Here is a 132,413-nt window from a genome sequence, read left to right as displayed (position 1 = left end):
TAAAGAAGTCTAATTCTAATTTCTCTCACATAATAAGAGATACCGGAAGAAACCAGCAGCTAGAATTTGTGGTTTTGAGGTAATGGACATTTCATTCTCCATTTAAATGTACAATATGAGAATTTGATAAATATAGTAAAAATAGATTCCTAAACTTACTTGAATCACGGTGCCCTAGAGTATCAGCAATTTTTTCACAGCACCCCTAGACCAAGGGTTTCTTATTGAGAAATTCATAAAAAAATATTACATTCAGTAAATTGTGTAAATTGTGGTTACCTGTCATCCTTATGTTCAGTTATATAGTGACAGCCACCAGCACAGGTTTTGCCTATCACATGGACTATAAATAATTAGATTTGGCCCTGGACCACTAAACCGTGGCTCCCCCAGTTTGGAAACCACTACTGTAAAAAACAACGCAGAGTGTGGTGTTAGAAATGCAACTCTATTTTTTTAATGAACTTTTTAGACAATACATAAGTGCTTATTGTAATATACTACTGCTGTGTGCACAGGGGTAGACTGGCCAGCTGGCATTTTTGGCAAACGCCAGATGGGTTGATGGGCCAGTCCCAATACCTGAATGCCTGACAGAGCAACTCCGCTGGCAAGCTGAGATAGGGGTGAGCCGCAAGCCCATGATCCCTTGACTTACGGCACGCCCCTGTGACACATGGCCATGCCCCTTAATACATCTGTGCGTGCATGGTCCCTGGGAATTTTTGTGGTAAAAATTACTGTGGCCTTTGCTGTAATTTTTTGTAGACCAGCCTGTACGCCATAAAAAAAAAATATTTAAATATTGGGTAACAGTGATAATGTTTATTGCTGTCCCAAAGAAAAAATATTTTTATATTTAAAAATACTGCAAATGGCTGATTTGTGCATTTTTTTTTTTTTTTATTTAATTTAATTAAATTAATTTAATTTTTGTTCATTTACAAACCAATAAAATGAAGAAAAAAATATATATTTTTTTTCTTTTTTGGAGGTTAATTAAAAAAAAAATTTTAAAACTTTTTCGTTTAAATAAATAGTGTAATTAAATTTAGGGTGCATAAATAAAGGAAAAGGTTGTAATGATGAACTAATTAGCCTTTGGGGGAGTGTTCACGGGGATCTGAAGCAAGTTGACATTTTTATTGTAAAACAAGAATTTTCGCTGACTTTGCACCTGCGCTAGGGCTGCAAAAAATAAGCCTTTCTGCAACTGATTTTTTCCCTGATTAGAAAAGACCTCGCGGCTGCAGGAAAAACCCTACACCACTGGGTTTTTCAAAATTGCTTGCAATTGAATATTGCCCTTAGTGTTCATATTTTCTTCTTTTGAGACCTAGAAATGCAAAAGCAGCTGTACATGAGTGAGAATAGCCCATCATGTTGTTATTGGAAGTGCTTCGCAACCTATAGGCTGGCATACAACTAAGGCAGTGGCATCGCTATGGGGGTGCGGGCCGCACCGGGTGTCACCACAATACCGGCTCCTCCTCAGTGACAGGAGCCAGGTGCTGCAGTGTGGCATGTTCCTGCAGCATTTGGCTCCTGTCACAGAGGAGAAGCCAACAGTGCAGGCACTAGCCTCTGGGGGGAGCCCAGCATCACCGCCCGAGGGTATTCCCCACGAGGCCATACTCCCTTTAATAGGCAACGCCCCTTTTCGGGTGCACGTGGCTCCGCCACACGATGGGGTTATGGAGTGCGCACGGGGTGTCACCAGACCCGGTGATGCCTCTGAACTGGGGTTCCTAGAATCTGTTTCTGGGGTCCCATTAATATTAGATTTTCAATAAATTGTATTTTTAGCAAGTCACCTGCACACTAACAATTGATGTCCCTGTTAAAAAAAAATAAATAAATAAATAATTGAGCGTAACTACATAAGTCTGGTATATGCATTGCAGTACAAACATTTAAATGGCAAATCGTGCTTTTGAATGACTTCTGCTCTTTATACACCCATTTAAATTAACTACAATGGGTCCACCACATACACCATGAGAGATAAGAGGAGATTGGCTACATATGCTAGGCCTGCCCTGATCTAGGCCTGCCCTATGTATCACGGGGATGTAGTCTTTGTTCTGTTTACAAATAACCAGCTGAATTGGGGCACTGGATAACTCTGATGGAGGGGGACTTTTGCGCCGCCCCTGGGCACATGCCTAGTGGTAAATACGGCACTGAGTATAACAAGGCTAAATACAGCCACATGCGGGCAGAACCAATACATATACAGTGCCTTGCAAAGTATTCACCCCCTTTGCATTTTTAATATTTTGTTGCCTCGCAACCTGGAATTAAAATGGATTGTTTGAAGGTGTGCATCATTTCATTCACAGAACATGCCTACAACTGTGAAGTTGTGGGGGGTTTTTATACTGTGAATCAAACAACATTTAGGACAACATAACAGAAAACTTCAGCGTGCACAACTATTCACCCCCTTAAAGTCAGTACTTTGTCGAGCCACCTTTTGCGGCAATTACAGCTGCAGTCACTATGAGCTTGCCACATCTTGTCCCTGGGATTTTTGCACATTCCTCAAGGCAAAACTGCTCCAGCTCCTTCATGTTGGATGGTTTCCGCTTGTGAACAGCAATCTTCAAGTCTGACCACAGATTCACAATTGGATTGAGATCTGGGCTTTGACTTGGCCATTCCAACACATTTAAATGTTTCCCTTTAAACCACTAGAGTGTTGCTTTAGCAGTATGCTTCGGGTCATTGTCCTGCTGTAAAGTGAACCTCTGTCCCCTTTACAAATCACAGGCAGACTGAAACAGGTTTTGCTCAAGAATATCTCTGTATTTAGCACCATCCATCTTTCCCTCGACTCCAATCAGTTTCCCAGTCCCTGCTGCTGAAAAACATCCCCACAGCATGATGCTGCCATTACCATGTTTCACTGTGGGGTTGTTGTTTTGGGGTGATGGGATGTGTTTGGTTTGCGCCAGACATAGCGTTATCCTTGGTGGCCGAAAAAGTTAAATTTTAGTCTCATCTGACCAGAGCACCTTCCTCCATACATTTGGGGAGTCGCCCACATGCCTTTTGGCAAACTCAAATTGTGTCTTCTTATTTTTATCACTAAGTAATGGCTTTTTTTCTGGCCACTCTTCCATAAAGCCCAGCTCTATGGAGTGTACGGCTTATTGTGGTCACATGCACAGACACAACAGTCTCTGCTGTGGAACTCTGTAGCTCCTTCAGGGTAACCTTTTGGTTTCTGTGCTGCCTCTCTGATTAATGCCCTCCTTGCCCGGTCTGTGAGTTTTGGTGGGCAGCCCTCTCTTGGCAGGTTTGTTGTGGTATCATGTTCTTTCTATTTGATGATGATGGATTTGATGGTGCTCCGGGGGATCATCAAAGATTTGGATATTTTTTTATAACCAAACCCAGAATTGTACTTCTCAACAACTTTGTCCCTGACTTGTTTGGAGAGCTCCTTGGTCTTCATGGTGTGATGCCTCTTGCTTAGTGGTGTTGCAGCCTCTGGGGCCTTTCAGAGGTGTGTTTATACTGACAGATCATGTGACACTTAGATGTCACACAGGTGGACTTCATTTCACTAATTATGTGACTTCTGAAGGTAATTGGTTGCACCAGAACTTTTGAGGGCTTCATAGCAAAGGGGGTGATTACATATGCACATGCCATTTTTCAGAATTTAATTTATAAAGATTCTTTTTTAGATATATTTTTCTAATTTCACTTCACCAAATTAGATTATTTTGTACAGATCCATCAAATAAAATTCAGATTAAAAAAATAAATAAATTACAGGTTGTAATGTAACAAAAAAGGTAAAAAGCCAAGGGGGGTGAATACTTTTGCAAGGCACTGTATATGTATATATAAAATAAAAATAACGGGTGCACTCACTAGTCTTCATAGAAAAATAGGCTTGGGAACTGTGGGTGGATTTATAGAAAAACAATTATATATCTTTTATATATACATATACTTCCAAAGAGGTCCACACTCACGTTTTAATGGTCCAGTTTGCTGGGGTAGCTACCCATATAGGACAGTCAAATAGGGTCCTTACAAAGATAAAATCTAAATAACAGGGGTGCACTCACCAGTCTTCATAGAAACATAATTATTTATTCCATACAAAAGTGCAATTTACAGCAGCATCGACGTTTCGTTCCTATGCCTGGACCTTTGTCAAGTAGCTTGATGTGCCCCATTCCACCTTTCAGCCTCAAGGGGAGATGTGACTGAACTGCGTATGACTGCATCACCTGTACTTGTGTACGCCCAGTTACTATTTATCATGTTTCTTGTACATTCTATAAAATGTTAGCGAGAAGCTGATTGGTTGCTATAGGCAACTTCGCCTGTCCCCTTTAGAGGGTTTGGTACATCTCCCCCAGAGTCACCACTGATGTGCTCATGAGTAAATGCCTGTGAGTGTGTCTATTATGTATGTACCATATTTGAAGGAGTTGGGTATGATATCCCGATATATTCCCCACCCACCCCCAACGCGGCTAACAGCTAAGGGCGCCCTGCTTACCTTTGATCGGGCTGCCGTCTGTCGGGATTCCAGCGTCGGTGTGTAGGCTGGCTGCAGGATTAAGCTGTCTGTTTAGTCCCGGCCGTCAGTATTTTGACTACATCCAATTTGGTCATTGTACCTGGATTGTTGCATATCGTATTGGTTATAATACTGTGATGATGGTATATCCAGAAAGTTAATTGGTGATTATACCTTTATTTTCATTTTTGGTATTACCTTGAAATATTTCACTAGCTTTCTTGTATGTGAAATTATTCTTTTCAACCCTTTGTTTTTTGCTTTTGTGTTCTTTGTAATGTTCCGCGTCTGATGTGTGAACTCTGGCGGCTATTAACTGTTTTAATGCATATTGAAATAAAGGCTATATTTTAATTTCATATATATCTGTATTTGAGTGCTCCCAAAAAGGAGAGTTCTGATTTTTTTCTCCAAAACATATTATATATATGTTTTGGAGAAAACATATTATATATATGTTTTGGTCTCAGGGGAGCATCTCCATGTATGTTATTCACTATAACCTGATCAAGGTCTAATTCAGAATACTGTGGATTGATATACATAGTGTTTTACATCATTTATACAATTTCTATGATCCTGTACTCAAATGATGTCCCCCAATTTTCCCTTCCCTGGTTTTAACATCCCATTTGAAGGTGTCAGTGCTGGAAGTATTTGATAATGTTAATTAGATACGTTGTTACCGGTTTACTAACTGAATTTGCAAATAATCTAACACTGTTGCTGGGCAATTCTGATGTGTTTTTAATCTCTCTCTTTCTAATAACAAGTTATCACTTATTTTTAAACATTGATTGTAATTGTTACTTTTGTAGAGTTTTATGCTGGCCATACACGGTAAGATTTTCTGTCCAACCATCCAACTAGTTGGTTGGTTGGAATGAAAATCTGGTAAGGTATGAAAGCAAATGACAATCAGCAATTTGCTCCCAAACGCAGGAAAATGGACAAAAGCTGTTGTTTGAACAAATTGTTTAGAACAAACATTTAACAAACTTGTCTGAACGACCAGTTTAATCTATTTTATGACATTTAGGAGCAAATAGCTGATCATCATTTACTCCCATACGTTACCAGATTTTCAAACCAACCAACTAGTTGGATAGTTGGACAGAAAATCTTACCGTGTATGGCCTACAGAGTGTTCACAACTGACTGTTATATAGCCAAATGTTTCTTATACACAGTGATGTCAGTGGGCAGGTCTTAGCGATAAAAAAATCCTTTCATGGTAATCCCACCAATAATAAAAGGTAGTTCGATCTCTCCAGCTCCAGTGCATCATGTTCAGGGCTGTTAAAGCCACTCCCCCTGAACGTCTCATTTTTATCAATGAGGAAATCGTGGAGGGAGGGGCTTTGACAACCCGAGCAAGGCGCATTTGAGGCAGTAGACTATTTCCTGCTCAGACTGGTTAATGCACTTAGCATCCACAAAGCCCAGTACATTTTAGTATTTTACTCTGTCACCTTTTACCACCTAATGCTACATTTTTGTATTGGGTGGATTTAGTCCTTGGCAACAGAAATGTATTTTACAAAAAAAAAATTTCTAAAAGCAAAATGACTAAAAATATTTAATGTTTTAGATAAAGTTTTAAGCGCTTCCGGGGGATTGTAAACGTTTTTCTGTGCAATAAATGTTTTTAGAATGTGTTTGAAAGTTTAATCTTTACCAATTTGGTACATGTGTTGGAGATGACCCAAGTTAACTCAAAGAGAAATACTGCAACAACAGTTTTACTATAAAGCCATAGAGGAATCTATGCAGCAAAGTGCATTCCCTCTGCTGTGTGGAGCTGGTCAGCATAGACCCACCCATTTGTACACCATTAAAATCAAAACACAATAGCTTGTAGTCTGTTCTTGAGGACGTTCAGGATTTTGGTGGTCATCAAGTGAATTGGGAGAACACTGAAAAACCTAGACAAGTATGAGTACAAGGAGTTTCCTGACAAAATAAGAACTTTGAGTAGCAGGTTTCAGATAGATTGGTTAAAGTTTCAAAAATGGAGAGCCCCAAAGCATCAACAATACATTTCTGGAGAAGTTCAAGATGATTTTACATTGATAAGAATCCTGGAGATGTCAGATGACCAATGGAACAATCTGACCTCATGTCAAAATGTCGATTTCCCGTATTTGATGCAAATTATATTTCTGCATTAATAATAAAAACCACAGGGTATAGGAGGAATATTAAAAATAATCCAAGACAAATCTGACTGATAAAAGATGTTTAACCTTTATTACCGACATAATTCCATTACTACCTGGTCGAGTTATTAAAGATTTTAAGCACAATATGTATAATCGAGAGTTGAACGTAAGTCGGTTTTGCTGGTGTATTCTTGCGTGTTTTGCCCTGAGCATTGTCTGGAGCAGAGGGTATGGCAAGCATGGGGCGATGTAGAGTTGTAGTAACACTGGGCGGCTGAGGGGGCATAACTGAGTGGTAATGGGGCATTTGTGCATATGTAGATTTCAGAGAGGGTGTGCCAATGGAATTTTAGGCTATGCAGGGTTTTCATACGCCTAATAATAATTGTTTTCAGACAAATATTTTGCACCAGTGATGATAACAGCTATGAACCCAAGAGTATGGATAGGGGCGGTCTATCCATGAGATGCATACAACACTGCATATGGGCGAATATACACATTTCTTTTCTGTGCGAGCAATTCCAGCCGACTTGTGTCCAACGCTGGCAATGTGCTTGAAGCATCGTAGGACTACTGCATAAAACATTGCTTAGTGCTTAATAAAAAAAAATAAAAAACTCTCCCATAACAGTGTTTCTGCCAAATGCATGGGCACTGGTGGTGTTTTATGTATGATTTCTCCTTATAGTGTAGAAGAAACATCGGTTATAGGCCCGAGGACTGCCACAGCCTCGATCTCCACTCTTCCTCCCTTAAACAAAAAATTAAACAAATGAATGTTTATATGAGCAACTAAAGTTGTTTCCAGTATTAAAAGTAATACTGGCCTATTTATTTAAGTGAATTCCTGTATATAACCTCCCACAGACAGATACATAAAATCCCATATGCAGATATATAATATCACATACACAGAAGGGGTTAGCAGTGACACTTGTGGAGGAACTTACATGAAACTGGTGGATGCATCATTAAAAGACACAGACAGATTAGCTGGTGCCCTGTTTACCTGCCCAAACTGACTCAGAGATTTGGGCAGATATGGTTTTAGCTTAATCTTCCAGAATAGCAGAGCACAGGAGGGGTAAGCGGTGGATGAGGTTCCCCTTAATAATTCTCAAAAGTACTCATCATGTTGGGGGCATGCTCTACATTCCATGTAGGCACTTATTCCCCCCATGTCTCTCTCCCCAGAGACCAGCCCACTGCCGCATACCACCCTGCTGTTCATTATTGGCACGCTACCCTTGGAAGCTAGATTAAGAGGGAGAGAGCGCAGGGGACACTTGCCCCAGGCCTCCCCATCCCAGGGTATTCCACCAGGAGCGTGCAACAGGTACTCTGGGCGAGATGCAGAATAAAGTGTGCGGCAGGTACTTGGGCAGTATGCAGAAAAAAGCGTGCGGCAGGTACTTGGGCAGTATGCAGAATAAATCGTGCGGCAGGTACTTGGGCAGTATGCAGAATAAAGCGTGTGGCAGGTACTTGGGCAGTATGCAGAATAAAGCGTACGGCAGGTACTTTGGGTAAGATGCAGAATAAAGCGTGCGGCAGGTACTTGGGCAGTATGCAGAATAAATCGTGCGGCAGGTACTTGGGCAGTATGCAGAATAAAGCATGCGGCAGGTACTTGGGCAGTATGCAGAATAAAGCGTGCGGCAGGTACTTTGGGTGAGATGCAGAATAAAGCGCGCGGCAGGTACTTTAGGTGAGATGCAGAATAAAGCGTGCGGCAGGTACTTTGGGTGAGATGCAGAATAAAGCATGCGGCAGGTACTTGGGCAGTATGCAGAATAAAGCGTGTGGCAGGTATTTAGGCAGTATGCAGAATAAAGCGTGTGGCAGGTATTTGGGCAGTATGCAGAATAAAGCGTGTGGCAGGTACTTGGGCAGTATGCAGAATAAAGCGTGCGGCAGGTACTTGGGCAGTATGCAGAATAAAGCGTGCGGCAGGTGCTTGGGCAGTATGCAGAATAAATCGTGCGGCAGGTACGTGGGCAGTATGCAGAATAAAGCGTGCGGCAGGTACTTGGCAAGTATGCAGAATAAAGCGTGCGGCAGGTACTTGGGCAGTATGCAGAATAAATCGTACGGCAGGTACTTTGGGTGAGATGCAGAATAAAACATACGGCAGGTACGTGGGCAGTATGCAGAATAAAGCGTGCGGCAGGTACTTGGGCAGTATGCAGAATAAAGCATGCGGCAGGTACTTGGGCAGTATGCAGAATAAATCGTGCGGCAGGTACTTGGGCAGTATGCAGAATAAAGCGTACGGCAGGTACTTTGGGTGAGATGCAGAATAAAGCGTGCGGCAGGTACTTTGGGTGAGATGCAGAATAAAGCGTGCGGAAGGTACTTGGGCAGTATGCAGAATAAATCGTGCGGCAGGTACTTGGATAGTATGCAGAATAAAGCGTGCGGAAGGTACTTGGACAGTGCAGAATAAAGCATGCGGCAGGTAGTTTGGGTGAGATGCAGAATAAATCGTGCGGCAGGTACTTGGGCAGTATGCAGAATAAAGCGTGCGGCAGGTACTTGGGCAGTATGCAGAATAAAGCATGCGGAAGGTACTTGGACAGTGCAGAATAAAGCGTGCGGCAGGTAGTTTGGATGAGATGCAGAATAAATCATGCGGCAGGTACTTGGGCAGTATGCAGAATAAAGTGTGCAGCAGGTACTTTGGGTGAGATGCAGAATAAAGCGTGCGGCAGGTACTTTGGGTGAGATGCAGAATAAATCGTGCGGCAGGTACTTGGGCAGTATGCAGAATAAAGCGTACGGCAGGTACTTTGGGTGAAATGCAGAATAAAGCATGTGGCAGGTATTTTGGGTGAGATGCGGAATAAAGCGTGCGGCAGGTACTTTGGGTGAGATGCAGAATAAAGCGTGCGGCAGGTACTTTGGGTGAGATGCAGAATAAATCGTGCGGCAGGTACTTGGGCAGTATGCAGAATAAAGCGTACGGCAGGTACTTTGGGTGAAATGCAGAATAAAGCATGTGGCAGGTATTTTGGGTGAGATGCGGAATAAAGCGTGCGGCAGGTACTTTGGGTGAGATGCAGAATAAAGCGTGCGGCAGGTACTTTGGGTGAGATGCAGAATAAAGCGTGCAGCAGGTACTTGGGAAGTTTGCAGAATAGAGCGTGTGGCAGGTACTTTGGGGAAAGGAGTAGAATGAATATATATATATATATATATATGTATATATACACACATACACACTAGCTTTGCCCAGGTTAAATCTTTACGCTATTAAATTTTACTATTATGTGGTGTCGTCCAAATTCATCCAGTGGAAGGCCCAGGCTTCCTGGGTCAAAGTTCCGCATGAGGTCTGACCGGGAACCCAACCACTCCATTAGGCATCCCAAACGAATTGCCACCCCTCTGTGAAGTTTTCATCCAAATTCATCCAGTGCAAGGCCCAGAACAGGCTCCCCAGGTCAAAGTTCTGCCCAGTGTCCGGGAGTCAAAGTTCTGCCCAGCGTACACCAACGGGAGGTTCGACTGGGACCTCAACCCCCTAGTATAACTTCTGGGACCCAATGTTACCACTCTGAAGTTTTAGTCCAAATACATCCAGGGGAATGCTCAGAACAGGCTCCCCAGGTCAAAGTTCTGCCCAGCGTACACCAACGGGAGGTCCAACTAGAACCCTAACCCACCTAAAACCTGGCCAGGATCCACTCGCGCTGGTTTCATACCAATCGGTGCAGGGGTGTCCGAATGCATAACCGGACAGACAAATAAACAGACCAATGAATTTTATATTTAAGATTTGTTTATATGTAACCCCCCTTCTATCACTAAAGGGTAACTGGGTTACTAACTCCTATATAGTCTACTGTACCCACCCTTACCCTCTCTCTAAGTGGTGTACCTTTTCCCTATCAGTGCCTCCACCCAAGCTGTATTAACTGGTATTCTGTTCACCGGGCTCGCTTGGGTAAGCCAAGTGCCTAGTACTATACCCTCTATTTCCTATCGTGTAGGATACTGTGTATTGCATACTGTTACCAATATAAAATTGTTATAATAACAAACCATCTGTGTTTATGGATTTCGATGACCACAGATTACCCTCATCGCTCCTCTAGGTAAGTAAGACAATAGTAGATATATCTCAACACCTTTTCTCTTTATAGATATAGGTAAATACTGTACATATTAATAACAATACATTACTACTATGTCACAATCTGTTACATTTATAAGAACATACTACTCCATAACTGAACAATATATATTATATAGATAAACAAATTCCCTTTAATATTGTTGAGAATTTTCACAAATTAGTATTGTAGGTAGCATCTCTTTCTAAGAACAATGAAGCCAAATCCTTTCCTAGAAGTATCCCTTTGGAGAAGCATATTGTAGTGAGGTCCTTAATGATGTCCAGCTGCACTTTAGTGTTCCTGACGACAAATAATTGATATATTTTATCAGTTATGCTGCTGGCTGAAAGATAGATGTGTTTCCTCCATAGGTAGTTTCCAAAAGCTACATATTCATATACTGAAATTGCTGAACATGAGAGTCCAAACTTATCCGGCTCTTAGTTTTGGCTGCAGATGACTGTGCTCCCGTTCCCATCTGTGACAGCTGACCTGTCCCTAGCACAGTGCTTATTTCATTAAAGATACAATCAGCTCATACTGTAGATCCTGTAGTGGTAAGTCAGAGATGCAAGCCTTGGACTTATAAAACTGTATATAATTATTCTATGAGCTTCCCAAATCCTATCACTGCTTGTTTGCTGTAGTTCAGTTATACACTGTTAAATATTCAAGTCTCTCCTTATCCCAGCTTATACTCCCCCAAGGTCTCATTGTCCCTATGCCGCTGGGGATGCGGTGGATATATATATGCCGCTGGGGATGCGGTGGATATATATATGCCACTGGGGATGCGGTGGATATATATATGAATGTAACTGACACCCCTGCACAGGCTTCCAATCCCAACCCTCCACAATATTCTCAAGTCTCCTGATGCTCTGTGAGACTTTGTATGGGATGCAATGTACTGCGGTTACTCACTACTACTGGTGGGCACTACTGCCACTACCAGTCATCCACCTGTCACTATTGGAGCTTTTCACTGATTTCCCTAACGAAGGGGAAATCCCACCTCCACTGACAGCATCCAGATCTGCCTCTCATACCACAGGATGGCTCCCGGCAACCTGGCTCTGGTTGGCAGCTGACCTCTTGATGCAGCCGCTGCTGCTCCACATCCACGCCTGCAGACATGCCCCTCTTCGGGACCACAGCCTCTCAATAGCGGGTGTGTGCCTTAACTCCACCCCACTCACAGCCTCCACCAGTTGCCACCAGTCCCTCTGCGCTGCTCCGCCACCGGGACCTCTGCCTCCTGTCAGCGGTGGGCTTGCACCGCACTACTGACAGCCAATGCTGCTGCCTCCTTCCTGGCTCCACCCCCCTGTGCCCAGCAGCCCACATGGCCATGCTGCCTGGGTCACAGGGAGGTGGGCACACAAGTAGGGTAATGTCAGACTCCTGTCAGCTGCTGCTGATAGCCCTAATCTCTTTATCAAAACCGGACCCTTTTTCCCTGACAGAAACCAAATCACTCCCACCTATATCACTCCGCTCCCTTCTTCTCCAGTGCATGTGCATCCCATACACTGTGCACATCCTCACCACAGGGAAAAAAAGTACCACATAAATTTATATGTAAATACATTAAATATATATATATACATATCATGAACTACAATACTCCATTATAAATACATGACACACATACATTTTACCTCAAGAACTGTGACTGCAGTACATATATATTTAACTCATATATGTACTTATTAATATAGTATGTTATTTAACCCTTAACCAGGGTTACGTATATATATATATATACATACCTCCCAACAGTCCCGTTTTTTTGGGACTGTCCCGCTGTCCCGCCCGCGGGCCGCAGTGTCCCCCGGTGGGGGGGAAGTTGGGGAGAGCACACCCACTGCTCTGCCTAGCAGAGCAGCGGGTGTGCAGAAGGTGAACAGATGCCATGCGCATCGCACGGCATCTGTTCACTAGCGTAGGGAGAGCCTGGGGGGCTGCCCAGCATCTCGGAGAGTGCTGGGCACGCCCCCTATAGTGACAAAAACGGGGGGAAGCCGCGAGGCTCCGCCCCGGTTTCATTTGGCTCCGCCCCCTTTCAGGAGGCCCCGCCCCTTTTCCCTGTCCCTCCTTCCCATCTCCAAAAGTTGGGAGGTATGTATGTATGTATGTATGTATGTATATATATATATATATATATATATATATATTAGTAACGGCGGCAATCCACAATACAGGCAGGCAATACTCGCCTGGGTGCCCTCCAATGGTTATGAAACCAAGCATATACAAAAAAAAACAGCGGCACTCACAGGACTTGAAATAAATGAGACTCACGACTCCAAAGGATCTGCGTTCAACGTTTCAGTCGGCGTGACTTTTATCAAGAACAACAGTGAAATGATACACAACATACCTAAATACCCAGTGACATCCTATAATGTCCACGCTTGACCGCCCGGCCGTCCACCGAGTGAGTGACGTCACAAGGGCAGGACCGGCGCATCCGTGATGACGCGGCTTCTGAGAGCTGCAGGTGCTGCATGTTGGTTCCCAAGGCAAGTAGAAACCACGTGCTATGACGCGGCTAATACGAGCATCAGGTGCCACTGTGGATTACCTTGGCAACCCGGCTCTGTATGAACTCTGCGTAGGGCAAAACAAACCAGCAATCTGAGTGACGCATGCTCAGTAGAGCTCAATGGTGAACATAACATGATGTATGAATACATGTAAAATGGACACATAGTCAAGTTGGTATGAATACAACATAAGTAAATACATGAAATACACAGATGTACGGGCAATGGAATAAATATACTAGCAAGACAAAATGAAAACAATGAGTGGACAGACCTGAAAGGTGAGTGAACAAAACGCTGCTATGCAACAGGTGGTGCATATATAGATTAAAATAAAAATAGAAACCAAAAAATGTGAAACATGCTGTAGACAGGCTATGATGGAAACAAAGCAGATGGAATGCAAGTAGCTAAATAAATATAGCACGTCCATAGCCAAATGGATGGTGAGTGGTACTATGGGGACAGCACTGTCAGCCCTGCATGTGTAGACTGACATACTGATATCATGACAAAAGTCAGTAGTAAGTACAAGCATCTATAAATACTGGAAACAACAAAAAGGAAATGATACTCAGAATCATTGTAAAGCAGCCCAGGTGTACCAATTAAGCGGCCAGGGTTGGACTGGCCCACCGGGGTACAGGGGAAATCCCCAGTGGGCCCCACTGCCTGAGGGCCCACCCCCCTACTCTAGGTGTCAAATTCCAGACCTCAAATCATACATTGTTACTCAATGATATGGTCAGTTACCTGGTAGAGTATTACCACTATAGAAACTACAACCATATTTGCCTATTGGTTAGCCAAGCAGCTCTGGTGGCTGGCCATACCCTCTCTGGGGTCTGGCCACACTCCTTAACCATGGGCCCCTACCACAGCATTCCCCCTGGGGGGCTCTTTATGCCCCAGTCCTACACTGTAAGCGACTGTGAAGCACTAACATGGAAAGGACTAAATATAAGAATATATATATAAGGCATCCAGAAAATAGATGGGCAATGGACAAACACAGGGGAAATGGGAATGGGAAAGTGAATGTATTGACTCAAAGTGTAACCATGGATGATGCCATCTTACAGCACCAGGTATTCCGAGGAGGTGTCCCATCCAAGTACTAGCCTGGCTTACACTGCTTAGCTTCAAAGATCGGACGGTATAAGGCGTGTCCAGTGTATAGTGGCTGTAATCCAGGCATGTATAATCCAGAATATAGGTACGGCCCCTAGGCCTGATTGAGACAAAAAACATCCACAGGGAATGGGAAAGAAGGAATGGAATGACAAGGGAATAATCAGGGAACGATGTCAAGAAGAAAAAAACTAAAGCAATGGCACAATAACAGGCATGAGGTGAAAGTATCAAATTGAACCATGGGGGGTAATTCATACCCAGTAAGTGGTAATAGAGCAATATTGCTCCAGCCAGAAATAAATCGCACCTTAGTAAGAGCATGAGAAAGATAATTGTTCATTGAGTCTGAATGGGGAAACAGTGTTCATTTTATGAATCCAAAATGTCTCAAGTTGGAGAAGTCTTTTCTCTCTATCACTGCCTCTCTTGTTTGGAGGGATGTGATCAATTACTTTATATACCAAGGTGGATAAAGAGTGTCATAGGTTGTTAAAATGGCGTGCCACAGGTTGGTCTACATCTTTTCCTTCCAATGCTTGTCTTATTGCTGTTCGGTGTTGGGCCATACGAATACGGGCCGTGCAGGTGGTTTTTCCTATGTAGACCAGTCCAAAGGGGCAGCGAATCATGTAGATAATGTACTTGGAGGTGCAAGACAGAACATGTTTGATGGGTATGCGTTTTCCGGAATGTGGATGTACAACATCAGGACCTGTTTCTAAATAACCTCAGGTGGTACAACCTGTACAACGATAGCATCCCGTTTTTTTGGTTAGGAAGTGATCAGTGTTTAAAGGCCCACTACTGACATCATTGTATACTAGCCAGTCCTTTAGATTTCTTCCATGTTTGTAGCCAAGCATGATCTTTGAGTTGATTAAGGGTTTGATGGTGTTGTCTGTATTGACAATAGGCCATAAATGTTTGGAGGTGGTATTGATGAATTTACTGGCCACATTGTGTTGATTCACAAATAACATGGTGTTGGTGTTCTTAGGTACGGAGTCGGTTGGCCTGATGGCCAGTTTGTTAGAAGATAGTGCTCTGTGGGCCTGATTCAGAGCTGAACGCTCTGACCAGAGCGCTCGCTCTGAATCAGGGCCCTCCTACCTGCAAATGGAGCGGCCTCATGGCCGCTCGCATAGCTGTGGGTTACCACCCACAGCTTATGTGAGCGTCCATGATGATGGTCGCGATGGTCAAAGACCATCGCGACCATCGGGCTTGCAACGAGAGCCTGCGGTAGGGTCTCGCTTCCGCAAGCCCAGGAGTGATTTTGGCTCTATCAGAGCCAAAATCACTCCCACTGACATCATTACTGATGTCAGTGGGGCCGGACTCAGACGGTAGACGTTCCCATGGGAGCGCCTCCGTCTGGCAGCCACGCCCCTGGCACGCCCACCAAAGGGGACGTGCTGTCACTCACCATCGACAGCACGCCCCCTTTGGTGCGAGACCCCGAGCGACGTATTACTCGTCGCTCGCCGGTTCTCGCGCATTTAAAGTAAGGAGACATCACTCCAGGTCTTGATTAATCAAGTCATGGAGTAGTGTCTCCTTACTTTACTATTTATTGGTGTGAAGTCCTGTGAGTGCTGCCCGCTTTACCTCTCTACATATCCGGACATAGCTGTGGTCTATGGCCAGGAGGGGCTCTCTCTAATTTTATATATATATATATATGATTTCCTTTTTTGCGATTTGTGGCATTTTCAAATACCCAAGCCGTCCGGTCCAAGCTTCAGGTAAAAGGGTTTTATTATCAGATAGCTCAAATTAATTTTTTTGGGAGACTTTGGGCCATATTCAATTAGCCGCTGGAGATCACCTGCAACTAATGGGGGGGATTCCTTGTGCGGGAGTCCACGAGACCCTGCGCGAGAGTCCCCGCAGTTGGACTTTACCACGCGTATAAACGGCCTAATCGGCCTCGTGTGCGAAGGAAAAATACACTGATTACACAGTTATCGCGGAATCAGTGTGTTACGCGCACGAGTCCTGATTTTACGACGCGGGTAAAAAAGCTATTAAATTGAATAGCTAATCCCCATGTTGCGTGTCTTTGGGCCAGCAATTAGTCACGGGTGAACTCCCGCGGCTAATTGAATATGGCCCTTTAAGGTTGTTTATAACTTTTGTGGAGGGACTAATTAATGATGAGGGGATGATGATATATGGCTGTCACTGGGATGGTCTCTGTATTATATGATTTTGCTAGAATTCTCTTTGTATTGTATGGCAGTTATTGGGAATGTTATCTGGGTTGTATGGCATCCATGGAGATGTTCTCTGTATTGTATGGTGGCTACTGGGATGCACTCTGTATAACCCCCTCCCACCCATCTTAACTACTCCAGGTCCCACAAAGTCTTAATCTATCTCTACTACACATGGCGGCTCAACCACTGAAGCTAGAGTCAGGTGTGCAGTCATTGTCCCAGACTTATTACTAGGCCCTGCTGGCTCTCCCTCTGACCACTGTGACTTGTACACAGTTTGCTAAATATTGTGACCATATTCAGACCTGCATGCAACTTAGAACTAGGCCCATTGTGTGCTATCACAAGGTCAGGCTCTTGCACATAAAATATATACACATTTGTTACATTAATACACCCAAGTTGGCCGACTGGTCCACAGTATTGTAGAACCAAGATTATCAATAAGTGTACAAGTATTGGAATAGTTAAATTGCCAATGTATACTGCCACTGTAAATATATTCTAGATGATAATTCCATTAGTGGGCAAGTTCTCTTTGCAGAGCCGAAACTATGGGTGTGCGAGTGATGCTGCCGCTGAGGGCTCTGTGGGTGGCACCATTGCTGCCCCACAGCCCTTGCTACTGACTAGCAGGGTGGCTGGAATGGCACCCTGCAGCCAGTATTTCTGTGGCAGTGACACCTAGAGCATCAATTGAACGCTCTGGGCATGCACCCTACCGTCTGTACAGCCGATCCAGGCAGTGTGGTACTTCTGGCGGCCCCACCCCCTCTGCGAAAGGGCGTTTTAAGAGAGGCCTCCTCTCTCTAGCAGTGCCGCGGCGGCCGGCGGGTGAAGTAGATTCTGGCTTAGTGTCAGAATCTACTGCACATGCGTGGGTCTCCAGGAAAATGGCACCCGCGCTGTGTTCCCGGGGACACCAGTAGTGCGCATGCGCGAGACACCGTGAAATGGGCCGCCGCCATTTTCCCAGTGATTTTTGCAATGGACAGGTAAGTATTAAGACTAAATGGGTGCAGGGTGTGCAGTGTGGGCCCCTCTGGACCCAGGGGCCCATGTGCTCCGCACACCCTGCACCCATTATAGATACGCCCTTGCCTCTGCGCGATGTTGTCACATCATGCACTTAGGGGGCGGGGTCTGCACAGGGTGCTCCGGAACCTTGTAACAGCACTGCCTCTTTGCACTGGAGTATACTATTCCATACAGGAACTATTAAGGTTAAATGTATAATAAGTGCAAATAATTCTGTACTTACTTTTGGCAGAGCAACAACCTGGTAAGCGGCCCTTGCCGGGACATTATTCTGAAAATCTGAGAGACAGACAAAATTGTGTTTAAAGCAAAAAGACAACAATATCAAAATAACCACAATTAAATAATGATTGCTCACACGTGTGCGTGCGTGCATGTGCGTTCCCAAATAATATTTTTTTTAGCTTTTGGTGTTGAGTGTAGTTGTCCACCAACCACATTTGGTTCTTGGAAAACATCACTTTAAACTCTAACCCCCTGTGGTACCACACCTTTCATTACATTTATTTCAACTTTAAAAATTGAGGTTTATGCCTAAATAAATCAAGGGATTTGAAATGACTCTTACAGTGTGCCTGCCACTGCTGCCAGGAAGTTTTGATGAAAAACTAACAAACAATACAGCGTGATAAAAAAAAAAAGTATAATTGTAATATATAGCCAGTAAAAAAAAAAATCTCATTATTTAAAAAAAACAAAAACAACAACAAAAAAAACAACTCAGTGTGTTGCTCTCTGGGTCATAACTGCATTAAACATTATTTAAAATAGCTTTTTGTAGGGGGCAAATGTTCCTGTGGCAGTAATTTTCTGTGATTATACACAGCCAATGTACTGAGTAGGGATGGCCATTGACCAAACATGGATGGTTAACCACCAGTGGCTGATGGTTTCGCCATCGAAGGCAGAGATCCAAAGGTTCACATCCGATGTTTCATACCATCGATATCAACCACCAAAAGTACCATCAATGGCGACCATCGAGAGTTAACCTACCGATGGCCATCCCTAGTACTGACAGCAGGCAGCTTGATGATGTCATAGGATGCTTACCAGGGAGTATACTGTGCATGCTCCTGTCAGTACTTGGGCTGTTCACACTGTCATTAACCACTTAACTGACAAAGCCAACTGTGCTTCAGCTGACAAGGTGCGACTGCACCCACTGTGTTTTTAAATAGGAAATCCGTTCTACAGATGTGCAGGACAGATCTCCTCTGACTCCTTGAACACTCCTGCGGACCCGGCGATTTAGTCAGTTAAGTGGTTAATACTATACAGAAGATTACAAACTTCACATACAAATACAGACGATCCTATACAGCTGTAACATACAGTAAATCTAAACAACTGTTTTGTTACATACTGCCTACTGAAATATCTGTTTAATGAACAGTTGTGTGAAGGTTACCAGTATGCTTTAATGTCCAGCTATTGTTAATTTTTCCATCTGTTAAACATTGTGCCAAGCTTTCAGTAACAGACCATTTATAGAGATGTATAGATTTAGGTACTGAAGATTCTAATATGAATATGTACAATAAAAATTATTATTTAAGGTAGAGAGTAAAGAGGGGTATTTGCATGGGGTGGTGGGGGGACCGGGACAGAGCAGCAGAGAGGGGGCGGAGGATCAGACTTTACTAGTGATAATAATGTAATATGAAAGCTTGTGTTACTTTTTGTTTTAAGTCAGGGGTGGGGAACCTTTTTTCTGCCGAGGGCCATTTTTATATATATAACATTATTTGCGGGCCCGATGCAGGCCACGCCCCCTCCGTGTGATGTTGCACAGGGAAGGGCCACAATCGCCAGTGATTACAGCAATGCCTGGAGCATCCTGAGGATGCCCCGGGGAGTTGTAAGGGCAGAGGTGTGACCATCTGAAGCATCCTAAAGACTCTCCAGGCGGCACTGCTGCATAGATTCTGGCTGCAGGGTGCTGTTATAGGCACCCTGATAGCCAGATGAGGCTAGCAGAGAAAAGCTCAGAGGGCCAGACCAAATGATTCCGGGGGCCTTATACGGCCCCCGGGCCTGAGGTTCCCCATCTCTGTTTTAAGCTTTAACTCTCTGAACCGAAGTTACCTTTTAGCACAAACAGTATAGATGCAGATAACGTGTGTGCCTTATTTTTTGATTAATGCCCAGTCGCCAGTGAAGCTATTTACAGAGGCAAAAATTAACACAGATCTTTACCATATGGGTAAAGAGGAATTTGGTTATATCTTCATTTATTTGCTGTTTTCTTACAAATACTTACACTGCTTGTAAACTTCATTAACGTCATCAAAATCCTTGATATCAGCCAATAATACGGTTGCTTTCACTACTGAAAAAGACACAGAACATATATATTCTTATAATGGTATACTTCAATTATTAACGGATAACAGAGGACAATAGTGTTCAGATAGGTAGCATAGCTTTTCCACAGGTAACCCAATGGTTAGGTGCACACATCTGTACCACAGATATCCTATGCTGCCAAAATGGTAATGCCGATATATTTGTTATGAGTAAAGCTAGCCACCCACTCTGTTCCATGTTGTAGATCCGGGCCAGATGCAATTAGCCTGGACCTATTCAATTATTATGCATTTTCCTCGTGCGTAAAGCTGTGGCTAACACGCGTTAACCCATAGACTCTGCGTTAAGTGCCCAAAATCTGTGTCTTACAGCACGTGTTAATCCCCTCTCTGGGGCTACACACGCTCGGTACTAGCATTCAATTTGGTAGCTCAGGGCAGAGCAATTAAACCTTGTGGCTAACTGAATCCGCCTCTGAATATGGAACCTATATAGGATCCTTGCTGGGCATCGCGGCCATTCTGGGGCCACACACATATTAGTAGAGGTCCAATTGCACAACATCATGATACCTCAGCATACTGTACATAGCCAGCAACTGGTAAAGGAATGGATTACAAATCAGCAAGACATACGGTATCTGATAATGTTCATCTCAAATAATGTACAAAAATTAATGTGCAAGAATATGCTAACCTTGCTGTGATAGTAAATAGACAGGAGGCCTCCGTCCCCCGGAACATATGGTTCCTAATTGCTAATGTTGTGATTAGGATCAGGTGTTTTATTGCCATCAGAATGGCCTATACATGGGGCATATCTGGTCATAGAGCCTGAGCACTAAGGGCAGGGGCATAGCCAGATCTATAGGGGCCCCATAGGTCTAGCTACACCCCTGGTCATGACTGGACTGTAACAGGGCATTCTTACATAGTAAAAGTACAAAAAGGACATGTTGATGAAATTGCAGGCTCTGCAGACATATCGGGCAGGATGTAATAGGGTCAGAGTTTTTTGTGTGAGACAAACTCGGACTCTCTCGCACAAGGTCTGAGCGTGTCTCACAACTCGCCAACTGTAATAGCCTGCGAATTGTGAGTTTGAGGCTATTACATTATGCGAGTCCGGGTGAGTTTTCTCCTATGAAAACCGACTAGTTAATGCGACTAGATTTGTGAAGATCCGTGAAGGCTTCTGTGTTTTTAAAAAAAGCAAACAGAAAAAACAAATGATGTGCGTTTCCCCCTCCCAAAAAAAAAAGCATAACCACCCCAGGGCTCTGTTGAGCCTGTTATGGTTCTTAAAATACAGGGGACATAAATCGTAGTGGTCCCCTGTATTTTAAGAACCAGCATCGGGCTCTGTAGAGCCTGTCCTGGTTATTAAAATACAGGGTTTTTTATGAACCAGCACAAGGCTCTGCTGAGCTGGTCTTGGTTGTGGAAATACAGGGGACAAAATGAGTAGGGGGTCCCCTGAATTTTCCATAACCAGCACGGACTCTTTCTAGCGGGGTTTAATGCCGCAGCCTTACACCATACCGCTAGTCAGCCATGTCCCTGGATCCCTGGGGAGTTGGGGACCCCCCCAATAAAGGGGTTCCCCCTCTACAGGGCACCCCAGGTCTGGGCAGATAGCCCGAGGCTATCCCCCGCACCCCTGGCCAGTGGGAGCCGGTTTGATTGTGTATAAAAGTGTGTGCATAAAATAGATTTAATAATATTGTCATTTGCTGAAGAACTAGAGGTCCCAGCAAGCTGTTCCTGCAAGCTGGTACTTGGAGAACCGCAAGACAACTTCACACGCTGTGACTACCGGCGATTATCAGTGAAATATTACCGAGGTGCAATTTCCTGCATCAAAGAGTGAGCATATTACATACTGGATGTTATTGTACTTAATAAACACAGTGTAGACTATACATTTATTTTTTTTATTTTCGGTACCCGCACAATACAAAACTAACAGTTGGAGAAGCATTAGAGCTACCCTTCTTTCTACATATACTCTTTGTGGAACTTTATTGGATGAAGTTCGTCAGTTCACAGCCGCATACTCAACCTTTGGTGTGTCTTCTTCCTTTGGCGCGGATCTTTCTATCAGAACCTGGGATAGACACCTAATAACACTAATTATATTATGTCACATTATACTTTTTCAAGCAAGAAAACAACCCACATACCATTGCTATAATCACATCCTGCCGCCTTCAGGATTTCTCCCATATTCAGCAAAGCCTGGTTACAACATGAATATTTAAATATAGAGTTAAGGTTTGAATTTGTTGCACAATCTTATATTTTTGTATTTTATTTACTTGCTCTTAAAGTCACCACATATGTTAAAACACATATACATCACTAAATTTAAGCACAAGAATCACATACAGGGGCATAACTAGATATTTCAAGGCCCCATAGCATAAGTTTATAAGGAACCCCATGTACCACCCAATGGTGAAAAAAAGTATATAACACATGTAACTTTCACAAGGAAAATGGCCCCTGATCACGTCTGCAAAGTCAGAAAATAATGGGGACGTCTATGAAAATAAGTGTGTTGGAAAACTGCTTTTCACCATAGCAACCAATCAGATTCTCCTATTGCAATTTAGAATATGAAACAGAACACCTGATTGGTGGTTATAATGGTAGCACTTAAAGTTTTAATTTAAGGGGGCCTTTTATCATTAACTATTTGTGGCATATTCCCCAAAAGACGCCAATTTTCGGGGGATATCTGCAAATAATTAGCATCTCCGATATCAGCTGTGTTCCTTCCATTTCCGACAGCAGCCACAACCCCCATTGGTTTCTATGGGGGATGCAATGCTGTCAGATTACCAAGCTCTACAATGCGAAGGCTATGGGCTACAGATCGAAAAAATAACCGGCATAAGGGTTCCGGAGGAATGGCCGAGGCGCATGCGTGGTCTATTGACCACGCATGCGCTTGACACCTGCCACAGGAATGAAGGGACCGCTGGCGCGGTCACTTCACTCCAGGCACACCACCTTTGGAGCCCCTGTCCCTGCGGGTGGCCCTGTGATACATTTGGCCGATATGATTGCATACTGTGTATGTGAGCATTGATAAATGGGGACCTATGTCCGGCGGTTCAAATCCCAACGCCGGAAGACCGGCAGCAGTGAAGATCCTGACAGCTAAAAAGGTAAGTATTACTAACCCTACTCCCCACCCCTAACTCTAACGCTCCTTTAGGGGTGCCTAACCCTAACCTCCCCCCCTAGTGCCTAACCCTAACCCCCTCCTAAGTGCCTAAAGCAAACTCCCCCGTCCCCGCAGCCTAAACCTAAATCTCCCCCCGGGGGTGCCTGACCCTAACCCCCCCTTCCCCTAGCCTAACCCTCCCGGTGGGGGGTGCCTAACCCTAAGCTCCCCGCAGGAACCCTGACACCTAACCCTCCCCGCAGCTGTCCACGCCCGCCGCCCGGCTTACCTTTGTTCGGTATGCCGGGCGTCGGGCTTCCGGTGTAGGTATAATGACAGGCATCGGGATTTCGACGCCTGTCATTAATACCCTGCCAGTACTTGACAGTTGGGAAGCCGGCAGTCGGCAATTCGACCATTGGCTTCCTGACTGCATCCCGATAAATGAGCCCCTAAATGTCCCCCATTGGAACTATAACCTTGTATAGTACATTGCTGATCACTGGAGGGCAGGAGTGGGGGCAAGAAGCTGCTGTGGAGATGTCCTGAGGTCCTGATTTAGCAGTACACGGGAATCTGCGCAGGCGTCTGACCGGTTCTGCGCATGTGCAGAACGAGTCTGCAATCCCGCACGGCAGCAGACTGTCATTGATTGAGAGTCTACTGCTGCTTGTGGGTGGGGAGGGGGCAGAGACAGCTTCCTTTTCTTAAAATGGAGGCGTGTCGCCACCGTTGGGGGGGTGGGAAGAAGCCAGGATCTCTGTTGGCTGACGGCGATTTCCTGGCTTCTTTCTCACATCTGCGGCGGCCGGCTTGCGTGACCCCATGGGGTCACTTAGCTGGCCGATGTTCCTGCAGATTATACAATGCTAGGAGTTGTACAACGCAGCTCGGATAAGTAATGAAGCAGGAGGTGTGATGCCTCCTGCTGCATTACCACATCTGCAAAGATGGAGTTGCAAAGCTGCCTGCGTACAGCTTTGTAATTCCGTATAGTACTGTATCCAGCCCTGAAGTGTAAGCAGCATCTGGCATTCCGGGCACTATTTGATCCCAGGAGCATACCTCTATTTTGTCTGACAGTATGGTGGATGTAAACCACAGCTCTGAGGCTGTGGACGGCTGTAACAGTGAGTAACTTAATAACATGTATACAGTATATGGACAGCAATTAGAATTACGGTTCCGTCAACATCTTCTCTATCCGAGCTGCCAGGAGTCAAACAATACAATTTTTATTTTTTATTTTTATTTGAATGTCAGTATATAAAAACGTTATGGATGAAAAAGTGGCACATAAATATTATTTTACCTGCTTTGCCTCATTCTTAGTCCCACCAGGCACAAGCTGTCCACTCGTAGCATCTATACCAATCAGCCCAGATACGTATACGGTCTTATCCACCACCACGGCTTGACTGGAATGCAGGACCGACACCGTACATTACCAAACACGTTTATGTTTCATTAAACACAATATATAATGTTATCTAATATTATAAGGTCCTGAACATCAAGCAATTCTGATCATGTATTAATTTGGTACTCCAGACACAACACCTTGAAGGTTACATGTTAAATCAATATCACGTAGGTTCTCCAGCCGTTATGGAACTACAAGCACCAGCATGTCCTGCAACCCCTATTTTGCAAATCATGATCTCTATAACTGTAATCTGTATGCTGTGAATGGCAGCTACTGACAGATCAGATGTGTGCTATGAGGACATGCTTGGTGCAGGGTGTCAGCCCAGGACTGAGGCAGAGAGGGTGGTGATGGGAAGTGATGGAGGCCTGAGGTCTGATTGGACATTACAGGACGACTCCCCGTCTATTTTGTGTCACTTATTTAGAAACGGGTCAAAGGTCCTCATTCCACGGCTAGAAGTAAACGGCTCGCACTTCACAGACTCCTGTGTTGGTCCCCTAAATCACACACGCCAAAGCTGTCTCTTACAGATCATACATGTAGTATGTCTATTACATGTAACATACTTCCTATGTATATCCAGCATTATTATGATCATCATCAAACATTATATTGCAAAAAATTAATCATTGACATCAGTCCCGTTCCCAGTCTATATTCTCTACTTTTTGCTGAAATGTTGAAGGAAGCTGGTGGAACATACAAACTCCACACAAATAGTGCACTGCATGGAATCAAACTCATTTTCCAACACAGCAAGGCAGCAATGCCAATCACCATAACAAGGGGTAAATTTACTAAGATGGGAGTTCTATTTAAGAAGTGATGTTGCCCATAGCAACCAATCAGATCCTACTTCTCATTTATCTAGCACATTCTAGAAGATAATACCTGGAATCTGATTGGTTGCTATGGGCAACATCACTTCTTAATAGAACTCCCATATTAGTGAATGTACCCCTAAGACTGCAAAGCAATTAAAAAGCTTAAACAGCTACAATTGAATAACTTTTATGAAGTCTAGTTATCTGAGCTAAAACAAAGTTAAATTATTACTTGTGTTACACTGGGGGAGATGTATTATTAAGGCACATATTGTGCAGCTAAAGGTGCTCCTGCTTCACAGATTATCGAAGCAAAGCAGGAAGCAATAACGCCAAAATGTATTAACGTCTCAGCAGCCGGAGTGGAGAGAGAAAACTACACCCTCCCCAATGAGTACACCCCTCTGTGCAGCGCCCTAGACTTTGTTGCTGTAACAATGTTGCGTCTCAACATCTTCTGTGAGTACCCTATAATTTAAAGTACGGAGAGCATTATCCCATCTCTCTTAAGGTAATTATCAATTTTCTCCTGAAATGCTAAATAATCTCACTCTGTGACCTATGTATTATGTAATATCTGCAGGACATTCCTCCAGAACAGACATTTTTGGGGGATACACGCAAATATTAAAAATCCCCCATGTGTGCTATGTAGGGATCGCAGCAGATATCTCTCATATCTGCCGTGGGCAATCCATTTTCATCCACAAATGTAGGTTTATATGGGGGCTGCTGTGCTTATTGACTTACCAAGGTTTGGAATCTAAAGCATTCCGGAACTTTGCCCTATAGGCAGGGCTGTAGAGTACCTTCCCGGGTCTAGGTAATGACAAGGGGGTGTGACCTAATGTAAGGAGGCGTGGCCACGCCCCCCGCTAAATAAAAAAGAGATATTATGGGGGTCTATTCATAAAGCAGTGATAAGTCCTGTTTAGCTGGAAACAGGGCTTTTCACTGCTTTCGGAAAATCATAGAGAGGGTTACCGTGGAGATGGTTCTTCCTTCTCCAGCGGTACCCTCGTTTCGTGAATGAATAGCATCACCATACTGTTGTATGGTGAGTGTGATTCATGAAGGAATGGAAAGTTCAGCTGTCCATTCCTCTCCTGTGGTACAGATTCGCTATCTCTACCGCAGGCCGAACAAAGCAGGAAACTGCATACTTCCCTGCTCTCTGCCCTGCACCCGGCGCTGGCTCCGCTCCCTTTTCCCAGCGTCCTTTGCAGCAGGTCCTACCTGCTGCTCTCGGACGCAGACGCATGCGTAGTAAGAATACATGCATATCGTGCTCTCGATTTGTCTGTATTCTCACTGAGCCCAGGGATCGCGGAGGGGCCGGACAGCGCCTGAAGACGCCGGAGAGGTAAGTATACATGAATGGCTACTGAACATCACTATATATCGCATCAATGTGATGCGATATATAGTGATGTTTATCGTGAGCCACTTCATGTTCTTTATGAATAGACCCCTATCTGCGCTCCACAAGGTGGGGGAGCATAATTTTGTCCCTCATCCAGGGGCAGATCCGGGCTGGGGGGGGGGAAGGGCGCGATCAGTGCGTTCCCTCTCCCCTCCTATCTGGCACAGGCGACTGCTGCTGCGCTCAGAGACAGCAGAAATCTCCCTGTACGCACTGCAACCCAACACACAACAGCGATTGCTGGGCCCTGCTGCCACTGACAAGAGGGGGGAGCAGTGGACCCTGGGCCCCTCCAGCAAGCCGGGGCCCGGGTATTCGGTACCTGTTCCCCACTCATGGCGCCCCCGCTATTAGGTAATGCCATCTCTATATGGAGTTATTCTATAGTAGCCTTTGGGCTTCTATTTCACATTTCTTTCAGAAAGGGATCCTCCGGAACCCTCATCCGTTGGGCCCCGGTGATACATGCTCCGGCCGACGGATATCACGATGCTTCAAGCTCTCCGCCAGGATGGGCTTTTACTGTAGCCCGTCTCCTTGCAAGAGACAAGTAAAAAATTCATGTGAAAATATTACTTTACCTGTTGCAAATTTACACAAAAAATATTTAATCACATCTGCAGTAAATATGCAGATTGTGATAAATATGCACCTCTGGGTCCTGATTTGCCTTATTGTAGCTCAGCACCATTTACAACAGGCTGTACTTGAAGGTCTTTTTTCAACATTGCTAACTATAGAAACATTAATACTCAGAGAATACAAACGATACAAAGATACATTCAATAGAACAGACAAATATTTCTAATACAACGGGTCATACACGACAGTTACAGTAAAATAAACAGCACGACTTCATACCTGTAAACCCCTTTGATAACAGGTGCTTTTGGTGTATAGATAATGCGTCGTAGTGACATGATATATTCTCAGTCACAGATTCTGGATTAACAGCCGGATGATTTCAACAGCAGATGTAACCTTTGGTTTTTACTGACAAGAGGAGTCACCCAGGTTGTGATCAGAAACCTGACTGGCTCTGGCTGACCAATGAAAATAACATTACTTTGGGAAATGCTGAATGGACAATTGTATAATCTGAGGTTAATTATGATTAACCATTTACAACTTCTACTGTACGTATTTCCAGGAATATTTGACTGTATACATATATATTTGAAATTATAAATTAAAAATTGTGCTAAATAGATCATCTCTTTGGCCTAGGAGTGCCGTCAAAATAATTTTAAGGGCCTAAGGGGGAGATGTATTAACGGCAAATTGCGGTAAAACCCCCGAAAATGCAGTTTTCGGGGGTTTTACCGCATTCCCCGTATGGTGGCGATACCCAATAGAAGCCTATGGGCTTCTTAGCGCGACGCTCGGGGCTGGGAGGGATCCGATCGGATCCCTCCCATGAGCCCCCGCGGCCCGCGGCCTTCTGCGCATGCGCAGAAGGACTTCTGGGTGTTCAACCCGGAAGTCCCTCTGCCCGGCAGCATCGCAAAGGACAGCTCTCATCGAGAGAGCTGTCCTTTGCGAAATCCTTAGTACATACCGCGGTAATGAACCGCGGTATGTACGTGAAGTCGGGGGGGATGTACCGCAACGGCGATGTCGCCGTTAATACATCTCCCCCTAAGAGAGTCGTGAACGAACACTGAAAGTATTATTGCGGCTTTTACATGAGCAGAACGGGTCCTGCGTACGAGCAGAGTAGAAAACATTGGAGAAGTGCGCTAACCATCGGATTAGCGTACATCTCTGAATCAGGCCCACAGATGAGTATCCTATTGTATATCTAACGTCAGCAGTCCGTGTACACACAATTTTTAATAAATACCATTATTAGTATTTTCATATGTCATTTTTATGGGATGTAGTTAATTTACCGGCGTCCGGGGATGCCGGCCGCCAGAATCCCGATGTGGAAAGCCCGATTTGGGTTTAAAGATAGGTGTTAAAATCCCAACGCCTATCTATAGCCCGACGCAGAGATCCCAACAGCCGCCACACCGAACAAAGGTAAGCAGGGTAGGTAAAGTGTTAGCTGCAGGGGGGCAGGTTAGGTTTAGGCATCACCCGGGGAGGGTTAGGCTAGGGAAAGGGGGAGTTAGGGTTAAGCACCACCGGGGGGGAGGTCAGGGTTAGGCACCCTCCCGGGAGGGTTAGGATCAGGCTGTGGGAATGGGGGGGGACAGGGTTAGGCACCACCGGGGGGGAGGTTATGGTTAGGCACCACTAAGGGAGGGTTAGGAGGGGGGGGGCAGGGGAGGGTTAGGGTACTTACCAGTCCCATTCGGGTTGTCGAACGTTCAGGTATCCAGCGTCGGCATTACATACAGATTCCCATTTTTATATCTCTGTATTGCACTGTTATTGTTTCTTTTACACCTATGTTTTCCAGCCTGATTAAGCCATCACTTGCTTAGTGTCACCATGTGTCCGGTTTACCTCAGTTACCATTATTGCCATTGGAAATTTTTGTAATTTATAATATTTTTCTACAATGTGGTTTCCTGATGCAGCTATACTAAAAGGATTAGTAGAAGTATAATTCACAGTATGCAGGAGTTAGAAGGACGCAGAGTATAGGTAAAAGCTGCAATAATACTAAATACTTTCACCGTTCACGGCTCTCTTAGACCCTCAGAAATATTTTCCCGGCAGTGGGCACTTCTAGGCCAAAGACATTCAATTGAGATTGCATAGGAACTTTGGGAACTGATACAATGAGGGTTATCCAGCAGCAAAACCTCACTTGTGTTTGCTTGCACCCAAAAGAGGTGCAAGAACAAATCAGTGAGGTTTTCCTCCCATAATAACCTGCTATGTATGTATAGACGGAACTTAGGCCCTCATTCAGAGCCGTACGCTCTGAGCAGAGCGCACGCTCTGAATGAGGGCCGTCCTCCATAACTATGGAGCGTCCCCCTGGACGCTCGTATAGCTGTGGGTCACCACCCACAGCCTATACGAGCCTGCAGTTTGATGGCCGCGATGGTCTTGACCATCGCGACCATCGAAACTGCGAGCCGGAGCCTGCGGTTGAGGTTTTCAACCGCAAGGCCCGGAGTGATTTTGGCTCTGATTCGGCTTCTGACGGTAGGCGTTCCCTTGGGAACGCCCCCGTCAGGGAGGCACGCCCCCCGGCACGCCCACCAAAGGGGGCGCGCTGTCAATCAACATCGACAGCACGCCCCCTTTGATCAGACACAACGAGCGAAGGACTTTCCTTCGTTCGTCGCGTCTGGCGCATGCGCACGACGGAGCTCCCGCCGTCGTGCGCATGCGCAGTGCACAACATCGACCCACTTGCGAGCGGACAGCCGCTTGCGAGTGGGTCTGAATCAGGGCCTTGATATCCCCCCCAAATTGTCCTATTGAGATACTCAGCAAGAATGATTCAAATCAAAAAAAGTGTACTTACCTGCCATCTTTAGGATCAGTCATGTGGTGTTGGACACTGTTGCCCTTTTGTTTGTTCTAAAACCAGTGGTGGGTGCTGCCAATCACATAGAACAGAAGAGAAGGAAAGAAAGGCATGAAGCAGGAGAAGACAATGGTCATGACAATGGTCATGATGGCCCTCCCATCACCTGCTGTGGGAGAGTCGGAAGGCGGAGCTCATGAGTGAGTTCCAGCCGGCTCCCTCCGTGGACTCAGCAGCCAATGAGAGTCTGTCTATAAGATTCATATAATGCTTTTCTCTCTATACATAACTAACCTCTCACACAGATACTCCCATGGCCCCCCTTAAACCAGAAAACATAAAATTATGCTCTTTTAATGTGAAGGGCCTTAATATCCCTGAGAAGTGTTCCACCTTGTTGAGAGAACTTCGTTTAGAAAAGGTAGATGTGGCATTTGTGCAAGAAGCACATTTTAAACAATTAGTTGCCCCTAAACTTGGGAATTACTATTATCCTCATGTTTTTTGCAGCAATAATTCTCAGAGCAAGTCCCTGGGAGTGGCTATACTCCTCTCTCGTCGGCTTGCCGTCTCAGACATATCTCATCACATTCTAGTTGAAGGTAGATGTCAGATTTTGAAATGCAAGATATACAGTCAGATATATACTATTGTGAATATTTATTCCCCTAATCGAAAACAGAGGCAATTTTTTAATAAGGTCTTAAAACTTTTGGAGCCATTGAGGGAGGGGTACGTAATATTAGGTGGGGATTTCAATTGGTCTTTAGACCCTGTGTTAGATTGTTCTTCAGGATCGTCTCGAGTCTCATTCCGAGACCACCGTAGAGTACATCAACTTTTTTCTGAATCTCAATTGATAGATTTATGGAGGACTCAACACCCAACGGCTAAAGATTATACGTTTTATTCCAACCCACATTCTATATACTCACGTATTGACTACTTTCTTGTAGATCATAGAAACCTTCAATATTTTCCTCATAGTCAAATAGGTCATATCACATGGTCTGATCATGCCCCAATTTTTGCAAATATATGTTTTCCTAACATGACTCCTAGACCATGGACATGGCGCTTTAATGAGCTTTTACTTAGTGATCCTCGTACTAAAACAGATCTTCTTAAAGCCATCACTGAATATGTTGATATCAATGATGCTCCAGATATATCTAAAATAATGGTGTGGGAGGCGCATAAATGCGTGATTAGAGGACATTGTATTCAGTTAGGCTCCAGACTAAAAAAGGAAAAGATGGCTCAAAGGCAACAACTTTTGGCCTGTATTAAGTCCCTGGAAATATCCCATAAATCTTCTTTAGATGAGTCTATTTTACGAGATCTTACTGAAGCGAGACAGGCTCTTAATAAGCTTCTCCAAGATAAAACTAAATTAGATCAACAGAAATGCAGACATAAATTTTACCAATGGGGAAATAAACCTGGCAAAATGCTTGCCAAAGCACTGAAAACTTATACAATCTTATGTCTCTACTGTTCGGGACTCCGGGGGGAACACTGTCCATACATTTCCCCAAATTGCAGCCGCCTTTCAAAACTATTACATGGAACTTTATAATTTACGAAAGGAACAATCACCTACTAATCCCTTATCACATCAGGAGGCGGTCAGAAACTATCTTTCCTCGGTCGACTTTCCACGAATTGAGGAGAGTGATCTGACCTCTCTTGATCACCCCTTTACTTACGCGGAACTAGATTTAGCTCTGTCAAATACCCCACTTGGAAAAAGCCCTGGCCCAGATGGCTTCCCTGTGAGCTATTATAAGACGTTTCGATCTATACTTTTGCCACTTTTTTTGAAAGCTTGTAATGAGGTGTCCAACAGGGTAGATTTTTCTCCTCAGACTCTTAAGGCCCATATTTCAATAATCCCCAAAGAGGGAAAGGACCCTGCCCAATGTGCAAGCTATAGGCCTATCTCTTTATTAAATAATGACCTAAAATTATATGCTAAAATGCTGGCAAATAGGTTGAGTTTCCTTCTCCCTGGTTTGATACATGGAGACCAAGTGGGATTTGTTCGGGATAGGGAAGCTAAAGACAATACCTCTAAGATCATTGATATAATCCATCATATCAAAGGTACTAGGTCCCCTGTTATCCTTCTATCAACAGATGCAGAGAAGGCCTTTGACAGGATCGATTGGCAATTCATGGAAGGTCTTCTTCGGTATATGGGGTTAGGCTCTCACTGTCTCCACCGTATTTTGGCCCTTTATCATTTTCCTACTGCCAGAGTACGGGTCAATAGAGCCCTCTCAGATCCTTTCCCGATTAACAATGGCACACGTCAAGGATGCCCACTGTCTCCCCTTATATTTGTGCTCTGCATGGAGGCGTTGGCGAGGGCTATCCGGTGTAACAAGGATATTAAGGGTGTGCAGATTGGAGACCATGAATACAAATTGGCACTATTTGCCGACGATCTCCTCGCTACCATCTCTGCGCCGATGACCTCTATCCCTGCCCTCATGCATGAGTTTAATAGATTCAGTGAGGTCTCTAATTTTAAAATCCATTACTCCAAATCTGTTGCCATGAATATATCATCCCCCGACAGTACTGTGACAGGTCTTAGGAGCGCATTTACCTTTATTTGGACTTCTTCTAGTCTTAAATATTTGGGTGTTCTTCTATCCCCTTCGAATAATAATTTATACCAGCTAAATTTTCCCCCTCTTATTACACAATTTAAGACAGACTTTCAAAGATGGTCTCTATTGAAGCTATTATGGTTGGGTAAGATTAATACGGTTAAAATGTCTATTTTACCTAAGGTCTTATATTTGATGCAAGTGTTGCCTATTACAATACCAGTCTCCTTTTTTAAGGAATTACAAAGTCTAGTGGGTCACTTTGTGTGGGGTTCAGGTCGGCCCAGACAGTAACAAGCTGTATTAACTCAAAGTCGCTCAAAAGGCAGGGTTGCCTACCTTTAATATTCTCTTCCCGGGAGAAGCCCGGGTAAGAGAAGCAGCAGGGGGCCTACGGGGGCGGGGCTTGACGATTCGCGTAATTAAGCCCCGCCCCCTCACTGTAAAATTGCCGCGATTGGGCACAATTTACATAGGGGGCGGGGCCAAATGCTGTGATTCGTGCAGAATCACAGCTTAAGCCCCGCCCCCTTCACGGAGATCCGCGATCGCCGCGGGTATTCTCCTAATTCTGCCCACTTCACTAGGAAGTGGGCAGAATGCGGGAGAAATGCCTACCCTTTCGGGGGTGCGGGGGGTTACCCGAAAAATCGTGAGCCTCCCGCGAAAACCGGGAGGGTAGGTATGTATGTCAAAAGGTGGTCTTCAGCTACCTCATTTTCTTAATTATTATTATGCGATCCACCTGGCCAGGATTGTTGAAATGTCTAGAATATCTGAAATTAAACAATGGACACTTATAGTGGGTCATACAGTCGGTAAACGTTCCCATGTACTCCCTTGGATTGTCAAATGTCCATCCCTATCTCACCCGACACTAGGTCCCACTCTTCGTTGTTGGAACAAATTTAGGAACTCCCCTTTGTTTAGCCCATGCGCTTCATAACCTACTCCGCTGGTAGGTAACCCAGATTTTCCCCCAGGTCTTACGGCCTCTAATTTATCTGGTTGGTCCGCAGCGGGTATTACACGTATATCCCATCTAGTTACAACTAGTGGAATGCGATCCTTTACAGATCTCCAACAACTGTATCAACTTCCATCCCGTTCATTTTGGGTTTATCTCCAATTAAGGCACTATATTACTTCTCTTAAGACTGGTGGTCCTCGCTGGATCCCGACTAAGTTTGAAGCTCTATGTATGACAGAAGATTCGCCAAGACACCTTATTTCTTTAACATATCAATTATGTCTTGAGTGTTCCAATCCATCTATACCTTCCTATGTTTCTGCTTGGCATGGTGAATTGGGAAGGGAACTAACGGAAGACCAGTGGTCACAAATATTTAGTTTCACCTTTGCTAGTTCCTCTTCACTCCAAGTTTTGGAAGCTCAATACAAGATTTTGGCTAGGTGGTATAGGTGCCCTGTTCACATTCACCGGATGTTCCCAAATCTATCTAATTTATGCTGGCATTGTAGTTAAGCAATAGGCACTCCTCTCCATATTTGGTGGCAATGCCCAATAATAGCTGACTTTTGGAGGAAGGTCCGGCAGATATCGGAATTGATCACTGGTCTTCCTTTATCTGATAAACCTGAGTTTTGGTTACTAACTTTATCAGATCTTCCTGTCTCCATATACAAAAAATCCTTGCTACGTCATCTGGTGAATGCTGCAAGGGCTACTGTACCGTGTTATTGGAGATCTTCGATTTGTCCTCCTATCTCTCGATGGTTTCAGAGAATAGATCAGTATATGTTTATGGAAGATCTCTCCTCTTTGAAAACATCTCCCTCAGATTTTACAATCACTTGGCATGGCTGGCTGAACTTTAAAGAGTCTTCTGAGTACAAAATACATACAAAATACAGAAGGACATAGCGACCTTCTTCTTTTCTTCTTCCCCCATTACTTTTCCTTCTTATGTATACTTTTTCTTTCTCAATATTTATATATTTTACTCTATTATGTTTGTTTTTATTTTATTTAGCAATGTTTAACAATACGATTAAATACTAGTCGATCTGGGACTTTTCTTTCTCTCTTTGTTTTGTGACTATATTTGTCCATTGAATTTGTATTGTTATTTGTACTTATTTGGTGTTTATGTAGGCCGTTGTAAGCCATATATGTACTATGCTATTTTTGATTTAAATAAAAACAGATTATACAAAAAAATTTTTTTACAGTGACAGACACCAATTAGTCAGTGTGGATATAAAGTTGTGTCCTTTGAAGTCCATAGAGGTGGGGTCCGCAGATGCTTAGGTAAGCCAGATTCTGCTTCCAACCTACACCCCAGGACAAAATGGAGGTCAGCAGGAAACAAACAAACTGCAGCAGGAAGCTACCAGAGCTCAGCAGGAATCCACCAATGTGCAACTGTTGGCCTTGGAGACAGCCCAGAGGCAACAAGTCACCATCGAGAAAACCCGCCATGCCTTAAAAGAGGTAGTACAACACTTGGTTGCCCGGACTGGAGATGCTTCCACTGACCCTCCAACCCACACTCGCTCTATACGAGCCAGTCACATTTTGCAGATGATGACCCCGAGTGATGACGTGGAGGCGTATCTTGCGGCCTTTGAGAGAACCTCGGAAAGGGGGAGTTGGCCCAAGGAACAGTGGGCAAGTCTTGTGGCACCCTTCCTGGCTGGAGAACCACAAAAGGCCTACTATGATTTATGCCTGGATGATGCCAAGGACTATGCAAAGTTAAAATGGGAGATCCTAACCCGCTTGGGAGTCACCTCATTTGTTCGGGCCCAACGAGTCCACCGCTGGGAGTTCCAAATGGAAAAACTTCCACGCTCACAGATGCATGACCTCGTCCATCTAACCACAAAATGGCTGTAGCCCGAGACGCTGATGGGACCACAGATTGTGGAGAGTCGTGATGGACCATTATCTACGATCGCTACCTGCATCTCTGTGCAAGTGGGTGAGCCATGCAGACCCTAAGTCCGCAGACCAGCTAGTCGAACTGGTGGAGAGGTACGTGGCTGCTGAGGAACTGTTGAGTCTGCCCCACCGAGCCCCGATGATGCAACGGCGAACTCCCATCGGCACTAAGACTGTTCCTGGGGAGAAGGGTGCTTGGCGATGGAATGTACCTAAGACTGAGGAACCTGGAGACAGGCCAGCCAGGCCAGGCAGGTTCCTTCCCCGTAAAAGACTAGATTATAATGTGATTCAGTGTTTCTGATGTGGTGGCTTCGGCCATATTGCAGCTAATTGTCCACTTACTTCTGAACCTATGCAATGTGATACTGCCCGTGTATACCGCAGGGGGTCTTTCATTGCACAGCCAGCCTGTACTGCCGACCGGCGGGCTGAGACTGATAAGCACATCTGTACTTACTGTAGAAGGCAACCGTGTAGAGGCTCTGTTAGATTCTGGTAGCTTGGTGACACTTGTGAAAGCTGAGCTGGTGAACCCCTGAAGCGTAAGGGGAAAACTGTTGGTGTGACCTGCATACATAGGAACACTCGCTATTATATTACTGCAGAAGTGAACAACGAGACATCATGTGGTTCCGCGATAGTCTCTGTGGGTTTGGTACATGGCTTAATGTATGATGCAATATTGGGGAGAGACTTTGCTCACTTCTGGAAGTTGTGGGAAAGCCGATATTGGACAGAGGTAAATCACCCCGACTTGTTTGAGAGAGTTACTGACGTAGTAGCAGAGTCAGAGATGTTCCCTTTTTCTAGTATGATTGGCGAACTAGAGAATGCGTAGTGTGATGGTGGCTCGCCAAGTGATGTGCCTCCCACTGAGGTGGGTAGTGTTGTTGAGCCAGTTGATCGTCTGCCTGATTTAGAGGTCAGAAGAGAGGTCTTTCCCGTGGAGCAGTTAAATGACCCTACTCTGGTAAAAGCCAGGAAGAATGTCAAGGTGATCAATGGTAAACCCATAGACCCCGATAGTTCTTTGTCATATCCTCACATGGCAGTATGTCAGGACTTGTTGTATCAGGTGACTAAGAAGGGGGAAGATATTGTGGAACAATTAATAGTTCCCAAAGCATACAGAAGAACAGTGTTAGATCTGGCCCATGGTCATAAAACGGCAGGCCACCTAGAGGTAGAGAAAACTACTGAGCAAATTGTGCAGAGGTTTTTTTGGCCCGGGGTCCATAAAGAGGTATCTGACTATTGTGCATCCTGCCCCGAATGTCAGTATCATGCTCCAAGGCCACATTTCAAAAGTCCCCTGGTTCCGTTACCCATTATTGAGGTTCCGTTTGAAAGAATAGCTATGTATTTGGTTGGGCCATTAATGAAATCTGCCCGGGGCCATCAATATATTCTGGTGATAATGGATTACGCTACCAGGTACCCGGAAGCGATACCGCTACGCAATACGTCAACCAAGACCATTGCTAGAGAATTAGTCCATGTCTTTAGCAGGTTGGGAATACCTAAGGAGAGCCTGACTGACCAAGGTACCCCATTTATGTCAAAAATCATAAAGGAGTTACAGTATGCCGCCTGTTTAAAATTGACCAATTAAGAACCTCTGTGTACCATCCCCAGACCGATGGGTTAGTGGAGAGGTTTAATAAAACTTTAAAACACATACTAAGGAAAGTAGTGGACAAAGATGGTAGAGATTGGGAATACTTGTTACCTTATTTGCTGTTGGCCATAAGAGACGTTCCCCAATCCTCCACAGGGTTTTCCCCTTTTGATTTATTGTATGGGAGACATCAAAGGGGGTTACTTGACATTGCCAAAGAGACATGGGAGGGGAAGTCCAGTCCATATAAAACAGTTATTGAGCATGTTTCTCAAATGCAAGAAAGAATTGCTGCTGTGGTGCCGATAGTAATAGAGCACTTGGAACAGGCCCAACAGGCACAGCAGAGGGTATACAACCGCAATGCTCGCTTACACAACTTTGCTCCTGGAGACAGAGCGTTGGTGTTGGTTCGCACAGTAGAAAGTAAACTTTTGGCTAAATGGCAAGGACCCTTTGAAATCTTAGAAAAAGTGGGGCAGGTCAATTATAAAGTTTACCAGCTGGGGAAAAGAAATCCAGAACAGATATACCATGTTAATCTTATAAAACCCTGGAAGGAAAGAGCAGCACTGTCAGCTGCCCGAGCCCCTCCAGTAAACCCAGGGCCCATGGTACCTGAAGTGACAGTGGCAAAAATCCTGTCAGCCAATCAACAGCAGGAAGTTAAGGAATTTCTGATCAGAAATAGGGGGCTGTTTTCTGACCTGCCAGGGAAAACCACGGTCATCAAACGTGACATAATCACTGACCCAGGGGTTAAGGTTAACCTAAAGCCCTATATGTTACCAGAAGCCCAAAGAGAATCAGTGTCGAAGGAAATTAAAGAAATGTTAGAGTTGGGTGTAATTGAAGAATCGCATAGTGAGTGGTCAAGTCCCATTGTGCTTATACCAAAGCCCGACGGGAGTGTGCGATTCTGCAATGACTTCCGGAAATTGAACAGTGTGTCAAAGTTCAATGCCTACCCTATGCCTAGGGTGGACAAACTAATTTAAAGGCTGGGGACAGAGAATGCCAAAGAAAAGACAGCGGTTTCTGCACCAGAGGGATTGTTTCAATACAAGATGTTGCCCTTTGGGCTACATGGGGCACCTGCTACCTTTAAAAGAATGTTGTATAGGATTCTAAGGCCCCATAGACAGTATTCTGCTGCTTATCTGGATGATGTGGTCATTCATAGTCCTGATTGGCAGTCTCACTTGCCCAGAATGCAAGCAGTGTTGGACTCAGGTTTGACAGCCAACCCAAAAAAGTGTTGTCTGGGAATGGAAGTAGTAAAATATCTTGGGTACACCATTGGCAGAGGTTTGATAAAGCCACAGCTCAATAAGATTGAGGCAATCCAAAACTGGCCACGACCCCTGAATAATAAGCAGGTGAAAGCCTTCTTAGGGATCACTGGGTATTATAGGAGGTTTATACCCAATTTTGCCACCATTGCAGTCCCACTGACTGACCTTACCAAAGGCAAACAGAAAGTCATGGTGGAATGGGGTCCTGAAGCAGAGAAGGCTTTCCAGGAGTTAAAAATAGCGTTATGTACCCAACCAGTTCTGATGACCCCTGATTTTGACAGAGTTTGTTGTACAAACCGATGCATCAGATGTAGGCATCGGAGCGGTCCTGTCCCAAAGCAAAGAGGGTGAAGAACACCCAATTTTCTTCTTAAGCCGAAAATTAAATTTACATGAAAGAAACTATGCTACTGTCGAGAAAGAAGCATTGGCCATAAAGTGGGCGTTAGAGACTCTCAGATACTACTTGGTGGGAAGAAAGTTCAGATTGAACACTGACCATGACCTTCTGAAGTGGATGTCAGAAAACAAGGACAGTAATGCGAGAATAACGAGATGGTTCTTGGCATTACAAACCTTTAAATTTACGGTAGAACACAGGCCAGGAAGCCAGCTGGAAAATGCAGATGCTTTGTCACGTGTCCATTGTTTGGGGGCTGCGGTTGTTCCACCCCACAGGTCGAAACAAAGGGCGGGGATATGTGATAGAAGCACTGGTAAAGTGGTCAATGGCAGGTACATTTGTCATAGGTTTTTGGCCTATGTGTTCTAAAAATCCCCAGGAGAAGTCTGTTTTGTAAGCAGACCAGAGTATCAGCTTTTGGAAAGGCCGGTTTGGGTCCTGGGGGTGTGGATGTGAGGAGAAGGAAGGCTCCATCCACAGGCCACTCCAGGTTTTGGGCCTTTCAGCCTGGTAGCAGGCTCGTTAGGACTTACAGCTGGAACTGGCTGATATAAGCTGTGTTCAGTTGTAGCTGAGTCTCACACCTGGGGAAGTAGGCACGCAGGCTAGGATGTAGAGACACTGTTATGACAACCCAGTAAGTACTGTGCATGTGCTGGTGTTGACTGTGTGGGCAGTAGGCCCTACCGTCCTTTAGTTATTGCCCATACGGGCTAGGATTTTGGTTTATGATTTGTTATATTCATTTGGCACAATAAAGACTGGCGCCGACCAGTTTGTACGAGACCCCCCGACTTGTGTCCTGTTTCTACGGCTGCTGTGTGTGTAAAGAGGGAGTTCATCTACCCCAGGAGAGGGACCCTTATCCCGACTGTGTCACAATACCCATATCACAGTGGCTGTGTATATTATATTTAGACATTTTTATTATTTTATAAAATACTAAGGGCTCAATTTACTACGATCTGCATTTAAAATGCGGTTGTAGTGTGATATTACCGACAGAATTCGCATTGTAAATTCAGGCAATATCACAGGGATTAAAAATCCCTTGCAGGGACAGAGCTTGCATTAAAGCTCTGTCCCTTCGCATCACCTCCGCCGCCTTATCACTGTATTTTTCTGAAAAAATACAGTGACAAGCTGCCGCGCATTCGCCGACCGGCCGCCGCTAAACAGGCCCCCCTCGCGCCTCCCCCTAACATCTACTTACCTCCGGTCAGGTCAACAATGCTCTGGTGATGTCCTCCTGGGCTCTGGTCAGCTGGTCTCCCATCCTGCACTGTGACTCGGTCAGCTGTTTAATGTGATACCACCACACTGTATTGACTTAACAGACCGGAATAACATCTTGAACCCCCTACAAGTTCATCTCGCATACACTTAGACATTGTACCATTCTATCTATTCAAGGATATGGAGCATCTTTACTAAAGGAGAATCCGACTGCTCCATTACGATCCCTGGATTCCTTGACATTTACATCATCCTTTTTATTGCCCCAATTCATTCTCTCTTATTCCATTGCATATCTGGACGTTTATAACTGCCTACATAATTACTCCCATTTTTATGCCCTCCCTTGTCCACCCCCCCTCTTTCCCTAGTGTGTCGCTATTGTGATAGTAATTGTAACCCCCCTTTTTACCACTAAAGGGTCACCAGGTTACTAACACCTCTATTACTCCTAATGTACCCACCCTTAACCTCTCTCTAAGTGGTGTACCATTATTTTATCAGTGCCTCCACCCAAGTATTGGTTGTCGGTATGGGTCTACTTGGGAAAACCCATAGAATATATATAGGACTTGCCTATGTAAGCCCAAGGATACACTCAAGTATTAATATTACTCCCTATAGTGTAGTGTGTAGAAGGGGCATGTTAGTTGAAAACAATATTATAACACAAAGACATCTGTTCCTTATACTTTTTGGATGCTTGCATCACACCTCCAGGTAAGTAAACACAATTACATATAGATATAACGTTCTTTATATTGACGAAATTCCAAGTAAATAAGAACATACATTCATCTCATTATATGACATAACAGTGTACTGTGTTGTATATTGACATACATATGTTTATCTGAACAATGCAGTAACATCATGCATAAATAATAACAATATATCAATATAGATATCCTCCTAAATACTAAGTTCTAAAAGTCCGGTTGCAGTTCCTGTGGATCTCTGCTATCAGAAGCCAAAACTGAATAGTTACTTTACTGTGTGATCAAATGTCAATATACCAGTTTTCAGCTTTGTCTGAATAAGTGCAGTAAACTGTTCTCTCCCCCACCTCTTTAGTCAGTCTGGTATTAATGAGAGAGTATTAGAGATATAGTACATGAGGCTAGTAACTGCAGGTAACACGGCCTGCTATTGGTGTGACTGCACAGCTTTTTCTGCATCCTGTAAGGGCACAAGTTATGGTTTCTCACAGCCGATGACTGGTGCTTTCCAGGGAGATAGACAGCTTTATGACCACGTCAGCGTTTAGTGCCTGCCCCGGCAGGACACTAGTCTGCTTCACTGACAGGGGCTGTGTGCACACAGGCTCTCCAGCTGCTTGTGCAGGGATGACTGCTGATAGCCTCACCCCATCAGCTGCAGTGTCTCCCTCTCCCCCGGCTCTGTCATAGCCTGCCACCAAGCAGGCAGCCCTCCTGTCACTGGACAGTAGCCAGAACTTCCGGAGCTGCCTCCCCGCTGATGTGGCGGCTGACGCCGGGACTTCCTGCGTGGCTCCTAGCCACTTCCACTCATGCTGCCTAGTCCACGTCCCACAACACTGCCTCTCTGGCATCATCAGGTAGGCAGGGTGGGTGCCACTGTTCCACCTTCTTCCCCAGCTCCGGCTGGGCTCCATCTCCGGCTCTGCCCCCCTGTGCCCGGCAGCATATAGCCGCTCACTGGCTGCCCGGGTCACAGGAGGGCAGGCACTGGAGGGAGGGATCAGCAGACTGCCTCTCAACTGCTGCTAACCACTGTTATATCTCCTCCCTCTCACCGGATCCTATTTTCCTGACAGGAACCAATTCACTCCCATCTATATTACTCCGCCCCCTTCTGCAACTATCACCAATGTCTGTGAAATGTATATCTGCAGCATGAAGCACCAAAGTCCACTGACATCATAGATATCTTACATGCACAGGGTACATACATTTCCACATATTTACTTATATTTATATCACATCACATCTATCCCTACAGTATATATAACATTTACCTCATAAATGGCATTTTTCTGTAAATAGATGAATGAAAATATATACCTGTTTCAATTGTATATATGAATTATCTCCGTAACCCTAACCAGGGTTACATAATTGTACTGTGGAGTTATTTTATTGAAATATACCCACTACCTTCATGTGGGAATAAAACTTATACAGTGTTTCATTGATATAATTTCCTATTGTATGCTGCATGTTTAGTTTAGGTATTGTGACATTATTGTATATTATTCCCTGTGAGTAGTATCTCCTCATCAAACATAACATAGGGCTAACTTTCATCTACTTTTGTGTATAAAGGCAGAACACTATACCTCACATGATTGAGCGCTTACTGTTACAAACATATTTGTATGTTTGTTTCTTACTTTGTATATCTTAAAGGTTGAGTGGTAACCTTGTCAGTAAGCTGCTCCCATTCATACCAATAGTACTGTTGACTGGAGCGCACTTACCTACCTATATTTCTTTTAATGCAGCAGCTGACCGGGTCACAGTGCAAAATGGGAGACCATCTGACCGGAGCCCAGGAGGACATCACCGGAGCCCCAATCACCGACTCCGGACCCAGGTAAGTTTTTATTTTGTTGCAGTAATCAGCTTGTAGCCTGTTTAGACCACACAGCTGATCACTGGGGCCGCTCCGGGCTCTGCTATGCCTGTTAGAGCAGGAGTTCGGTAACTGGGGGAGACCCTGATAATAACGCCACCTCCAGGTGGCGTTATTATCACAGGACCTCCCCCAGTATTTTTTCGCATTTTATTTTTAGTAACTTTGGCCAGATCACATTAACCATTACAAATTTTGGGAAATGTGATCTGCTTACTAAAAATGTGTGATAATTAGGGGTTGGAGTACAATTTTACGAATTCTACTCCAATTGCCCTTTAGTAAATAGACGTGATACTAAAATAATGTGAAAAGGGTGTGAAAACACCCTTTTTCACTTTATTTTAGTAAAAATAATGTTAATAAATAGAGCCTTAAATGTATGTTTGTAATATGATATTGATAGGAGTCTATTTTTACATTTGATATTTACTATAGAACATAAACTATGTGCTGATTTTTTTTTTTTTAGTACTGGCTTTGTTCTCCGAATGTTTTGGAGAAGGCAGCCAGCATTTAGTACACACAACTCATCCACCTCTTCATGGTTTTGTTGTTTGATATTTTATTTGTATTTGCTATTGTTTTCTGGTATCAGCTATTTTCTACTACCTGAGACTAATAGCAGTACTTATAAATCTGATGTCTTAGAACAGGGGTCTGTGGGCCACATTAAAAAATTCAACGAAGCCGAGGGCCACTAAGCTAAACTGCAGTATTTAAACACTGCCCCCTCCTCACACAATTATGACCCATAACTGCCCCCTCCTACAATTGTGTACCATAACTGCCCCCCTCTGCAGTGCCCTCAGTAATGGCACCCATTATGCGGTGCCCCCAGTAGTAATCCCCCTATGCAGTGCCCCCAGTAGTGGTCCACCTTATGCAGGCCCCCACTAATGCCCCTAATAGTGGTCCCCCCCGATGCAGTGCCCCCAGTAATGGTGCCCCCCAGCAGTACAGACAAAGATACACACATACAAAAAAGAAAAAAAAAACATTTACCTGAATCCCCGCTCCTGCTCCCGACGCGCCGTCCGCTCCTCCGTCCACCCGGGCCGGCCGCTCTGAATTATGGGAGAGACGTCATGACGTCTCTCCCATCACCCATTGCGGGAGCCGGAATATGGAGCTCATGAGTGAGCTTTAGCCCGGCTCCTGCAGTGGCGCAGCAGCCAATGAGAGTCTGTCTGACTCTCACTGGCTGGCTGTCAAAACAAACACACAGCTGCCGGTAGCGGTGTGTTATTTCTGTGTGTGGTGCAGACTGCACTTACTGCTGTATGCACTACAGCAACCATCGGCGGGCCACGGGGAGTAGCTCCGCGGGCCACGGGTTGAAGACCCCTGTCTTAGAATAACTCTGTTAGGTTTAAAAACAAATTCTTCCTCATAATCACTAATTTATCTCAAATAACAAGAGATATGGTAAGAACTTACCTTTGTTATCTCTGTTTCTACGAAGTCCATAGAGTCCCACAGGGTTGACCTTGGGGTATAGGTTGGGAACAAAATCCGGGCACCACGCAGTTAAAGCTTTTAGCTCCCAGGATGCACTGGGTCCACTCTCCCTATAACCCCACCCCAAACCAGAGGCACCTCAGTTTGTAAGTAGAAATAACAAAGGTAAGTTTTTACCATATCTCGTTTTCTACTTCAGGGTCCATAGGGGTCCACAGGGTTGACCTTTGGGATGTCCCAAAGCAGTTCAACCAAGGGTGGGGGCACTCCTGTGCTGAGAGGAGAATCCGTTGCCAAAAAGGAAACATCCTGAGAGGCAAAGGAAACCAATGCCTAGAACCTTAAAAAGGTGTGGACAGAAGACCACGTGGCCACCTAGTAAGGCAAAACAGCCGAGGCGCCATAGCGAGCCGCCCACGAGGGTTACATGGCCCGAGAAAAAACAAGCATCAACAACAGAAAGGCCCTGAGGAAGACATAAGAGGCCATCCAGCCAACATTTGGTTATAGGCCGGCCATCCAGTCCTGTGAAAACTAGAAATCTCAGACCACAAATAAGGAGCCCGACTTCCCTAAGGAACTTGAACGGATCACAGAAATCCAAAGAGGCCTGACCACAGTCAATGAGGCTACACCAGCCGAGAGGACTGGGGACTGAATGGCCGTACCATAAGTTCCAGAATAATATGGAACCTAAAGACCACTTTAAGAAGAAACACAGGGCGAGAGCCACTCACACCCTGACATGATGCCCTCCAGAAGAGGGAGCCACATGAGAACGCTCCCAATTCAGACACTCTCCTGGTTGATATAAACACCCTGAGAGAAAGAGAGAGCCTAAGCAATAGACCATGTAATGGCTATCGCAACCAGCGGTTCCATTGACTGTCCCCGGAGGGAACGAAGAACCACTACTGACTCCCAAGGAGCCCCTAGGGAGGACAAATGGAGGCATAATCCAGAAAACACTCCAAAGGATGAACTGGATATCAGAGTGGAGCAATTCCATATCCTAACCATACTGACAGTGTAGAGATCCGCACTGTCAGGAAGGCCAGGCCGAGGGTGAAACCCAATCCAGCCGGAATGCCAGAATATCTGGAAATCCAGGACACTGGAGGATCGTATCGACAGGTACAATACCATAAGAATTATGGCTGCAACCGTTTGTGGTAGGTCCCAGCAAAAGCTGATCTATGTGCTCTAATCATTCCAACGATGACAAAGCCAGGGAAGCCGTAAGACCACTGTAGGGACGCAGTCAAAGACCAACGACCCAGGTCCAAGGCAAAACCAAGGACCCTAAGACAACAGGCCCGTGCAGTGAAGCATCAGGAATGGAGTATCGATGGAGAGACTCAGAAAATTCAAGTACCCCCTGGGGCAATCAGGAGCCACCAGCAGGAAAGCATCTCCGTCTCGATAGAAACACTTCCAAAGACCTTGAGGAAGAAGGGAGACCGGAGAACACAGGTACACAAAGTGGAAGGACCACTTTACCGACAAAGAGTAACTGAAGGTTGCTTCAGAATTCCCAGAGCTGGACTGTAACACCATAATGTGATAAAGTCAGAAGGCCATGAGGGTCACCTCAGGGGAGCCCCCCTGCTCACCAGGAGATGAAACCTCTCTTGGGGAAGAGACTAGTCCACGGGATGCATGTCGTAATGGCTGAGGAATCCCGCTTCCCAATGGAGAGCTCCTGAAATGAATGATGCCGAGATGGTCGGGAGGAGACCCTCGGACTATGTCCGAATGTGTGACATACCTGTCATTGCCACCCAAGAGTGAAGGCCCAAGACAGCCTAAAGTTCCAGCAAGTTAATTGGCAGGGTGGAATCGACAGACATCCAACAGCACTGAAATGGATGCGAACCAGACACTGTCCATAGCAAAGAATACCCTGGACGAGATGGCCAGAGCCACCCGGACAGGGATCGATTTGCCTCCGGAGAGAGCATCATTGTTTGAACAGTGATCCGACAGAAAAAACTTGTTTCATCTGGAGATGAGCCAATTATGGAAAGGCATGGAATGGAACTGAGCCCATTCCACCCTTTCAAAGGCAGACACTGAATATTTGACCACGCATCCCAGAGTGTAAAGACCTATGTCGACTGCGTAGACATCCATGTACTCCTAATGGAAGAGTGGAGATTCCGTCCTACGCCAGAAGAATTCTCAGATTCTGAGAATCCAGCAGGGCTCCGAGATGAGGAATACCCAGAGAGGGATGCAGGGAGGACTTTTTCCACGTTGATTAAACGTATGCACCCTGAAGAGGCCACGGTCATCCTGACGTGGCTGTAAAGTACCCCAGTGATCCCGCTAAGAGCAGGAGGCCGTCCCGGTACAGGAGCATTGGGATATACTGAACAGGAGAACTGTCAGAAAATCCAAAACGCTGGTAAACCCCTGTGGGGCTGAGGACAGTCCCAAAAGGCAGAATCCGAAAAAAATTGTAAGTGTTGCTGTGATACAGCAAACCTCAGCCCATGCTGATGAAAGGTCTCTATAAGTACCCGTAGGCACGTGCCATGTATATCCAGTGATACCATAAAGTCCCCAGGCTCCAAACATCGTATGATGGAGCATGGGAATTTCCTCCTGAGCCCAGGTAGCTTTAGGAACTGGTTCAGGGAATTGAGACAGAGAATAGGCCAAAGAGGAACATTCAGCCACCGCACCAGAAAGAAAGCAGAACAACCAGTCCCTCGCTGAGATAGTGGGGAGGGCGTACCCACCTACCCACATAGCCGCGGCAACTTGACACTAGTTCAAGTTGAAGATATATCCACAGGTTCAGAAGCAGGATCAGCTGGCAGTCCAGGCCTGCTCGGTACTGGATATGGCGGCCCTTGTAGAGGCCGACAGTCTAGGAAGAAACAGACCTTTAGGCTGACCCTGAGGACAAAAAGACTTAACAGACTTAGTCTGAGGCCTTGTAGTGGGCGTAGCTGAAGGCGGTAAACTTGTCGTTAGTAATACTGCCAATGTTACTACAATCTTGTCAAGGTCAGGACCAAACAAGATCTTCCCTATAGATGGTATCTGCACCTCTGCATTCCCAGAGCGCAGTCATAGGGTATTACGGAGGATACAGTCGCAGCCGGAACTCTGAAAGTTAGGAGACTGGTATCCAATAAAGGTATTTCCACCTACGACAACTGCATATATCACGTGAGCGACCAAAGACATTTGAACCCCAGACGTGTTGGAGGGGAAAAAACGTTACAAATGCATCAGCCCAGTATTAACCAACCATGCTATAGCCACGGTAGGATGGGTAACAACCCCTGAAAGCGAGTATACCGATTTTACCACCTACGGATCCGAAGAATCCGACCACGCAGGAATGGGAGGCGTAGTAACATCTGTAATCAGACGAGTAACACGCCATCCACCCCAAGAGGGGCTCGTGATGACCCTCAGGGAATTTGGGACAGGAGGCCAAAAGCTGTTGTAATACCTCGTATCTGGCAACAGCCAGAGTCCCGCCATGCGATCCACCCGCTAGCCAGCAACAGGGAACCCAAAGGCATGTTAGACTGAGGGTGTATGATACAGGTGCAGGTCAACATTCACTCTAACCAGAACGGACCTGCTACCAGCCCTAAAACAGGGATAATAATACCTGAAATAGGCTTCCCCCCCCCGTGTAAGTGGGAAAGAGCCCAAAACAGTATCCAGTGCACGGCAGAGCCAACTGGGAAGTAACCACAGGGCGTCTACCACGCCACTTTGCATTTCGTAGAAAAACGACATCCACCCAGGGTAGCTGTAGCGGTAATCCCTGCAAGGGGAATGACAGACTATAGTGGCACCAGGGGGAATTCATATACTGTGAAAAACCCCTGCAGGGAGCGGTAGTCTGTGTCACAGGGGAAGAGTGCAAGAAACTGCGAGATACCCTGAGATGAAAAGGGCAGTATGGTGAAGTAACCCCAAGTGAGGTACAACAATGGGGCCGCCCGGCGATCCGCAATTGAGAGGAACCCGAGAAAACAAACCGCCCAAGGGGGTCGTGAAAGGGGGCCGACATCAGATGGAGCCGCATACAGAACCCTTTATGAGTCAAATCCTCTGCACTAACACCTGCAGCACATGACTTGCAGGATAGTAAAAATGGGTGCAGTATCGTGCTCTATCTCCTGGTCAGACATATCTGACCAATTGCGGAAATATCAAGCAGCGCTATACTGGTCCTGACTGATGCTAAAATTAGCTGCAGGGACCCATTTTCAGCGTATGCAACACACCGTTCCATCTAAAATATGGCAACGTACAGCACGCAACAGTATGTGACAAACCTCACAAATATTAACAAGTATATAAATGTGAGGTCCCAGAACCACCCTAAGTACAGCTGTATTAGGGTAGATTATAAAGAAAAGGGATAGATATACACTGACAGATGAGAGATTAAAGTACAGACAGTCAGCACTAGCATAAGTCACATACAATGCAGACATATATATATATATATATATATACACATACATAAGCATGACATACAATATACTGCAAAATGTCACTGCATTCAACTGCCCAGATTCAGTGTCTGGGAAGGCTACAGCGCTGTGTACACTGACCGAGTGGTGAAGTACGCAGGGGGACTGGACTCACTGCCATCTCCGGAGATCTGCTGCTGCACCATCAGAGAAAATGGCCTCTGGAGACCTCAGAAGCAGCGCGGCCCGCGGAGGAAGCAGCTCAGCAACGCCAGACTTTTGACACTGAAAGGCACGCTGAGCTGAGGAGCGGCTGTAACAGGGAAGGCTTGCTCCCCTGGCCGGCTATTAACCCCCGGGACACTGGCTCCCTGCGCTGATCATTAAGTCCCTGGTGGTCTAGTGGACACACGGGGTATGGGGGGCCCGCCGCCACTGCCGGCGCCTCCGGTCTGTCCCCTGAGACCAGAGGCACAGGACTGCATTAGAAATGCGCGGATCACCGCAAGTGGTGATCCGCGACCTTACCTGCTCCCCGTGGATCCGGCAGCAGTCCTGGGCGCCCACAGAGTCCGGCTAGTACAGACTCTGGGGTCCCGCTGAGATCCCCAGATCTGTACTGGCGTCTCAGCGCCAGCGGGGTGACGGAGCGGCAGCTTAGACGTCCTATGGACAGTCTGACGCTGCCGCTCTGAAAAGTCCAAAGTCCTTAGAAAAAAACTTTGTCCCTTAAAAATAAAATAAAAGAAAGCTTAGGGGCTGCTAATCAGGACTCCAGCCAGGCACCAACTTAAACTGAGATGCCTCTGGCTTGGGGGTGGGGTTATAGGGAGAGTGGACCCAGTGCATCCTGGGAGCTAAAAGCTTTAACTGCGTGGTGCCCGGATTTGGTTCCCAACCTATACCCCAAGGTCAACCCTGTGGACCCCCTATGGACTCTGAAGTAGAAAGTTGTTATTCTATATAGCAGGGGCCTCACGGCCCTCGGTTAAAGTCTGGCCCCCGCCCAGTCCGGGATTCCTCCGGAGTTCCAGACATCTCTGTCCACTCTGGAGGTTGTTTAATAGTTGCTCGTGACAATGCGGCCAGACAACGTCACTGTCGGGCTGGCCACCTCTAAAGCTGCAGGTGACAGGACGGAGTGAGGACTGCACTGTAGTGGTGCGTGAGGACACAGTGGCTGCGCTGCGGACAGACAAACTCGAAAAGTTAAGTAACTCAAAAGGGGGGGGACTCTGGGCTGGCGTTGTTGTCACGAGCAGCTGCTAAACGAGCTCCAGTGTCTGGACAGGGAAGTCAGAGTTCTGGAGGAATCCCGGACGGGGCGCAGACTGTTGGCTGTACCAGAGAGATTTATGCATGCATACCAACAAATCCATTTGCATGTAATGCGTAGAGTTTATCACTTTTTGGCATGGGACTCCACAGCAATGTGGAATGAAAGTGCGTTTTACCCATCTACTCTGGCAGAGGTTGTTATTGCAAGGACTTGGCTTGCGTCTGCTTACCTATCTCCATACCTGGAAGGCACTTGTCAATGACTTTGTGGACCATGAGAGATATTTATACACGAGCAGAAACACCATTCACAGGTATCCTAGGCTCTGGGATTATCTGTGTCGATCTCATCTGGCCTACATCATGATGATTCAGCTTCTTAAGGTGTTTATCTTTGGCCCCCTTGGAGGCCTAGTCTTGCACCCCCCCCCCCCCCCCCCCGCTTTATCTGCAACATTTGGCTGCTCTGGTTATATTTACAATGTTAAATTCATGTGTTTTCATTATTACCCCAATATTGTGTACACTATTTTTTCCTGCCTGACATACGTTTGCTGGTAACTAGCTGTTTCTATTTGTTCATTACCATATTGTACAGCTACGATTATTTTTGCAACACAGCTTATATGTATTTGTTTTTATTTATTTGTGTGTTCACTTCTTTTACACACACACACACAAAAAAAAAAGATTGATTTAAAATATAAAAAAAACAGTGAAGGCATTGCTAAACTGACAGCTGTTTGGAGCAGTAGACTGCTTAGCTGGTGCCTGTGGGTTAGATAGAGAAGTCTCAACTGGAGTAAAGGGGCACACACGCCACTCTCAGAGAGGGCTCCTTGAATTTCCAAAGCTTAACTTCCATTTGCAAAGGGCTCAGGTAGCGCATATGTATTGGTTGTTTAACCGCACCAGATGCAACTGCTCTATTTCTGGGAGTATACTGGTTATGACAAAATAAAAAGCAAAAACTCCAATCCTAAAAAATAACAACATTCTACAGCATATTTCCAATAAATTAATTAGTGTTGTAAAATTTGGGAAGTACTTAAATGTATTTAATTTTTTAGTGGAACCAACTGACCATTTTACTGACATCCTGACAATTTTCCAATTTCACATATTTTATGTGGCAGCAGGGGGAGGAATAGAGAGAGAAATAAATATATATATATTAATTTAGACAAATCTAATTAAACAAAGATATTTAATGTTCATTGCTGACTTGTATAATTACATTAATTCTTGATTGAGACATTAAAGATATTAAATACACTGTCCGTGAAACAGCTTAGGACTACTGATGCTTACAATGTTGTTTAATATCTTACAAAAAAAAACAAAAAAAACAGAAAAACCCTCTCCAAAATAGTGTTTTTATCAAATACATGGGCACAGGTGGTATTTTAGTTAACAGTTATCCTTATAGTGCAGGGGAAATGTCTGTTATAGGCCCGAGGACAGCCACCGCCTCGATCTCCACTCTTCCTCCCTAAAATACAAGGGAAAAGATAATATTTTTTAAACCTATTTCAAGCAGGTAAAACGGGTCTAAGAAATTTATAAAGATTCTTTTTATATATATTTTTCTCATTTCACTTCACCAAATTAGACTATTTTGTGCAGATCCATCACATGAAATTCAGATAAAAAAATAAATTACAGGTTGTAATGTAACAAAAAAAGTAAAAAGCCAAGGGGCTCGAATACTTTTGCAAGGCGCTGTACACATAAAATTTTTCTCTGGGAACGGTGGGGAAAGACAGGTATGCAAATGGGCACCAGGAGGGGGCATCATGCAAAGGTATTAGTTATACCCTGAAGTGTGTGTATGTAAAGGTAATGATATGTGGTGTTATCGTACCGTGACATCTTGGAAATGCCCAGACCTGCATCAGTTGTAATCGGACACTTCGTGGGTCAGGTTAACCATCGGCTACGCTGCTCAACGAATGGTGTGGACTTGAACCCAATCAACATTAATGGGATGTGGTGAGGTCAATTCACACCCAAGATCCTGCACTTACAAATATCAGGGAGCTGTGGGAAGCTATCCAGAGACAGCATGGGCCAACATCTCTCATGAGGTCTTCCATCCACTTGTGGAATCAATGCCACGTCTAGTTGCTGCACTTCGCCTGTCTAAAGGGGGTTCGTCCTACATGATACTAGGCATCTATCCCATGACTTTTGGCACTTCAGTATATTAATAGTCTCAAGATGACCGAATGATTGAACACAACGCCAAAAAGAAATTAAAACAAGAGATATGGTAAGAACTTACCTTTGTTATCTCTGTTTCTACGAAGTCCATAGGGTCCACAGGGTTGACCTTGGGGTATAGGTTGGGAACCAAATCCGGGCACCACGCAGTTAAAGCTTTTAGCTCCCAGGATGCACTTGGGTCCACTCTCCCTATAACCCCGCCCCCCAGCCAGAGGCACCTCAGTTTGTAAGTAGCCAAAGGCCGGAGGAGGAGAGAAAAAGAGAGAGAAAACTGGAACACTCTAGAACCATACTCACAGAAAAAGGAGACGGGAAACCGGTGACCAGTAACACAGCCCATATGAAGCCAGGTGCGTCAGGGCGGGCGCCCTGTGGACCCTATGGACTTCGTAGAAACAGAGATAACAAAGGTAAGTTTTTGCCATATCTCTTGTTTTCTACTTCAGGGTCCATAGGGGGTCCACAGGGTTGACCTTGGGGATGTCCCAAAGCAGTTCAACCAAGGGTGGGGACGCTCCTGTGCTGAGAGGAGAATCCGTCGCCAAAAAGGAAGCATCCTGAGAGGCAAAGGAAACCAATGCCTAGAACCTTAAAAAGGTATGGACAGAAGACCACGTGGACACCTAGTAAGGCAAAACAGCCGAGGCGCCACAACGAGCCGCCCACAAGGGTTACATGGCCCGAGAAAAAAACAAGCATCAACAACAGAAAGGCCTACCCCTGGGTAAGCCCCTGAGGAAGACATACGAGGCCATCCAGCCAACATTTAGTTATAGGCCGGCCATCCTTTCCTGTGAAAACTAGAAATCTCAGACCACCAATAAGGAGCCCGATTTCCGTAAGTAGCTTGAACGGATCACATAAATCCAAAGAGGCTGGACCACAGTCAATGAGGCCACACCAGCCGAGAGGACTGGGGGCTGAATGGCTGTACCATAAGTTCCAGAATAATATGGAACCTAAAAACCACATTAAGAAGAAACACAGGACGAGAGCAACTCACACCCTGACATGATGCCCTCCAAAAGAGGGAGCCACATGAGAACGCTCCCAAGTCAGACGCTCTCCTGGTCAGTATAAACACCCTGAGAGAAAGAGAGAGAGCCTAAGCAATAGACCATGTAATGGCTATCACAACCAGCGGTTCCATCGACTGTCCCCGGAGGGAACGAAGAACCACTACTAAATCCCAAGGAGTCCCTAGGGAGGACAAATGGAGGCATAAGCCAGAAAACACACCAAAGGATGAACTGGATACCAAAGTGGAGCAATTCCATATCTTAACCATACCGACAGTGTAGAGATCCGCACTGTCAGGAAGGCCAGGCCGAGGGTGAAACCCAAGCCAGCCGGCAGGAATGCCAGAATATCTGGAAATCCTGGACACCGGAGGATCATATCGACAGGTACGATACCGTAAGAATTACGTATGCCACAGTCTGTGGCAGAACCCAGCAAAGTCTGGCCTGTCTGCTCTAAACATCTCAATGAAGACAGAGCCAGGGAAGCCCTAGGACAACAGCAGGGGCGCAGTCATAGACAAACGATCCAGGTCCAGGGAAAAACAAGGACCCTGAGACAACAGGTCCAGATAGTGAAGCAGTAGGAACGGAGCTTCGATGAGGAGACTCCGAAAATCCTAGTACCAGTGACGTCTGGGATGAACTGGAGCCCCCAGAAGGAAAGCCCCTCCGTCTCGAATTAAACTTCCGAAGACCTCGAGGAAGAAGGGAGACCGGAGGACACAGGTACACTAAGTGGAAGGACCACTTCACTGACAGAGTCACTGAAGGTAGCTTCAGTACTCCTAGAGCTGGACTGTAACACCGGTAGTGTGTGATAGAGTCAGAAGGCCATGAGGACCAATCACCTCAGGGAGGCCCCCTCTGCTCACCAGGAGTTGAAACCTCTCTTGGAGAAGAGACTAGTCCCCGGGATGCACGTCATGACGGCTGAGGAAGCCCGCTTCCCAATGGAGAGCTCCCGGAATGAACACTGCAGAGTTGGCCAGAAGACCCTTGGACTATGTCAGAATGTATGACATTCCTGTCATTGCCACCGAACTACCAGTGTTGCCTAGTTGGAAGCCACTGTTGTGACACTGTTGGACTGAACCTATGCAGGTTTACCGTGACATAAGGGTTAGGCCAGAGTGAAGGCCCAAGACAGCCGAAAGTTCCAACAAGTGGCAGGGCGGAAGCGACAGACGTCCAGCTACCCCGAAATGAATGCGGACCAGACACTGTCTGCAGCAAAGAATACCCTGGACAAGATGGTGATAGCCACCCGGACAGAGACCGACTCGCCTCCGGAGAGAGCATCATCGTCCGAACAGCGATCCGATGGAAAAAACTCGATCCATCTGGAGAAGAGTCAATTATGGCAAGGCCTGGAATGGAACTGATCACATTCCCCCCTCCCAAAAGGTAGACACTCTGGGAGACCGCGCATCACCAAGAGTAATGACATATGTCGACCGCGTAGACATCCGCACACTCCAAGTTGAAGAGCGGAGAGCTTGTCTTACGCCAGAAAAATTCTCAGATTCCTGAGAATCCAGCAGTTCTCCCAGATGAAGAATACTCTGTGAGGGATGCAGGGAGGACTTTTTCTCCGGTGACTAATTATCTGTGCCGAGAAAAAGCCACGGTTATCCTGACCCGCCGGTAAAGTACCTCGGTGATCCTGCTAAAAGCTGGAGGGCGTCCAGAGAAAGGAGCATTCGGATACACTGAACAGGTGAACCGTCAGAAAATCCGTAAAGCTGGTAAACCCCGGTGGAGTTAAGGACAGTCCCAAAAGGCAGAGCCCGAAACTTGCAAGTTTTGCTGTGGCACAGCAAACCTGAACCCCTGCTGATGAGAGGGCTCTGTATGTACCCGTAGGTACGTATCCTGAATACTCAGAGATACCATAAAGTCCCCAGCTTCCAAACATCGGATGATGGAGCATGGTGGACTCCTCCTGAGTCCAAGCACCCTTAGTATCCGATTCAGGGATTTGAGACAGAGGATAGGCAAATGAGGACCAGTCGGTCACTGCCCCAGAAAGAAAGTAGAACAACCAGTCCCTCGCTGAGATAGTGAGGCTGGCCGAAATAGCTCTGCTTACCGCAAAGGCTGTATAGCTTTCTGGGTTTGTAAGGCCCTGATCGGAAGAAGGGCCCGTGTAACAACGCCTGTGAGGAGGCCGCCTGAGCAATGAGAGGCTGTTGAGAATCAGTATCTCACTCTGGAATCCCCCAGATGTAGACCTGCCCCGTCAGGCTGAAGTTTATCCTCCGGCGTAGAAGCAGGGCCGTCCAGAAGTCCAGGACAGCTCGGTACTAGATATGGTGGCCCCCGTGGAGGCCAACAGCCTAGGAAAAAACAGGCCTTTAGGCTGACCCTGAGGACAAAAAGACTTAACAGAGTTAGTCCGAATGTAGTGGGAGTAGCTAAAGACGGCATCTCTCCATTAGTGATACTGCCAATGATGCAACAATCTTGTCAAGGCCGGACCAAACAAGATCTTCCCCATGGTAGGAGACTGCACCTCTGCTTTCCCATAACGTAGCCATAGGGTATTGCGGCGGATACAGACGCAGCCGAAACCCTGAAAGTTAGAAGACCGGCATCCAATGTAGGTAATCCCACATATGACAACTGCATATTTTATGTGAGCGGCAAAAGACATTTGAATCCCAGACGTGTTGAAGGGGAAAAACTTTACAAATGCATCAGCCCAGTATGCAACAGTATTAACCAACCATGCGATGGCCATGGTAGGACGGGCAACAGGCCCTGAAAACGAGTACATTGATTTCAGGTAAAGTTACCACCTACGGATCCGTAAAATCCGTCCAGGCCGGGATGGGAGGCATATTAATGCCTGTAACCCGACGATTAACATACAAATCCACCCCAGAAGGAGATTTCTATTACTTGTGAGGACCCTTAGGGAATGGGAAACAGGAGGCCTTTGAGACCCCTCGTATCTGGCGACAGCCAGACTCCCGCCATGAGATCCACCCGCTGGGCAGAAACGAGGAATGTATGATACAGGTGCAGGATCGACATTCTCTATATCCAGAATGAACCTGGCTACCAGCCCCAAAGCAGGAATAATAATACTTGAAATTGGCTCCCCCCATGTGAGGGGGAAAGAGCCGAATACACCCTCCAGTTCACGGCAGAGCCACTGGGAAGTAACCACAGGGCGTATATCACGCCATTTAGTATTTCGTAGAAAACGACATCCACCAGGGTGGCCGTTGTGGTAATCCCTGCAAGGGGAATGACAGACCGATGCGGTACCGGAGGTAATTCATGTACTGTGAAAAACCCCGGCAGGGAGCGATAGTCTGTGACACAGGGGTAAAGTGCAAGAAATTGCGAGATACCCCGAGTTGAAAAGGGCAGTATGGTGAAGTAACCACAAGCGAGTTACGACAATGGGGCCCGCCTGGCGATCCTCAAAGGAGAGGATCCTGAGAAATAAACCGCGCAAAGGGGTCGTGCAAGGGGCCCGGCACCAGATGGCGCCGCATACAAAACCTTTCTGAGTCAAATCCTCCGCACTAATACCTGCAGCACATGGCTTGCAGGATAGCAATAATGGGTGCAGTATCGTGCGCAATCTCCTGGACAGATATATTTGACTATCTTGACGGAAATATTAAGCAGCGCCATACTGGTCCTGACTGACGCTAAGATTAGCTGCAGGGACCCATTATCAGCGTATGCAACACACAGTTCCATCTAAAATATGGCAACGTGCAGCACGCAACAGTATGTGACAAACCTCACAAATATTAACAAGTATATATATGTGAGGTCTCAGAACCACCCTAGGTACACCGGTATTAGGGCAGATAAAGAAAAGGGATAGATATACACTGACAGGTGAGAAAAGCAGACAGTCAGCACTAGCATAAGTCACATACAATGCAGAAAATATGAGATATGGTAAGAACTTACCCTTGCGATCTCTATTTCTACGAAGTCCATAGGGCTCCACAGGATACCTTGGGGTATAGACGATGGCGGCAGACATCCAGACACCACAGAGTTAAATTTTCAGCCTCCCAGGATGCACTGGGGTCCCTCTCCTATACCCCGCCCCCGAGCCTCAGGCCACTCAGTTTCGTAACAAGCCATAGGCCGGAGCAGGAGCAAAAAAGAGAGAGAAGACAGTCTGGAACACACAAGAATCACATTCTCACCATAAGGAGACAGAGAAACCGGTGACCAGATCAAAGCCCATCTGCAGTACAGGTGCGACAGGGCGGGAGTCCTGTGGAACCCTATGGACTTCGTAGAAATAGAGATAACAAGGGTAAGTTCTTACCATATCTCATATTTTCTACTTCAGGGTCCATAGGGTATCCACAGGATACCTTGGGGATGTCCCAAAGCAGTATCCTTTAAGGGTGGGGACGCTCCTGTGCTGTAAGGAGAATCCGCCGCCGAAAGGAAGCATCCTGAGAGGCGAAGGTATCAAAAGTATAATACCTTACCAAAAATATGGACAGATGACCACGTGGCTGCCAATCACCGCTGAAGCGCCACGTCGAGCTGCCCACGAAGGACCCACAGACCTAGTGGAACAGCTTTAATAGAGGATGGAACAGGAAGACCTGTGAATCCATCCTGCCAAAGTTAGCGTAGTGGCAGGCCAACCCTTTTTATGGAAACCAGAAAGGACAAAACCGAGAGTCTGATTTCCTAAATGGATTGGTACGGTCAACTTAAATTCTTAGCGCCCGTACCACAGCCAAATAGGCCTCACCAGCAGACAGGACTGGGGAAGTAAAGGCAAGCACTGCCCTGTTCCTAGGAAAGATGAGAAAAAGGGAGGTCTACATGACAGAGCCTCCCATTCTGAGATCCTACTGGCCAAATTAAGAGCCAGAAGGAATACAGTCCTAGCCGTAAGCCATTTGAAATCCAGTGAGCCCAGTGGATCAAATGGTGGTCCTCAGAGAGCCCTAAGGACCACAGCCAAATCCCAAGGAGCCACAGGTGGAACAAAGGGATGCTGAATATAACGTACACCCTGCACAAAGGTGCGGACATCAGGAAGAGTAGCAATCCTACACTGAAACCATACTAACAGGGCAGAAACCTGCACCTTGAGGTAAGCAAGGCGAAGACCGTTATCTAAGCCCACCTGTAGGAAAGCCAACCTCTGGATATTTGGAATACCCGAGGAGCCTAGCCTCTAGAAAGTATACCATACCTAATGGTAAATTCTTGCAGATAAAAACTTCCGAGCTCTTAGCATGGACAGAGCCCCTGTTAACTATAGAGCTGGAAAAACTCCTAGACCTTAAGAGGGCAGTCTCCACCACAGACAACCCAGGTCTGGGTATCAGCCAGGATCCTGAGACAACAGGTCCGGGCGTAGAGGCAACAGCTTCGGAGTGTTAACTGAGAGTAATAGTGCCATCTGGCCTACGCTGGAGCTATCAGCAGGAGCGTGCCTCCTTCTTGCTATTACTGGAGGAAGAAGGCATAACGGAGGGACGAGGCACACAACTTGGAAGGTCCACTGGACCTGCCTATGTCTATCAGAAGAGTCTCATCTCTGAAAGGCTCCACTTGTTCACCAGAAGATTGAACACCTCCTGATAAAGAGGACATTTCCCTGAATGCACGTCTTGACGGCTGAGAAAGCCTGCTTTCCATCTGAGGATTCCTGAATGAACACTGCCGATGACGGCAGGGATATAGCCTTCTACCCAAGCCAGAATTCGGGACACCACTGTTAGTGTCGCCTGACTTCGGGAACCTCCTAGGTGGTTTACATAAGCCATCATGATGGCGTTGTCAGACTGTACCTGCACGGTATTTCCGTGGAGGACCTGTCCTGCATGCTGGAGAACCGTGAATACTGCTCAGAGTTCTCAGATGTTTATGGGAAGCGCAAAAACTACTGGTGTCCACCTGCCCTGGAACAAGTGTGGACCCGTCATGCTTCCCAGCCACGGATACTGGCGTCCGTCGTCAGAAGGACCCTGTCCGCAATCCCAAAGGGGGTGTCCCTAGTTTAGGTGAGCTTTCTGCAGCCACCAGGCCAGAGAGAGACAAACCTCCGGGGAAAGCCTATTGACTTTATCCTATGGGGCAACCCATCCCATCCGGAGAGGATCAAGTTCTTTAGAGTGAAACTGGGTACTCTCCACCATGTCGAACAGCGACATCCTGGAACCCAGGAACCACATTGCCAAGTGAATAGACACTCGGCGACTCTGCAGGCAACTGCGTACCTTTGCCTGTAATGCAGAGATCTTTTCCTCAATCACAAAGATCCTCAGATGTTGGGATATGGAGCATCCTCTGTGAAGAATCAGAGAGGACCATTTCCAGTTTATCAGTCAGCCCTAACGTAGCAACACAGATATTGTCCGTTGCATATGGCACTGAAGTATCTCTGGAGACTGTGTAACAACAGGAGGTCACTCGGATAGGGTAACAAGCGGACCCCCTGCATCCGCAGGTGGGCTGCCATAACTACCATGACCCTGGTAAACCGTGAGGCGCGGAGGCCAGACCAAGGGGCAATGCCAGAAACTGGAAATGCTTATCGACCACTGCAAACCTGAGGAAAACACTGGTGTGCTAAGAAAAGAGGGATATTCAGGTAGTCACCCTGAATATATCCAACGACACCACAAAATTCCCAGGCTCCATTGAATGATGGAATGCAGGGTCCCCCTCCCGAACCGAGGAACCCTTAAGAATTTGTTGAAGGATTCGAGGTTGAGAATGTCCTGGTAAGACCCATTGGGTGTCTGTACCAGAAAGAGGATGGAGTAATACCTCGTTCCCCTTTGGGGAAACGGAATAGGTACTATAACTCCTGCCTGGAGCATAGAGTGTAACACCCTCAAAAATTACAGGGCCTAGTCCTGAATTGACAGAAGACCTGTAACGAAAAACCTTCTGGGAGGCTTTTACCGGGAGGAAAGGACATACCTTCAAGAAAATACTTCTCTTACCCCAGTGTCCGTGGTGGTCAGACACCAGCACTGGGCGAACTGGAGAAGCCGGCCTCCAACTCTGGGGGCTCCCGAGAGGAGGCCCGTCCCGGGAGGCTGAAGGCTTATAGTCCAACTTGGGAGTAGGACGTCTTGTACTCCAAGCCTGTTCTTATGGCTGAGCAGATTTCCTGGCTACTGTCTGTCTTGGAAAGCTGTATTTTAGACTTACCCTGGCCTCACAGGGCCGAAAAGACAAAGTCCCAGACCCTGATGGGACTGTAGCCGATGGCAGACACGCAGACGTAGCTGCTGCCTGCAGGGCCACAATTGCGTCCAGACGAGGGCCAAACAGGACTTGTCCCGTAAAAGGCAAAGCATTCAAAATGGAATCTGCGTCCGCTTTCCAAGAGCGCAACCACAGGGAGCGGCAAGCCGCTACTGCTGCCGAGGAGATTCTGGAAAGGAGTAGGCTATATGTAAGACCGTCTCATTATGAACGTGGCAAAGTCTCTGAGAATTTGCCACTATCCAACTGCTCTGCTGGAGAGTCAGTGTGCAGAGATCCAGTTACCTACTCAGTGTTCCATGGCTCTGGCCCCCCAGCACACGGCCATAGCCGGCCTGGAAGCCCCTCCAGCAAGGGAATATTGGATTTTAGATCTATTTGCACCTTGCAATCTGGAACCTCCTTCAAAGAGGACCTGGAGGGCATGGGCAACATAGCACTCCTCACTAGGCGTGTAACATGAGAATCTACCCGTAAAGGTAACTCCCATTCGGAAATGTAATTATCTGCAAAAGGGGTATGCAAAAGGTCAACCGTTTTTGAGGCTGGAACCGCTTACCCGGATTTTCCACGCCTCCTCTAAATGATCCACCTGACCAGATAGAGGAATTACAGTGGCAACACCCTTATCCTTAAAGAAGGCATATTTGGATTTAGCCACGGGGGATATGTAATAACCAAAGCCGCACGGACTGCCCGTAGAAGGCCAGGTATATAGACTTTAGACCTAGACTACGCCTCCTTTGCACTAAGGGGCTCGTGTCTGAAAAAGTCAATAATGTCACCGTCCTCAGACGTCATGTCTTTACCCGTCTGAGACCCGAAAGGCCGTTTAGAAGGCCGAAATGGTGACTCCCCCTGTAAAACGTCCATCAGGTGCTATACCTTTTGGACAATAAATTCACCCACACAGGCTCCTGCGAGACCTGGGGGGGCGAAAAACAGGATACACTGGGGTACCATCAACTGTCCAGGGACCCCTGCATGTGATGAGACCACCACAGGCTGCGATAACCCCTTGGGGAAACGCAGGGGGCGTTGCCCACAAAGGCTGTAAGCATCTTAGCCAGCCGAGGACGGTCCCCTTTTTTGTGCAGGCACAGTGACAGAAATGGGGCGTGATATATAATACAACATGCCCTCCATAAACCCTCAGCATCTACATATCCCTCCGCTAACTGCATATGATATCAGTACATTATAGCTGGAAGAGGATATCCTCGTTCACTTTCCGATATGAGGAGTGTGAACGGAGCGTATGTGACCTCCCACACAGAAAAACCACGTTTACTGTGAGGTAATAAACACCCTGCGACACCGCACCGCAAGGGCTGTAGCAGAAGAACAGGGATAGGAAAAGGCTGAGAGTCAGAAATGAAAATACAGGCAAACAGCGCTAGCATTTAAGTCACATACAATGCACAGATAACATCCAGCATTACAGGCACTGCAATCAACTACACTGACCAGTGCCTGGTAGGAAACAGTGCTGCATACACTGACCTTAATTGAAGGAGAGGTATGCGGGGGACCCGGACCTCAATGGCATCTGTATCAGCTTCCAGCAGCGTTTGCCATCCCCAGCACATGTAGTGAGAAAATGGCCACCGAGGAGCAGAGAGAAGGCAGGGCCCGGGAGGAGGAGCGCTGACACAGCCCGCTCAGACCGCTGTGGAATGGCACTGTACAGCGGGGGAGACGCCGGCTGTGAGACAGGGAAGGCGTTCTCCCCTGGCGTGCTATCAACCCCTGGGACGCCGCGCTGTACTGCACATGCTACGGCCCGCTGTCCCTGGTGGTCTAGTGGAAGGCGCAGGATCAGTACCTGGCCCCACGCGCAGCCGGTCCCCAGAGAGCCCCCTGCCTGGGGACCAAACAGGACTGTGTTACCGGCGGGTGCCCACCGCGGGACTCCGCCGCTTACCTGGTTCCCCGTGCATCCGGCCACAGTCCAGGTAGCCGGGGATCACCGCTAGCTGTGACCCCAGCTACCTACCAGCATCCCCGGATCGGTACCGGCGTTCTGGTACCGGCGGGGTGTAGGAGTGACAGCATGGACGTCAATACTGACTGTCCTATGCTGGAGCACTCTAGTTGTGCAGCCACAGCTGCGAAGAAATATTCAGGGGCCTTAAAAAGACCCCCCTCTGTACGGTGCGACTGGTCCGGCCAGGCACCTACGAAAACTGAGTGGCCTGAGGCTCGGGGGCGGGGTATAGGAGAGGGACCCCAGTGCATCCTGGGAGGCTGAAAATTTAACTCTGTGGTGCCTGGATGTCTGCCGCCATCGCCTATACCCCAAGGTATCCTGTGGATACCCTATGGACCCTGAAGTAGAAAAATATATATACATACATTTGCATGACATATAATATACTGCACAATGTCGCTACATTCAACTGCCCAGATTCAGTGTCTGGGAAGGCTATAGCGCTGTGTACACTCACCCAAAATGGCCAGGTACGCAGGGGGACTGGGCTCACTGTCATCCTAGGAGCTCTGCAGCACCACCGAGAGATAATGGCCGCTGGAGACCTCAGAAGAAGCGTGGCCCGCGGAGGAAGCAGCTCAGCGATGCCAGACTGCGTGTTAAAAGGCGCGCTGAGCTGAGGGGAGGAGCCGCTAGACAGGGAAGGCTTCCTCCCCTGGCTAGCAATTAACCCCCCGGGATGCCGGCTCCCGCTGCCGCTATAATCCCTGGTGGGCTAGTGGACACGCGGGGTATGCCTCCATGGAGGGGGAGCCCGCCGCCACCGCTAGCGCCTCCGGTCTGTCCCCAGAGACCGGAGGCATAAGGCTGCATACACACGTGGATCACCGCAAGCGGTGACCACGCGACTTACCTGTCCCCGTCGATCCGGCAGCAGCCTAGGGATTCCTCCAGAGTCCGGCTAGTACAGACTCTGGGGTCCCGCTGCGATCTCCAGATCTGTACTGGCGTCGCAGCGCCGGCGGGGTGTAGGAGCGGCAGCTTAGACGTCCATTGGACAGTCTGACGCTGCCGCTCTGAAGAGTAGTAAAAAATAATAAAACTTTTTTTTTTTTAAATAAATTTTAAGCTTAGGGGCTGCTAATTAGCTCCCCACTGCACTAACGGTGACCCGACTCCGGCCGGGCACCAACTTAAACTGAGGTGCCTCTGGCTGGGGGGCGGGGTTATAGGGAGAGTGGACCCAAGTGCATCCTGGGAGCTAAAAGCTTTAACTGCGTGGTGCCCGGATTTGGTTCCCAACCTATACCCCAAGGTCAACCCTGTGGACCCCCTATGGACCCTGAAGTAGAAATAAATGTACAGGTATGAGAAGAGTTAAATAGTTAACATATGATTCAGGAGCAGGCAAGTCCTCTTAAACTGAAATATACTATTCCAAACATGAAATATTAAAAGTTAAACATACAAGAATTCCAGATAAATATGTATTTGGAAAGAATGCCTTGAACAACTTACTTTTGGCAAAGCAACAACCTGGTAAGCGGCCCTTGCCGGGAAATTATTCTGAAAGACTGAGAAACAAAAAAAAAAAAAGTTTTTGAATTAAAAATACAACCCTTAAACTAACCATACTTATTCTACCACTTTAGTGTGGGGTTTCAATATAATTATTCCTTACTCTAGAGCTAACCCCATTTTTTTTATATTAATTATTTCATGTCGGCATTGACAGTGATGACATGTTAGCATATTAGCATGTTGACATATCATCCCTGGTGGCCCAGCGGTCACTTACCTGCTGCTTAATGGCAGTGGCTCCCATCACAACTTCCAGCGGTCATGTGACCATCACATCATGCTCCAGCGTTCCGATGAGTATTTCTCCCCTATCCCTAATTGTTATCTCTAAAGCTCTCTCCAGTGCCTATCCCTAACACTCCTTCCCCCCCAAGCCTAACTCTAACCTCTCCTTAGTGCCTGACCCTAAAGTCAAAATGTTGCCTGTCGTTATTTCAACAATGTTTACATCATAACCCTTGACATTGTGGTGGTGACATTATAAATGTCAACCTATTGACTACAACCCTATTAATGTAGTACAACAATATATACCTAAGGGCATATTCAGTTGCAAGCACAATTTTGAAAAAAACATGCGGTGTGGGGATTTTTCCACAGCCGCAAGGTTTTTCCTGTTCAATTGCTGGGGAGAAAATCTGTAGAAATTATCGTGACTTATTTCTCACAGCCCCAGAGCAGGTGCAAAGTCAGGGAAAACCCTTGTTTTAGGTTAAAATGTCAGGATATGCTTCAGAGCCCCCTAATGACTAATTAGGCAATTTGTAGTTTCCAATTTGCTTAATTAGTCAAATAATTAAGTCATTATTGGTTGTAAAAAAAAATGGCCTCAAATTACCTCAAAATCAACTTTTTCGTTAATTTATGCACCTCAAACTTAATTACACTATTTACTTACATAAAAAATAAATTGTATTTTATAATTTTCTTAAAATCAACTTTTTGTATACATTTTTTATTTTATTCATTTGTAATTAAACGGAAAGTTTTTTTTCTACTTTAAAAACAAACAAACAAACAAACAAAAAACACACACACACAAATCAGCCATTGCAGCATTTTTAAAATATCAAAATATTTTTCTTTGGGATATTATTACTGTTACCCAATATTTATTTTTTCTTTTTTTGGGGTACAGGCTGTTTCACAAAAAATGTTTAAATGACCAGCAGGTTTTTGCAGTAAAATGACAGCGACCAATTTTTTTTTTTTCATTGGATGCCGTGGGTATCTGGAGCGCACATACCTGCCATAATGAAAAGAAATGTGATAACCGTGGCAATTTTTAATGCAATAATCTCGCGTCCAATTGAATATACCCCCTAGTTTTCTTTTTGTTTTTTTTACAGAAGACTATGCATTTTCAGTAAACATCTTTAGGGGGGAATTTGTTTAGCCGCTGTACTTTACCGCCGGTTAATTGATTCCCCGGGCTAATTCAATTAGCCTGAAGATTTAGGGATTATTGGGGGCATGGCCATATCGTGGGAGATGTGGCCAGGCCCCTCTTAGGAATAAAAAAAAGAAAAGAAAAACCCATGCGCTGAGGAGGGGGTGTCAGAGGCCCTCAGTCAGGGGCAGATCAAGGGGGGCTGCGATCAGTGTTATCCAGAGGAGAGGAGACTGCTGCTGCTCAGCGGCAGCAGTCTCCATTGTCCCACTGCAGCCCAGCATACAGCAGCGTGTACAGGGATGCTAACCGGAAGCCGGCACCATTGGGGATTTTTTTTCACCTGCCTGGAGGCAGGTGAAACAAAACCCCCGATAAGTGCAGTTTTTTCACAATTGCGACAACACATGGATCTGGGAATTTTTTTTGTGCTGTAAAATCGGAGAGTAACTGGGTTGCAAAAAAAACAAAAATTACTGGAAAGTCCAATTTTTGCCGCATGAAAAATTATTGTGGACAATTGAATTCCTCCCTTAGTCTATTTGCTCCTTCTAACAAATACAATATATACCAAAATATGGTCAAACATTTACTTTGCTAGGGAACTAAAAGCAAAATGTGCGTGCATCTTTTTTATACAAACCACAAAGGAATCATTTGTAGCTCTTGATTCTGCATTAATCCACCTTTCTAAAATAGGCAATGAGCTGGACTCAATTTGGAGGTTTTCATATTAAAATCTGCACTTGATTGTGTTAATGCATATTTTTCGTTTTTTTACAAACACATGTGCAGTGTCTATGGGTAAAATGGCAGTATGACAAGGCGTACCATTTTTGACCTGACACAGGTTTGGGAGATCTGGCTTTCCTGTTTTAGTTATGCTGCAATATCACCAGACGTATGGACTGGTGATACCTTTGCTTTTAAACATCTTTTTACAATTATACAACTGAATGGAAATGATATATAGTCACGGCAAAGTCCGCGTAACAAGTATACATGGGATTATAAAATTGATGTTTTTTTGGTGAATTTTAATACTATTAATAATAAATATAACAAATATTTTATTTACATTTTGGAGTTTGAATTGTTGGATTTAGGACAGAGTGCTGTATTCTCTTCTATATTTTTTTTTTTGCACATTTTGGTAAACAGACGAGCCTCAGTTCTCACTAATTGCTAGCCCTAATATTACGTTTTTTATTGATTTACAGCTGATCAATAAGCCCCGGGGCTTGTTTTCTTACTAAACATAGTGTCAAGCTTGCAGTGTAATGGGACATACATACAGATTTATAGGCTTATGAAATGATGATATAATTGAGAAAAACACATTTAAATTTGCTTCAAAATATACAATAATAAAAGGTAAGTTGTAAATAACTGGCAAGCAGAAATAAAATCAGCAATATAAATGTATGTTTTAAGTAAAAAAATATAAAAAGTAAAAAGAAAATTTTATGAATCATAATTACCCTTTACCATAAACAGCAGAGATACAGATAACATGTCTTATATTTTGCCTAATGCCTTGTCTCCTGGGAAGGGGAAATTAGCAGTGGCAAAATAAATAAAAAGGGGCTGATTCTGAGTCATATGCAAAGTGGTTGCGTTTGCGGCAGCCGTGGAAGCCTGACTTACTACCTTATGCTAATGCGAGTTTCCACAGGGCTAATGTGAGGATCAGCAAGACAGAAAAGCTGAGTGCAATCGCTCTGTCACTGCCCAGTTCATGCCCTGAAACTCCCATTTCACAGAAAGACAGATACGGCAAAGATCAGAACAGGACAGACATTTGCAACAGCGCTTGCGCTGTATGCTACAACTTCATCCAACTCACTCAGAATCAGCCCCAAATTGTGCAGAAGACACTAATTTGTTATGTCATTTATTTGCTATTTTCTTTCTAATACTCACACTGCTTGTACACTTCATTAACATCATTAAAATCGTTGATATCAGCCAATAATACGGTTGTTTTCACAACTGAAAAAGACACAGAAAATAAATAATATATATTAATATTAATATATACACATACATACACATATACTTTTTTTTCTAAATCGAAAAGGGGGAGAGTAACATACTGAATAGGAATGTATATATACAATCAGTCGTATAGGAACATAGAAGAATAGATGTGGGTAAGAGGCACGGATAAATTGGAGAACACGTATACAAATGTTAACTTCCAAAAGGAGAGCAAAATTGTAGAGTACACTAATAATAGCAGCTATACTGAAATGAGGTATAGGAAAGAACCTTCGCTGAAATGCTCATGCAACAACACCAATAGATCGGGCACAGCTCTTGGTTTTAACCGAGAAATTGTACGATAGTACAATAAGCTGGAAGGCAGAGCAGGTAGTGGGACAGAGGGAAAATGAGAAAAACAAAATCAGGGGTACAGGGATGAGGGGCAGTGGGGAGGACTGGACTAGGAACTAGCTCTCAAAGCCTAATGGGCTTATTCCAAAAGAATTTGCCACCACGTGAAGGCCACGAACATGGAGACATAACTGGAGGGCAGGGAAGGTGGTAACCAGTGGCTACAGCTTAATGAAGCATATTGATCAGTATCCTTAAATCTGAATAGAACATTACCAGTGATCGCGAAATACGCGCTGTAGCGCATATTTACGCGATACAGGCAGTTGAGGACCCATTTTTTAAAACAGAGTGGGTCCTTGAGGACGCGCTGTGTGTGTTCTGTGTCCGCAGCAGCCAATCACCGCCGGCAGCGTCTCCCAGCCAATCACTGCCAGCAGAAATTGGTTTGGGAGACGCTGCCGGCAGTGATTGGTTGCTGCAGACATAGCACACACAGCGCGTACTGCAGGCCCCGCTCTCTCAGCCAATTGCTGCCGGCAGCGTGTCTCAACCAATTGCCGCCGGCAGCGTGTCATCCATTACTAACCAGAGACCAGGTCGGAGCATCCCCTTCCCTCCCTGCCCGCCAGCTTACTCAGTCCTTCCTGACATCGGTGCAGACGGATCCCCCTTGCTTGGCTTCAGCAGCGCTGCCTGCGCTCCGTCCCAGCTCACTACATGAAGGAGTCCACCCGGAGGAAGGAGGTAACTGTACCAACTGCTATCTCTTAACCCCTTCCCTACCGCCAATGCTGCCCCAGCTGTATCCTGACCCCCTCCCAACCCCCAGTATTGCCTGGCCTTAACTCCCTTCTTGCACCCACAGTACTGCCATCTACCCTTACCCCCTTCCTACCCCCAGCACTGCTTGCCCCTAGCCTCTTCCTTGCCCCCAGTACTGCCCCAGCTGCTACATACCCTTACCCCCTCCCTACCCCCAGCACTGCCTGCCCCTAAACTCCTCCTTGCCAAGTACTGCCCCAGCTGCTAATTACCTTTGCCCCCTCCCTACCCCCAGTAATGCATGCCCCTAACCCCCTCCTTGCCCCCCAGTACTGCACCAGCTGCTATATTCCCTTGCCGCCCCTCCCTACTCCCAGCACTGTCTGCCCTAGCTCCCTCCTTTCCCCCCAGCAATGTCACAACTGCTGTCTTCACTTATCTCTCCCTACACTGCCTGCCCTTACTTGCCTCTAGCCACAGCTCTACCCCAACTTCTCCCTGCCTATACCCCCAGCTCTACAGCAACTGCTGCTTGCCCTTAAACCCCTCTGCCCTAACTGCTACTTGCCTCCAGCACTGTCCCAACTGCTGCCTACCCTCACCTCCCATAATGTGTGATGGGACCCAGAAACTGTGGAGTAGGACCCCAATTTTTAAAAGTGAGTGGTCCCTAGGACCCACATTTTTTTCTGCTTAGCGCTATACTCAAACTTGTCAGCCAAAGATAGAATTAGGCTGTCCATACTCAAAGAGTCCAGTCTCGAGAACCAGTCTTAGAACTTTGGGGGTGATGTAGATCTCCAATAGACCAGTATTACTGCCTTCACGGCACTTTTAAGAAATTTCAAGAACGACTTTTTAGTTTGATTTTGGTACAACACTCTACAGTATAGCTTTGGATGTGGCAACCACCTCACTCCAAAATGGGTGACTATGGGGTTGTTCCGAACATATATGGAGAGATGTCCTAGAGTACCTCCAGCAGTTATTCGGGATCACTGGCTACACTTTGGAAAGAAGGTTTGGACAACAGTACAAGTGGGATGGGACCTTGTAATGGCACTCTATAACCTGTACACCTACTGAGTACTAAACGGTGGCCCGGAAAACAGTGGCAAATTATTTTCATGGGTCCCATACAAAACGTCGACAATGAAAAGGTTGACAGTGATTTGGTGGATACCAAAAGGTCAACATGTACAAAAGGTAGACATGGAAATGGTCGACACACATGGTCTACAATTTTTTTTAAATATATTTTTAGGGTTAGGTTTAGGCACTTACCGGAGGGTTAGAGTTAGGCTCTAGGAGGGGTTACATACCCCGATGGTTAGTGTTAGGCACCAAGGGGAGGGATAGAAAAAAAAAAAGTGTTGACCATTTCCATGTCAACCTTTTGAACCCCAACTCTATTTTCATCAGGTACATTTCCCAGCTCAAGCTCCCAAGCTCTAGTAAATTTAGACAGTCCCTTGATAACCCTCTCTATGATCTTTTTTTCTATAAAAGGTATCTGTCAAGCATTTTTTGTGACATGCAACTTCTGCTAGCCAGGTGCAGTAAGGTGAATAGAAGATATTTGAAACACTGCTTTGAAAGTTGGGCTTTAAAAGTAGTGTAGTAAGTCTTTCTGGTCCACCATTATCTGATAACAGAGGACAACAGTGTTCAATTACGTAGAAAACTAAGTCACATACAGCCATATGATATATGATATGATATGGTGGGTACATATTGGTCAACAGACATCCTGTTCAAAATAGGCCTATAAATTTGTTATCAGGAAAGCCAGACACCAAACTGCTCAGTGTTGTAGATCCGTGCAGCTCGGATGGATGACCGGATTACAATTACCATTGTTAGTGCAGGTGGAAAGTGAAAATATCTCAAACTCAACATCGAGCATGTAGATACTGTATGTATTCAGGTAAGGTGGTGCCTCTTAAAGAGGACACGGTATCCACAGCCAGGGGAACCTGGGATACCTACAAATGATATTATGTTACATGACAATCCTTTAAAGCAAGAAAACAATCCACATACCGTTGCCATAGTCACATCCCGCCGCCTTAAGGATTTCGCCCATATTCAGCAAAGCCTGGTTACAATAGGTAGATTTTAAAATGGTCAAGTGTTTGACTAAGCAGTACATTTTTATGGTTTTATATTATTTACTTGTTCTTAAAGTCACAACACATTTTAAAGCCACCAACAAGAGTCATGCTTGCAAAGTGAGAAAAATTGATGACATTTATGAAAACTAGTGCTGAGCACAGCAACCAATCAGATTCCAGTGCTCACATTCTACGGCAACATCAAAATTAACATTTCTTGATTGGTCATCGTCTCCCCGCACCATAGTGGTTGTTTGTTTTTGTTTTGGGTTATCCCCCTTATAGACCAATAGCCTTGTACCTTGCTGATCATGGGGGGAGGGGGCGGAAAAGCAGCTGTGGAGAGTGGGCCTCTCCTAATGCCAAAATGGGCCTGACCAGCTGCTACAGGGCAAAAAGTCTCAATGTTCTCCCTGACCACATTTTCAGATGTTCGGAAACTGTAAACATTGCAGAATTTAGCAAACCATCAATGTTTTAGTACTGCAACAATCCCAGAAACACATCACGAGAGGTACCAATGGCATCTCATGCTTCTCCTTCGAGAAGTATTATGGCTGGATCCCCAATGCTGCTCACATCCCTCCTGATCTCCTCATGCATTCTGCTTATCCACTCCAACTATGCCATACCAAACGACGCAGCAAGTTGACCCCTCTAATGGACCTTGGTTGTGGCCCCCAAATCTTGAGGCTTGGTGAAATTTTGATCAACTCATTGTCCTTTCCTCTTAAGTTTAAACTAACCTTTCCATAAATGTTAATTACTGTCACCCTTGTATCCAGCCCATCTGTGTCACCCCTGTCTGTCTGCCCCCTCCCCTTAGAATGTAAGCTCTCACGAGCAGGGCCCTATTCCCTCATGTGCTTCTCCTTCACTTGATTATACTTTAATATACAACAAAACCCCACCCTTGGTTGCCGACGCCATGCTGCTTATCTAAGTGTTATGCAGCAATGTATAAATAATGTATCTGTCCTGCATTGTTTGTACTGTTAATAACTGTTTTCTTGTGTGCTCATTTCTTTATGTACATTGTAAGGTGCTGCGGAACCCTTGTGGCGCCATATAAATAAAGGAAATAATAATAATAATAATGGCTGCCCGTGAGGTGAATGTATAACCACTGACTCCTCCTTAATAGATATTTGGCAGTGCAGCGGTCATAGTGGGTGACTTAACGACATGTATGTGGGTATGGATCTATGTATCAATGTATGGACAGTAGATAAATATAGTTAATGATGGTTCCCCCAACATCTTCTCTATACCAGCTCCCAGGATAAGTCACATGGTATGATTCAATCCTCTGCTATGTACCACCGACATCAACCCAATGTCTGGCTGTTCACATTATGGTAAGAGCCTCTGATCAATTTACTATAGGGTACGATAGAAAATGAGTGAAGATATATCACCGCAGAGTGCCTACACACAGCACATTGTACAACATGGAATCACCCCCAAAGTACTTAGGCTGCAGTAAGTGGTTTTTGATTATCAGTATTTAAAAAGGGCTATGGAATAAAAGTGCTACATAAATATTGTTTTACCTGCTTTGCCTCACTCTTAACCCCACCTGGCACAAGCTGTCCACTCGCAGGATCCATGCCAAGCTGCCCAGACACGAACATGGTCTTATCCACCACCACTGCCTGACTGCAATACAGAACAGACACCGTGCATTAATGGGGCACTTATAGGTACAAAAGGTTACAAAGTAATGATATATATTCCCTTTATTAAACACTCAAGGTGCATACACACTAGACGATATTTTGCACGATTTGGCAGTTTCCAATGCATCGGAATGACAAATCGTGCAGTGTACACCAACGATAACGATTTGCGGTCCCACGTGTCGTTTGTCATATGTTCAGATCTTCCCTACATGAAGTCAGATCAGGCAATCTCATTAACGATTCGTGGCATATTGTTCAGTGTTTAAGCACGAACTATACGTCGTTCCGACCCGAACGATGCCGACAGGCATTTCCCTAATGACACAGATGCATGCATAGATCAGTGAGATCCGTGCATGCATCTGTGTAAAAAATGCTTGTAATTTTTTTACACAGCACAACCAGCCCCCCCCCCCCCCCCCCCAAAGCACAACCAGCCCCGGACTTTTGAAAGCCAGTGCTTGTTGTGAAAATATAGGGGACAGAAGATGTAGGGGTCCCCAGTATTTAGTACAGCCAGCACTGGGCTCAATGAGCCGGCCCTGGTTTTGGAAATACAGGGGACAAAATAAGTAGGGGTCCCCTGTATTTTCCATACCCCCCCCCTTTCTAGTGGGGGGGGATTCCACAGCCAGGGGAACCCTTTCACCAGGTCCCCCAGCCAAAGCATTATGCCTGACCACTAGTCAGGGTAGGCTGGGGATTCCCTGCATGCTGGTACCATAAGTACCAGCATGCGGGGCATTAGAGGTATATTTACTAAAGTGAGAGTTTTTAGAAATGGAGAGGTTGCCCATGGCAAACAATCAAATTCTAGCTATTATCTTCTAGAAGGTGCTAGTTAAATGTTAAGTAGAATCTGATTGGTTGCTATGGGCAACATCTCCATTTCTAAAAACTCTCACTTTAGTAAATATACCCTTTAGAGTCCAGCACTTACAAGTCTCTGACCTGCTTTCCCCCATTTGCCTGTGGCACTGAACAGGGGGTGAGAGAGTAGGCAAAGTGACTAGGTGAAAATGAGATTTGGGAAAAGTTCTGCATCTACTGTTGCTGTGATGCGGAGGCAGCGGATACCACAGTAGGGGAGAGCAGTTGATGATAGCGCACCAGATTGGAAAATACCTTTAAAAGATTTGCTAAAGAAGGGGACAGTGGTACAGGGGTACTCAGAGACCGGAATATGCATGTTTCGCTGGTGAACGCTCATTGGTGACTCTCCACGCAAACAGAGAGAGAAGATTAAACTCTACACATATCGGCCATGACCAGGAGTGTTGTGAGGCAGTAATGCTAACCACTACACTATCCATGCTTCCCTAATCAACAACAATTTCATTTTAAAAACATGTTACAGGTAATGTGCAGAGCAGATAGTTTCCACATGTGTCAACAAAAGGAAAAGGGGGAACACTTGGTGAGGCACTCAATTTTGTACACCAATTAAAGATTGTATCTTTATTAGAATTATCTAATTTAAATTGAACTTTTCTGAGCCAGTCTTATTTCAATTTGATTTTATTTCTTTTATTTTTGCTAAATATTCAAAATAAATACTCAATGATACATGTAAGAGAAAATTTGTAGCAAATCCCCCCCCAAAAAAGGGAGTAAAAAAGGAGCAATTTGCTCCTGGGACAAACACGATTACAACGCATGGGTGCAATTGCTTTTTGTTTTCTTGCATGCTGGGTAAAAACTGGCAGATTTTGCATGAACCCCACAAACGCTGGGCAGCTTTATTTTTCTACTGAAATTTAGAACTAAGTTGAGATACGACCTATCCAAATATCAAACATTACTGCACATTTTAAATCTGCATTAGCTGCAGTGCAACACAGTTTTACCTAGACCACTGCACAAACTCCTCCATTCTTGAAGTTCCCCACTCTGAATCAGGCCCAAAATATATATAATAATCTGCTATTGTCTGTCCTGTCTCCTACATGCAAACGCAGTGGGAGCAAGGAAGCAGCAACATCTCCAGCGCCTCCCTCTGCTAGAACAACTGGATAGAACCTAGCAGGAGAGGAGGGGGACATGCCAGGAGGTAAGTATGTAAGCTGCGGGAGGGTAGGGGGCACATCAGAAATAGGGAGGGGATGCAGCAGTGGACAGCACGGGGTGATGGGTCAGAGGAGCGGACAAAAAGTTGGTGGGGAGGTAGAGAGTAGGGTGCTAGGACAAAGCAGCAACAGAGGGAGGCAGGATGGGAGGTGGACGGTCCGTTGTTACCCAGCATATCCCTTTACTAGCCTTCGATATAATGAGAATATGCTTGAAAGAAACTGTAGGCTACCACATCTGCGCAGAAAGCGGAGAATTGTATTTATTTACAGTTCCCAAATGACAAAAAACAGGGTGGACAATGCTGCTCACCGGAAAGAGCACTGGTGGTTTTACACGACAAACTTGTCGATCTTTGTTATTGCTAATAGTAAATAAATTAATACCCTGCACAGTTTGTCCACCATATACTTTTTTCCCTACTTTTCTCATTATTTTGCAATACGCTCAATTCTAGTGCAAACAGGTTTTTTTTTCCAAATTGCTAAGCGGAAGGACAACAGTAAAACCTTGTTATTTTTATTTATTTATTGTTATTCGTTTTTTTTTTCTCGGTAGTCTAAACAAATTACCTAAAGGTTACACGTTCTATTTAAGAAAAAAAATAATATTTTACTAAGAATTAACAATGAAACAATAACACACAGGTTCTCCCATTGTTATGGAACTACAAGCACCAGCATGCCCTGCAACCCCTATTTTGCAAATCATGATCTCTATAACTGTAATCTGTATGCTGTGCATGGCAGCTACTGACAGATCAGATGTGTCCTATGAGGACATGCTTGGTGCAGGGTGTCAGCCCAGGACTGAGACAGAGAGGGTGGTGATGGGGGCCTGAGGTCTGATTGGACAATACAGGACGACTCCCCGTCTATTTTGTGTCACTTATGTAGAAACCGGTCAAGGTTCTCATTCCATCTGCTAGAAGTAAATGGCTCGCACTTCAGGCTCCTGTATTGGTCCCCTAAATCACACACGGCAAAGCTGCCTCTTACAGATCATACATGTAGTATGTCTATTACATGTAACATACTTCTTATATATCCTGTATTATTTTTATCAAACAACATATGATGCTAATATCTGTTTAATCATAAACTTCAGTCCTTGCACCAATCTAAATTCTCTACCACTATAATTTTTGATATATGGAAACAAAAAGGAACATACAAACTCCACACAGATAGTGCCTTGGTTGGAACTGAACGCATGTCCAGTGGCAGCAATGCCAAAAATGCAAATCCATCCTGTGCTTAAAAAACTGTGTATAAATACATTTCCTTTTTTTTTTTTATTGAAATGTAAAGAAAAAGAAAAACAAAACATTAATACACTGCAATATTTCCACATAATAAACAAAAGTGAATATCTGTCAAAGTACATGACTCTGCCTAAACTTTGTTGTGAAGTAAAACAATTTTAAATGACTGCTTGTAACATTGTTTGATATTATGCAAGAGACACTTTAATATGGTCAGTCACTGTGAATAGCGGGGCACGTCAGGTATGTCCAGGCAGAAAGTAGTGGGTTGTGTTTTTGGCAATATATTAGGTGAATTTTATATTTGAACTGTTTCAAAAATGCAAAATAGGGGCAAAACAAAAAAAAAATCACTCTGGAATTAGCATAATTGAAGCGCCTTAGGTCTGATCGGAGAAAGAGCGCTATATACTGTATATAAAATTAGTATTATTATTATTGTCATCCTAGCTCTATCTACCCCAGAATAAAAGTATGCAATCTAATACGTTGCCTCCAGACAAAATACACAGAGAACTCTTCAGGTGCCCATACACGGTGCGATATAGCAGTTGATCCGACGGATTGGTACAATATCGCTATGTCGTACTGTGTGTGGGCAGGATGTCGGCCAGTGCGCGCTCCCGTGGGGGTCGTACATCGCACCTCCAGATCTTACTGCTTGTTCAGTTGATCTGGGGATGCGATGTACGATCCCATGCAGCGCTATGCGGGTGGGGGGTGCCAGCATATCGGGCGGTCGGCCACCAGATCGATCCATGTGTGGGGACCACCCGATACGTCGGCTGTCGAATTACATGTCACATCGCAAGGTGCATATCGCACCGTGTATGTCGGCTTTAACCCTAAAAATATATAAAAAAACATGTCTAGACTATGTGTGTCGACCATTTCCATGTCTACCTTTTGTACATGTCGACCTACTTCCATGTTGACCTATTGGTATCGACCAAATCACTGTCAACCTTTTCATTGTCGACCTTTTGTATGGAACCCATAAAAATAATTGCCCACTTTTTTCCGGGCCACCCTTTAGTGCTCAGTAGTTGACCATACAGGTTATAGAGAGCCATTACAAGGTCCCATCCCAGTGGTACCGTGGCCCTAACCTTCTTGCCAAAGTGTAGCCAGTGATCCCGAATAACTGCTGGAGGTACTCTGGTACGAACTCATGCAGCGCTATGCGAGTGGGGTGCCAGAATATGAGGCGGTCGGGCAGCGGATTGCTCAGTGTGAGGGGACCACCCGATATGTCGGCCATCGGATCAGACGTCGCGTCCCAAAGTGCATATCGTACCGTGTATGGGCACCTTAAGTATTATTTTAGAATATAAGGGGTATATTTACTAAATTGTGGGTTTTTTTAAGTGGAGTTGTTGCCCACAGCAACCAATCAGAATCTAGCTATCTTCTAGAACAGTGGTTCTCAAACACGGTCCACACAGGTCACCCAGGAGTTGCACAGGTGATTTCATTACTCACTAACACACACCTAATTATTTAACTTGTGATTCTGTGAGGAGACCTGGAAAACATGCACTGTTTGGGGTCCTGAGGACCGAGTTTGAGAATCTGTGTTCTAAAAGGTGCTATATAAATGATAGATAGAATCTGGTTGCTATGGGCAACAACTCCACTTCTAAAAACCCGCACTTTAGTAAATATACCCTTAAATCTCACAGCTTACACAATGTATTTACAGCGGTTAATACACGTATTCGTTAAAGTGCTAGGGACGGTTTACCCCTGTCAGATATAAGAAACGTACATACCTGTAAACATCCCTCCATGCAGGGGCATTTGGGGTATAGATAATGCGCCTTAGTCTATCAGACATGATCTGTGTCTGAACGTCTGCTGGGAATTTCTGAGTCTGTGGCTCCAGCGCAAGATTTAACCTTTGATTCTTACTGACTCGCCGAGTCAGCATCATTGATCCTGCTGTGTCACTACGAATACTGTGCAGCATAGTAGCTGTATCATGCACCTGTATATATTACTGTGTGGTCTTGTTTTTGACTTACCTAAAATATTGAAATAGTGCTTTTTTGCAAGCATATAACGCCTAAGTCCGTGGTTCCCAAACTTTCTTGATTCACAGCGCCCTAGAGCATCAGCATTTTTTTCACAGCAGCCCTTGGCAAAAAGTTTCTTTTATTGAGAAATTCTGCAAAAATTATTAAATGAAGTAAACTGTGCTTAGATTCATCCATAGGTTCAATTATGTGGCCTTAAGTTCAGTGACAGGGTTGCCATTGTGTTTGCTCACATATTTTATGAATGGCAGCCACTAGCTCTGTCTCCCTTATCACATGGACCATAAATAATTTGATTTGGTCCTGGACCACCAATCTGTGGCACCTCTGCAAGTGCCCCGTATGAAGGTAAATAAAAATAAAGTAATGGTGGTTTCTGACTACTGACTTACAGGAATCATCACACACAAAAAATATATTTTTTTAAAAAATGGTCAAGCAATCAATTTAATTCTGGACCATTTGATATGGATTGACCCTTTGTGTATGTTAGTAAGGTCAGATCTGCATGTGACGGTGTTATCTTCTAAAAGTCTTAACTAAAATGCCACTGCCCTCCCAGATAAGCATAGACATTTGTAATATTAATAACGTAAACTACAAGACAAACATATTGCCACATTAGATATCAAAGAAGTGGCTTCAGGACAACTCTGTGAATGTCCTTGAGTGGCCCAGCCAGAGCCCAGACTTGAATCCGAATGAACATCTCTGGAGAGATCTGAAAATGGCTGTGCACCGACGCTTCCCATCCAACCTGATGGAGCTTGAGAGGTGCTGCAAAGAGGAATGGGCGAAACTGCCCAAAGATAGGTGTGCCAAGCTTGTGGCATCATATTCAAAAAGACTTGAGGCTGTAATTGCTGCCAAAGGTGCATCAACAAAGTTTTGAGCAAAGGCTGTGAATACTTATGTACATGTGATTTCTTAGTTGTTTTTTTTTTATTAAATTTTCAAAAATCTCACAAAAAACTTTTTATACGTTGTCATTATGGAGTATTGTGTGTAGAATTTTTAGGACAAAAATGTATTTATTCCATTTTGGAATAAGGCTGTAACATAACAAAATGTGGAAAAAGTGAAGCGCTGTGAATACTTTCCGGATGCACTGTAGATCTGCACAAATCTATTCATTTAGAAAAATTTAATTATATGAATTACTAATAAGAAATTGGTACGCTTCCCAAAATTCTATAGACCCTCTGTGTTCTTTTGACACCTTGCTAACATTCAGTGGAAACAAGCTATACAAAGCTACAATTAATAGAACAAAGAGTATCTCTGGAAATCCTAATATTCAAATATAAAACTCTTTGAAATATAACCGGTTACACAAGGCAGTGACTGAAAAATAAAGAGCAGACTTCATACCTGAAAATCCCTTTGAAAACAGGTGCTCTGGGTGTACAGATAATGCGCCGTAGTGTATATGACATGATGTACTAAGACTCATCCGACTGTTAATCCAGAATCTGCGAATGAAACAGCAGATGTGACCTTTGATTTTTATTGACAAAAGGAGTCACCCAGGTTGTGATCAGACACCTGACTGGCTCTAGTTGACCAATAAAAATAACATTACTATGGGAACTGTTTATGATAAACACAGTTGGAGCCTCCTGATTTCCTGACTGCTGAATGGACAATTGTATAATCTAAAGTTAATTATGATTAACCATTTACAACCTCTACTGTAGTTCCAGGAATATTTCGCCGGATGGTGATTTAGTAGGAGCAATAAATATCTTTTAATTTCTCTTTTTCAACTATGGGCTTGTAGACCTGAGAGGGTTTCTGCAGATCTGGTGACTGGGACCTATGTTTTGCACTACGAGTAAAGCTGGGTATACACTGGACATGAATCTTTAAATGTACGTATACTCTATGGTCTGGGTACATATCTGATGTTTGGGAATCTGCGCATGTGCAGGACCTGTTCCGAGCAATCGGCGCTCGCAGTCCCCCCTTACCCGCAGCATGATTGTCATGCTGCGCCATTTTGGGGGGGCGACGACTGGGACCATGGGCCTAGACCTGGCAGAGGGATTCCGACGGGCCAGGCTGACTAAGCGGCTTCCTTGCGGCTGTGCAATACCGTCCACATCGGAATCAGGTCCACTATATAATGTAACAAACAGTGCGACGGTCGTTCCAACTTCACTACATCTCAGAACACAGGATATTGGGCCTGATTTAGAGATAGACTATTTTGCACAGCGCAAATATGCCTAATGGCTGCAGGGGGCGTCAGGAGGAAAAGGATGTCTCCAGCTGGCATCTCAGATCTGAGGTCTGCGTCGAAAGATACAGGATAGGATCAACATCGCCACTCCCAGAAAACGAGGCCCACGCCCAATGTGTGGAAGCAGGCGGTCGGCATTCCGTCCGCCGGCTTCCTGAACGTATACCTCCCCCTCTCCTATATATTAGTTTATGTGCATGCCTGATTTGGATTAGGTACATGTGCATTACTCAAATCAGATGACAAATCCAGCACAATGTCTTTCAGACATCAATAACAATCCTCTCCGTGCAACAAGATATTGGAGGGGCTTGTCCCAGCACCTCAAATTTGATAAATTTCAATGATGAAGTAGCGATCTGCAGCCATATGAAATGGTATTTAATGCATTATTATTATCCTTTATTTATATGGCACCACAAAGGTTCTGCAGCGCCTTACACAGTACATAAATGAGCACACAAAAAACAGTTAATAGTAATATAAAACAATACAGGACAATGGGGGTCATTCAGACCCACTCGTGAGCATCAGTACGCTCGCAAGCGGGTCGATGTTCCCCACTGCGCATACGCACGACGGAGGGAGCTCCGTCGTGCGCATGCGCGAGACCCGGCGAGCGACGGGCTTTCCATCGCTCCGGGTCTCGCACCAAAGGGGGCGTGCTGTCGATGTTGAGTGACAGCACGCCCCCTTTGGTGGGCGTGCCGGGGGCGTGCCTGCCAGACGGAGGCGTTCCTATGGGAACGCCTACCGTCTGAAGCCGGCCCCACTGACATCACTAGTGATGTCAGTGGGAGTGATTTTGGCTCTGATAGAGCCCAAATCACTCCAGGGCTTGTGGCAGGGAGACCCTACCGCAGGGTCTCCGTCGCAAGTCAGATGGTCGCGATGGTCAAGACCATCGCGACCATCTTTTTGGCCGCTCGCATAAGCTGTGGGTGGTCACCCACAGCTATACGAGCGGCCAGGAGGCCGCTCCATTTTCATGGAGGAGGGCCCTGATTCAGAGCGAGCGCTCTGGTCAGAGCGTTCAGCTCTGAATCAGGCCCATGGTTCATACCAGTGGTTCTCAAACTTTGCGCCTTGGCAACCTGGGGTGCCTTGGGGCACTTGCAGGGGTGCCTCAGTTTGGTGGTCCAGCACCGAATCAAATTATTTATGGTCAATGTAAATTAAATATGTGGACAAACAGAAGCGCAAACCTGTCCAACACCACATAACTGAACATAAGGATTGCAGGTCAGCACAATTTACTTTACTACAGTACTTTACATTTTTTTCTGAGTTTCAATAACAGACTTTTGGCTCAGGGGTACCGCGAAAACAATTCTGATACTCTAGAGTACCGTGGTTCAAAAAAGTTTGGGAACCACTGGTTTATACACATAGCTGCCTAAGACAAGCAGCAGGGCCTCAGCAACCAAATGTTAGGTGCCAATTGGGGAGTTAAGAGTAAAAGATACTATAAGTAGGGGGAGGAGAAGCACGTGAGGAATGAGGGCCCTGCTCGTGAGAGCTTACATTCTAAAGGGGAGGGGCAGACAGGGGCGACACAGATGGGGTAGATAGTGAGGAAGGAGCATGGAGCAGTGGGTTAGGATATGTGCTGAGGAATGTGTGTGTATAAGGTGACCTGATGTTATGCCAAACTTAAATTCTTCATACATCTATCCCTATGACAGAAAATAGATTTTGTTTATATGCTAAGGCCCCCATACATCAGCAATTGATTGCAGAAATCGTGCAATTTGCAATCGATTGTGTATAAAAATCTTTCCCTTTTTCAATCGATTGCAGAATTGCCACAATCGATTGAAAAAGGGAAATATTTTTATACACAATCGACTGCAAATTGCACTATTGCTGCAATCAATTGCTGATATATGGGGGCCTTTAGTAATTTGAGATATGTAGCGCTTTAATTTTTGTGTGTTCCATTTTAGCAGCTACATACATCCAGCTAAAAAAATTATGGAACTATCCCGCTATCCTAATACAGTAGTGACTACTTTAGTCCCAGCTGCTGGGTGCTATGCCATGCTCCTGTGAGTGGGTGCATAATAAATGCGAGTGTTAATACATATACCACATCGTGTTTTTTTTTTCTACAATGCCTTTTATTGATGCAGCCATACTAAATGTATTAATAATAGTATGATTTACAGTGTGCCGGACCTATAAAACAGGACACATATTGTGAAAATTCTATTAAAAACAAACAATGTTATTTTGTATTTTGATGGTTATGATTATTTTACATTTTTTATTTTGCTCATGGACCTGACTGTTCAGCATCTGTGACGTGGCTTCTTCTGTGTATAAAAGTGTGGGTTGGTACTAAAATTCACTTTTTATCAAAGGTTAAGGGGAATAGATTCAACAATTTGTTTAATTTACCTTCATGCATATAGGGAGAAAACATAAGGATAGGACCAGCCCTAAACCTTAAGCAAAGGAATCATAACAGTTAAACATATGAAAATATATATATATATATATATATATACATACACACATACATATATACACATACACACAGTGGTGGTCAAAATTGCGGACACTTTTTGAAATTTTAATGTTTTTCAACTTCAAATGCTTATAAAAACTGTTACACTTCACGCAGTGCAATGATTCATATATCAAATTATAGGAAATTTAATGCTGAATTCAACACAATAAACAGAGGTCAAATATTTGCATTACAAGGGAAGTTATGCAGTGAAAACAACACTTATACCACTTTTCCACTTAAATTCCGGGTCTGATCCGGAGTTGGAACAAAGGGTCTCAATCAGACCCGCTCTCAAACGCTGAGCGCTCGCAAGCGGGTCGATGTTTCCCAAATGCGCATGCGCACGACGGAGGCTGCTCCGTCGTGCGCATGCGCGAGACCCGGCGAGCGACGGGGAAACCGTCACTCAGGGTCTCGCACCAAAGGGGGCGTGCTGTCAATGGTGATTGACAGCACGCCCCCTTTGGTGGGCATGCCGGGGGCGTGGCTGCCCAGACGGAGGCGTTCCCATGGGAAAACCTACCGTCTGGGTCCGGCCCCACTGACATCACTAGACCATCTTGACCATCTTTTTGGCCGCTCGCATAAGCCGCTCCAAGTTTAGGTAGGACGGGCCAGATTCCGAGCGAGCGCTCTTGTCAGAGCGCGCGGCTCTGAATCAGGCCCAAAGTTCCTATCCGGATCAGACCCAGAATTTAGCCGGCGCCGACTCGGGGTATTCCCGAGTTGGAGCCGCTCACGCCGGAGTCGGGTCTGCATAGACCCGGCTTGAAAGTGGACGCTTGGAGATGATGTCATCTCCAAGCGCCACTGAAGCCGGACCAATCGGCCGGCTAGCAGTGCACTCCAGGTCATTGTGACCCGGAGTGCGCTGTTCTCACAGCAGGGTTTCACGGGCTAAGCCTGTGTTAAACCCTGCTATATACTTGGGTTGGATTGCCGGGTCACTCGTCCCGGCGATCCAACCCTCTCCCCTTTTACACCAGGGAGCTGCCCGGGTTAACCCTTCAAAAACCCAAGTTTTAGCTCCGGTGTAAAAGGGGTATTAGGGTGAAAATCCCTGTGTACTTATGATGTTACTGTCCTATCAGTATTTCGTTGGGTATCCTTTATTTTTCAAGACAGCAGCACAGCGACGTGGCATTGAGCCAACCAGTGTTTGGAGCTCTTCATTCTTTATGATGTGGTGCCATAAGACAATTATAGCCTCAATTAATTGTCTTTTATTGGATGGACGCCTCAGATGTACCAGTTTTTTCAAACTGAACCACAGATGTTCTATGGCAGTGGTTCTCAAACTCGGTCCTCAGGACCCCACACAGTTCACGTTTTGCAGGTCACCAGCAGGTACACAGGTGTAATCATTACTCAATTACACATTTTAAAAGGTCCACAGGTGGAGCTATTTATTTCACTTGATTCAGTGTGGAGACATGGAAAACATGCACTGTTTGGGGTCCTGAGGACCGAGTTTGAGAACCTGTGTTCTATGGGGTTCAGGTCTGGGCTGTTTCCTGGGGGATTGGTATGAAATACCGCCGGCCGCATGACCGGCGGTTCGATTCCCTTCAGCGGCAGCCCGACAGGAGCAGAGTGCGACGCAGCGGAAGCCCAACAGCTCTGGAAATCCCGATCGTGGATATGTAAGTATTTACTAACCTAACCCTCCTTAGGGGTGCCTAACCCTAATTTCCCCCCCAAGTGCCTAACCCTAACCACCCCCTTCCCCGCTGCCTAAACCTAAGTCCCCCGGGGGGGTGCCTAACCTCCCTCCCCCTAGCCTAACCCTAACCCTCCCGGGGGGGTGCCTAACCCTAAGTCCCCCCCGGGAGCCCTAAACCTAACCATCCCCCCCCGCGGCTGTCCGCTCGCGGCGCCCGGCATCACTACGATCGTGATGCCAGGCGCCGGTCTCCCTACAGGGTGAAATGCGGGCGTCTACATCTAGACGCCCGGCATTTCACCCTTGCCGGGATAAGACAGTCGGGAAGCCGGCTGCCGGTATTTAGGCAGTCGGCTTCCCGATTGCCTCCCGTTTCCTGGCCATCCCAGCACCTGCATGTCATTCTCTGTGAACCACTGTTTGCATATCTGTGCAGTGTGGCAAGGAGCTGAATCCTGCTGGGAAAAAAATGGGGCATTATCTGGAGAAAGATCCCTGATAGAAGGTAGTAGTTTTGGTTGTAGGATGGTGTCAATGTACTTTCTGCTGTTCAGTGTGCCATCTATGACATAAATGCGGCATACAGCATCTGCTGTCATACATGCCCAGATCATCAGAACACTTGTAGGATTCTTTGTTGTCGCTTGAATGCAATCTGGATGTACCTCTTCCCCGATGCGACATCTTCGATATTTTCTCCCATCACTGCCTAATATTGATATCTTAGTTTCGTCACTCCATATCATTTGTTTCCACTGACCTTCTGTCCATGCAATGTGTTCTTTTGCCCACTGTATTCATTTCTGACGCTGCTTTTTATTCAGCAATGGCTTTTTTCAGGGAATCCTACCTTTTAGGCCAACCTCCATTAGTCTTCTCCGTACCGTTCTTGCACTGACAAAAACACTAGTTGCACTCAGGTCACTGCTAATGGCCGCAGATGACATCCATCTGTCCCTGATGCAAATTTGTTTCATTCTCCTATCAACAACAGCTGTTGTGCACTTTTTCCGACCATTTCCTTCTTTGTTTTGTATAGATTGTGCTTCCTGATAGCGTAAACAAAACTTTCGTACTCCTGATGTTATCACATTCCCACCAACTTTTCTCTCAATTGCTGCATACGAAAGACCATTTTCACGTAACACCACAATCCTGGATCTCTTCCTGGTTGACCAGTCACCACTTTGCTTGGATGACATTGTTGTATTTATTTTTTACACCGTTGTTAGCACTAAACAATACACACAAACATCCAACCGTAATTGCACTTCAGTAACCAACTTTATTCTGCAAAAACAAGAGATATGGTAAGAACTTACCTTTGTTATCTCTGTTTCTACGAAGTCCATAGGGTCCACAGGGTTGACCTTGGGGTATAGCTGGATCTGGATCCACGGGCACCACGCAGTTAAAGCTTTGCTGCTACCAGGATGCACTTGGGTCCATCCTCCTCTATACCCCGCCCCCGAGCCCAGGCACCTCAGTTGGTAAGCAGCCAAGGCCGGAGGAGGAGACTAAGAGAGAAGGAAGACTGGAACACACAAGAAACCATACTCACAGAAATGGGAGACGGAAAACCGGTGAAACAGCCACACAGCCCATATGAAGCCAGGTGCGTCAGGGCGGGTGCCCTGTGGACCCTATGGACTTCGTAGAAACAGAGATAACAAAGGTAAGTTCTTACCAGATCTCTTGTTTTCTACTTCAGGATCCATAGGGGGTCCACAGGGTTGACCTTTGGGATGTAGCAAAACAGTTCAACTAAGGGCGGGGACGCTCCTGTGCAGAAAGGAGAACCCGGCGCCCGAAGGATACATCCTGAGAGGCGAAGATGTCAAAGGCATAAAACCTCAGAAACGTCTGAATTGAAGACCAAGTGGCCGCTTTACACAGCTGAACAGCAGAGGTGCCACGTCTAGCAGCCCAAGAGGGACCCACAGAACGAGTTGAATGAGCCTTAACCGAGGCTGGCACAGGTAAACCCTCCTGTGCATAAGCCTCACAAATAACGGAACAAAGCCAACGGGCTAACGTTTGTTTGTTGGCTGGCCAACCCCTCTTGTGAAAACCAAAGAGGACAAACAATGAATCAGACTTCCTAACAGAAGCAGTCCAGTCCACATAGATTCTAAGTGCACGGACTACATCTAAGGAAGCATCACCATCTGAAAGATCAGGAGACTGAAAAGCTGGCACAACAAGTTCCTGATTGATGTGGAACTTCGAAACCACTTTAGGTAAAAACTCAGGACGAGTGCGGAGCACCGCTCTGTCCTGGTGAAAAATCAGAAAAGGGGGGCGACAGGAAAGCGCCCCAACTCTGACACCATCCTGGCAGAAGCAATTGCCAGGAAAAAAACGGTCTTAAACGTCAACCACTTGAGCTCCACCGACTCAAGAGGCTCAAAAGGAGGACCCTGCAGGACCCGAAGAACCACCGCCAAGTTCCAAGGCTGGATTCAGAGAACACCTTGGAAAAAGGTGTGAACATCTGGCAGTGTAGCAATCCGTCGTTGGAACCACACGGACAATGCGGACACATGAACCTTCAGAGAGGCAAGGCGTAAACCTAGGTCCAAACCTGATTGAAGAAATTCCAAGATCCTAGAAACTCGGAACACCTGAGGATCATAGTTTCTGGATTCACACCACTGAAAGTAAGTGTGCCACACCCTGTGGTAAATCCGTGCGGAAGCAGGCTTGCGTGCCCTGAGCATGGTACCAATAACCGAACTAGAGAAACCCCGAGACCTCAAGACGGCTGTCTCAAGAGCCACGCCGTCAAAGACAGCCGACCCAGATCCGGGTAAAGGCAGGGCCCTTGAGACAACAGGTCCCGACGCTGAAGAAGAAGGTAGGGAGCGTCGATGGAGAGGCTCCTCAGATCGGAGTACCATGGACGTCTGGGCCACCAGCATGAGCGTGCCGCCGTCCTGCTTGAATTTCCGCAGGACCCGAGGAAGTAGGGATATTGGAGGAAACAGATACGCCAGGTGAAACGTCCATTTCACCGACAGCGCGTCTACCAGACAAGCGCCTACATCTCTGGGGAATGGAACTGGGCAAATTCCACCATGTCGAATGTCGACACCATGGACCCCAGAACTCTCATAGCCAAATGGACCGACAGGCGGCAACTGCTCAGGCAACTGTGTATCCGCAGCTGTAGGGAGGAGACCTTCTCCGGAGTCAGGAAGATCCTTTGCTGATGAGAATCCAGCAGGGCTCCCAAATGAACCATCCGCTGTGATGGAATCAGGGAGGACTTTCTCCAAGTTATCAACCACCCGTGTGCTTGCAGGCAAGCGATCGTCAGGTGGAGATGTTGAAGCAGTACCTCCGGGGAGCTCGCCAGCAACAGGAGGTCGTCCAGATACGGCAGCAGCCGTACCTTCTGGTTTTCGAAGATGTGCGGCCATGACAGCCATAATCTTCGTGAATACCCTCGGCGCCGTGGAGAGGCCAAAGGGTAGCGCCCGGAACTGATAATGATGTTGAAGGATAGCGAACCTCAGATACCGCTGATGCGAAGGTGCTATCGGAACATGGAGGTAGGCGTCCTGGATATCCAGGGACACCATGTAATCCCCAGGTTCCATCGCCAGAATGATGGAACGTAACGTTTCCATCCTGAATTTGGGAACTCTGAGGAATTTGTTCAGAGACTTCAAATTGAGGATAGGGCGATGAGAACCATTGGGTTTCTGCACCAGAAACAGAGACAAATAGTACCCCGTCCCTCGTTGTGATTGAGGAACGGGAACAATGACCCCTGCTTTCAGCAAGGACTCTATAGCCTCCTGAATCTGTAAAGCCTTGGTTTTGTCCTGTGAAGGACTCATGCAGAAAAACTGGTGGTGCGGTCTGTGCCGAAAAGACAGGGCGTACCCCTGGGAGACCACTTCTCGTACCCAGGCATCCGTGGTGGTATTGTGCCAGCACTGGGCAAATAGAAGAAGTCGGCCTCCCACTCTGAGGTCCCCCAGAGGGAGACCCGACCCATCAGGCTTGGAAGAAGGGCGCCTGGCACTCCAAGCCTGCTTCTTGGGCTTAGAAGCGGCCTTGGTCGCCGACTGCCTCGGGAAGGACTGACCCTTGGCCTTGCCCTGAACCCGAAAGGACCGAAAGGCAGAGCTCCGTACCTTGGTAGGTGCAGAAGCCGAAGGGAGGAAGGCTGATTTAGACTTAGCCAGAGTATCCACTATTTTATCCAAGTCTGAACCAAAAAGCAACTCTCCATTAAAAGGTAAGGCCTCCAGGCCCTTTTTGGAGTCTGCGTCAGCTCTCCAAGACTGCAGCCACAAGGACCGACGCGCCGACACAGCTGCAGCCGACACCCTAGAGGTCAGCAGGCTTGCATCCAACGATGCTTTCCCAATGTAGGAAGCCGCATCTCTCATCTGTCCTATCAACGCTCTCTGGATATCCGGAGCATCATCCGGAAAGGTATCCTCCAAAGCATTGGCCCATCTCTCGATGGCCTTAGCCACCCAAGAGATGGCCATGGACGGACGGGCCACTGCCCCAGAGAGAGAGTAGATAGACTTTAAACAAGTCTCCACTTTCCTGTCCATGGCATCCTTCAGGGAGGAGATAGACGATAAAGGCAACGTAGCGCTTTTAATTAAGCGGGTGACATGGGAATCCACCGCAGGAGGAGTTTCCCATTTCCTGCAATGAGCCTCAGGAAAAGGATAGTTGGATGCCAACCGTTTCTGCGGTTGGAAGCTCTTGCTGGGCAACTGCCAGGCCCCCGCCATATGATCCGTCAACTGGTCGGACAGGGGAAAAACAGTCGAAGCTACTTTGGCCTTTTTAAAATTAGGATACTTCGACCTGGGAGCCGGCGCATCCTCCTCTATATGAAGGATGGCCCGCACTGCCCTAACCAATGCCGGCACATTAATGGAGGACTTAGTCTCCACCTCCTGGGCCCCGGCATCCGAGTCAGAGTCTTCATGGACCTCTCCGTCATCCGAAGACACGTCCGTGTCCGTGAACTGCACCGCCAGTGAAGCCGGAACGGGTCGCTTGGTCGCCTTTGGGGGCAAATCACTGTGTAACATCGACTGAAAAACCGATGACGAGGCCGCCAGGCTCTGAACAGAGCTGGAGAGGACATCCACCCAGGGAGGGGGTACCACCTGAGGATACCCCTGAAAGGGTACCATTGACTGCTGCGTGGGAGACTGCACATACACAGGCGATCCCGCACAAGGACCCACGGTCTGAGACCCGTGGAGGAGACTGCACCAGATGCGTAACACCCGGGGAACGGGGGATGGTAGGCTGGGGCAACGCCCTAGAAGGGACCGCAGTCGGGACCACAAGCCGGTCCGTGATCGATGCCAGCACTTGTGAAAACATCGCCCAAGGAGGATCCTACGCCACCGGGGGTTTAGAGGGACCAGGTACCAGCTGGCACCGCCCGCACAGACCGTCCTGAGACAAATCCACCCCATCAACCCCTGCCGAACAGCGCCGGCAGGAAAACAACACAGGAGCCACGGAGCACTCATTCTCCTCATCAGACATGACACAATAACTTTGCAATAAAAATGTATTACCGAAAAGAGGTGAGGCGTATAACACCTCCACACTCCCAAGTATGTAATACAAACAGCCCACAATATGGTACTGTGTAGCACACCACTGTATGTGACGGACCTCACAAATACGTAGATCTATGTAAGTGAGGTACACAGAAAAAAACACCCCTCCCCCAGACACCTGCGGTTTGTAGGAGAAGGAAAGGGATAGTGATAAGATGACAGTCAGCAGAAAATTAGCACAGACAGCAGCACTAGCAAAAGTCACATACCATGCAGGAAGATATACTCACTGCACCTTTCGCTACAATCAACCTCCCAGATTCAGTGTCTGGGAGGGCTATAGCGCTGCGAACACTGTCCTTTTGCAGGGGAGAGGTACGCAAGGGGACTGGTCCACGCACCGCCTGGGAGATCTGCGGTGCCACTGAGAAGATGGCCGCCGGAGAGCTCTGAGGAGTGGCCGCAAGAGGAACAGCCCAGCGACGCCAGCACGCATGAGAAGGCATGCTGGGCTGAGGGGAGGAGCCGCTAAACCAGGGAAGGTTGCCTCCCCTGGCTAGCAATTAACACCAGCAATTACTCCCTGGTGGTCCAGCGGTCACACGGGGTATGCCTGTGAAGGGGGAGCCCGCCGCGGCTACTAGCGCCGCCGGTCTGTCCCCAGAGACTGGCAGCTGAAGACTGCATTTGTTATCCCCCGCGCAGCTTACCTGGCCCCGTGCGTCTGGCAGCAGTCAGTGGGAGGTCCCAGAGCCACGCTAGTACTGAGTCCGGGGTTCCGCTGCGATCCCCAGATCAGTACTGGCGTCGCAGCGCCAGCGGGGCTGTTGGAGCGGCAGCGTGGACGTCCAGATGGACAGTCTGATGCTGCCACTCTGAAGAAGCAAAAATAAATAAATAAAAGTCTTCTTTTTAAAAAAATAAAGCTATGGGGCTGCTCATGCAGTCCCACTGCCCAGGGTGACCCGACTCCGGCTGGCACAAACTAAAACTGAGGTGCCTGGGCTCGGGGTATAGAGGAGGATGGACCCAAGTGCATCCTGGGAGCAGCAAAGCTTTAACTGCGTGGTGCCCGTGGATCCAGATCCAGCTATACTCCAAGGTCAACCCTGTTAACCCCCTATGGACCCTGAAGTAGAAATGAAACAGCCAAACTGACCTTTCCCACCTTTGTACATGACCTTGCACCTGCTCATAAACCACAGCTGATTGGTCCTCAGAACGACGATTCCGATTGGCTGGTAGTAGCTGTCACTACAATCCGCTTCTTGAATCTCACGCATCTGTGCTTCTTTGTCTGACTGAAAGTAGCATAACTTCCCTTGTAATGCAAATATTTGACCTCTGTTTATTGTGTTGAATTCAGCATTAAATTTCCTTTCATTTCATATGTGAATCATTGCACTGCATGAAGTGAAACAGTTTTTAAAAGCATTCAAAGTTGAAGAACATTAAAATTTCAAAATGTGTCCGCAATTTTGGCCACGTGTGTGTGTGTATATATACATATATATATTATATATATATATTTATCAGAATGTATAAATAATGCAATGGCTGCACTGAGCATGCAAAGTTACCTGTATGGTCCAATAGCAGCTGGAGCCCTAGCACTGCAAATAATCCTCTTGACGATAGAAGCCATAGCTGCTACTGTGGAAATGACCTGTAGTACTACGTGTGAGTGTACTCTGTACCGGACTGCACTGGTCTCTGCTGCACATGGGTGTTGCGCATGCGCCCAGTATACAGGATGCAAACGTAGTACCATTCCAACGTTCTTACTACGTCATCGCGCCTCATCAACCACCTATCAGATTGCCCGCTGGAGTTTTAGAAGGAGGCTTGGAACGCAGCAGCGGGGCATGTGTGGCCCATGTGAGAATGGAATACTAGTGTATGGCAGAGCCTGGGCAATGCTGGTACTGAGTGACTAAGCAGGAGCATCGCCACCACATGTAGGACTGGTATGCTAATCTCATATATGTAGATAGCAGTGTATGGCATAGCCGGCCTTGGTAACCGTAGTACTGACACTGTGCAGGTTCGTTGAGTTGTAGTCAGCATGCAACATTATGAACGTAGCCAGAACCTGCTGAGTTAATCAAACTCATACTGCATGTAGGGAAGCTGATGGGGACAGCTGACAATGCTGGTGGTCATTTCTTCAGGGTATATGTAGTAATCTAGCATTGCTTACCCTTGGTCTTGTAATATACTGTATCTATCATTATCACGTTAGCACCTGCCAACTTTTTTTTTTTTGATCCCGCTACCCCCCTGTCTTTGATTAGAGACTGTCCCTGTTTTTGTCATATGTATATATCTGTGTTTGGCAGAACTCACAGTATGGGTTGTTTCCAGTATATACATCCTCTGCTCTGTAATATTTGTTTTGGTGCTTTTTGTAGTTCCTGACTGTTTTTCTGTCTGATGTGCAAATAACAAAAATGCGCTGTGTGCCGCTTAGGTTATATTAAGTCTTACTCATTATAATGCTTTATTCTGACTGGTTCTTACAGATGACCATTCTCTAGTGATATTGTGGCTAAGGGCAATGGTGAGTGTTTCCGTGACACAAGAGTTGTCCTTTGCATTCCTTTACAGTGGTGATGATCACAACTGTAATGTCCCCATTGTAGGTATTACGAATAGTGTTCATTCTAGCACACTGCACCTGTTAAAACCCATGCAGTTCCTCTTTCCTGCCTGGGGTGTCACACTCTGCTCTGGTGCTTCTAGCACACAAACTGATGAATCTCAGCAGCTTGTTGTATCAGCAGTGTGTGCTAGAAGTACCAGAGCAGAGAGTGACACCTCAGGCAGAATAGAAGAACTGCACAGGTTTTGACAGGTGCAGGGTGCTAGAATGAAGACTACAATTGCAGTAATGCTTAACTTGGATACTGTTATGTGGAAACCGTGTTGTGGGAGAATCTGCAAATGATGTTACTGAATTGGTCCTGGGTAAGTGATTAGGCATGATAAAATATTTTAAAGTTTGGAGATTTAAAGGCATAGGCTACCTACCACCCTGGGGATAAGACCACGTAGACCTACCACTTTTTCAGTGATGTAGTACGTGTTGGTTCTATGTAATATATAAGCAAGGAATTTAGGGTCACTAATTATTGCAACCTCACAGTCTGTTGTAATGGGATGAAATTATTTGCTTTTCCTCACTACCCATGATATGGAAATAATTTGGCACTAAACTTCTGATACAGATGCGCAAGCTGTCACTGCGGGTACTGGTTGCTGTTGCCAAATTTGTGTTGCTTTCAATAAGCAGTTACTGAAGCAATGTCTACTGCAAAGGAGAAGAAATATGCAAAGCGGATGCGGAATCAACCTTCCAACGTGAGCTTCGATCAGAGTGGCCGGCCACCCAAAAATGGAGGACGCGGAGCTTTTCATCCACACAGCGGTAAGGGTATCTACGGTCTGCCCTTTGGCAGAGCAGCATCTACTGACTCACATTACATTTACATAATTCAGAAAATTCCTTTTGTTGTTTTTGATCCATCGTGTTCCCTTCTTCCTACATATAAACAAACAAATTGTGATAATCCTATGCTTTTGTCCTTTTTGACCTCGATTAATGGCTAATTAAATTGTATTCTGTAGGCAGCGGTCCTGGCTCATCCGGACAGCAGCAGAGGGGTCAATACCAGTCTAGAGGAGGTAGAGGAAAGGAAGGCCCCAGTGAAGCATCTCAGGTTCCAAAATATATCACCGGTAAGTGTGTATAATCTTACATCTCTGGTTGAGGGAGTTTTCTTAAACGAGATTAGTTATCTTCAGTGGTGGAATGGATGATAAATCGTGTTTCTCTCTCTCTCTCTCCATCATGTCATAGTAACATATAGGTTAATAAACCTTAGTTTATCTTGCCTACCTTGGGCTATGTGCTACAAAGCCACATATACATTGCTGTATGCTTAGCAGCACCCAAAGTCTAAAATGCTTTAATACTTAGGGCAAAGGTTCCCAAACGTGGTCCTCAATGCTCCCCAACAGTCCAGGTTTTAGAGATATCCATGGTTGAGCACAGGTGACTTCAGTCAATTTGATTTAACCACCTGCGCTCATCCATGGATATCTCTAATACCTGAACTGTTGGGGAGCCTTGAGGACTGTGTTTGGGAATCCTCTGACTTAGGGGAAGATTGAATTAACCGCGGGTTGAGTCGCATGGTCTGTTCTCCTGGGTAAAAGTGCCCGGAGCTATTCAATAACAGACACACAATCAATCTGAGATTGTAATTGAATAGCTACCGGCATTTTTCCCTTCCCATCACTCATTAAATATCTGCCTCTGTTTTTTTTTTTTTTTCTACAAAAATAGAAGGAAGCGGAGGTGGTGGAATTATTAACTGACGGTAATAAGATAATATATAATGATAAAAAATTTCACTTTCCTTCTATATTATGTAGATCAGAGTGCTGAATAATCAGGCACTAAGAGTACCACCGTTTTTAGATTTCAATTGTTCTTGGCTGCAATAGATCTAGCTGCGAATGACAACACTCCCATAACTGAGAAGATTATCTGTAAGCTCATTGGAGCATATTCTATTTTACTTATATGGTGCCACAAAGTGTTCCATAGTGCTGTACATAGTGGATGGAGCAACATCTATATAATAAGCGAGAAAGTTTGTTTGTCTGTCCGATTGTTTGTCATTTATGCAAGGCCAGAGTTTTGGACCTAGCCCCACCAAATTTGGCATGGTGGTGTATTTTGACCAGGATTAGGTTTTTGCCTAGGTTTGAACTTCACCAGGGTCACACACTGTCCCATAATCCCTAAAATTGGGGACACTGTAAAATTACACAGGTTCTGGGGATGGCTCCAGTGAAAGGCAGTCTAACCTGTAAGAATGCTACACAAGTATCCTCTTCACCTCAGTCTGAGCAAACTTGATGACATGCAAGTTCATATTAAATCCAGAGCCTCTGTGTTTGCATGCAAGGATGTTACTAGAACTTAGTGGGCCACATAGCAAGAGCTTAAAAGGCCCCCCCAGAGGTAAAAAAAACCCACATACATTTGTCCCCACACAGCCCATTCATGTTATGCCACACAGTAGTACCCTTTATACACATTATAACTCGCAGTATTAGTGCCCCTTATACATACTGCCACAGAGTAATGCCCCTTACACTACACAGTAATGCCCTTTGCACATTACGCAACATGGTAGCAGTGCCACATATAACACATTATTCCACACAATAGTAGTGCCCCTTACACATTATGTCCCCCCAGCAACTCGCCTCCCAGTGTCAATCCAGCAGCCTCTCTCCTCCACCTGTGTGCCATCAGCAGCCAGCAGGTGTGGATTTGGGGTTGGGTCATCAGCTAATTACAGATGGCGCAGCTGCAAACATGGACAGCAAGAGGAGCTTGAATCTGGCGCCGTTGGTGAGCCAATCTGGAGCCGTCGCTGATTAAATGCCAGTCTGTGAGCTCTGATTGCCTCGCGACCAGTGGCGGGCGCTGTCTCCATGACTGCCTGCCAGTATGCCAGCTGTAATCTGCTGACGCGCTGGCACCAAATCAACACCGCTGACACCAGGTCCCCCCTCGGCGGCTCTGACTGGAACGCCCCCCCCCCCCCCGTGTGTGTGACTGGGTGCTGGGGGAGTGGTGGCTCACAGAGGCAAATTGGGCACCATAGCAGCCGCTCCCCTTGCACCCACGGTAGTTACGCCACTGTTTGCATGTATGTTAGCAAACAGTGGGGTCCTTTTCAGGATCAATGGAATGGGGTTATAGGCGAGGACAATGTAAACAAAGGCTGCAAGTGTAATTCAGGGTCCAGTCTTCAACCCGGGCAACGCCAGGTATCCCAGCTAGTTACAAAATTACAAAGGTGTCCAAATAGGGTAGTTTTGGACCACTTCACAAATTTTACATGTATACATAATTTACATATTTACAATCCACAAGTTTCACAATCACATACTGACTACATAAGGAGAGAGGACCCTGTTCACATACACTCTAGAGTGGCCATAGGTGAGCACCTAGATAGAGAGGGCAGCAGCAGAGGTAAAGCAACGAGAGCGCCATTTATCCGGGCAGCGAATGAATAGGAGTGATCCAGTGGCTTATGTACTATGTTAAACAATACCGTAGGGTAGTGATCTCAAATGCTGTGGAACAACTACCACTCTCTCTCTGTAGACTTGAGACAACTATTGTTTAGCGATCTTATTTAAAAGCTGACCTTTGACCTCCCGCTATGCCACAACTTAAACATTAATTAATCACCTGGTGTCTTTGGGGAAAATTTACATCAGACCAGGGCAATGTGTTACCAGCTAATGTTGCTGCCACTGCGACTTTTTACGCGGCGCAACTGTATTTATGCTAATGCCACAGCCAATGGGATTCATGCAGAGGTGCCCACCGTCTGCGTAAAATGTTGCACCATCAAATACTGAGCCAGCCCCATGGAGGCGCAGAATGTCTATCTGAACATGGTTGCTAGAATCAATACAAATGTGTAAATCGCTGACCGCAACACGTCTGCGCCTAGCCAGCCACCCCTCTGTTACCATCCAGAAATGCCCACTGAAATTCCACCTCTGTGTCCAAATGCCCTATGCCTCCTCTGGCAGTACCCATCAGGACGCATGCGCAGTTTGACTTGGACTCATGCGCAGACTAAAAACGTCACCCGCTTGCACCCAACACCGACACTACGACCACCACTTTATATTACAGTGTGACCCTAATGCAAATATTGCCATTTTCCAGGTGTCACCATGGTGACTGCATCCCTATCTAGCTTTATTATCTTATTGCTCTTGGGTATTTTGCATTATGCTGTGCCGGTATCTCTGCTATTGTATCATCTTCTTTTTGTACTAATGGGGTGTTATTATTCCAGCCACGATGTTTGCTCAGGCCCGAGCCGCGGAAATCAACGCCATGGTTAAGGCAGTGTCGCAGAAATCTACCAACTCCTTGGTGTTTCAGTCTTTGCCCAGACACATGCGTAGACGAGCCATGGGGCATGACATTAAACGGCTGCCCAGAAGACTCCGCGAGATTGCTAAGAAAGAGGTATCGTTCTTTTGGTTAGCGTTCAGTAAGTTATGGATTTTTATTATAGCGTTAGATCTGTACGAAAGCCTTCTAAGGCAACATTTATGAAGTGGAGTGTGGTTCCTTATGTATTCTGTATGTATTATGGAAGTAATAATCCTAATAGGACATTACCAGCCAATAATTCCCTGTCTAAAACAGTTGAAGACCCGAAGGGAAGTGAGTAGACCCAGCGTTATTGGCTAGTAGTTCCCTGTTTTGTGGGGGTTATTACTACTAGAGGCTAAATTTCTCCCACGCTATACCGGCATTCCACCAGGGACCCAAACTTGCCTAGGCCCAAATGTAATAGCCTGTGATTTGTGGCTGCCGTTCATGATTTCTGTGATATAACTGCTACATCTAAAGTCAGGGGTGTAACTAGATCTAGGGGGGCCCCATAGCAAAATATGGCTAAGCCTTCAGGCCACGTCACTGCTTCCCTGATACTGGAGGTCCCTAATACTATTAGGTATTAGGGACCTCCAGTTTTAGAGAAGCTGTGATGTGGCCTGGAGGCTTAGCCATATTTTTGCAAATTATACGCAACTGAGATCTCTGAATTATCTACCCCCATGTAGTTTTTCAAATCTTATTGCTGATTTAATTTTGAGTGCTGGAGAAATACTCATACTGATATGAAGAGTATAAATCCACCCGGCCACTGAGCATATAACTGTCGGAGTGACACTCTCTGGAATACATATATCGGTTACACTATAGTCAGAGTTGCACAATGATAGCTGATCACCAGCAAGAGTCGTCTTCTTTTCTTGCAGCTGGTGAACAGGATAACGAGGAGATTATTTTCTAAATTATAATGCCAGGCAAGTGGTTAAACAACCTGAGCATGAGCAACATGAGATTGTCCAGTATATAATTCTAATCCTTATGTCATGTCTATCAGTACTTGTACGATCACTTGTCCTACAGTATTGTTGGAGGGGAGTCCTCGTGGAACCTGGGATTATGGAAACATTTAAGAGTCACTTTATCAAAATATTGGACATAAACCAGTTTTACTGTTGTCATTTCGGTTACAGCTTGAACACAGTCGAGCTCTTGTTGTTTATTAATTTTTAGATTGAGAAATCTGTGCACCAGAAGAAAGAGCAGCCGAAAAGCAAATGTCGCAAGGCGCGTAGACGCCACGGCAATCTTCTGGTGGAATTTAACCGCAGGCAGCGGAAAAACATGTGGCTGGAAACACACATATGGCACACGAAGCGGTTCCACATGCTGAAGAAGTGGGGGTTCTGCTTGGCTGACCGGCCTACGATGAAGAATTACAGAGCGTGTTATCGGGCCATGTCCAATCGCTGTCTGCTACAGGTAACTGCGACAAGATGGCGGAGGCGGGAGCTTAATGATAGGAGTTTATCCTGCTGGACACCTCTTCTCATACCAATTGTGTTTAATCTTGTATAGTGTTGTGTTAACCATATATGTCGTTTACGTCCATTGTACCATTCTTAAATGTAATTATCTTTTCATTGAAGGTCTCTCAGATTAATATTACATGTTGTACACCTTTTTAGACTTCACCTATAAGTTGTAGCAAATTACAGCAAACTATTTAAATACATGACCCTAGCTGGCACGATATGGCTTGTAGAAGCAAGCAACGATGGATTGTAGAGTGGGGAGTAAGAAGCAAACAGCACTTTAAAGAGCCTGTACCTATTAAGCTAGCAGATACAGGATCATTGTCCCCATAGGGGAAAATGGAGGACAAAGGTGCATCGGTGACAGGGATCGTGTTGGCAGCAGAGAACAAAGAGAGAGGACCTTGCACGTGAGGGTTTAGTCTCAGTGGGAAGGTGTAACATGGAGGGTGAGTTAGGAGAGAGGAGTGGTCAGAGGAACAGAGAGTTATATGGATGCTGATAGGCTTGTATGAAGAAGTGAGCCTTCAGGGCTCGTTTTCATGGTTCAACCTGTGTGGCTACTGCACAAGGTGGATAGCAATAATTGGTATCAATACAATGTATTGTATGTACTCTCTGTTCAAATGAATAGAAGACTGGATCAGTAAAATAGTCTATTTAATAACAATTAATTGCACATAAACAATTACAATCTTAACGCTAAATACTCCAGATGAAAATGAATATTATAGCGACAATTGCAGCTAGATAAAGAACACTATATTAAACCTAAATAAAATGTTAAAAGGAGTGCTGGCGTCCCAGCTCTTGTAAAAAGCAGGAATAAACTTGATCTCTAAATATACAATTTTAAAGTACTCTGTGCGTGGCCACGCCAGTATACATACGATCCCATGGAGATGTTCACAATTGTCAAAATAATATCCAAATAGGTATATATCTCACGGGATACAGTGATGTAGATTGATGTACACCTCGAAGATGCTGAATGATGTGCCCTTCCAATCTTCTCATAAGGCTGTAAACACAATCAGCATACACCGCTAATGGAAATCATGCAGGGCTTGCTGGGCGTTAAGTCCTCCAGTGACTCCTGCCCCAGGCGCGTGTTACAATGTAGCTGCTCCCGCCGCTGGATACTTCCAAGTGAGATGTGCGCTGAAGGTCAGCTGATCGGCACGTCCCACTGAGCGTGTAACGGGTAGGGCTTGCTGGGCAAGAAGTCCTCCAGCAGCTCCCTATTCCAACACACCTATGAAGGAACAATACCAATTCTTAGCTGGAAATACAGCAAGTCCTGCTAGGCCAATGCTCAGTATAGCGGTTGTAGTAATATTGGATCCTCCTGATAAGCACTTGGTGACTCTGGTCAACGCGTTTCGTCCTATAGCAAGTTAGGACTTTTTCAAGACTGGAGACAAACCTCCATTTGGTCTCCTTTTAAGCTTCCAGGATTGGTTTAATTGATTATTTAACTCCATGCATATGGGTTACCCTTATTTCTTCAATTAAAACTTCAATCAATGAGAGGCAAAAAGAGATCAAGTATACACCTGCATAAGGATAAGGATATAAATTCTTTGGCTTTATCTATACTGCAACATATTGAGAGTATATAACACACATACTAATTAATATTAGCAATAATTGCAATCTATATACAAATGATCGTCAATAGGTCAGATTATTCTATTAACAATGTTAATACTAATCCAGTCTCTCATAAGACTAAATATCTCCATAAAGGAGCATATATAAACATATGATGGATTATTCATTAATATATAATATATAAACACATGAACATATAATTGATACGTATCTAGATTTATTATTGTCTTAAACACATTGGGGTGTATAGGAAATATTTCAAGGAAAGATCATAGTACAAAGTACTTGAAAAAGGGATAAGAGAAGAGAAAGAGACTCAACTAAAAGCACAACTAAATAATACCCCCCCAACACATACAGCTGGAAGAGATACACGAAAGGAAAGAATGACTGATGTATATTTAGGGATACAACACCTGATCAAAAGTTATAGTAGAATTAAGTAGATCCAATTCAAATGTCTAAAGTGAATGGACAGCTTACCAAAATAACTAATGTATAAACTAGAGGGTAACAGTGATATAGGTGTGGGGACCGACGTCCCTCACACTACACTGAAACTCCCTCATTCGTATCTGCAGATGTTATAGTCACTAAACATCCTAGGGATCGTGTTGGGAGCAGAGAACAAAGAGAGAGGACCTTGCACGTGAGGGTTTAGTCTCAGTAGGAAGGTGTAACATGGAGGGTGAGTTAGGAGAGAGGAGTGGTCAGAGGAACAGAGAGTTATATGGATGCTGATAGGCTTATATGAAGAAGTGAGCCTTCAGGGCTCGTTTTCATGGTTATCTGCCAGCTTTCACACCTTCAGTCTGAATTGCACAGCCCCTAGATTTTTAGGTTTAATTTTTAAGAAACTCCTTTTCCTTTTATAACAGATTATTATTTCATTTGTAACCTCCAGTCCCTTTATTGTCTAAAGTACTGGGTAGTCTCTATATACTTCGGGGCATATCCAATTGGGCGCAAGGTTTTGTCCGCAAAAGATTTTTTTTTTTTAAAAATGGCCGCTGGGTTTTATTTCAGGCAAAAATCCCACAGATGGGTTTTGATTTTTTTTCTTTATTCCCAGTCATACTGCAGCCTGCGGACGGCTACCGAGGCTGTGTCCTGGGAGCAGGGATAGGAGTATTGTAGTGTGTCCGGGGAGCAGGGATAGGAGTATTGTAGTGTGTGCTAGGAGCAGGGATAGGAGTATTGTAGTGTGTGCTAGGAGCAGGGATAGGAGTATTGTAGTGTGTGCTAGGAGCAGGGATAGGAGTATTGTAGTGTGTGCTAGGAGCAGGGATAGGAGTATTGTAGTGTGTGCTAAGAGCAGGGATAGGAGTATTGTAGTGTGTCCGGGGAGCAGGGACAGGGGTATTGTAGTGTGTCCGGGGAGCAGGGACAGGGGTATTGTAGTGTGTCCGGGGAGCAGGGATAGGGGTATTGTAGTGTGTCCGGGGAGCAGGATTACGTGTAGTGGGTGCAGGGTTGGGGGTATAGTGTGTGTGTGCGTGGGAAGCGGGTGCAGGGCTAGGGTTAGTGTGTGTGTGTGTGTGCATGTGGAGCAGGGTTAGGAGTATTGTAGTGTGTGCAGAGAGAAGGGTTGGAGGTTTGTGTGTGTGGGGAGCGGGTGCAGGTTTAGGGGTTAGTGTGTGTGTGTGTGTGTGTGGAGCAGGATTAGGAGTATTGCAGTTTGTGCGGAGAGCAAGGTTGGGGGTATAGTGTGTGTGCGTGGGAAGCGGGTGCAGGGTTAGTGTGTGTGGAGCAGCGTTAGGAGTATTGTAGTGTGTGCGGAGAGCAGGGTTTGGGGGCGGGGGGGAGATTTTTGGTAAACTCGTACTTAATTGAATATGCCCCTTTGTGTCATGTTGTACGGTATAACGACCAGCTATAATGCCGCATTACTTTAGTGTGATTGTTATGGACCAACACTTATGTCCACAACACACCGCAAGTGGTGAAGCTGCTCATAACAACCAGTTGGCTTCTAGCTCTCATTCATCCAGTAACCTGTGTACACATACATCTTATTCCTTGCATGTTAAACAGCCCTTCTAGTCGTGCCATGCTGTGGCGTGACTCTGTAGCACCCAGCGTCTTTTCGTGCGAGATATATAGATGTATCTCTCTCTATATTTTATTTTTTTCTCTTCAAATGCATCTTATTCATAAAGTGAATCGGATGTACAAGCAGATTCTGCTGATTAAAATGATATGCAGCACGCCTATATATTATGTGCGACTGCATTTGCATGCAAAATGCAACGTGAGTGTAACAGCCGCTGACAATGTAACGTAGCATTTCGCATACAGATACAGCCGCTGACAATGTAACGTAGCATTTCGCATACAGATACAGCCGCTGTCGCAGAAGCTGCTTGTGCTTCCTATTCGCGTCCTTTTGTGAATAAGACGCAGTTGAAGGGATAAAGTCGTACGAAAATATGCTTTGCACTACAGAGTCTTGCAGTGATCACATGTTACATTTAACGCAACCTGTAGCACACGGAGGTAAGATGTATGTGGAAACATCTGTATATTCTATAAAATTATGGGTAGAATCTGATTGGTTGCTATGGCCACTTGTCCAGACTCTTTCCCCTATGTGCAAAAGTTTTAATTCCACTGTTGTCTTCCTAGGATGTATCGTACCTCTGTTGTGTGGAGCTAATGGGCAAAGAGGAGGATCTATTGAAGGCGCTGTCCAGACTCTGCAGCATAGATACAGGTAATGTGCATCTGGTCCACCACCACTGTTCAGTGAAAATAAATCCGTGAACATACACACAAGTACATACACACTGTGGATTTGGGGACTGTCGGGAAACTGTAACACAAGTACATGTTTTTTTCTTTTGTTTTAGTTAGATGTACATATAGTCAATGGACCTAATTTTTGGGAAAGTTGGGGCCTACTTTGTTAGTGCTGTTCCTGTGGTGGTTTTTCTTTTATAAGCAATATACAGTATTTACGTGGCGTTAACATTTCCTTCCAAGCAATCTTTAAAAACCTACATGGGCAGATTCAGTTGGATGTGGAAGTTGCCATTACGGGTCTCGTTGGCTTCCGTGGATTAACTCTACTGAGATATGAACAGAATCTGCCTATCGTAATGTGCGACAAAAATGCACATTGCGAACTGGCGTGGGCTAATTGAATCCGCCTATTAGTGTTCATGTAACTCATGCATGATAGCATTTAATGTTAATTGGTTTAATTATTTTATTATACTAATTCCCTTCTGTGACAGTTGCTGTTTATAGAGTACTGTAATTATTATCTTCTATTTCCCCCCACCAGGCCCTACTTTTGCTGCTGTGGCCTGTCTGGCTGGGAGGCGTCAGGGCTCCCTAACACTCTACAAAGCTGATAAGTACCCGGAGGAGACATTAGGTCCTGTCACCTTTATCTGGAAGCCCAGATGTGTACCAGAATCAATGGGTGAGAATAGGCAGCTGTGGATCTGGATGCACCCTGCCCTCAAACAGGTACAAATATATAATGTCGCTCCCTCGATCGTCCAGCTTGAGGGAGACTCTCCCACTCTGAAATGAAATGAAGCAGATCTAGTTCTTTAATAAGAAGAAGGTTGAAGGGTGACCTGTCATAGCCGCTGTCCATTGCCCCGTGATGTGCTGCTTGCCTTGCAGCACCAACTGGTTATGCTCTGCCACAGTTCCCTCTCTCCTATGAGTGTTCGCCATGCAGCTCCCGTCTCCTGTGTAAGCAAAGAGCGAGCCCATCCACTCCTGAGGCTGCACAAAAGACAGGCCGATTCGGTTAGACCTTTACACTGCAATGATTATAGGTGAAAGCTATAAATGGAATAGTCGGAGACGCTTGGCCTATCGTGAATACTGCGCTTGTCCTCTCACAATACACTGTGCTTTCATGTCTTGTTGTGTAAAAGGACAATCGTAACTGTAAATTTGCTTAACTTCTTTTAATCTTTGTAATGGCACCGATTTGTGACTTGTGTTTCTCAGGATATCTTGGAGCAGCTGAGGCTGGTGTGTGCATGTGAGGACAGACCGGACAATGCGGTCTCCAGCCCCGAGCCAGCACCTGCTCCTACCCAGGCAGAGAGACCATTGGGTGCGAGGAGGGCAGGAAAAAAGAGGAAACTGAAGGACAATGAGGGAGAGAAGGCTGTTCCTGTAAAAAGGATAATCGGTGATGGGACAAGGGCTATCCCTGAACCTTATCAGTGGACATCGACACAAACCACCATCACCATTCGGTACCGTGGAATCCTTTTAAATTAGACCGTATGAGTAATTGCCTGTGATTGGATAGAACTATTTGTCTGCCTCCTTGCCAGATTTCAACCCAATTGGCTTGAATTGTGTGGGCTTAGATGATTTCTCATGGGCTGTCTTTTTCCTGTCAGGGATGATATCACTCCAGCGGCCACACAGGCTGTGATACCGGACTTTGGCCAGCTATTTTCTGGCAGGAATTGTCCCGTACGGTGTAACTGGGTGCTAGTCGCACCCTCTGTCTCTGGGCTCCTTACTGCCTGATCCCCTGCCTGACCACTTTTTTTAAGTTGCCTTCTAGTTGAGGCTTTTGTATCTGCCGACCGTCATGTGACGTCACACAGCACCAGCTGCTACTAAGCGGGAGCCAGGAGGGATAGTGGCTTGTACACTACACACTGTGCTCCATTTCATTTATAGAGGGTGATTAACATATTGCGGCCACCATCATTGCTTGTCTTTCCTCGCACCACATAGACGTGAGCTGGAAAATTGGTGACGTTGATCTACCGTCATAGGCCTGTATTCAGTTAGCGCGTAATGGCAGTTTATTTCGCCACTAGCAAAATTGGCTGGTTTTCGCCAAAACATGAAATCTGACGATGTTCGCGTAAATAGGTGAAAAACTCTCTCCAAGGTTGATAAATCTCCCACTTAAAAATTGGCTGATGTGCATCGGAAATTATTTTAGAAGTGTACGATTGGCCGTAATAAAAGTATTTTGAGTACTTAAATTGCGTCGGTTGGCGGTAATTTGCTTATACGGAAAAATGTAAAAAAAAAAAGTATAGAAAGCTTGATGTTTTTTTTTTTTCCAGGTAATTACTGTTCCACGTAAATTGTACGTTAAATGGCTGCAAGTTTATTTTTGTGTCTTAAAAGTGCAATTTTTAAAAAAGGTTAAACCGCTTGCTGCGGCCACGTGCGATGTTTAAAACACATGACTCATCCATACAGCCCGCTGAAAAACCAGACCCAATACGTTCAACCCATTTTTCAACTTTTTTTTTCATCCAAAATTTGACCAGTCGTCTTTTGCCAAAGTACGCAACTTCCGAAAAAAAAAATTGGGGTAATTTATCATTAGGGTCACGGGGTCCAAAGTGCTCTGAAGGAAATCTCCACAGTTTTAGGCAAAAGTGGGGATGGATTTATTTATTTATTTTTCTCTCCTGGACTGGGATGCAGAGAACTTTTCTCCTGGTTTTTTTTTTTTTTTGCCTGTTTGGTTTTTTTGGGGGAAAAAACGTCCGTTTTCCCCTTTTATTGAATACGGGACATAGGCGGAAATGTGCACAGCTAACCATTGCGATTAAATTGTTGACCTAGCGTCTGATCAACAGAGTACAAATGTGCCGTAACGATGCTCAGTCTGTGTCTTCTGCTTTCCAGGGATATGACCATGGAATTTGTGCGCTATCGGCTGATTGGTCCCTACTCCCACTGCGTGCTCGCTGCCACTCTGCACGCTGCTTCTCTGCATAAAGTAAGAACGCATGGGCTATATACTTACCTGCACGTATGATTCTATTTCACCGAGTGCCTGAATAACCAGGGAGATCCCTGGAGATATAAGATCGGTTTGTGGAATTTGCTGCCTTTGAGGCTTATGTGGAAATTAGAGCAATCATGAATACTGAGATGTATTTGCCTACTGCTGTAATCCCACTGCTCCATTGTGGACCTGATTCAGAGGTGGTTGGTGATGGGGTCGCAGTCGCTATCACAGTAACTATTGCGGAAATCTGTAAATTCTATTCCCAGCCTTCCCTTTGTGCTCCACGGTGCGATGAAATGTACGAACGGTGAGTCGCCCACTTTTAGGCTGAGTGGTCTGTGCATTTGTGATGAAGATTGTAAACATTGGCCTCACCATGCGGTAGCCTAGCGCCAACTCTAACTACTCTTCTCTAATCCAACTAAACATGGTCTCTGAAGCATTGGATCTGCAATTGGGAACACAACAGTGTTTCCTATGCAATGTCCCCTTTTTGCAGTCACTTTAGGTCAGTGGCATCACAAGGGGTGGCAGTCAGGAAGCCGACGGACATAATCCCGACCGCCGGCTTCCCGACTGTCTAATCCCGGCAAGTGTCTAATGAAGGGCGTCGAAATCCCGACGCAGTCATTAGACCTACGCCGGGAGACCTACACCACCCGGCTTACTGATTGAAGGTAAGCCGGGTGGGGAGGGTTAGGTTAGTGGGCTCTCAGGGGGACTTAGGGTTAGGCACCCCCCGGGAGGTTAGAGTTAGGCTAGGGGAAGGGGGGGGGGATTAGGGTTAGGCACTTGGGGGGGGGGGGGGGGGGGGGCGAGGTTAGGGTTAGGCCTCCCTAAGGGAGGGTTAGGGAGTAGAATAGAGTTAGCAAATACTTACCTTGGACGATAAGGATTTTCACCCCTGCCGGGCAGCCGCTGTCGGAATTTGAACCTCCGGCCATGTGGCTGGCAGTAAATCATACGGATTCCATCACAAGGGGGGTGTGCGGGCCGCAACCGGGTGTCCCCCGCCGAGGGGTGACTCCAAAGTGCAGACTCCGTCCTTCAGTGACAGGAGCCGGGTGCTGCAGTGTAGAATTACGTGCAGCACTTGGCTCCTGTCACAGTGAGGGAGCCAGCACTACAAGTACACTGATCCCCGGGGGAAACCCGCACCTTCGGGACCCCCCGGAGAGATTAAAATCGGGGTTCGATTGTGGCCACACCCCCACCTGTGAGGCCATGACCCCTGCACGAGACCACACCCCTTTCCCCCAGCGTGCGGCATCTGCACTGCTAAGCTGCACACTCCTATCCGCAACGGGTGCATCAAAAGGTAGGGATGCCACTGCTTTAGGTCACCTCCCAGTCTCCACCCTGCAATACCCAGAGATCACACATCCCTTCTCAAGTCTCAGCAATTCCATACGCAGTTGCGAACAGCATCGCGCACATTGGGTTGCTCATGAACGCTTTAGGTTTTCAAATGTCTTTTTGCGCAGTAGCAAAACATCGCTCGACTGCGTAAACCTCTGCACTGAGTCCCTCTTGAGTCAGGCCCTACGTACCAAGATCTGTGAGCTCCTCTGTATACTTAGAGGCGTTAGGAGCATGTCATGATTTCCAGCGCTGTTTTATGCTGGGCCCTGTTCTGATCACTGGGTGCACTGGCAGAACAGCAGGATCCCCCTGTGTGTAACAAGCACTGTGACTGTATGAATTCCATGGAGTAATGTCATACATATATGAGCTACCGCAAAACTGTTTCTGTTTTTCCTTTGTTTTAGGAAGCTGAAAGTCCTGGTCCCCACAGCTGGTGGGCAGATTATTGTAAGAGTCCAGATAATGTTCTGCTCCATAACCGCCAGGAATCCTTGTTCCAGTTACTGCAAGGTATAAATTGCATGCTCATCTAGTCATTACATTGTATTTATGAAGTGCCAACAGAAGCAGCAGCACTGAGAGAAAGCAGACGTGTGTGGATAATTTATTCAAGAACTTGGCTTGAAACACGGGGGGGGGGGGGGCACTTAGCTCAGAAGAACTAGCGATGTTAGATTCTTAGTTTGGCGTACAAGGGACGTTGTGTAAATAACACTACTGCATCACTGCAGCTGACTTGGTTCTCTTATTACACATATGCTTTTTTTTTTTTAAACAACACTATTACATATATTGGGGTCACTGTTGGTAATGATGTCCTCGTTAAGTGTGGCAAATTATCAGAAACCGTCTCCATGTGGCCATGAAATCTTTTTAAGTCATGGAGAAGACTCTCAGGATGTCATTAGTGGCTGAGCATCAGAAAGGCAGAGCTCTGAAATAACAATAATAATAATAATAATAATAATTGTTTCTACCTCAGGGTCCTTAGGGATCCACAGGGATACCTTGGGGGAATAGGGCTTGGCTCCAGCCATGGGCACCACAGAGTTAAAGATGTCCCTCCCAGGATGCATCGGGCCCCCTCCTATACCCCGCCCCCAGGCCAAGGCACCTCAGTTTCAGTAGGTGCCCGGCCGGGAGCTGGGTCATCGCAGAGGGGGGCTGTGTATAACAGCCCCTGAAGATCTTCTAGAGCGGTAGCATAGGACTGTCCAGTGCTACCGCTCCGACACCCCCGCCGACGCCGACCACCGGTAGCGATCCGGGGAGCTCGGCGGGCTCTTGGGGGTTCCAGCTAGCGGAACCCCCGGGGGCCTTGGACTGTGGCCGGATCTACGGGGGGCTACCAAAGGTAAGCAGCGGGCGTCTGCGGTAGGCGCCCGCTGACTCACAGTCCGGCGTCCCCAGGGCTGAGGGCTCCCTGGGGACGGCAGTATAGTGGAGCCAGGCGGATGCCTGCGCTCTCCACTAGACCACCAGGGATACGGGGCTGGAGCGTTGCGGAACACGCTCCAGCATCCCGGGGGGTTAATGGCCTGCCAGGGGAGGATGCCTTCCCTGTAGCGCACAGGAGGCTCCTCACCATCACTGCTCTCCGCCGCCTTACGTTGAGGGTTTGGCGGGCTGAGGCAGTGATCCTCCCCAGGCCCGCCAGCCCTTCATCCTCCGGCAGCCATTTTATGAGCAAGATGCTGTGGTGCAGGGTGCGGAGCCTGGGTGCCCCTTACATACCTCTCCTCCCAGTATAAGGTCAGTGTATGTAGCGCTATCACTGCCAGGCTGTAGGTCTGTGTAAGTGATAGTGCACTTAGTGCAGGGTTTCTGCATTGTATGTGACTTTATGCTAGCGCTGTGTGCCTGATCTTTTCTCCTGTCAGCCATTTTACTATCCCTATTTCTTCCTCCTGACCAGCCCTCTCAGTGCCGGTACTGTCAGGGTAGGAATTTACCTCACAGTTTAAGATTTATTTCTGTGAGAGGAGTGTCACATACCACTATGTCCAGTGAGGACTCTGTTAGAGGAGCACCTCTCCTATTTTCCTGCTCCAGATGTAAAGCAGGTGTGGGGGAGGGGGCGGTACTTCATGATGGGTTATGTGCTGCATGTTTGGCCATCCCTGGTACCTCTGCTGTACCCAGCACCTCTCAGGAACCACCTTGGGCTTGTTTTGCACAAGCCCTGACTGTTCTTGTAAATAGGCTTGCAGCCCCGCCTACGTTTCCACAATTGGGGTTTGCACAGCAGACTGTAGTCCCGCCTCCTGTTCTGGGAGTTCCGGGGCCGATAGTAATGCAGTGCCCCCCGCAACATGTCCTTAATCAGGCTGACCCAGGTTTGTCTGATTCTGTGGTGCGGAGCACTCAGCAGGATCAATCTAGACCTGCTAAAAGACCGTTATTGTCATATCCATCCGCTCAGGATGATGAGGATGACGGCTCGTCTGATGAGGGTGAAATTCTAGATTTGTTGGACACTGACACTCCTCAAGTAGGGGCAGAGGCTAAGTCTAGTATTTACATTCCAGGCCTCATTCGGGCAGTCCGTGCGGCCATGGTAATTACTGACGACAACTTACCTGCAGCTCCTACTCATGCTTATTTTAAAGAGATTAAAGGAGCTGCAGCAGTATTCCCTCTATCTGGTCAGCTAGTTGATCACATGGAGGAGGCCTGGAAATCTCCAGGGAAAATATTTCAACGTCACAAGCGTCTGGCTCGTACATATCCCTTTGCGGAAGATTACTTCACTAAATGGGAGTCTCCTCCTCAGGTGGATTCTCATGTGACGCGCTTAGTAAAGAGTGCAACTTTGCCTATGCCGTCTATGTCTTCTCTGACGGATACTACAGACCGTAAAGTGGAGGTGTGCCTAAAGTCTATCTATTCCCTTGCTGGAGGAACATCTAGACCAGCTATGGCTGTCTGCTGGGTGGCTCAGGCTATGGAAAGGTGGGCGGACGCTTTGGAAGCATTATTTTCTTCTGAGGGTACCAGCGAACAGGTTGTGTTAGTGGGTAACCTTCGGGATTCCGCTACGTACATTAACGAAGCAGCTTTGGATTTGAGCCTGCTTCTAGGATTTCTGCAGCGGCTGTGGCCGCTCGACACTCCTTGTGGTTACGTTCTTGGAGGGCGGACGATGAATCCAAGAAAGGCTTGGAATGCTTACCCTACAATGGGCAGGTCCTGTTTGGACCAGCTTTGGACAAAATAGTGGACACGTTGGCGACTGCCAAATCTGCATGTCTACCTTCATCCCCGACTCTGTCTGGGTCTAAAAATCCGTCCTATCGCCCTCCGGGAAAACCTAGGGTTCAGTCTTTTCCGAGACCTCAGGTCCCAAAAAGACCGCTAAGACCAAGAAGCAAGCTTGGAGTACCAGACGTCCAGCTGCCAAGCCAGACGACAAACCCTCAGCCTGACGGGTTGGGCCTCCCCTTGGGGGATCCCAAGGTGGGAGGCCGACTTCTGCAATACGCCCAGTGTTGATTCAGAACCACCACAGACACTTGGGTAAGGGAGGTGGTATCTCAGGTATATGCCCTCTCCTTCCGCAGAAGGCCTCCTCATCAGTTCTTTGTAACAGCACGTCCTTCAGATCCAACGAAGGCTCTAGCGATCCAAGAGTCGGTGCGTTCTATGCTTCAGATGGGAGTAATAGAACCCTGAGAGGGACCGGATCTTACTCCAACCTTTTTCTGGTTCAAAAGCCAAATGGATCATACCGACCTATACTCAACCTCAAGTCCCTGAACAAGTTTTTAAGGGTCCCTCGGTTCTGAATGGAGACTCTGCGTTCTATTGTTTTAGCTATGCAGCCTGGGGATTTTATGGTGTCCCTGGATATTCAGGATGCTTACCTGCATATCACCATTGCCAGTGTTCATCAGCGTTACCTCAGATTTACAGTGTCGGACCTCCATTACCAGTTTCAGGCTCTACCGTTTTGGCCTTTCCACGGCTCCTCGGGTGTTCACAAAAGTAATGGCGGTCATGGCGGCACACCTGCGGTTGCAGGGAGTTCGCCTGTTACCTTACTTGGACGACCTTCTGTTGTTGGCAGGGTCGCCACAACTCCTTTGCAGCCATCTGCAACTGACAATATCAGTATTGCAGGCTCATGGCTGGATAGTGAACTGGAAGAAGTCCTCTCTAATTCCTTCTCAGAGAATGGTCCATCTCGGGGCATTGTTGGACTCTCAGCAACAGAGGATCTTCTTGACGGAGGAAAAGATAGCCCTGTTGCAGTCCAAGATACGCAATGTTCTAAGCAGTCGCCGAGTGTCTCTTCTCTCAGCGATGAAGTTACTGGGTTCCATGGTGTCAACGTTCGACATGGTGGAGTATGCCCAGTTCCATTCCAGGCCTCTACAAATGTTGATCCTGTCCAGATGGGACAGAAATCCCTGTCGACTAAAGATGCAGATGATCAGGCTCACTCCGGAAGTGTGCCTGTCTTTGACGTGGTGGTTACAAAAGTCTTATCTCAGCAGGGGACGTCCGTTTTTGGATTTCTGATTGGGTCCTTCTAACAACTGATGCCTGCCTTCGGGGCTGGGGCGCTGTGACAGGCCCACACGTCTTCCAGGGCCGGTGGACGTCAGAGGAATCGGACCTGCCAATCAATATATTGGAAATTCGAGCAGTTCAGGGCGCTGCAGCATGCAAGACCGTTCCTGCTGGGGAAACCTGTGCAGGTTCAGTCAGACAACGCCACCACGGTGGCTTACCTAAATCGTCAGGAAGAACTCGAAGCCAAGCGGCTCTAAGGGAGGTGTCCCGCATTCTGACTTGGGCAATCCTCCGGCCATTTCATCAGTCTTCATTCCGGGTGTGCTCAACTGGGAGGCGGACTTCCACGAGGCGGACTTCCACGATGTACACCCGGGGGAATGGTCTCTTCACCAGGAGGTGTTCCAACTCCTGGTGGACAAGTGGGGTCTTCCCGAAATAGACCTCATGGCCTCCAGACACAATCGCAAGCTGTGGCCGTACGGATCCCGAACAAGAGACGCAGGAGCTCTCCTGGTGAACGCTCTGGCGGCACGATGGAACTTCCAATTCGCGTACCTGTTTCCTCCGTTCTCCCTGCTGCCTCGAGTAATTCGAAAGTTCAGGCAGGAAGGAGGCAAGATCCTGCTGGTGGCCCCTGCGTGGCCCAGAAGGAGTTCTCCAGTGTCTATCCATCGACACTCCTTGGCTGTTACCTCAGAGGCCGGACCTATTGTCTCAGGGTCCTAGTCTCTACCCGGACCTGAGTCGGCTATCTTTGACGGCGTGGCTCTTGAGACTTCCCTCTTGAGGTCCAAGGGTTTCTCTATAGCGGTGGTCAATACCATGTTACATGCTCGTAAGCTGGCTTCAGCTAGAATTTACCACAGGGTGTGGCATACCTATTTTGAGTGGTGTCGCCCTAAATCGTACGATCCTCGCGAGTTTAGAATATCGAGAGTGTTGGCTTTCCTTCAGGCAGGCTTGGATTTAGGTCTACGCCTTGCTTCACTGAAGGTGCATGTTTCTGCCCTGTCGGTTTTGTTTCAAAGAAGGATTGCTACGCGGCCTGATATCCGTACCTTTTATGCAGGGTGTCCTTCGCATCCAGCCTCCCTATGTCCATCCGGTAGCTCCATGGGATCTGGCTGTGGTCCTGAAGGCGCTACAGGATGCTCCATTTGAACCTTTGGGTTCTGTGGATCTGAAATGGCTTACGGCAAGAACAGTGTTCCTTTGGCTATTGCTTCAGCCAGAAGGGTGTCGGATTTGGGGGCTCTTTCGTGTCGTCCCCCATTTCTAATTTTTCATTCGCATAGGGCGGTACTTCGTACCTGTCCCGAATTCCTTCCTAAAGGGGTGTCTAGTTTCCACATTAACGAGGAAATTGTGGTCCCAGCCTTTAGTTCATCTGATCTCTCAGCTGGTGAGGCTTCTTTGGATGTGGTACGGGCTCTGCGGATTTACGTGGACCGTACCAATTCTTTGAGAAAATCGGACTCTGTTTGTCCTATATGGATTTCATAAGAGGGGTTGGCCTGCCAATAAACAGACTTTGGCACGCTGGATCTGCATGGCGATCTCTGAGGCATACACTCATGAGGGACTTAAAGTGCCACCCTCTGTGAAAGCTCATTCTACAAGATCTGTGGGATCTTTGTGGGCAGCTCGACGTGGCGCCTCAGCTGTTCAGCTTTGTAAGGCGGCCACGTGGTCCTCTGTCCATACTTTTGTCAAGCATTACGCCTTTGACACATTTGCTTCTCGGGATGCTTCCTTCGGGCGGCGGATTCTCCTCTCTGCAAAGGAGCGTCCCCTCCCTTGAAGGATACAGCTTTGGGACATCCCCAAGGTATCCCTGTGGATCCCTAAGGACCCTGAGGTAGAAAACAGGAGATATGGTAAGATCTTACCTTTGTTATCTCTGTTTCTACGAAGTCCTTAGGGTCCACAGGGCGCCCGCCCTGACGCCCTGTGCTTCCATAGGGTGTTGTTCTGGTCACCAGTTTCTGTCTCCCTTTTCTATGAGAATGTGAATCTTGTGTGTTCCAGACTTTCTTCTTCCTTTTTCCTCTCTCCCAGCCTATGGCTTGATACTAAAACTGAGGTGCCTTGTCCTGGGGGTGGGGTATAGGAGGGGGCCCGGTGCATCCTGGGAGGGACATCTTTAACTCTGTGGTGCCCATGGCTGGAGCCAAGCCCTATACCCCCAAGGTATCCCTGTGGACCCTAAGGACTTCGTAGAAACAGAGATAACAAAGGTAAGTTCTTACCATATTTCCTGTTATTTATATGACGCCCTTTCTCCAATAGGACTCGAATAAGGCCTAGTCTAAAAAATGTTGTGTCCAAGGTATAAATGGTAAATTGCTCACTTACTTAAATGGCGTGTGTGTATATTATATTAGTATGTGTGCGTGTTTATGTGCTTGTCACAGCACAGTACTTCCACTGTGGTCAATTTTTTTTATTTTAATGGTTTTATTATCACTCTTCCTTTTGTCATGTGTGTTGCAATGGCGCTCCTATTCTCTTCTCTTTGAGAACCCATATATTTATTACATCGTGCCCTACTCCCATCTATACTGCCCGCAATCATACACTCGTACAAATTTCAGAATCTCTACCCTTATTTTTAACTCCTACAGATGTGCCCTCATACATATAGCCTCAATATGCCACGCAGCGCGCCTTGCCTGGTGTGAGCCAACCAGGGGCGTATTTAGAGAGGAGGGGGCCCGTGTTCACTCACCATCTGGGGCCCCCTCCTCTCTGTCCGGCGGCCGTGGTGTACTGAGACAGCCATTTTCCCGGCGATTACCCTACTGCGCATGCGCAGAACGCCGGGAAAGTGCCCGCTGCGGCCACTTTCCTGGAGTTCTGTGTAGCGCCTCTCCAGCCGACGTGGAGCATCGGAGAGGTAAGTATTTGGAAGTATGTGTGCGGTGTGGGCCCCCCTGGACCCAGGGACCCGTGTGCCCCGCACCCATTATAGATACGCCCCTGGAGCCAACAGGTTCCATGCTACTTTGCAAGCGTTAAGGCATATATTTTTTTTTTTTCCGAAAAAGCATAGAAGTGACAATGCGATGTGACTAGGATGCACCTAGACTGTGCTGATTCATTTTCTATGTGACACTTGTATACCTGTGTGCATCGGAGTCTGTATATGAACACTTGGCACTTGGAATGAAAAGAGCTGCGGCTGCTACATTGTAGCACTTTGTATACAGATTCAGAGACTCAGTCACACACAGATATACAAGTGTCACATCACACTAATCAGCACAGTCTGCTGGTGCGTCCTAGTCATATCACATTGCAACTTAGATGCTGCTTTGACGCTAGCAGTTTCTCGTGGGATCTGGCGCACAGAGGGTTTTTTTGGCGCATCAAAAGTCCAGATGCGTCCTTACACGTCTTTGCTGCAAAGGGTCCCTGTTTTACGTATGACCTGCTTCCCCCAACTGTCCGGTGTTGCTAAACACATTTAAGCCTTATAATCTGGGTACATGTACGTCTTGTTTCATACTGATGGTTATTTTGTGCTACAGTCCAAAACTTCCAGCTTCATTTGTTATTGTGGAGATCATTAAATGAAGAGAAATGCTATGATTGTACATACCTTGCTGTACGGTACACTCCGATGTGTCCACACCACAAAGGTACTTGCTGCACTTTCAGCGACCGAAACACTTCCACCAATGTGGGGGAAAATAATAATACAAATGGAATGTGGACAGTCCTGGTGGCCTCTAGGTGGACATTTGAGGGTCGGTATAACTAGGTGCAAGGGAGGGGGGGGGGAATTGCCAATACAGCTGCGTGTAAGCAGCAGCACTTCATCTAATGCTGATCGCTCCCCCCGGCTCTCACATTTTGGTGTGCAGCAGTATAGGGCTGCCAAAAAGAAAAGAGCTTGCAGCTACCATACGTGCAGCATACGTCCACACCTACTCCCGGGGTCTGCCACCTCGCAGCCCAGGATGTACTCCCGGGGTCTGCCACCTCGCAGCCCAGGATGTACTCCCGGGGTCTGCCACCTCGCAGCCCAGGATGTACTCCCGGGGTCTGCCACCTCGCAGCCCAGGTGACGTTTACAATTTTTGCATCTCTTCAGATTTTTCCTCTCTGTAAAACGAGCTTCAGTTTGTTGAAGTCTTCTGAAAATAGGTCTCCACAAAGGTACGTTACACGCAGCATCCAGAAAGCTTGGTGAATGTCGTCCAGTGTTTACCGACACCTGAACGTGACTACAATTCCCATTCACCTCTTCTCCCCCGTTCCCCCCCAATCCCCTTCTCTCATGTTATGCTGGTTCTTGGTCCTGGCAGACTGTTGGGAACAAATGATTTAGCATGATTATTAGAAATGAATTGCTTTATTTTATTACATAGGCAATTTATAACATGACTGTCTATGCACTTTCTCTACAGGGATTGGATCTCCAGGGCAGTTACCACCCGGAACCATTTTGGGCCTCACTGTCGGGGATCCGAGACTGAACTTGCCTAATAAGAGGACAACAACTTTTCCCAGTGTAGAAAACTACGAAGGTGAAACCTCCTGGCGTTTCCTTGCAGCCATGTTAATGTGAACTTTTTGTGCCATGTATGTTGACCAGATTCCGCTGATGGCTTTGTGCTCGGTGGGGGCCTCTGTCTCTCCATACAGATGACCAGGTTCAAATCCTGGCAAAGCCATTTAGGAGAGTTGTATTTATCTGTGTGGGTGTTTTGTTTGTTTGTGTGGTTTTGTTTTTTTTTTTTTTTTTTTACCATGATTATGTTTTCAACAAGAAAAAGTGTTTCCAGCCTTATGTAATTTGTCTGTTCGGTTTCTTCCCCTACTAAACAGAAATGTTGGCGCTGGGTTCGGTTGATGCAGTTGAAGCTGTTTTTATTTGTGGTTCTGACTTGCTCTGTCTCATGGAATATAAACACTCCGCTCTAATGCTGGTCTCACACGATACAGTGTCTATGGTGATGGAGAGCAAATGGATAAAAGACGAATAGCGCTGGTTTCCCGTTTATATTATGGCTGTAACTGAATAATACATAGTACATGGAGATCGCCCCTTATTCGCAGTGTTGGTCATTTTTGTTTGCCCAGAAGTTCCGCAGATAATATCGCTATAGAACTATATGGACCATACAAAGGTCCTGGCTTTATATAGAATTTGTTCTGCTCACATACTGTACAGAGGGATATATATCAAATCTTGTAGAGAGATAGGTGGATATGTATCAAAACTTGCAGAGAGGTAGAGTACCAACTAATCGGCTCTTTTCATTTTTCAAACACTGCCTGTAAAATGACAGTGAGGAGCTGGTTGGTTAGTAATTTCTCTCTCCAAGGTTGATAAATCTCTCTTAAAGTGGAAAGTGATAAAGTACCAACCAATGAGCTCCTGTCATTTTTCAAACACTGCTTGGCAGTTTAGAGCTGATTGGCTGGTACTTTCTCTCCAAGGCTTGAATGATCTAGCCCTTTTTCTCTTGCAGCAAGGCAGGGGAACACTGGACAATGGGATTATAGGTTGGGGTTGGAGCTGGCATTAAAATTAAACTGTAGCTTTAAATCCTAAACTATTCCCCTCTGCAATCCCACAATTCCAGTGTTCTTTAAGTGCTTCACGGAGTAGGGCACATTTTAGAGAGCTGCTAGGCAGCCCTTTGTTGCTTTGATTTTTCTTTGTATTTGTAACATTATTATTATTTTTTTTTGTTAGTTCAGCCCCTGTGCTTGTAGTAGTGCACAGTCTGAGTGCGACAGCTGCGTTTGTCAGCAGGCCGCAGCGCACAGAGGTTGTGCTTCATGGGAACCTTCCATAGCACTCCAGTCTTCAGTAACACAGCCTGGGCCCGGTGCACCCTGTCGCCCTTTTAGAGGGTGACGCCGGAGGGTGCGGTCCCAGATGGCGGCCGCCATTTTGCAAACGGGCTGGTTGCGGAGCTTCCCTCCCATACAAGAGGGGGGTGCGCGCGTGGACAGGCTGCCCTCCAACAGAGCTGGACCAGAATTTACCCTAACAGTGGGCAGTACTCCAGGTCTTTGGAGCTTGGAGAAGGAGGGGGCAGAGCTTCCCATGCTGCACCCCCCCCCCCCTCCTGCAGCAGCAGCACAGAATGCCGGCTCTGCCATCGGCAGGTGCACGGAGCCTCATCCCTCCGCAGGGACTGCTGGTTTCTCCTGCATGACACCGGAAGCTTCAATCTTTTCCCCTGCAGCTCCTGGAAGGCTAAGTACTCTACTTGTGTTTCCTGCCTATGTCATACCTCCCAACATGACCCTCTCCAGGAGGGACACAATGCTCTGGTCCTGGTCTTCCCTGGTAAGAGGCGGGGCTGCAGCACAGTTCAAAATTCAAATAGGGGAGTCACACCATCTGTCATTTCACACGCTGCCAAACATCACTGGCTGGGACTCACTGGCAGTTGGTGTGACTCCCCTATTTGAATCTTGGACTGTACTGCAGCCCCACCTCTGGAGCCTCCACCAATCAAACATTACCAGGGAAGTCCAGGACCAGAGCATTGTGTCCCTCCTGGAGAGGGTCATGTTGGGAGGGATGCTATGTGCTAACTGCTTCTGTGTTAGCTACCTATGTATACACAGGCTCTGTCACGCTGTTTGAGCGCTGCTTGCTTTACAGTTAATCACACCTGCAGACTGTGTAATGGTTAGCGTTGCTGCCCAACCGCACGGCAGTCATGTGTTAGTTTCCTGCTACGATGAAGCCCAGGCATCTGCGATGCTGCATCCACTGGGGGGAGCCTATGTGGCCTCAGGCTCTCGGCAGTTCTGTGTACGCCCCAGTGACGCTGGTTGCACTCCACAGGGAAATCAAGTTTGGCTTGGGTATTCCCTCGTCTCTGGCGCAGGCTTCTTTCTCTCTATAAGGTTAAGTTCACAGCCACGGTGTGTCCCTCTCTGGCTCAATACTTTACAGCGTCCGGCGTCCGCATTTCAGCCAGGTTCCTACAAGAGACCTCGTGGCTCAAGGTAGTGCGTCTGACTCCAGCTCAGATGGTTATGGTCAAACCACTTACTTATTTTGCACGCTTGTTCAGGATACCCTCTGCTGCGCGAGGCGCAGATGGAGGGTGGTCTTGGTGGCGTCTTCCTCCTTCCAGGGCTCCATTAGACGTTTTGCATGCGAAAGAGCTTGTGAAGTTTTGCACTGTCCCGTGGGGTGAGTGCCTACTGTCTTTATAAGCTCATTGCTGCTTTTGCGGCGCTCTTTAGGCGGTGTAGATATGGACCTCCCAGCGGGGACTGTGGGTCTGGCCAAGCGTTGGCGATGGAAAGTCATTACTTTCCCTTCTTCGAATCTCTCCGGTCTCATCTGGAAGGCATAGGAGACGCCGGCTTTAGAGGTCTCCGTTCCTCGCAGGCACCCCTCCTGTTCAGGGCTCGGCCTCTGTTAGGGATCCGCTAGTCTTACCTTGGAGGGTTGTCTCCGGTCTGTTTTAATAGGTTCTGGGGTCATTACCGGCCTGCTGACAAATTTATTGCAGGGCCTCTCAGTGATTTGCCCTGGGATTCCCTGCTGACTTGGCATGACATTCGTGGCAGGCTCTGTGTGGGAGGCCAGGCAAGACGGGGCACAGGTTGCTTACGGGTTTTCAGCTATGGACACTTGATAATCACTCAAGCATATTGTGGTGCGGGCCAACCACTACCAGAACGGGTGTCACCGCCTTCTGCTAGTGCGGCTGCGATCTCCTGGGCAGCGTGACGCGGGACTTTAGCAGCACAGGTCTGAAGTGCTGTTTTCTGGTCCCCTGTCCGCACGTTTGCTCATCTTCATGTTTCGGGGGGGTTTTGGCTCCGGGCGGCATCCACTTTGGGCGTACAGTTCTCTGGTCAGGCAGCCTGAGTGTTCCCTCCCCTGGGGGTGGCTTTTGAACGTCCCATTGTCCAGTGTTCCCCAGCCTTGCTGCAAGAGAAAATAGGATTTTTGGTCAATTTACAGTTGAATCCTTTTCTCTTAAGCAGGCTGGGGACACTGCGATCCCTCCCTCACGCTCAGTCATGCAAGGTTTTGGTTCTTGACCGTTTTTTTTTTTTTTTTTAGAACCTACTGGTTTGTTTAGAACAACCAAATCGTTTAACTGGGTTCAAGCTACTCCTCTCCGGACTCTCTCTTAAAGTACTGCAATTGTGGGATTGCAGGGGGAGGAGTTTAGGATTTAAAGCTACAGTTTAATTTAAGTGCCAGCTTCAGTTCCAACCTACAATCCCATTGTCCAATGTTCCCAAGGCAGCTTAAGAGAAAAGGATTCAACGGTAAGTTGACCAAAACTCCCTAATATCTCTAATATCTCTCCAAGATTTGATCAATCTCCCCCACAATCAACATCTTTTATCCATTTGCTCTATTTCACTGACTGGTCACCATTTCTGACGACTGCTATTATCCAGTGCTGTCCACACTGACAAGTCCCAGACTTGATCCACCTGCTTGGCCTGAGTGCCGAATGCCCAGAGTTAGTCCAGTTTTGCTGCCCGTTATACCCCAAAAATACCACAACTTTAGGGGTCGATTCATTTAACTTGCCCCCTTGACTCCGGGGCAGTAAGTGCCCTTACAGTAGTAGCTCCGGCTCTGCTGATTTTTGTTTGCAGCCCCATAGGGGTGTTTACAAAAATTGCGAGAACAGGCCATGAGGAGGGGCTAGTTCGGCTTGCAGTTCTATGCCATTGCAATGGAAATGCAATTCCCCTCCCCCCACCCCCCTCTTATGTTATTGCATTGACCCTCGTCTATTTTATCTCCAAGCTGTTAATCTACGGTCTTGCTAATGCCAGTTGTTGGTGAACTACAAATTCCAGCATATCATGTTAATCCTCTGTCTCTGATCTGAATCTGATGCTCGGAACCTGACAGAGATTGTCTGTTGATGGACAGAATGCGTCTTCTCTCTGTTTTTGATTTTCAGATGGAGACAAAGGGAAGTCTTTGGTGACGGCTGGTGTTCCGGTGGAGTGCGCTCAAAGCTTTATATGGTCTCCTGATATTCGCTCACATGTACTGGACAATAAAATACCAGAACAGGTGACTGTTAGAGCACATTGCCCTGATTATTAATATAAGGGTACGCAGGGAGCGACCCTTTCTGTGTGTACAGGGTGATAGCCTATATAGGCATGTAAGTCTCTGATAGTACAGTGCACTACTAGAGGCGCTGAAACCATATTACATCCTCTGTGACCTTTCCTAGAAATACATTTTGGCTTTTTATATATAACTTTAAATGGTGCATATTCTTCATTGGCTGAAAATGACAAACACACAAAATAGCTTTTAAGTGATTATATATTTTTGACTGTTCCCAAAACCATTATGTATTACAGGAAATGAACAGGCTGAGAAGTGAGCTCCTCGTACCTGGCTCAGCGCTTGATCTTGGCAATAGTGAATCTAAGATACCGGTCCTGTTAATCCAGCAGCCTGGTAAAGTCACAGGACGAGAGCGTCCAGGGTGGGGAAGTGGCTGGGATATCTGTCTGCCGAAAGGATGGGGAATGGCTTTCTGGATCCCTCTTGTAAGTTTGTGTATTTTTTTTTTTTTGCATAACCGTATAAGTTTACCTAATAAAATGGTGAATAAATGTTGATGAATCCTTAGATTTACAGAGGTGCCAGAGTTGGGGGTTTGCAGCAAGCATTGCAGCACTGCCAGTATATGGGGGCGCCATTTGTACCTGGGGACTTCCCTGACACCCCAGCTGGGGTCCGGTCAGCACAGGAGACTGAGGCCCATTTGCTGGACAAATGTACCAGGTACGTCTCCCTCTGATCACTTGACGCTGCGGGTGGGGTTACTGTGGTTGCCTAGTACATGGCTTTATTTGCCCTTTTTAGAAGGATATATAGCAGTTATATATGCATCAATAATTCTACCCGAAACCACTGAAATGTTAGAATATTAACACAATTGGGGGAGGGATGGCTGAAGCACACAGGGGGTCACTTACGCAGGCAATGGCTTCACCGTACATGACTGACACGATAGCAGCATATTATCAGAGGTTCCCAAACTCTGCCAGTACAATCCTTGTTTTTAAAGATATCCATGCTTCAGCACAGGTGACTTACTTAGTACCTCAGTCAATTTGATTTAATCATCTTGACTCGAACATGGATATCCTTAAAACCTGAACTGTAATGGGGGAGTTTGTACTACAATAGTCCGGAGTTTCCCAAACAATATGGGTGAGATCTAACAAACCTAAAGAGGGAAAGTGTAGGTTTTGCCCATAGCAGCCAATCAGATTGTAGCTATCATTTTATTGTGTGTACTAGCTTAAATGGTAGCTACAATCTGATTGGTTGCTGTAGGCGGCTCCTCCACTTGTTCTGTTTAGAAGGTTTGAGAAGGGGGAGCAGTCGGGAAGCAGACTGTCTAAATCCCGACAAGTGTCTAATGGCAGACATCGAAAACCCAACGCCTGTCATTAGACCTACGCCGGGAGCCTGACACCCGATCAAAGGTAAGACTGGCGTGGACAGCCGCGCATGGGGGGGGGGGGGTTAGGTTTAGGGCTCCCAGGGGGGGACTTAGGGATAGGCACCCCCCCCCGGGAGCTTAGAGTTAGGCTAGGGGAAGGGCGGGGTTAGGGTTAGGCAACCCCCAGGGGGGAGGTTACCGAGTGACTTAAGTTTAGGCGGTGGGAAAATTAGGTTTAGGCACTTGGGGGGGGGGGGGGGGGGAGGTTAGGCACCCCTAAGAGAGGGTTAGGGGGGGGAATTAGGGTGGCATACTTGCCTTAATGGACGATCGGGATTTCCTCCTCTGTCGGGCTGTCACTTTCGGAATTTGAACCGTCGATAAATCATACCGATTCCTTGAGGAGTCTCCCTCCTTGTCCCTACAATTTGCATCATTTTTTAATTTTTTTTTTTTATTTATTTTTCATGTTTAAAAAGTTTGTTTTTATTTTACTTCTGGAAGCTTAATAAAAAGCGCAAATGGGCACTTTGTTTTGTCCCTGCTTTGTACTTTAGACGTCCACCTGCAAAGCGCACAAACTTTATTAAGCACGGCATCCTGGCGCCTTTCTGCTGCCCCTGGGATCAGCTAACGAGAGAATGGGAGATTCGGGCTCAGACCAGGACGGGACTCTCTGCAGCTCAACAGCAAGAGGAACCGCGTGACGCTCAGACTGACACTCGGGGTGATATAAAAGCAGAGACCAGCTCTGCTGCCGGAGCCGACAACAATGTGGTACAGGAAGAAGACGCAACGTGTGGGAGAGCTGTCTCTGTAGTGAGGTTTGTCCAATCACGTTTACCCCAATATTATTTTGAGCTTGTAGTATCGTTTCAGTCCACAACAGATAAGCAAATATTATTTTTTAATTCCTAATGCTCAGCAAAGAAGGAGAAAGTGAATAAAAAAATGTTACTACACCTAAACAGCCATTGTAGTGTTTTTTTGTTTTTGTTTTAGGAACAAAAAGATCCTGAGGACACTATCTACCTGTTTTGATCCATTTAGTCGTGAAGGTCCGAAAGCGAGAGAGTCTCCATTCCAGGAAATGTCTAATCTGCTAAATGCTGATCCGGGAGACTTCCCAAGATCATTGGTTTGGGTCAGACTTTCCATGGTGACCAAAGGAAAGCCTGAGCTCCACTCTCTGATCTGCATTCCATCTGAGCAGGATTTGCTTCACCTGCAGAGAATGAAGTCATTCCGTGGCCCCGAGGAGGCCAAGCACAGTGACCCCTTCAAGAATAAAATACTGAAACTTAAAAAGGACAGAAAAAAAGCCAAAGCGAAGTCAAAACAGGATCCTAAGAAATCCGGAACCGATGAGGCCGTGCCCAGCGAGAGGCTGACTCTGGGGCTATGGCCAAGTCCTCTACCTGAGGTCACCACACACTGTAGCAGAGTCCTCCTTGGTTATGTCACGCAGGGAAACTTCTCCATGGTTTCAGGATGTGGGGAAGCCCTAGGGTTTGTTAGTTTAACAGGTCTAACCCACCTGTTATCTCGTCCGCTTCGGGACAAGATGGAATATGTATTAATTAGATACCCAACATCGTTCCAGTACAGATTTGCCAAATTAAACCTAGAGATATAAAAGTAAAAACATCAAGTGACTTATTTTTCACACTCACAAATAGATCAGAAAACTGGGGGTGTCGGGTGATTACGGTTACAGCCCCTGGTGCACACAATCTACAAGTGTAAGATTTCATTTGTATTGAAAGTTTTTTTTTTTTTTTTTTTTTTTTAAATATACAGCACGCGCTCTCCTGGACTCACATCACAAATTATAGTCCCAAAGCCCCTAATATATAGGTCTGCATACAGTAAACCTCATCCAAATGCACCCACCAATAGAGACTCAATTCATTTATTGTTCATACCTTGCAAAGTTAAGCCCACATCCGTTTCGACTCTGTACAAATCTTTTTCGGGACAGGCTTGATCCAACAATTTCACCTGCATACTTCACAGTGGAACGACATCTGCGGACAGAGTGACTGTCAAAATATTGTGGTTTCACTGTAAAGTATGCTGGAGAAATGACGTTCTGTTGGTGGGTGCCCCTCTTCCATGAATTTGGATGAAAATATATGTATTTAACCGAAGCAGCGGCACTTGAAGTCTTTGTAATGGGAATGTGACAAGGTGCCTTATGTGATTTGTCACATTAAAATTTTATTACAATGACTTCAAGTGCCGCTGCTTCATTGACTGCTGTAACCATTTATACAGAGGGCAATGCAGCTACTGATTACTTTATGCTGAGTGCCGGGCTTCCAGGATCCATATAAAATAATATAATTTTTGCTTCCCAACGAGTGTTTTGTTTTTGTTTGTTTGTTTTCTACCCTGTGCCTTCCAGCAACTATAGCTCTGTCTGGTCACATCTTCTACTGCATCCCACCTGAATTAATGTTGAATTAAGTAATTCTTATTTCACCCTAAGTTAATAATGACAAAATAAAATCACTCTCCAGAGTCCCCAGTGCTGCTGCTGCTCTGGGCCTGGTCCTGTGCGGCCGTCCCTGAAATCTGGGCTTGCACAGCATCTTCCATATGATTTACGCGAACAGTCTGGAACAGGACCTACCATAGTGAGGACAGTCTGGAACAGGACCTACCATAGTGAGGACAGTCTGGAACAGGACCTACCATAGTGAGGACAGTCTGGAACAGGACCTACCATAGTGAGGACAGTCTGGAACAGGACCTACCATAGTGAGGACAGTCTGGAACAGGACCTACCATAGTGAGGACAGTCTGGAACAGGACCTACCATAGTAAACGGCTAATATAAAATACCTGACATGCAAACAAAAAGAGCTGGCTTTGTATGGGGTGGTTCTTCTTTTTTTTTTTTTCATTATCCAGATGTTCTTTGGTCGCATACAGTGTATTTTCATGAATTAGCAGCCAGTCTTCTAATAAGAAAATGTCTTATTTCAAGTATGCTTTGTGTATAAATATACTGAACTCCTTCTACCTGTTGTTTGTGTTGCTGTTTATTGGTAACTTTTAAATTTGCTGCTGTTATATTTTCCAGATCTTTGACCAGTGTTGGCATTGTTACATGTGCACATCAAGACTTTATATTCACATTTTCTTTCCTTATTGTCCAGTCTTACCATTCACTCCATTCCCGTAGACTCCTGTGCTGTTTTGTGATGTCACGCACCAATTTTCCCATCAGACACAGGAACTGTAGGGTACAGTCCCTGCTGCCTCCTCCCATCTTATAACCACTGTCTCTTTACTTTCCTGACATGACACTAGCTATGTAGTCTACATTGTGTTTAGTAGGTTGGCATGGGTGCAGTCCATTTGGACCTGATTTGATCTGTGTCTCTGAGTTAAACATTTGAGAGGTCTAAATCGTTGCAGTTACCACAAGTTTCCTCTTTAAGATCCAAATTTGGGTACAGGTGCTGGCGGTCAAAATCCTGACGCCGGCATCCTAACAGGGTTAGGATACCGACACCTTTCAGTAGGTATCCTAACCCTCCCTCCCCGGTGCCTAAACCTAATCTCTCCCCCTAGTGCCTAAACCTTACCTCTCCCTCCCTGCACCTTAAACCTAACATTCCCCGTACTGCCTGACCCTAACACCATTGCTAACCTTTGGGATACTGGCACCGGGATTCTGACAGATGTCGGGATGCAGACATCCCCTTTGCCGGGATATTTACTGCATCCTGTATAACACCCCCAGTATTATCCCAGCACTGCGACCACCATCGCTGAATAAGCCTCAGCTTACTCTGACTGGTCGGCTTGCGAACCTAGGAAACTGTGCCCGTGGAGGTAGCCCCTAACCTTGTCACTCCAGGAAAATGGGGTCAACACGCCCCCATTTCAAGAAATGCCAGCCATTCCTGCCCTGGCACTGTCCCTTTAAATGCCTCTGCCTGTCAATCAGGCAGAGGCATAGTAGGGGCTGTGTGCGATCACGCAGGACCCGTTATGCACATACGCAGATTCCTGATAATCCGGAATCTGCGTTCAGCATTGTGCAAACGTGTAATGCTAAATTAGCCCCATAGTTAATGAGATGTTCAGGAACTGAGTTCCTGCTGAAAAATTGCACTGATAGTTGTGATGTTTTAGTATTGAACTGTCTTGTTCTTGCTGGACCATGGGCCTGATTCAGACCCACTCGCGAGCGGCTGTCCGCTCGCAAGTGGGTCGATGTTATGGACTGAGCATGCGCACGACGGAGGGAGCTCCGTCGTGCGCATGCGCCAGACGCGACGAGCGAAGGAAAGTCCTTCGCTCGTTGTGTCCGATCAAAGGGGGCGTGCTGTCAATGTTGATTGACAGCACGCCCCCTTTGGTGGGCGTGCCTCCCTGACGGGGGCGTTCCCACGGGAACGCCTCCCGTCAAAAGCCGGCCCACTGACATCACTAGTGATGTCAGTGGGAGTGATTTTGGCTCTGATAGAGCCAAAATCACTCCGGAGCTTGCGGTTGAAAACCTCAACCGCAGGCTCCGGCTCGCAATTTCGATGGTCGCGATGGTCTCGACCATCGCGGACATCACAATGCACGCTCGTATAGCCTGTGGGTGGTGACCCACAGCTATACGAGCGTCCAGGAGGACGCTCCATGAAAATGGAGCCCGGCCCTCATTCAGAGCGTGCGGCTCTGAATGAGGGCCCATGTCCTTCCCCCAACTATCTCCTGCATCTAGAGAGCATTTGAAGGTGCCTGTGAGGAGGATACTTTGGGCTTGCTACAGAGCTGAATGTGCTCTTTTGTGCGGAGTGTGTCAGGCAAAGCTTGCAGTTGGACATAAGTGTAAACAGAGCTAATTTCGGGGCATGTCTGTTGTAACCAGTATAAGCTGATGCAAGTCTGAATTGATGATGGCACATTGCAAGAGGTTTCCGCTTGATAAAGAGCCGCCTGCCCAATCGATAAATTTGATCTTGTGTGGGAATTAAACAATTAGCATCTCTATAACACATAAATGTATCAATATTTAATTCATTATTATTTAAATTTGGGTCCAGTCTTCCTTTCCTTGCTTGGATAGATAATTGTTCGTACTGTTTTCCTGGACAGGGTAGTGCTCAGATTTCTTATATCTTTATTTAGATATACTGCAGTTTTCCTAGCAATATTACCAATCTAGGCTAAGTGGGTATAAGTATTTGTTTTGCAGCCTTGCAAAGCTACTGAATTGAATGAAATAGCTGCATATAATATGAACTATTATAATGTGAGTGGCACTTTTCACAAGAAAACAAAGAGACAAATCTGCAATGGAATTAGTGAATTTTCACTTGTCTAATTAAATCACTATGTAATTGCATTATCTAGCGTTCTAATAATTGCATTGCAGGAAAACTCAGGGCTGTAATGCTGCATCTCCTGATATCTAATAACTTAACCAATAATTTTTCTTCATCTATTGGAGATTCTTCCCTCCCTGCATTTGTTTGTTCCCTCCACTTTATGTGAATTTACAGATTATTGTTAAATTATAGTATTCTATTTCAGCCACAAGATGGCAGCATAGTAACATGATCTAAGATCTGTCTCCTAATTTGTTTTAAATTTGTCAAATAATTAAGGACAAGTCAGTAAATCCAATTAGGTTTCAATAAATTAATAACCCAGGGGAATACATGGTGATATTTTTATTTATCTGTTTTATTTTATTTGGTTCGTCCGTTACCCTTGCGCCTTCTTGGAGGGAGCAAGTCTAAAGCACATTTGAAAGCCACAGTTTGCTCTGCAGAATTTCTTGGAAAACATCTTGAGCCACACATGATTCTGAATAGTAATATGTAAAAACACAATTCTGTAGCTACTATAGTATTTTAATTATTAGCATAAGGATTTAGAATGCATAGATTACAGTGAAGAATCTGATCAGTGCTTGGAATGAGGCACAGTGCAATGTGTTCATCAGGGCATTTAGGTTATTTATATTCTAGTAAATGTACTGGCACGTACATCAAGGGACAGAGAATTATATCACAGAATGTAATTGAATCACTGATGAAGTGGAGCATAATCTCTCCTTATAGAAAATAACATGATCAACATGTTTTGAGAATCCGATCATTCTATCCCCAGCTTCCTGTATTTTTTTAATTAGTCAGTTGTACCCCTCGGGCTAGTTCAGGGAACGCTATTAGTTGCACATGATGTGGGCAGTAGCTGCAGACTGTTACAGAAGGAGTGTTCTTCACATTGAGTCTGTGTTTAATACAGTCCTATATTGATCTGCAGAACATCAACCTTATAGTTTGAACCAGGTCAGCAGGTTAAATGAAGTTGAATGTTTGCAGTCACGTTCAGCAAGTAAAGAAGAAATGAAATCTGAGCTTTGCGCTACACTTCTGTAGTTGTATTATACGTGGGTCACACGCTGTATTAATGTTCCGTGATCTTATACTGATTAGAGATAGTGGCTGTTGTCTATTTGCTAATTGTCATTTTAAATGGCTCTATATATATTATAGGGGTAAGGCAAAAGGGATGTAGTTATAATACAGACAGTCGGCGTGCCGCTGCTTAGAATGCTGGCGCCAAAATCCCGACACCAGTCAGAATCCTGGTGCCAACATCCCGTGGGAGATAGTGGGGTTCGGGGGAGGTTAGATTTAGGCTGGGGGGGGGGGGGGTTAGGTTTAGGCAGCGGTGAGGGAGGGTCAGGATACTTACCATGTTTGGTAAGTATCCTTACCAATTCTGGAGTGTCACCCCTATTACAACATACACAACCATTTACAAAAGTAATAGATTGGTACTAGCAATGTTATACCCCTTTTACACCGGAGCTAAAACCCGGGTTTTTGAAGGGTTAACCCGGGCAGCTCCCTGGTGTAAAAGGGCAGAGGGTTGGATCGCCGGGTCGAGTGACCCGGCAATCCAACCCAGGTAACTAGCAGGGTTTAACACGGGCGTAGCCCGTGAAACCCTGCTATAGGAACAGCGCACTCCGGGTCACGAAGACCTGGAGTGCGCTGCTAGCCGGCCGATTGGTCCGGCTTCAGTGGCGCTTGGAGATGACGTCATCTCCAAGCGTCCACTTTCACTCCGCAAAAGCCGGGTCTATGCAGACCCGACTGCGGTGTGAGCGGCGCTGACTCGGGAATATCCCGAGTCAGCGCCGGCAAAATTCTGGGTCTGATCCGGATAGGAACTTTGTTCCAACTCCGGGTCAGACCCGGAATTTAGGTGGAAAAGGGGTATTAGTGGTTTTCCTGTCCTTCCTATCTTTGAAGTTAGTTTGCTCAGGGATAGGGTGATAATTTGTAGATTGGAGACAATGACATGCTTGAAAACGCTGTATTGTTATTAGACTGTGAGCAGGACTACGGAGTCTATTTACTAAGCCTTGGGTGGAAATGGAGATGAAGTACCAGCCAATCGGCTCCTAACTTCCATGTCACAGGCTGTGTATGAAAAATGATAGGAGCTGGTTGGCTGGTACTTTATCTCCATTCACTCACCAGCAGCTAAGGCTTTGTTGCAGGCCTCAGTCTGTGAGGTGAAGGGAAGGGGAGCAGCACGCTTAGGAGGTAGACTGACCCCACAAGTGCCAATCAAGCCATCTTGTGACAATAGAGCCAAGGGTTACCTACCACTGTGCTAGCGAATCTCAGTAACGCTACTTCCTATATCCACTTTTAACAATTACATTTGTATATTCTGCATATAGTGTATTACTCCTCTGAGAGTCTGTTCAAAATGGCTGTTAAGTTGGATCAAACTGTCCTAAATGCAAAGTTCCCCACACTACTACTTCTTGGCATTTAGGGATCTATTTACTAAGCAGTGTTAGGAGACAAAGTGAAAAGTGATAAGGTGCCAGCCAATCCGCTCCCAACTGCCATCTCACAGTTTGTGTTTGAAAAATGACAGTTGGGAGCTGATTAGCTGGTACCTTATCACTTTTCACTCCGTCTCCTAACACTGCTTAGTAAATAGACCCCTTAATGTGGGATGTTGCTGAGTTCTGTGAGCAGGTGCTGGAATGATATTTATATCACTTTACCTGTACTTCCGCTACGTCCCCAAGATATGACTAGTTGGTGTTTCCGTCGCATTGCATGATATGTTGTGGCTTTATAGAGAGAAACAGATAATGATAAAATACCTCATGAGAATAATGGCATGTCCTAATGAAAGAAGCCTGTGATGCTTTTTATTGCAAGGAGGGCGAAGTGTGCAGCCTAAAACTGATGCAGGCAATAAGTGGCTCAGTAATTCCACACTGACTGACTGACCATGAAATGTTCATTTGGCATCAACAGATTTGGGCGGCGCAGTACGCAGTGGTTGTCGCACCTGCCTCCCAGCGCGGGTGCCATGGGTTCTATGCCCACCAGGCCCTATCCTTGCAGAGTAACCAATAGTTCTCTACTATCATCACCTGGGTTTCTTCCACAGTCCAAAACATATAGTGGTGCCCTAATTACCTGTAGGCAAAATGTCATTACTGTGTCTTTCTGTGGTACAGCCTATACTATAAGCGCCCCAGCCACAGGAGTAGAGACTGACTATAAAGGTTTACAAATAAAGATGCATTTTTATTTTATTTTTTATTATAATTTGTAACATTTTGTTTTTATTTGTAGCATTCGCTGTCTCCATGTTTGTAATTTGTGGCTGCAGCTCGGCAATTTGTTTGTTTAATGCCTCTTTGCACATCTTTGCTCTTAAGACTGGAAACCAATTTGTTAAATTGTATTCGGATTTTATTTTTGTCTCTTTACTGCTACTCCTGTAGGGGATGTAGTTAGTAGACCAGCGGACTAATTGCCGCCAGTCTATATCCCGACTGCTAAAGCCAGTCGGGATATACAACCTCATTCAGAGCCGGACGTTATTTGCGCTCGCTCGTTCAGAAAAAAGGGGTGGCTATTCAAATTAACCGTTTGCTCTTTGCGGTCTGTTCACACCTCTAGGTCTGAATGAGCGAACAAAATATGCGGTAGTTTTTTGGAAAACTATGCCCCCTGGCCGCTCGCATCCTACGTCATGTCCGCTATTTATTAGATTAATCGAGTACATCGACCAGCGTATGAACTGCTCGGTATTCTTGTGGTTAGTTTTTCCTACCACAATCTTGCGAGCAGTTCTGACTATAAAATAACCCAGTGACGTGGTCAATGACGCTGCTGTATTAATTATGCACACCCTTAAAACGCCCGTTTTGACCTTTAAGCACGCCTGCGTTCGGATCTCCACTCCCCGTTTTCAAGCACCTTCCCCTGTTACCACCCACATACGCCTCCTCCTGTCACTCAAAATAGCAGGCATTCGCTATTTAGTGAACAAACGATTTTCGGCCGCACTGACTGGTTCGCGCATGCGTATTACGATCCGTACGCATGCGCAGTTGGGCAAACATCGCTCGGAACGAACAAGCGGCTGCTTACGAGCGGCTCTGAATCAGGCCTATAGTGGGGCTAAAGAAGCATCCGATCGCTTCAGAGGCCAGTGTTCCACGGCGCAGGTGATGTCATGACATCACCTGCGATGTGAGGAGTGAGCCTGCCCTGCGCGCCTGCTGGATTTAGTCAGAGCCTGCGTCAGCGTGGTGAGGTAAGTGCCGGGCTGTGGGGGGGGAGGGCACTACTTTAGGGGGCACTGCATAAGGGGCAAAACTACAGGGGGCTCTATTGCCTGAGAAGCAGTGTGGGGGGGGGATGGTGCCTGCTTTCATGCTTATGGGGGCCGAGTGGAGCTGTCGAAATAACTTGGGAGGGGGATGTGGCTGGAGTGACACATGAGGGGCCGCAATGACACATGAATGGGGCAAAGGAGGTGGCAGGAGTGGCACATGGTAAAGCTGAAGTGTGTATTCTGTGAATCTTGCTTTTTCCATGTATTTTATGTGGTTCTGGATTTCAAAAGTATTTTATGTGGATGTGGTTTTTTAAAAAATATTTTATGTGGCTCTGGCTTTTTCAGTGTATTGTGTGGATCTGGTTTGTTTCAGTATATTTTATGTTGATCTGGCCTGTATTTTCAATGTGCTGGGCTTGCCCCCAGTGTGACTAAAAATGGGGGTGTGACCGCTAGGCCACGCCCCATTTTTTGAGCGCATACCTTAGGCGCACTCATGCTGCTGTATCTTTAACTTGACTACAGATATTTTTTTTTACTCTTTGCCTCTGACCAGTTAACCACCCCTGGGCTCAGCAGTCACAGCAGCTGACATTCTTTTTTTTTTTTTGAGACCACACCCCTTACAGTGAGGCCACTCCCCCTTCCTGGAGACGCGCGCCCAAATTATTAATTACTGCTTTTTGGGGGCGGACAGTTTCACTGTTTGCACTGGGAGTCCCAGACCCTAGAAACTGCCCTGGGGAGAGGAATCCATAGCAGGA

The 132,413-nt window shown here is 46.2% G+C and overlaps 3 protein-coding genes across 8 annotated transcripts; 1 reads left to right on the top strand and 2 right to left on the bottom strand.

Annotated features, from left to right (window-relative positions):
• Positions 1–6,780: 6,780 nt before the first annotated feature.
• Positions 6,781–27,905, bottom strand: LOC148510659 (2-iminobutanoate/2-iminopropanoate deaminase-like). The gene is made up of 6 exons (XM_088442616.1): positions 27,788–27,905; positions 24,563–24,668; positions 22,262–22,316; positions 20,033–20,101; positions 17,993–18,048; positions 6,781–7,462 (listed from the first exon to the last, which is right to left on the bottom strand). Exons 1-6 carry the CDS (start codon positions 27,844–27,846, stop codon positions 7,394–7,396), a joined length of 414 nt encoding a protein of 137 aa, XP_088298742.1. The 5' UTR covers positions 27,847–27,905; the 3' UTR covers positions 6,781–7,393.
• Positions 27,906–51,434: 23,529 nt separating this feature from the next.
• On the bottom strand, positions 51,435–91,632 carry RIDA (reactive intermediate imine deaminase A). 2 transcript variants are annotated; one of them, XM_088442704.1, is made up of 7 exons: positions 91,443–91,632; positions 79,259–79,359; positions 72,392–72,497; positions 70,768–70,822; positions 67,546–67,614; positions 64,170–64,225; positions 51,435–51,738 (listed from the first exon to the last, which is right to left on the bottom strand). In XM_088442704.1, exons 2-7 carry the CDS (start codon positions 79,321–79,323, stop codon positions 51,670–51,672), a joined length of 420 nt encoding a protein of 139 aa, XP_088298830.1. In that variant the 5' UTR covers positions 79,324–79,359; positions 91,443–91,632; the 3' UTR covers positions 51,435–51,669. The 2 variants fall into 2 exon arrangements, with proteins under 2 accessions (XP_088298830.1, XP_088298829.1); XM_088442703.1 differs by lacking the exon at positions 79,259–79,359 and having other exon boundaries at positions 91,443–91,630.
• Positions 91,633–91,709: 77 nt separating this feature from the next.
• POP1 (POP1 ribonuclease P/MRP subunit) lies at positions 91,710–124,208 on the top strand. Of its 5 annotated transcripts, none has more exons than XM_088442702.1 (16): positions 91,710–91,820; positions 93,155–93,289; positions 93,490–93,600; positions 96,765–96,940; positions 98,045–98,293; positions 102,586–102,673; positions 103,247–103,434; positions 103,933–104,186; positions 105,598–105,691; positions 107,473–107,578; positions 115,999–116,118; positions 120,508–120,623; positions 120,923–121,114; positions 121,198–121,352; positions 122,577–122,843; positions 123,022–124,208. In XM_088442702.1, the coding sequence occupies exons 2-16, from the start codon at positions 93,166–93,168 to the stop codon at positions 123,653–123,655; spliced, it is 2,874 nt and encodes a 957-aa protein (XP_088298828.1). In that variant the 5' UTR covers positions 91,710–91,820; positions 93,155–93,165; the 3' UTR covers positions 123,656–124,208. The 5 variants fall into 5 exon arrangements, with proteins under 5 accessions (XP_088298828.1, XP_088298823.1, XP_088298826.1 ...); XM_088442697.1 differs by having other exon boundaries at positions 93,090–93,289; XM_088442700.1 differs by having other exon boundaries at positions 91,710–91,829.
• The last annotated feature ends 8,205 nt before the right edge of the window (positions 124,209–132,413 follow it).

This window comes from Taudactylus pleione, unplaced genomic scaffold, assembly GCF_031769625.1.
Source record: "Taudactylus pleione unplaced genomic scaffold, aTauple2 ptg000314l, whole genome shotgun sequence".
NCBI lineage: Eukaryota > Metazoa > Chordata > Amphibia > Anura > Myobatrachidae > Taudactylus > Taudactylus pleione.
Note: the sequence above shows the minus strand (reverse complement) of the source record. Positions and strands in the feature narration are given on the sequence as shown.

Coding starts and splice junctions, on each gene's coding strand:
- LOC148510659 (XM_088442616.1), bottom strand. CDS start 27,846: ATGTCACTACGACGCATTATCTATACACCAAAAGCACCTGTTATCAAA. Junction 22,317..24,562: donor CTAAGAATGAGGCAAAGCAG/GTAAAATAATAT, acceptor TGTTGTAACCAG/GCTTTGCTGAATATGGGAGA. Junction 7,463..17,992: donor AGGTTGTTGCTCTGCCAAAA/GTAAGTACAGAA, acceptor TTTTTGTTTAAG/GGAGGAAGAGTGGAGATCGA.
- RIDA (XM_088442704.1), bottom strand. CDS start 79,323: ATGTCATATACACTACGGCGCATTATCTGTACACCCAGAGCACCTGTT. Junction 70,823..72,391: donor TTAAGAGTGAGGCAAAGCAG/GTAAAACAATAT, acceptor TATTGTAACCAG/GCTTTGCTGAATATGGGCGA. Junction 67,615..70,767: donor GGGATGTGACTATGGCAACG/GTATGTGGATTG, acceptor TGTCTTTTTCAG/TTGTGAAAACAACCGTATTA.
- POP1 (XM_088442702.1), top strand. CDS start 93,166: ATGTCTACTGCAAAGGAGAAGAAATATGCAAAGCGGATGCGGAATCAA. Junction 93,601..96,764: donor GGTTCCAAAATATATCACCG/GTAAGTGTGTAT, acceptor TTATTATTCCAG/CCACGATGTTTGCTCAGGCC. Junction 102,674..103,246: donor ACTCTGCAGCATAGATACAG/GTAATGTGCATC, acceptor TCCCCCCACCAG/GCCCTACTTTTGCTGCTGTG.